Source organism: Falco rusticolus, chromosome 8, assembly GCF_015220075.1.
Source record: "Falco rusticolus isolate bFalRus1 chromosome 8, bFalRus1.pri, whole genome shotgun sequence".
NCBI classification, from domain to species: domain Eukaryota; kingdom Metazoa; phylum Chordata; class Aves; order Falconiformes; family Falconidae; genus Falco; species Falco rusticolus.
Window position 1 is genome coordinate 35,063,303 of NC_051194.1, and position 122,116 is coordinate 35,185,418.

Here is a 122,116-nt window from a genome sequence, read left to right on the forward strand (position 1 = left end):
CTGGTGGGAGAGGACTGTAAAGCATGCAACCTTTCCAGAAGAGCTGCTGAAGGACGGCTAATTCCTAAACAGTTTGTCTGACCTTGATGCTCTGAGGGGCCCATTACCCTGTGCTGCCTCGGTTGTGCCCTCATTATTCCAGCAAAACCCAAACCTGGCACAAAACCTGTTCTTATTTGAAGGGGAAATCTCAATTGGACATCGGTCTTTAAAGCAGCCTTAGCTTTTAGGAACACTTCATAGTGGGATATTTTTTAATATTACCATAAACACTTGCATCAAAACTCTGGTAAAAGCCAAGATCATTTCATAAATTGTCAGTGTGCAGAGAGTCAGGTGTAAAAAGGAAATTGGTTAAGGTGAAGAGATGAGTTTGTATTTCAGGCTGAAACCAGCTCCCATGTCTCTATGGGAGCTGTATATGAGGACATCCGCAAGTATTTATTCCAAAAGTTGTGGCAATGAAAAGGTGTGGGGAAAAGGGGAGGTTGCAGATTTTATTGGAAACTCAATACATTGAGGATCTTAGAAAAGGTACAGCCAATTAGGTGAGCTCAAGTTTAATTCTGCTGGTTGCTAAGAGGAAGTCGTCGTGCAACTGTTTTGCAAGAGCATTGAAACTGGTAAAACAAGATACACAGCATGTGGAAGTGAAACTAAAGATATTAAAGAACAGTTTGGGTTGTTGGGTCTTCTTTAATTACCTTTTTAAGACACTCCACTTTTCTTTAAATAACAGCATGAAGAAGGCCTCATCTCATAGAGGGAGCAAATAATCCTCTGTCATGCGTAAGCACACTTATGAGAACAAGCCAGGTATGAATTTTCAGGAGACAAACCAAGCTGCACAGAAAAGACAGCATATGGGAGATGAGAGATGGAGAACAGGTTCTGTAACAAGGGCCCCTGTTCAAAGCGAGTCAAGAGAGGTCTCAGTGGCTAACTCACCAGGTATGTGTTGTACATCAACAAAGCCTTCTCTGTTGAATGAAAGGCTCCTTCATCTTTGCCTCTAACCTCCATTCCTTCCTCACCACAGCAGAGGGATTTGCTGTTCAGAGAAGGAAAATCTGAGAACACACTCATTTCTTCTATGGATTCAGAAAACCACAGAAACAACTAGAGCCCAAGCCCTCACTGTTCCCAGCAGGCCAGACCCTTCACTACAGCAGATACAGCATGAAGTTGGTATCTGTGCTTAGGAGCTGAATAGTTCTTCCTGCTGAGACAAACTCTGAGCTCTGACTCTGCACTTCAGGAGCGTTTCTCCAACCTGAAAATCTGCAAGCAGTGAAATAAAAGCCACAGTAACAGATTCTTTAGAGCTTTCCACTAATTCAGCCCACTCCTGTGTGTATAGCTGGTAAGCAAGGAGCTGCCGCCTGCAAATACCCAGGCCATCATTAATTATTCTTAACACAGGGGACCAAGATCACTTGGGACATAACTGCTAACCAGTCAACAGCCAGAAGAAGCTGTCACACAGTTTCATTGAACGAGCAGAGTAATAGCTGAGACACATAGGTCTTTCAATCCTCCCCTTGGATGTGGATGACTACTTCTATCAAGTTTTAGGTCTAAATTGTGAAAGAAATTATCATTTCACACCTTTTTTCTCATTTCAGTACATCTTCACCTTCTTTTCACATTTCCCCTACCTCCCCCAAAGCAGCAGGAATATATATTTTAACAAAATGCCAACACCTTATTAGAAACTTCTCTTTTCCTCATTCTTTTTACATCTCCTCAAAAAGCTGCTCTGAACTCCATACCTACTTAGACTGTCCTCAGCACCTTATGTGGTTAGCTGAATGACCTCAAAAAGTAGCGAGAGGAAGAATTCACATGTACTGCAAGCTTCCAGCCTAGGAACCATCATAAGCCAAGTCACCTTCTTTTTCTTCCTCTGGACTTCTTAGTTTCCATCCCGCCTAGGCATCCTCATGTCTTCTGTTTAAGAAGGACTCAACAGTCTGCTTGGCTGTTGTCAGAAACCTTTCTGTAGAAATGCTGAAGAAAATAAAAAGTGTTGGCCAGCAATGGTACAAATGTTGTGGGCCAAAATCTTGAGGACCAAGGCAAACTATTATCTGAGATGATATGTTCATATTTGGTTCCCCAGAAGCCAGTCAAGAAAGACTCAACAAACAATTCTTCTTAGAAATACTGTTGATCTGCTCTCAAGATGATTCACCGTCTGTTAGCACAGAAGTGACTTACTAAAGTCCTTCAATCTGAAAAATGGTTATTGCCTGCCTTCCTCCAAAATAAAAAACAAAGCTTATGCAAGTAAAACTGATCATATCAGGTTCCTTGACAATAAACTTCACAATGGGCTGTGCTCCAGCTTATGCTGATGTCATGACTTTGGTGAGCAGCTGTTTTCAGTAGTTCATGCCTAGGCATCAAAATAATTTTCAGCCATCATACAGGAAATAAGTACTTACCAAACAACTACAAAACACATGGACAGTATATCAAGTTTGATACTTATAAACTACAACTTCCTAAAGGCCCGTTACAGCATTAGGGGCAACGATCTCAAAGAGAGAATTACAGATAGACAGAAAACCCCAAGTAAATGGTGGTCCCAGTGTTAGTCATGGAATACAGCAATGCCAGGGCTGCCCTGAAGAGATCACCTCAGCCTCTTCACCTGCCCCAAGGCAGGGTTCATGGAAAACAAGAATATGACAGAGATCTTACAAAAATTGGAAGCTGCCAGGCAAGGTAGTTACAACTGGTAAGTGTACATAATCACCTTCTCAGGACTTAACAGGGGTTGAATACTGCAACCGTGAAGAGATAGTTACTCAACAAATTGTGCACATACCAGGTGCCATGCAGAGAGAAGGGCTCTGTGAAGGTGAGCTGTGGCTGCAGTGGTCCTTAGCACTGCAGTAGTCGGAAGACAAAAAATTTTTTTTGCTGGTTTTGGAAGATATATTTGATTTATTGATGTAAGTGATATGCAGATGTTCCTCAAATCCAAACTATATACAATAGCTTAATTATAATGTCACAATAAAATAAGTCTTCAAATGTATCTACTGCTTAGAGATACACACACACACGCTTTAGATTTCTAGATGTAAAGTCAAAATAGCTGAAAGCAACAAGATAGAAGCAGATACATTTCAGAAGATTATTTTGAAAGAGGCACTCAGAGGTCATAGGAACAGTGGTCATAGGAACTTTGAGCAGTTGCTGATTTTATTCATTTCTAGTTAAGTTCACATCACAGGAATAAAACTGTTTTTCAAGGAGAAGAAAATAATTTTCCAATCAGGATCCAAAAAAACCCCAACAACTCCAAGATCAAAAAGATCAAAAAGACAACCTAATTTGGTTTCCTATTGCTAGAATAACTCCCTTATTTAGGCTTCTAAATCTCAATGCAACCACCTTCTCACTCCATTTGAGAACAGCCTGCAGTAGGAACAGGGGCCCAGCATCGCTCAGGACCCACAAACCAAGCCTTTGGGGAGGAAGTACCCTCAGCAAGTCCCAAATTACATCCAACCCAATCCCCTCTGTATGATGACAGGCCCAAGCAAGCTCTGTAGCTCACTTACCTGTGTTTGACACACAGAGGAGTCAGATCACATATATTTGGGCTGGGTATGGCATACAGAGCTTTTTTCCTTCGCACATTTAATGTTTATTATCTTTTCCCCATTACCTGTATAAGAACACTGTTCCTCTCCACTGTTCCATTATCTGTATAAGAACACTTAATACCCTGTCTTGATATTTAAAGAAGCCTTTCCTGAATTATTACAGCTGTGCATTTGACAGAATATATCCATCTATATCACATACTTATTTATACCGGGTAGTGCCTGACTGGCCACTAATCACTCTGTACTACATGCTGTACAAAAGCTTAGCGGAGACTCTTCCCATCTTAGAAAGCTTTCAACCCAAAGATCAAATCCTAAAGATAGAATAGGCTTAGTTACAGTCCTGAGACTCAGGAACTGGGAAATCTGCTTTACTCCCAGAGCTACATAAAAGCACCTGTATACACGTGAGTGAAATTATATACAAATACAGGTAGACCGTACTCAGCAGTTACTGTCGAAAAAGTGATTATAATCCATGAGTAAACACACTCTTCATGATTTAGACCCTGGCCTGATCAGCGCTTCCACACATCTGCTCACTCCCATACACCCTGAATACACAGAAAAACCAGCAGCATTCTGGCTAAAATTAGAATTCAGCACTGGCCTAAAGGCAGGTTTTAATGCAGATAAACCACTGGGGACAGAGGGAAGGCAAAAAGAGGGCATTTCAGCTCAGAACACACCCCTTATCATGGGCCCCTTTCTATTTCACACACAGAGCTCCTTAGTCCTAAGATTACCTGCAATATCTGAGCTCCTCACAGTGCCCTGGCAGACTTTGTTAGCAGCAGGTGCCAAGAACCAAGTACTCTGCAAGAGTTCCCACACCACAGCGATGATCCATCAGAGAACTCTGTGCCCTTTCACTTGAGACAGTTTCAAGTATCTTATGGAGGTTATTACCTAGCATCCTTCCTCAAGGTTTCTCATTAATCCTTTTCTTCTCAAAGACCTGTTCTCCCATAGTTATTAACTTGAGCTTCTCCCTTTGAGTATAAACAAGAAAATGTTTTGCTTTTTATGATACCAACTTCAGGAAGCTGAAAGACTAGCAAGCTGTTACCTGGTGCAGAGCATGGGCCAGTGCCGTAGTTCGGGGCACAGAGCACAAGGTGTGGAAGCATCAGAAAGCAGCATTTCCAATACCACATTTCTGCCTGGTGGTACCAACAAAGGTTCCTTTGTGAGGAGTAGACATGGTTTCGGCCTCAGTCTGTGTAGAGGTTAAGCATAGGCTGATACTTGCAGCACAGCTGAGAATAAGCTAGTCTAGTACCATCTGCTGTATACATTATGGTTTAGTGGTGGACTTGACAGTGTTTGGTTAACAGTTGAACTTGATCTTAAAGGTTTTTTCCAACCTAAATAATTCTATGATTTACTTAGCGTGCATTTTTTCACATCTACACATTCAGGGTTACATATAGGATTCAGTCCTCCCAGTTTAGATACAGAGCTGAGACTCAGTCCCTACAATATAGCACAGGAGACTTCTGTGCAAGACTGAACAGATTTCTCTCATTGAAATTCATCCTACACACAGTTGCTACTGCTGGTTACAAAACTCTTCAGTAGTAAACTACAGGATGAATTCTGGACTCCTACCTGCAGTTCTTCAGGTCTTGAAATATAATTTCAAATGAGGAAAAAAAATAAGACCTTTTCTTGTCTAACGCAATATCGCTAATGCAATGGCATTTGGATATAGTCTGTAACAAACAAACATCAGTACACTAGCACCACCATAAACTTTTGGCAAGCTCTTATTAGGGCTTGCCTCAATGCAGGCAAACACTTATGGGCTCCCCACCCCATCAGTGAGACTTATGAGCTACAGTTTCATTGCTTCCTACTTCTTTGCATGACCCTTTCACTGGGTAGATAGATAGAAAGTGGAACCCTTAACCAGTTAAAAAAGAATCATACACATGAAAATGATAAATATTGCTTTATTAAATTACTTTTATACTCCTACAAAGAAGTTTTCTGATTTCCGTTACAGAATTAAATGAAAGGAAATTCATTGCTGTCTCTGCAGTTATCTAAATTTAGATACAAAAAGGTTGTAAAAAGACCAGCCTATTCAAGTTACATAAAAAAAGGCAGAGAATAGACAAGTTCCCTTAGGAATCTTGAGGCTCAGAAATATAAAGTCCTACAATACAATGAAATTAAGAATTCAGCAATGTGTTGAACAATTGTAAACTGTAACTGCACTAGTGGACCACATTATTCAGCAGTTTCCTTAAAGGTATGAACTGTGAACTGAACAAAAAGTGTAGCTGACACAGCAGACCTCATTTAGTTGTTCTCCCTTTCACTCCCTCCAAGTAAAAGTTGTGAGATCAGCATTCAGCATTTAAACGATAGGAAGGAAACTTGCCTCCATAAATATCAGAAATTTCTCCATTCCATAACTATTTATATAAAGTAACTAGCTGTTACAAATCAGTTTCAAGTAAAACAGGTGGCTGAGGCAAACATAATCAAAATCAGATCACATACAATTTTACTGTAAATACAGTAATTTGAAAGATAAACACATAACCATAGCACTGACAGGATATCAATGCCGCTGTATTATAGACATGATGTGTCAGTAGAAAATTAGGATGTCTATTATCAAAATCGAGGACATTCATTCCAGTCTCTGGTAATCTAATCTTAGTGCAAAACAGATGCTAAGACATATTTAGCAAAAAAGGTGATACATTTAAGGCCAAAAAACTGTTCAGTCATCACTATCGCTTCCAGATTCGCTCAGCTGCAAGTCATTTCCTAGAAGAAAGAGTCATCGTGTTAGTCATTTTCAACGAAATACTTTTCTTTCAAGATATTCCCTCTCCCAATTAAAGGCTTACAAAAACTAATACCAAACAGGTCTGCAGGGTTGGACTCTATAATCTTTAAAAGGTCTTTTTGAACCCAAACTATTCTGTGATAAGAAAATAAATAGGTGTAGAACCAAATTCCCCAGTGACACAACCTTAGGAAGATCACTTTCCTACAATTTTAAAATCTTGGCAAGGAAGCCATTAGCTTATTAGCCACAGTGCATTTATTTAATATCACCAGATCACAGAAGACAACACCTAGCTATCTTTGCCACCCACATTTTCATGCTTCGTAAGTGGGAAAACTGCTGGTGAATGCAGTTTTCTGAAAAACAAGTTGTTGGTTTTTTTAACGCATCTGAATGCTACTCAGCTGTGCTTGAAAACAAAGTGGTGTCTCAATCAAGAAGAGCAGCTCTTTGATGTGCCATTTAAAGATGTATCAGTGACCTACTATTTCAAACAGGTTTTGGAACAAGTGAACAAACAAAACATCAAAAGAAATTTTACACAGCTCTTTAATTTGGTGGCTATATATGTTTCAAAATGGGGAAGTAAGAAAAAAGACTGTGTTGTACTTGCAATGGATGTCCATAAGCTTAGGGGGTGGGAGGGAGGGAATCTTTCCAGGATGACAGATAACTAACAAAAAATACAGTAGCACACTATACAGAATCTACATCGTATCCAGCAATTTCCCGCACATTAAGAATTTGTTCCAACTAGTATGCTTTTATTCACACCTCCCTTGCCAAACCGCCATTTAAAAAAAAGAATGTATCTCGGGTTATGCAGAAATGGCCTAAAAAGCAAAACAAAAAAACCCAAACAAACCAACCAACCACTGACACTGAGTAGGCACACTATTTTCACATGCCCTTTCCTCAGCTGCAGCACCATTCACAAATCACTTTTGCAGATGGGTAAAAAGTAACCTCAAGAGGGTAAACCCAACAAGACACACAGATTGGATCTTTTGTTATCAGGCATATAATTTCTGCCAGAACACTGAAGTCTTTAACATGGCTGCATCTAGCCTTCCTTTGTTTTCCACTATGTCATCACTAAAGCTTAGAAAGCGGTACATGATTTTCTGCAGCAAAACAGAAAACACTTTATATAAGACAAGAATAGTGAAGATGGCTGTTTCCAGCAATCTTTAGAGTACTACTGTAGCCAAATCTTTTCCAATCCTTTATATAGAGACAGCATGTACAGCTGTGTTATTTTAATATAAATTAAAAAGCAATTTTGAAAGAACAAAATTTGTCAATAATTATTCAGGACACTATATTATCCTAAGAAATAATATTTCAAGACAGAGAATGGTATTAGTAGATTAAAATCATACATTTATCACTCAAAGGAAAACTTAAAGTGAATTCTTAGAAATCCCAGCCCTGTTATGCACTACCTGCTTTAGGAGAGGACTGGGAGTATGAACAAGAAGATAACCTTCCAAAAAACTTTTGAAGACTGCAGGATAACTATTTCAACAAAGTTAATAGAAATTACACAAACCCTGTAACACCAGCCAAAAATACCAGTGCTTGTGAAAACCAGCAGATGGGAAAAGCAAGAACTCCAAGTTCCAGAGTCAGAAATAATGCATTAGGATTTACTTCAGGGAAAAGTTTCTGCCCCATTTTTATAGCCCTATCTCCAAAACCACCTTCAGAGATATGGCAAAATAACACAGACTGGAGTTAGTAGTTTTCAGATGGGTTTGGTGCAAGAACGGAAAGTTCATTTAAACTAAGACTCTGATCAAACTTCTAGACTCTGTTGTACTTACGAGGCAGCAATAAAGTGGGGAAAACTGTTGAATTTGGTTTTTCACAGTGCCAATTGCAATAGTAAGTAGGGAAATAGATTGCATTGCAAATTTCAACATTTCCTAAACTTTTACATTGACTATTCCGTTCAACTGAATTCTTGTGAGTTATAGGGGACAGGGAAACTCATAGGAGCGACCCGTGTTTCGCAGATCTTGGTGGTCACACCAACACCAAACTAATACAAGGGAAAATTATTTCATGACTAGCTGCTTGTACTAGCACTACGTATCAAAAGAAGTTGTCCTGAATACCACACACATAACACAAGGCCCCAGAATAGCCAACCTACGTTAAAGTAATTTTCCAAAGAAAAACCAGTGTAACACTTGCTTATGTCTACTTTCTGTTTAAAGCAACACATGATCAAGTATCTATAAAGAACAGATTCGTTAGCGCCACCATTTACAAACTTTCTTATAAGGCAAGTTGTGAATCTATACAATCATCTTCCGAAAGTAGAAAGGGGAAGAAGCAGTATTCTTGGAGTGAGGGGAAGTCCTGAGCCCCAGATTCCTGAAGAGGTAGACTATGTATATCTGACAGAAGTATTTGGTTGCCATGCTCTAGACACCACCTCCTGCGTTTTCCAATTTCCAAAGCCTCAGCTGTACGATTTCTACATGCAAGATGAAAGTCTGCTCTCTAAGCTTTCCCCCAGCCTTCTGCCTGCACACAGCAAGCCAAAGGAAAACTTCACTAATTACCCACTATGGCCCCGATTCTACAGAGGTGCACAAAACTAGTCACACACATGAGCAGTTAAACCTCAAAAACAGGATTAGACAAGCCAACAGCTTGTGCTAACATTTGTTGATTCAATATTTTGTTTTTGTAAAACATTTTTTGAGATGGAAGAAATGACTGTACAGGACCCCGACTGAGAACTCTTGCCATTCAAGCTAGAACCATGTGCTATCCATTTAGTTTCTCCAGGTTTCACTCTCCGGCCAAATTCACTCAGCAAGGGAGCTAGAGAAATGCATTCTACTTGAAAGTAACTGTTTTAATCTTTGACTAGTTGAAGTGTATTTTAAGTGTTAACCACACTGGAAGTGGCAGACAGAATTGTTTTAAGCAGTAAATAGATCTCTAACCATAACAGCAGTAAATGGGGTTAAGTTAAAGATCTAGGCAAGCTCAGATAGTGAAGCCCAAGGCTTGATGCTACCTATAGAGGTTCTACCTGTCAACATGGCTCTTGAGCACCATCAAGCCACCAACCTTCTCTGTAACAGTTTTGATGTTGTCATGTCTTAAGCAGCGTTTTTGCACTCTGACTGTTTGAACTGGTGGACTTGGCGACCTCTACTTGTAAGCATATTTCTTAGTGGAAGCTTTGCCAGCTGGGATTCTGTCACTGGGGATAGAGCTTAACCTTGTTTTCGTAACAGTTTTATTTAAAGCATGAAGAACGGGAAATCCCATTTGTGAACAAGGACTGAAATAAGTGGCACACTCTAAAGATACGCAGATTATAAACATGAAGACATTGTTCTCTACCATGACAGTAAAATGAAAGCAGCATTTAGTCCTGCACACAGTCACAGGACTTTTCAGTCTGATCTTATCTGTTAATGCCATATATAAATAACCAGCACAGATATTTAATTGAGTATTTAAATACTAGCTACAAAAAAAACCCAAAACACATCCAAACCTGTTCATGTTATCCATTAAGTATTGAAATAAGAGTAGATCTGCCAGAGTCTAAAATTTCAGCGTAACAAGTTTACATATAAATGATAAACCTGGAAGATCTCAGGCTGCAAACCAGGGTTGATGGGAATCTCTTCAAACCAAGAGCCCGCAGCTAAGCATCTAATTAAAAACATCATCATTTCTGAAGAGTCACCATAGCTGAATATTCACTTCTATTTCTGAATACTCCTGCTTTTTAGGTGGCAAAGTTAAGGTTCTCTACCTAGTGGGATTTTTTTTCTGTCCAAACTCTCCTTTTTTGAATACACTGAGCACTCAGTTCCAGGTGGTGCAGCAACCACTTCTTGGACAACACCACAGCTACTCTCCCATTTACATTTTTACTTGCCTGAATGGGTAGGATAAGATAGTATCACCTGAATGCAAATCGCCTCCTTCCTTATGTGCAAAGGACAGTTTTGCCATGCTGTCCAGTGGAGCAGTGCCATGAATAATAGTAGCTGAAGTAGCTAAGAATGCTCCACCTCTTCTGTAATTCAGAGTATTGTGAGTAGTATCTTTCCCATAGCTCTGCCCAAGAAATTATAAGCATATGTTTTGGGAGTGCCCTGGTAGTTCAAGTATTTTCAATATAAAATTGCTGTTCTCCAGTCCCAATGTATATAACTGGGAAGAAGCCAGAAGACCTTAGGAAATATTTTCAACTGCATCAGCTTTAATTTAATACCTCTGGGGACCAAGAACCTTCTAAGCCCAGTGTCTAATTCAGACCGCTGCTGAACAATCAAACCCTAGCATCACTTCCCACAGTTTTAATTATAACAGAGACATACTTAAAAACAATATGGTTTCCTTTCAGAATCTTGATGTCTGGAATTGTGCACTAAGAAAAGAACAGCTTTTGTACTTACGTAGTGTATTCATCATATGACCACTGCTCTCTTGGGATCTGTTATGACTGGCATCTTTGTCAGGGACAGCCTGTTGTGGTATGGCAGACACAGTAGGCTGCGGCTGCAAATACGGCATTGACATAGGAAGAGAGGGCTTCGTTTCCTCATCTTCAGAATCACTAGAACTATTTTCACTACTTGATGAAGAGGACGAAGAACTTTTAGAGTCAGATGAACTGTCAGAGCTACTCAGCTGGTCCATGATACTGGCTTCTGCTTTTAGCTCTGCAAACAACATGATTTGTTTCTCAGTTAACATTCATCGTAATTGAAATGTAAGGGGGGAGCGGGGGGAAACATAAAAAAGAAAAATCAACAACTGAAATCTGGTACACGCATTATAGCAACTAAAAAACCCAAACCAAAGCCACCAACTCTCCAGACAAACAAAAGGGCACAAGCAAACATCCAGCCTGTCATGTGGTTTTCTTCTCTTATAGCCTGGGCACTTTCTCCCTTTCAAGCCAAGTGTTAGAATAAGCGTGACTGCAAACCCAAATGCTAACCCCACATTCCACAGGGCAGCGCATCTCACATAGTCTTTAATTTCTGCAACTAACAAATCATCTGTATTTGCCTTAGCCCCCCAAAGATGCTTTTCACTGACTAAAATCTGCAGTTGCAATCACAGAGATAAGTTAGTTGTAAGATGTCTGCAGCTGCAGCCAAGACGCCTCCCAGCAGTTCAGCGTTACCATCAATACAGTTGTTTGGACTATGTGACATTTTGCTCAAAACCAAGTTAAGCATGAAGAATATGCAAAGGAACCATCCAGTTTACTACTGGGAAGATTTCACCAAATTATTGTTCTCTTTATAGATCTCTTTAAAAAGACTAGAACAACATGAGCTAGACAATAAATACTGGAAATTAACAGATCAAATTGACTCAACCAACTTGCATTTTTGATGAAATAACTCACCTGGCTACAATAATATTTAGGAGAGTGTGACTAAATACAACATCTACACAGTGTGCAATCGTGATATATACTAGCCGAAGTACAACAGAAGAGATTAAGTTTTGCAGAAAGAGCACACATAATAATTGTAAAAAGCATCTACTGATGCAAGAAGTCTGAAACAGACGGATGGAGATTTTATACAGCTACTTGAGGAGTTACCCAGAGTACACAAGTTCATCGTTAAACGAGATTGTAACTACCCAGCCATTTGTTAAGATGGTCTTAGAAGCACTTGGAATACTTCAGGACGAGCTTTGATGTACCACATATAAAAAGCAGAGTAGTTCATCTTACTTCAAATTTACCCAATACAGAAGAAGAGGTTGAGGATGAAAGTCACTGTGATGCAAGACAGCTCAGAGCTTAATCAAGAGAAGGGACAACAAAAGAATAAGCTTCAACACAAACTTGTATGAAGCCTTCCAATTCCGAGTTATCAAAGCCCACTCTAAAGAAAAATTACTTAGGCCAGTAAGCCTTATCAAAGGCCAGTCTAAAGGAAAACTGTGTTCAGGAAAAATGGCACCTGGAATAGTGCAGCAACGGCTACAAGGACAAACTAACCCAATGCAAAGGAAGAACAGAAAGCACAATGCAAGTCCATACTGGCTGACTCAAACATAAAGAAAGAAAAGGCAAGGAGGGGAATAAATGGAAATATGCTCCATATACATCCAAGGACATGTATAAGAAAACAGCGTAAGGACAAAAAAGAATACAGAAAAGCTAAGGCAAAAATTAGGATGTAGCTAGCAGAACAATCGAGAAAACATTTCAAAATTAAAGAGAAGAAAGGCCGAAGAAACAACTGATCTACCACACATCTGGAGCTGTAAACTAACAGAAAGATACCGCTCAAGTCCTACGCATTTAATTCTACTTCCTCCATGCTCTCACCAATGTCTAATAAGAAAAATTTTTAGTGGAAGGCTAATACCAAAAACTAAGGAATAAGACTTCTGCCTTGAATTTTGACAGAATTTATCTGACAGAATTCAAATTAAGTATTTTCAAACAGTGAAAGAAGGGTTGTATGCATACTAGAGGACAAAGGTACAGTGATCTCCCCCCACCCAAGAAAACAAAGTTAGTAGCAAGTTCAAGGTAGTGACAGGAATAGTCAGTTACACAGCCACGGGATGAAGAATGATTAAGTAGGCAACATATCTGAATAGTCTTTGACTTACAGTGGATCACTACACACAGTTCTACCACACCATGCTGTTGTGGAAATGACAAGCATTACACTGGGACATGATAATATTTGGTCTTTGTGCATAAAGATTAATAGTGCCTGTAAGACAGCCTTCTTGTTCAACTCAGCACTGATAAAACCTTACCTGAAAATAGTAAATCTATTTAGGCACTATATTTCAGGAAGTTTTTGGACTCATAAGACAGTTAAAGGATTGTGACAATGAATCAGGGATCTAGAAAACTTAACTTCTAAGGAAAGGCTGAATCAGCTGGCATCATTTCACATGAAAAATGGGAAAAACATAGCAGCTTCCGAGTACATGAAGGACGCTAAAAAGCAGCAGAATAATCTGGTCTATACTTGCATGATCAATATGAAAGTAGTAACGGGCTTGCTGTCAGATTATTTATTAGGAAGAACCTGAACAGTGAGGAAAGCAAAGCCCTGGAACAGATTGCCAGAGAGAACACAGGATCTGTCACTGGAAGGCTTTAAAAACAGGTTTAAAAATTACATCAGAAATCTGACTTTAGGACAGAAAGATGGATTAGATGACTTTAAAAGGTCCCTACAATCCCTATTTGTCAATTATTCTGCATTCTTTAATAGTACTCAAAATTGGACTGGCATGACACAAGAGTTTGAATACATGTTGGCAGCCACTTTGGTGGCCTGCAACATGTTTGACACGCCACTCCCCCCAAAACAACTGACCACTAAGAAAAAGCACAATTTTATTCTACTCACTCAAGTACTCCTTCCTCTTTGAAACCTTATATGTATCCTAACCCTGTTCTGTAGTATAGATTTCTGCTCAGAGTTTAAGACCAAAATGGAAAAAAAAAAACCACAAACCACCTTCATAATGACACATCTGAAAAAAAAAAAATTCTGTTTAAAGGAATTCAGAACATCTTGGGAGGCAGATGTCAATTCCAGTCAATGAAACTGCCACCTGTCAGCATTTCTGTAGCAAGTAATTACCACCTGCCATCTTCCTTGTCCTCCAAAAGGAAATAAGGCCTCCTATTAAGTGAAATATGAGTGTTTCATCAAACCAGAGTCCCTCAAGAATACAGCACATAGCACTGTTCAAGGATTGATTTATGCAGGTTTTGAGCCATCTTTTTCATTGGAACCTCATCTTTCACAAGGTCTTATGCAGTAATTTAAAATGTATTCCGAGTTGTAAATCACTGTAACCTATACGTTTGCTGAGTGCAGGGAAAGAATGAGAAGCAGTGACAAAATGGAAGGGACTCGGTTCCAGTGCCACAATACAACCAGCTATACACTCGATTAAAATAGCAGCAGAAGACAGAACCGAAGAGAGAGCAGCAAGATCCTTGGCATTATAAAACCTGACGGTCCATCTGATTTTTTTACCCTAGCAAGTTTGAAATACTGCTTTATTACCACTTGAGCCAGAGTGTTCACCTTCATATCAGGGTAAAGTGCTTACATAATTAGCTTCTAGTGTGAATCTCAAATTAAAAACAAAAACAAACAAAAAAACCCCATACACAAACAAAAACTCTTGGCTCTCAAAACTAATTGCTAGTTAAGAGCAAAGTTTCTGAAATTTATGTGCCAGCAGAGCTTACCTCGTTCAATATCGTCCATAGGAGAAGATGGAAACATCTTTTCTTTTGGTGGAGAATTTTTAACGTTGTTTAGAATCTTACTTGCATTTCGCATTTGTTGCTGTTGCTGCTCTAAGCGAGACTGGACTTTACTGCTTCCTTCAGCTCTGTGTGTAAAGGCAAAAGACTTTGAATTAATAGAAGACAAGATGCAAGGAAAAAGGCAAGAATACAGGGGAGTTAACACCTTAATTTATAGAATTATTTATCATGCCTTTCTAAATAGCATAATTAAATTTCTAGGTATGTTATTATATTGGCATATAATTATATATCGATATATGAAAATTTGTTTTTTAATACAGTGCTAATAACTTTATAACCCTTTGCCAGTTGATTTGTTTTAATACCTGGCTGCCCAGGATCACTTCATAAGAATCCCACTGGAAATTACTTACATGGAATCAGCAGTAGAAAAAAAAAAATTCAAAATTTGTTATGAGAAAAACAAGCCATTAATATTGCTGAAACATGTCACAAAATTTATTTTTTTACTTTTCTCATTGAGGAGTCAGAAGACAGTAGGCAAGCTACCTTCCAAACAGATATTTTTTTCCCCATCTGAACTCATCAGAAAATAGTTACCATTTCTTTCAACCACATGACAGGTTTTACTTAAAAAAAAAACACCAAAAAAACCCACACACCAAAATTCCCATTTCTTCCACCAGTCAAGACTCGAAAGCTGTGAAGTCAGTGTGCTGAGAAAGCAGGCTTTTCACCCTAGCGAACAAGGCCAAGTACTTTCTAAAAATTATGTTTCACCAAAAATAGTAATGGGTAGTTACGGATCTCAATTTAGACGCCTTAACAAATTGATTTTCACAATGAGTAAAGCACACTTGTTTCTCCTGTAAATCACCCACCTGGTTTTTTTCACAGTGATGTTGCTACTAAGTTTCTCCAGGCGACATTCTCCAGTGTCATGGTTGATAATTAAGATACATTCTTTTAGGTAAGGTTTCTTTGAGCCCTTGAACACAGTCACTGGTGGAGTTGAGCCCTATTAAATTAGAAGTCCAGTGTTACTCCTGTAGTCTTTTTCCCCCCCCTTCCCTAGAAACAGCAACAACACAGTGATGACAACTTCTCTACAAGTGATCATCTCTAGCCTCTAAAAGTTATCAGTTAATTCAAGTTAGATTCACAGTAACCATGACCAAAAGCAGCTGGTGTCTGAGTGCAACAGGATTTCACCCAGCTTAGCTTAGTTTGAAAATTATTAAGCTTATTTCCCAATGAGAGCCTGCTCACTGTAGGACTCCTTTTACCAAAAGGGGTTTCAGTTACCATATCAGTAGAGCAGTAAAGTGTGGCAGGTAGTAAATTTTCCCTTTCCAGTCTTTCCTGCTTTAGAACTGCACTAGAGCAGTAAATACCAAGGGGAAATTTGCACTGCCAACACACACACGAAGCTTTTCTGTGTACGCAACACTCCTGGATCATCCTACAGCATATTTCCAATGTGGTGAATACACTTAAAGTTATAGAGCAGCTGTTTAACCTTTAGGTCTTTTGTAATTTTATGTGCTTAGAGCAATTGTTTTTCTACTCTAAAAATCACAAGCAGCTCTGAAAAAGTACTGTAACTTCATATCCTTCTGTAACCAGTATACAAGTGTGACAACAAAATAAGTAATTTCCTTAGGCCAAACACTCTTCAGCCACTTCACTCACCTCAATATTAGGCAGTGTTATTGTCACCTGTTCACCTTTGCCAACTTCAAGGTCTCCTTCACAGGACATATCAATGGACGCAGGCTTAAAGTCATCTAAATATAAAATCAAACTGGATTATTTAGAGGCTTTTCAGGAATCTTATAAATGTAGACACCTTTTAATTGCAGTTGGAGACTATTAAGTTAAAGCCTTTTTTGCTAGTGTAACACTTGGTATTCCCATGAGCAGATTATTCCATAAGTCCGTAGAATTAAAAGACGATGGTTTTCTCAAGAATCAGTATAAACTTTAAAATGTTTTGGTTAACATCAGAAAACGCTCTTAGGTTTTAATGAATAAAAAGGCTGAACAAGTTGTGTTACATTTCAAAAGACAAATCCTCACCTAACTACTTTCAGACAAATCAACAAATAGTTCTTGAAAATGTTGATCCCAAACATGGGCGATGTAGACAAGTGACTAAAAATGCAGAGAACGTCAGTCCTCAGTATCCATTTCCGTATCCATTTCTGATTTTACTATAACATGCAAATCAGAAACTGACCAAAGCTTGAGTTTCAGTATATTTATTTTTGTCAAAAGTGAAATTACTTCCCAATTAAATATTAATTTCCTCTTTCTTTTTCAACACCTGAAGTATTAATTAGAAGAAGTTTTAAACAAAAGAAGGTATCAATTTCTGGTCCCTTTCAAAAATCTGAGACATTGAAAATGAGCATGTGTTCAGGCATTAGCACTGCAGCCACGTAACATACCATCATCTATGAAATATTATTTCCACCACAAATGAATGAGGAAGGGCTACAGGGCTGAAAGGCCTGCTGGCACAGATCTAGGGAGATAGGACAGCATCAAAACGCTCTGCAAGGCACGTGGTAGAGGGCTTGAACCCATGGTTCCAGCAAACGCAGGCACATGGCCAGCCTGACACCCCGGGGATGTCCGGTGCCCTGCCTCACATGCTGTGGAGAGACACCCTGTTGCAGCCGAAGAGAGGCATGGAGGGACCAGGCACGTAAAGGGGACCCACTAGCTGGCACACTCCCCTGCCTCACAACCTGCTGGTCACAGGCACAGCACTCTGTTATGGCTGGGGAGCTTCCCAGTTCAATAACTGCCCACAGGCCACAGGCCAGGCAGCACAGACCACAGCTGGGAACCGTGGCTCCAGCCTGCACACCGACCAGGCAAGAAAACCGAGCTTCAAGAGCTGGTGGGCAGGACTATGCACGCAGCAGAAGGCTTTGCACTAAGACTCAGGTAACAGCCCCTGCTAACCTCGTTTACGGGAAAAATCCCACACATAGTCTTACAGGGATAAGTGTACAATAGTTCCAAAGTTTCTCACCGAATTAGAGAATGTTTGCTTTAATATATGGCCACTGCATTGTTAATACTTCAGAAAATTAAGATACTTATTCCGGTGTCCATAAACAGATTTCTGATCTTAACTTTTAACCAGCAGATGTCTTCCCCTTTACTCATTCGTTAACAAAAAATTCAGGTGTTGGAGGATATTTTTGGATGGGCACTTGACAGAACTGATTGAACACGCCAGTTTCTAAGTCTCATTTGTTGGAAAGGAAGAGAGATTTCCAAACAGATTTCAGAATAAATCATCAAATTGCAGGAGTCGGCAAGAAATCATAAGGGTAGGAGGTAACTAGACGTGGTTTTTAGTCCTCTTTAAAATTAGGGTAAATTTCAAGTTACAGCATTTGTTTAATTCCATTTATAGCTTTTGCTTGCTCCCTCCCACAGTTGCAGACAATCCCTACCAAGTGCCGTGCCATTTGCTCACGGAAGGCACTTTACCCATCCCGCTGCACTGCGCGAAAGCATATGGGCCATTCTCCAGAGAACCTACGTGAGAGCGAATCTTGGGGATCGGTCTATAAATAATGAGACATCAAAACCAGAAGCAGCAGTCCTAAATTACCAGAACTATAATCCTGAGAGCATTTGTTTCCTAGCTACCCTCAGAATCTTTGAGCACACACCTCTCTAGATAGTAATTATGTACTCAGGGAGGGTGCACTCACTTTGTGATTAATACTGCCTGTAACCTTTGATTGCTGAATGGTACTTCTAAAAACTAAGCACGAGAGCACAAACCCGGAGGCTGAGCCCGGCTCGGTTTTCAGCAGAACCGCACCGAGACGCTGCTGGGGGCGCAGGGGATGTACAGAGGGACGTTCGTGCCTAGCGCGGGCAGCGCCGGGACGCAGCGGCCGCGCACCCCGTCGGCAAGCGGCGCTGGGCAGCGGCCGGAGCACGGCTCGCAGCGCCCCAGCCACGGGGGCTCGGCCCCCCGGCGCGCCCCGCCACCCCGGGACGAGGCCGACCAACCCGCCTCGGCTCCCCGGGCCCCGCCGGTGCAGCCGGCCGGTGTTTCAGCGCCCAGCGGGCTGCCGGTGCGACCTGCCTACCGCACACGGGCAGCGCTTCGGCGTCCGCCCAGGCGGGGGGGCCCGCGCCCGGCCACGACGCACGCCGGCCCCGCGGCGGCTCTGCCACGCCGCCCTTCTCCGCCTCCAGCGCCCGGCCGCCGGCCGCACCGCGCCCGCCCTCGCACCGCTGCCCGCCCGGGCCGCTCCGACCCGCCCGCGGCTCCCGGGCCTGCGAGCCGGGCCGCGGCACCTGCCCAGCCAGCCTCCCCGCCCCGCGGCGCGGCGCGCCCTGGGGGCTGCCCCGGCCCCGCGCTCACAGCGGACGGTGTGGAAGGCGCAGCGCGGCTGCTTCTCGAAAGTCTCGCCCAGCTTCAGCACCCGCTCCTTGGGGTCGAAAAGCGAGGGGACCGTCCCGTTCATCGCGGCGCCTCAGACCGCGCCTCAAACCATGGCGAGCCCGGGCGGCCCCCGCCACTGCCGCCGCCGCCGCCGAACATCCCTCGCACCGCCCGGGCACGCCCACGCACCCCGACGGACGCGCCCCCCCGAGCCGGCCTAGGCCCTGCCCACCCGCACTCCCACAGGCCGCCGCCGGCTGAGTCCCGCCCCTCCGGGCGGTGCGTCACGGGCAGCGTGGTCTTGGATTGGGCGACCAGGCGGCCCCTCCGTGCATTTCCACGAGTGGAATCGTCGGAGGCGCCAGCCCGCACGCGGATATGCAAATGACACCCTCCTCCTTCAGGGGAGAGCCCTGGTTGGTGGGGAGCGGCCGCGACCACACAGCTGGGAGGGGAGGGGGGTGTGTGGAGCAGCGGGCGGGTTCGAGCCGTCGGGTTCGATCTTCCAGTCCCCCCGCCTCGAAGTGGGGGAGCCCCCACGCGGCGGTGAGAGGGGCCGGGGAGCGGGAGGGGGGCGCTGCCCGCAGAGCGCTGCGGGCGGCCACGCTCCTGGGAGCTAGGTGGCTTCGGGACTGCCGCCCGCGCAGGCCGGGGGGGCGCCAAGGCGACCCCAGTGGGACAGGGCACCTCTCCCTCGCCGCCCTGCTGGCGGGCAGCGCCCGTCCGCGGCCCCTTCCACCCCCTCCGCCCCTGGCTGGAGGAACGCCGGCGGCCCGCAGCAAGGCCGCCCGCCCGCCCGCCCCGCGGGGCCTCTCTCGGGCGCTCCAGCGGAGCCCTGCGCTGCCGGCAGAGCCGGTCCCGCGGCCTCGAGAGGCGACGCGAGGGAGCGCGACAGCCCTTCCTCCATGTCCGTTCCCTTCCTCAGGGGGGAGACCTGAGGCGCCCCGCGGAGCGGCAGCTCCCAGCCGGCGGTGCAGGAGCGGGCCGGCTGACGGACGTAGCGGCCTAAGGACCCCGCGGCTGCGCCGGAGCAGTTCAAAAGGGGGAGAGAGGTGTGAGGCGGTGGTCGCGGCCATCCCGCCGCCATGGCCGGCGCGCCCCGCGCGGCTGCGGACCCCCAGGTGCTGGCCTTGGCTGCTCAGGTCACCGAGAGCAGCGAGCAGGACATCCCCCTGCTGCTTCTGCAGTTAAAGGGTAATTAACACCGTTTCTAAAATAAAAGGATAGGGTAGAGAAGTGTAGACAGGCCGCCTTTCTTCTGCCTGCTTAAATATAGGAGGGTTCTCTGAACACTTGTGGCAGGGCTGGAAGCGCTGAGGTTGATAATTCGGGTTTTCCTGGGAGTGGTGTTGGGTGGCATTTGGCTTGGCAATGGTGAGGAGGAGCTGGGGACAAGCTGGAAACGATGTGTTTTCTCATCAGCTGTCACCCTGTTTGTAAGCCCCTGCTGATGTGGGCAAGGATCTCGCGCTTGCTCAGATCGTGTCCCCGTGCTTTTATGTGGAGGGTCCGAGTGCTCGCTTCGATTTTTAATTCTTGACATGGAAGTGCAATTGCAAGCTCCCGTGTGACTCCCCCTGCCTTGCCTTTTGCTGCATAGCCACTGCTCACAGGAACGGTAGAAACAAGTTAGGTCCTGTTCTAAACTGGGATGTAATTATAAGGAAGCTATATGTTTCACAGCGGTTGTGGTTTTAGCTGGCCTAGGAAATTCATACAAATGGGCTATATCCCAAGTGATGTATGTTTTACTACTAAATGTGTAACGAGAAAATGTAAAAACCGAAGTGTAGCTATCCTTCCTAATTGTCATATCACCTAACAAATGGATTCTAGCTGTATGAGTGAAAAATGCTGACAAAATACTTTATGCTGATGTTAGCACTTCTAGAATTACCTTAATCCTGGCTCTGTGTACACATACTCCAGTTACGTTTTGGAAAAAGAAGAAAAAAAAGTATCTGGCACATTAGAATCTTATGCTTTTCTGTCTCCCTCCTGCTTTCTTCCCACAGGAATTTTAAATAGTGCCTCCTTGGGATCTGAAGAATCAAAAAAAATTAAGCAAGATATATATGATTATGATCTTACTCGATACTGCCTGCTCGTCCTTAGACAAGACCACTCTCGACTGTGTGGTGGCTGGGCTACTGCTACCCAGCTAGCAGAGATTCTAAGGTAAAAAAATTGCTAGTAGGTTGTATTCTTGTTTTCTTTCTGGCCTTTCATCTTGCCTTTTTTCTTTTCAAGCTGTAATACATTGGCTCCCATCCAGAACAAGGCTTGTTGTTCAGGAAAGGCCAGGGTTAAAGTGCAGGGAGCAGTCAAGAGCAGAGGGGTCAGGCATAGCCTAATTGGTCCCCTTTAATTCATTCGAATTGTGTTTCATTGAGCTGGGTAAACTGGTGGGAACAGTTTTTGTGTTGGCTTTACCTTTTTTTGTGAACAGTACTCATCAGTGTCACAGTTCTTACCCAGTAATTGCTTACCCAGTAAAGTAACTGCAGTTACTTTAAAAAGTTTGTGTACTTAAAATTTCATCTTGCTAAAATCGTCAACCTGATTGACTCATACCTTGGCTTGGCTCTATTTAATATACCCATTTTAAATATCTATTTCCATTTTAAACATAATAGAGGACACAATTCATACATTCATACAGACTAGATAGCTTGATGTAGTGATATTGTGAGAATGGCATTATTAAATTTAATTCATAGCTAGTAAATAAGACAACTTTAAACTCAAATCCTCAGTGATCTAATCTCAATTTTCGATGTCAGGAAAAATAGTAAGTTTTAAATTTTCCCCAACTTGCACTTGATTTTGGCGTAACTATGAAGCAAAATTCTAAGGCATGAAGCAATTAGGCAACAATCTCTTATTTATGCTATATCTGCAGTATGAATTTTTAATGCCAGGAATTTCACTAAGAGATGTGAGATTTATCACCAGAATTGTGTGATACTTAAATCATCTCCTGTAAGCTATTTCAGTTTGCAGAGAAAACTGAAATTTATTTTAGCTATAAAAATGTCATTTTGTAACTAGATGAATCTCGGCTTCGTGCCTGGAATTTGCTTTCCAAGGGCTTTGGTAAGCAAAGCTTTACGCATGTGCATTCACAAAAAGCTAACAAAGCCTATCTAGAAAGCAAAATTCATAAAACTTAAGACTTTTTGGTTGCACTAGTATCAGTGCGGAGTAGAGAATTGAAAATCTTCCCAGCTGTAAAACATGCAGTTTCTTGTAAAAATTCTTCCAGAAATGACCAACATGTTTGCAGCGAGTCATATAAGAAAACTGAGGTCTGAAGACCTGATTTCTAGCCCACGTGTATCCCTCAGTTAGGGGAAAGTTGTAGGCAGACTTGCTCAAAACTTTGCAGTAAGTAATATTTCTTTTATACCTGTTTTCCTTGCTTGATCTGCACCTCCTTCATCATTGGGCTTCCTTTGATAGGTTTTTGTCTACCTTTCTGTTTTGCCTTTTGTTTTTTTCTTTCCTTTATGACCATCGGAGCCCTTCCCTCGCATGTGTAACAAGCCTGAACTGATCCTATGAAGCTAAAGGAGAGAATGTGCTTTGGATGTGTTTTAAACCAAGACAGGCTATAATACGCAGTAATATACTTGCTGTCTCCAGCCTGCCAGTGATTCCCTTTCCTTTTGAGGCAGCTACCTTGGAGCCAGTCACAGCAGTTAACTGTTGTTAGTGCTGAATTGTCCCATGCCAGTGAAGCATTTCTTCTCCGATGACGTGACATTCATTCAAAACTGTTCAAACAGGCCCTCAACTATTCAGGTTGATTATTTTTTTTTTCCTCTCCCCCTCCCCCCATTGCAGTCGTTGCTGTGTAGGACTAGAGGTGAAAGAAGATCCTGAGGAATTTTACAAGACATTTCTTCCTTCAGCTATAGACAACCTGCTGGTTTTGGGAAGACGCTTGCAGGCACGATTTATCCGAGCAATGAAGGTATTCAAATTTCATCCTTAAAAGAGCAGAAAACCTCTGTAAACTTTCCAAGGTTACATACTCTATGAGTAGGATATTATTTTAGGGACATTGTATTATGAAAACTTGTTTTCCAGAAATTACAGTAGTTTTTCTTAAGCCTTGGAGCTTTGAAACTGAAATCTGTGGTTGTGGAGGATTTGGTCCATTACATGTGCAAAGCTGTTTTGTTACCATAGGCTTGTTAGAGAGTTTGGCTACTACTTTTTGCAGTTTTTAAAAGGCAGGGGGAAGGAATGCCATTGCAAGTAGGTTAGAAGAATTCGAGCAGTATGATAGAAAAAAAAATGCCTTACAACAAAAGGCAGCATCCCAATCATGGTAGTGTCTTTTTAACTTTGCATATAATTAGTTCAGTCTTTGTAATGGCTGTGTTCCCACTGCTTTGTTCAACTTTACAAAAAAGGTTTAGGACATCTAAGATTTTAAATTGTATTTGTTGAAGTTTGTTTTGCCATACAATTTCTGCCATGAAATTGGCAAAAAAATCTGAAAATACTCACTGCTGCTGAACCTGCACATTGGGAACCCCAAAGGCAGACTTTGTGATTTTGTGGATGTGAACACTTTCTCACATTTCTCTCCCCCTTTGCAGAGAAGGGTTTTACCCATCTAGGTTCCCTTGTGCTTTTGAAGCATTCTGAGTTCCAGAATCACAAGACAAAAACAACAGATTAAACCCACGAATAATTTAAACAACCAACCTCATGGATTCTGAGTTTCTTTTTAATATCCCCATTTTTCCAATTTCTTGGCTTACTGGCTTTTTGCACTTGGTCAAAGTTTTCCTACAGAGTTTTGTGATGGACAACACAAACACAGCCAATTCTCAGAAAGTATCAGTATAGTAACGTTATTTTGTTAGTTCAATACTTCAGAAGTGCATTTAGTACTTAAGAAGGAAGCTTCCTGAATGACGTCCCAGGAGACTCAAGTCTTACCCGCAATATGTAATTTCCCCCACACTTTCTTATTATGTCTCAGCCTACATGCAACTTGAGTCATGCTTGTGGGCAAAGATTTCTTTTGAATGCAAATGCAGTCTACATTATAATTAGTACTTTGGCTTTTAAACCTTGTGGTCTCAGAGGTGACTGGGCACCCAGACTTGGTGCTTGCTCAGTGGAACTCTGGAAATCCCACTCTACCAGTGGAGATTTGTTGGTTGTTCTGCCCTCATTTGCTTTTTGTACAAGTCTTTGAAGTCAAGGGAAGTACTGAAATAGCTTTCAGAAACTGACATATTGCCAAAACACAGGACAGATAATATTACAGCTTAAATTATTACTGTGATTTTGTATCTTTCATTGTCAGTAAGAAGCAAATACAGAGTTGAAGTGTGACTGATGGCTGGGACTTGCAGCACAGATCTAGGAATAGGCTTTCCAGAGTTTCATTTGTGGAGGCTCAATTAAAGCACTTGGCCTGATATTTCCACATTATAACATTTGTCAGCAATGTAGTGCTACCAAAAGGTCCTTTGCTGTCTCACACACCAGGATTTTACATTTCCTGTGGCTTGCACCTGCAATACAGTCTCTGGACTGCACATCTGTATGTGTGTTCACATGTTAAAGACCTCGATTATTCCTGGTCATTTTTACCAGTCCAGTGTTATCACAGGCAAGCACATAACAGTCTGTTTGGCAAATGGATCAAACTTCAGCTTCATAGTCACTTGTTTGCTCACAGACCTCAGACTAGGAGGTGCTTCTGAAGCCTCACCATACCAGTTTTTAGGAATCTCTTCCATTTTAACTGTGTCCTTGGCCACTTTGTACCCCTTTTTGCTGTGCTTTAATCTTAAAGAATATATTCCCACTTTATAGATTAAATCTGTGATGCATTTGTATTGAGCTATTATTTGTCATCTTAGCCCTCTTAAGCTATCAAATATTTTTTAAGGAGTAAAGAAGACTTCTTGCTCTCTAGTATGATTTCTTAAGGAATGGATGCTTTTTGTAGCATGTTTAGATTTTCTGTATTGATCTCTGGCCTTGAAGGACTTGCAAATTGGTTATTTTTGACTGGTTCCTACAGTTTCATCAACCTCATTTGGGAATTTGATGGAGTTTTGGTCTCCACATCCCTGAAGCATACCAACCTTCTCACTACAGCAAGCTGAAGTCTTCAGTGAAGACACCTGTACATGCTTTTACCTACTTCTCTTTTGTTTAGGATGAAGAAAAACAAGATTTTTTACACTGGTTCCGAACAGTAACTGATGCCATCTGCTGGCTGTTCGGTGGGCATCTTCAACTAGCAGTGTGCGGTAAGGGAAAAGTAAACCCATAAAACACCTGAAAATTTATTTATGGCAACTACAGGTATCAAGAATCACTTTTAAGCTAATTTCTACCTAGTTTTCTAAACTGCAGTAGATGTTATCACTCTTAAAGTAGTCCACTCAACAGAAATAGCAATATCTGAAATGGAAAAGATCGACTAAAGGGAAATACTGAAGAGCTGCCCTTCTAGTCTTTGAGACAAACATTAAAAGTCTTTTCCTGTCATTTCCCTTTGTAATTCTATATCTTAAAAAACCCATATATTTTTTTTTCTGATAAGATACAGTTGATCTTTTTACCTGTGTGTGATTAACATATGCAGAAATTTGACCAGAGCACATTGCTGGCCCTGAAAAGTGGATAGACTTGAAAACAGATTTCTGAAGTTGTCACCATGCCAGGAAATTTTACAAATGCCTAACAAACTTCACTATACAGTTCTTGCCAAAATAAGCTTTCAATTAAGTTAATGTTAATCACATTGATTTTAAAAAGCAGAATTTGGTTTTGTTTCTAATGTAGACCAAAACCCTAATGATGGTAAGATGCGTAACTAAAAAGACATATGGCCAGAAAAATTACTAAATATATAGACAGTGATACACTAGAATAAAAAAGATCATACTTTAATGACATCAGTGGACTTGCATTAAATAAACCTCATGTAATAAACTGTCAAGGTTAAAGTCCTTATCTTTTCCGGATATTGTTGCCCTAGTGATAATTCCACTGCTGTAATAAGCAACTGGTACTAGTGCAACATAAAAGGTTTTAAAGCTTTTATTCCGTTGCAACACCAGTGCCTGAGGGATATCCAAAGGCAGAAAAAACAGGGCTCAACATGTTTTTTGGCTGTTGAAGTAGTTTCTTATTCCAGTATAAGTGTAAAAATTATAAAAGAGGGAGTTTGTTCCAGAAACAGTATCTGTTTTTTCTTGCTATGGCTTATGTTCCATAATTAAGTTCATTTGTTTTATGGTATTTTCAAGTCTGGTTCTGACTGAGTGATTTCTTGTTTGCTTGTGTTTGTTTTTTTGCAGTACTGCAAAATGATCACTTCCTGCAGTTGTTAATAACAGATGATGTTGAAACGGCAGTTATAACGATGTCTGTTTTACACAGTATTTTGAGGGTCAATAGGTTAGTTTTCATATAATTGATTTTTCTGAATTTTATATTTAAAACTCAGTTCATTACTGCTTGGTAAAATAGAACTTTTTTCATATACATATGTGGTGGGTTTTTTTCTTCCTAGTCTTTGTTGTAGAAACAGAAAAAAATAGCTATTTTCTTTATCTTGTTGTTAAATTGTGGGAATGGGAATCAGTTGACTGAAGCAGTAGTACTGCCTGAATCAGATTGCTGGTCCAGCTTGCTGGATGTTGGCTTGCTGAGTGCCTGACATATCTAAAAATAAGTCACTGTTAAAAAACTTATCGTTTGTAATTAACACTTCAATTCTATCCCATCTCCCTCTTTTTTTTTTTTTTTTTTTTTTTTTCCTCTTCTTTTTGAAGTTCTGTCTTGTATCAGGTTGATGAAGAGACCCTTCACTCTGTTTTGGATGAACTTGTTTATAAGCTTTCATCTACTACCAATCCTGTCATGGGAAATGCTGCTACGAAACTGCTATTGTTGGTGGCAAAATTTTGCAAGCAGCTTGTGAAGTTACTCACAGCTCGCTACAAAGGTTTGTAAACATGCATGGTACTAATCAGTCAGCTTCCTCTTAAATTCACTGTAAAAAACCACAAAGATGTCCGATCTCTGTTCAATAGCTGCCCAATACAGATGGAAATTGAAGTGCTGTGGTGTTGATTTTCCTTCTTTTCTGTTAATTTTCATTGTAGTTTAAGGTGCCACACCTCTTTCTGTTTCCTAGATTTATTTTCTTCTGTGTATTAAGGACTGCATGTGGCAACTTGCCTCTTAAAGCTGCTGTTTGTCACTTCCAGGCAGATGGGCTTTACTTCTTTCTGTGTGATGTTCTGCATCTTTTTTCCTGTGCAGGTTGGATATTGAGAGATTCTAGAAGCAGGGTGCCTTACTGCCGCAGTAAGAGCCATGTGTCAGACATCTGCCAGTGGCAGATGGCTCACTAATCCATAAACATGAAAGTTTTACTTAAAGCCAACTTCTGACCCTGGCTGTTCCAGGCCTGTTCATGTGATAGGTGCTGTCCTGTTACTGGGGACTGACTGCTTTTGATATCCAAGCGATTGGAATGAACTCTTCCCAGGAATTAATGAAATGAGTTTATTGTTTTGTCTTGATGCTTTAGATGAGGAGGCTCAGCATACATATCATTTGCTCTATTTTATTCGTTATTTAATGAGGTGTCCCGTTTAATGTTTCTGTCTCTAGCCTAGGAGGGAGCTCCAGGAAACCCCCTAGTCCGTCATGCCCATGGACACTTAAGAGGCTTTGGTGTTTGCCAGGTCTTCTTTTATTCTAAATGTCATTGGTGGTGAAAACTATTTGTGAGCAGGCTCAGTCCTTTAGGGACAAGGACAGTGAGAAGTGGGTATGCTGGACAAAAAGGTCCAATTCCCTTTTTTGATGCATGTGCTGACTATTTACTAGGCAGTGCCAGCCAGACAAATTTCTGGACCAAATGGGCAGCCTTGCCGTGCTTTTCTGAACAGAACTGAGGGAGAAGGACTTCCTTTTAGTGTGAAATTAAGTATAACATGCCTAAGGCACGTTGTGGATTCTTGTGAAGCTGCTCTGATGGTCTGATCATCCAAGCTATAGAATGCTGGCTTGTCTGAAGAGGTGCAAGTCTCCATTAAAGGACTATGCTGTATTTTGCTCTAGAATCACAATATGCCACAGTTATTTAGAGACTCTTCATCTTTCTTCCATACATGTTTCTTGTTTCCACTGAGAAAAAACCTATCACTTTTTTTCCCTCTATTTTTTGTTTCAAGTTAAGAGTCCTTATGTTTTCACTCAGGCTTTGGAATCCTTTAGATAGTTTGATGAATAACAGCAACAAAGAAAGCCTTGCAGCTTTTCCACCATCTGGCCATCTCATTGAAGTAGCTTGGCTTCACGGTGGCTCAGCTGTTGCCAGTATGAGGTACTTCAGTGCGAGCTTTTTGTCAGTAAAGGCAGCCTGGTGGAGGTGAGGACATCACCTGAACCTCATGTCTCCAAGACTAGCACAGTCACTACGTCAGGTTTCCTGGAGGGCCTGGCATTTTTGTCTGCATGGGTTGACACATCAGAGAGGCATGCTTGAGATACCCCCATTAGTAGCTGAAAGCTGCATACGGCTGTGTAGGCTGTACAGAAACTGACAAATGGTTGTGTCAGACCCACAGGACGTCTCTGAGGGAACTGCCCTGTGTAGCCAGGCTACATGCTTTTTGCAAAGCTCAGGCAGCCTTAGGGCACTCCATTTGAAGTCTCACCTGTCTCTTTCCTGAAGTGTTTAATTGTCATTGACTTTCCAAAATGGTGCAAGTATGATAGAATGGAGGTGCGTCTTCTGTTTGCATGCAGGACTTTGTGCTCCATATCCAGACCCGGTATGTATGAGTGTTGTAGTTGTCCAGTGTATGAATATGCTTATGAAGAACGACTTGAAGATGGAAGAGTTACTTGAATCTGCAGTTCTTTGGGAGACTATCCAAACACACGTCTACTTTCGGCCCTTCTTCCTTTTTCTTCCAGCTCCCTGCATACTCTCAAGGCCTAGGATTTATCTGATAAAAAGCCAAAAAGCATGTGTTACTGTCTGCTTGTGTCCTGTGTGCAGCACAGGGAGTGTGTATGTGTTGTGAGGGGGGCACTAGTGTGCTTTTTAGCTACTGTGGACCTAAAAAGCTGTTTTGTCTCAGGGATTGGATGCACAATGTGCTCACAGACTATGCTATGCAGATAAGACATCAAAGAATTCCAGTTATAAATAAATAAATTGTATTATCAAAAATATGAAAGCAGTGCTAATAAAACCTAGCACTTGCCTGGTGCTTTACATCCTTTTAGTACCTGACAATGACTCGCTGATAAGACTCTGAAAGTACATTGATAATTTAACTGCCAGTTTTGTAGACACAATAGATAGTGACTTGGACATACAAGATTACACTCACTCTGTAATGCTTCTCTGTGATAGCTGGAGCACTAGCTATTAATTGATAATATTCTGCATTGAAACTCAAAGATGACTGGTGGTATTCGGCTCTAGTGTTCCTTTGCATACAGAATCAGATTTGATATTTGACTTGAAAATTGTTACTTTGAAATGCTGAAAAGAAAAATTCACCTTGGCCAGTATCATGTGCTGCTTCTTTCTCTCGTAGGATTAAAAGGGCTTTTAAGTAAGCAGTGGACTGGCAAAGGGTTTGATGGGGATCTCAGTCAACTCTTGGACCTACTATACTTGGAACAATCCAATGGAAAAGGAGAAATACAGGTGCTGAAGTTTAATGAGACTTTTGTTTGTGGAGCCCTAGTTACATGTGATTTATGTATGTTTGAAATGGATTTACTGTATCACTCTGGCACTTTTCAAAGTCTGTGTTATTTTTTCATTAATGGATTTTTAAATTTCCCATTTATTATTCTTTTTCCCTCCATCATTTTTGAAGACATCATGAAATGGTGAAGTGATGAAGGGACTATGACTCAAAGGATTGACTTTCTGTTGCATGCTGACCATAGATTTCTGTACAACTGTAGGGGAAAAATAATTGATTTTATTGTGATAACTACAAAACAAAAATAACTGTATCTGCTTTTCTCACATCAGTGTTACAGATTTAGATCTGTGAATTCTAAGCAGCATTCACACAGAATTAAGGCCTATAGAGGAAATGTTCAGTAAGAATACCTTCTGGGCTGTGTTCCCAATAAACAAAAAAATATGTGTTTTATGAATGTCTTAAAATTTTGCATGCAGGTTTCTCAGAGACAATACTTTAAAGGAAATCAGAGTTATGTTTGTAGAGACCTGCTTTAATCTTCAACAGAGCAGGGTCTTTTGTGTTTGGTTTTTTTTTTGTTGTTTGTGGGTGTTTTTTAAATCTATTTAAGAATAGAATTGATTTTTTTTCCATGTTTGCATTTCAGTGACTTCTGATCATACTGCAAATGTAACATTTTTTTTCTGCTGCTAATTCTCCAAACTTGTCTTTCTGTCCTGTCTAGTGTAGGTATTTTGATTGAATCACCACTTGAAGTATCAAGTGCTTTGGTGTTTTAAATACAAATTTCTAACCTTGATTAATGCAGCTAATATGTATTTTATATTTGTGCTGTGGAGTCATTTGTTCACCACAGGGAGCATCAATTCAGATGATTAGGTTAGGTGCCTTTGAAGCAAGTACAGGGTTCATGATCGTAACTGCCTTATGAGACCTTAAATTCTCCAAGCTGTTACAAGTACTGAATTTTGATGCATTTGAAAACTGATGGTGTTTGGTCCAATGTTGAGATGGTTCCAGATATGCAAGCAGTAATAAAGGGGTTTTATATGCAGAGAAAATATTCTACCAACTGCTTTATTAATTTCAGAGGCAGCATCAAGCAGCTTGTATAATCCAGGCTATGTGGAGGGGATTTCAGACAAGGAAAAGGCTGAAAAAACTACCCCAGGCAGTGACCACTTTACAGAGAAGCTTCAGGTAAACAGTATGGCTTTGTAAAAAGCACTAAGGAAAAGAATGTAATAAGGTTTGGTTTGGTTTTTCTCAGGTCACAGAGTGACAGGAAAAAATTAGGTCATCTAATTTAATATCCTTTTTGAAGTAGGGTTAGCCTCAAAGTGGGATCAGCTGCTCAGGGTTGTATCCAGTTCTGGAGGTCTCCAGGGATGGAGAACCCACCACTGCACTTGGTCCCTGTCCTGGTGCTGGATGACTTGCCTTGTGAAGAATTCTTCCATTAGAGCCAGTGGGAGTTTCTTTGTTACAGCTCTGCCTCTTGTCCTATTTCTGTGCACCTCTAAGAGTCTGGCTCTGTCTTCTCTATAACACTTCCTTTAGGTAGTGGAAGACAGAAATCAATTTCCATTCCTTTATGCTAAACAAACCCATCTCATCTCCTGCCCTTGTATATCATACGTTCCATAGCAGCCCTAATTCTTGTTGGACAGCATCTATCCCTCCAGTTTGTCAGTATCTGTCTTTTACTGGGGGGGGTGGGGGGGCAGTAGTGTGACCATTATTCCAGCTATGCCTTCAAGAGTGTAGAGTAAAGCGAAATAATTATCATCTTTGACCTGCTTTGTCTGCTTTTGCTAGTGCAGCCCACTACACAGCTAGCCTTTGTTACTGCAAGGTTCATGTTCAACTTGTCACCACCAGGAACTCCAGGTACTTTTCATTGGAGCTGCTGTCCAGGTAGTCAGTGCCCAACCTGTACTGGTTCATGAGGTTATCTTGTACCAGGTGCAGAACTTCCCATTTGAACTTCATGTGGTTTCTGTTGACCCATTTTCTGTATTTGTGGAGGTTCCTCTTGAGTGTCAGCCCTGCCCTGTATGGGACACTGTGATGACAGCCTTGATAAAAGTCAAGGAAAATGACATCCACTGCTCTCCCCTTGTCCACAGAGCCGGTCATCTCATCACAGAAGGCAATCAGGCTGGTCAAACATGATTTGCCTGTGATATGTCTATACTGGCTGTTCCCATTCACTTTCCTGTCCTTCCTGGAAATAATTTCCCTGAGGATTTGGTCCCATGTCCCAGGGTGTAAGTTTGGGCTGCCCAAGAGTTCCTTCATCTTGAAGATGCCTTTTTCCAGTCAGCTGTTATTTCTGAAACATAAAGGTAATGTAATGCCAACGTGAGCTGTCTCACTACAGTTTCTTTTAGCAGAAACATCTAAACTGTGATTTTTCCAGCAGTACCAAACTGCTACTTCTGGTGCCAAAAGCTCCAACTGTCCCTTTCCCAGCTGCCAAACTTCTCCATGAAAAAGCTTACTTCTGTGATACTTTTATATGTTTTCTGTGTAAAAATTTATAGCGTCTGGAAAACTAAAAGCACAGCACACTGTAGCATGGGATTGCACTAAATAGCACTAGAAGGTGATGTACTGATGGTAGAACAGTCAACTGGTTCACAGTTAACTTGACACAAAATTCCACCATAAATTGACTGTGGAGCTGTCCTGGAGTTTCCAATCTGCCTTGCCAGAGTGCTGCAGAAACCAAGGCCCATAGTACTTGTTCAGTGTAGTGTTTGTTTGCAAGACCTTGTTCTTCATTAATATTTGAAATCTTTGACTCTCAGAAGTGGAGCCGCTTCAGTGACCTAGAAATTGTATCCTCTGACTTGGAGTACCACAGGAGGAGGAAGCTACATAAATAATACTTGTCCTGCTTGAAGAAGAATTTCAGCAGTAATGTTAGCACGTTAGGCTAAGTCTTTTGAGAAATCTAGTGTGAATTTGATGTAGGTTAAGGGATCTAAATCAAGTTCAGACTCCACAGCAGGTTTTTTCAACCTGGAAAGCAGGCGGTTATGATTTGTCATCTAGAATGTAATTCTTACATTCTGGAAGATTTGCTGGGGCAAGCAGTGTGTGTATTGAGGGCCACTAGCCGCTCCAGCTGAAACAGCAAGAATGACATCCTTGTCCCTGTTTTTACTTCACCATACACTTTGAGCAAATATTCCTGCCCTCATCAGGCACCTTGCAAGTAACTTGCAAAAAACATAGCCTGGAAAACTTGGGTGATGGGCTAACATGTAACATTGTAAAGCAGAAGGGAAAGGTGGTGAGGCTGTCAGCAAGCTACTTGACTTTCTTGTGTCATATTTTCAGCATTGTGTTAGTGAGTGCCTCTTAAGTAGTTCGTGAGTCATTTAAATGGACTTTTGAATGTGTTTGTTTAATATTAAGGGAAATGGAAATGTATTAATGTCCTTATAGTTGCATGCTTACGGCTTAGTAAGTCCCCATGTAACTACAGCTCCAGTATTGGGTTTTATTCTGTCCAGCTCAAAGCTGCACTTTAGTGTTATGCTGAAAAATAGTGTTTGGGTTACTGTAAGTGTGACTTTAGAAAAGTTTTCAAGAGTACTTTTTAGTTTTTAACAGTCAGGGTTTGGTTATATTCACAGATTTATTTTAGAACAAGTGTGGCTAAATACTGCTTGAGTTTGAAACTCCAAACTTCACTCGCAGCTGCAGTGGAAGATCTTAAACTCTGTGAGTTATAAACTTCTGAAACTGTGGTTTCAGAAATGTCTTCTCAGTGGATATTAGAGACTGTAATCTGTCCTTGAAGTTAGTTCACTGTTACATAGGTAATTGTACAACTGTTAAAATGACAATAATTTTTATTAATCATGCATCAAAAATGAAACCATTTTTATGTATATAAAGAGATGATCAGAGGGAGGCTGATCTGTGCCATGAACTGCTGAAGGAAGCTTGGATTATGCTCTGGGTATGTTTTTGCTCTGTTCAGAGGCATTTCGCTGTCACAGCATGGTCTTGTGCAAACAAATGTGTCTGACCATTAGGAGGAACAGAGAATGAAGAAGAGCATGTGTTTTGCAGACTACACAGGAAAGAATACATATCAAAGAAACATTTAAATACCTGACAGACACTGTTGGCAGTTTCACGGATGCACATCTGAGAAGTTCATGAAATGTTCTTGTAGTTTTCCACCTAGTGGAGCTGATAAAAATTTCTAGGGAAAATTATTAATAGTTTTATCAAGAAAATGTCATCATAAGTCCTGTTTGATGCTGTGACATCATTACACTTAGAAGTATAATATGTGCCTACCTGGATTAAAAATGTGAAGATTTACAGATCTTAGTTCGTGGAAATGTGTGGGCTGAAAACCTCTAGTTTCCTTGAGACCATTCTGACGTAATCACAGATACCGTGATCTGTCTCTGTAGGCAGATGTGCGAGCACGGTTTACATCTGCATTACTGTCATAAAAGGATTAAAGTCTCTCAGGTTGTGGTGGAGGCTGTTCTATCAGTTAGGACCAGATCTTTAAATCCAGTGCATCTTTTTACACAATAGCTTCCATCCCATCTTTCCCCACTCAGTTACAGAGATGGAGGGGAAAGTATGGTTGGTGGGAAAACAGCAGCTTATTTATACTAGCAATGGGGAAACACACAAATAACTCAATAGTACTGTGAGTCTAAAGGTATGTGACATGCAGCAGTACCAAAATTGCTGGACATTAGTTCTAGTCTATGGCCTTTTTTTTCCTCTTTTCTGGCATGCCTTATGCCTGTGCGTTGTCCATTTGTTCTCTTTACTAGTGCTTAACGTGCTCCCTTCATTGTCCCTGGAAAAGTGCTAGAGGAGAGCAGAACTCAGGGCAGTGGACCTAGTGGGCGTACTCAGGTCCTGAGTGGGCAAGTGATCGTGCTGCGATAGGAGAAGAGGAAGAGTAACATCACACCTTATTGTGGGGTGAACTCATGAAGTCTGAAGTTAAGCTGCTAATGAGGTCAGGTCCATTGGGATGAGAAGGGGTAGTGAAGGGAAGGGGGGTCCTAGCTTACAGCTCCTCATGTTTTGCCGAGACCATGTTGAAGTGGTCTCAGTAATTATAGTAATAATACATCAATAAATTTAGTATTAATGTATTAGTCTCTTTATTGATATATGAATGTATGTATAATGGATATACAGGCTATTACTAGCTTAAACACTCCAGGGCCATTAACAGAGTTTTCAGTTGTCTCATCTGTGAAACATCTGCTGGGACTTTTCCAGTGCCAAGCACAGAGAGGCAGCGTCCTAATGTCAAATTACAACTAGTACAGATCAGGAAGAATTTGCAATAAAATTCTTCACTAGTGTCTCTGAACAAAGTCAATGGAGAAAATGTGTCAGTCTGTATTTCCTGGAGAAAAAAAATCCCTCCAAGTTAAGCGGTGAGCCTTAGCAGCCAGCATTCTGATCTAGTCTTGCAGTCAGTACAAAAATAATAGTCTGTATTATGGAAAGCAGGTGCCATGCATGCTAGTGGGTGCACTGGAAAAGGTGTGTACTAGATCAGATGGCTAATCTTGCTTTATCTCCCTGATGATGGATTCAAAATTGTTGTTCTCATTCATGCGGATTGTGAATGTCCCATACAGAGCATCATTCCCTTCAGGGTCCTTAGAACTTTATCCTAAGTGAAAATATATCCTTTGATTTGATCCCAGATTGAGTGACTGGCTCAGAATTTTTTGTGGCTGTAGATACTGTGGTAATTTGTTAGCTTGCAGATGATTTCTTGTTGCTTGGTGTAGTCTTGCAGCCAACAGCTGGGATGGCAGATTATATTGTGGATTTTCTCCCTCAGTGCTGAACCATTTAACAGAAAGAGAGATAATCTTAAGAAATGTACAACTGAAGCTAATTGTTAATGTATTTGTGTATTGCAGAGCTAAACGAGAACAGGAGTTGCAGCATTTAAAAAAACAGAAGGAAGATGAGGCTCTAAAACTGCAAATGAAACTTCAGAGGCAGAGGGCCATGAGACACTTCCATGAAAGACAGCTGGCCTTACTGGAAACAATCCATGCCAGTATGATTTATATTAAACTGTATCAGAAGTTTAAATTGTCTGGGTCTCCTTAAGAACAGTTTCCCCAAATTTATTTCCTAATCTTGTAGGTTTTTTTGCACTTTAGCCTTACTGTCTTCTCTCCTGACCCAGTTATCTGACAGAGAACGTGCTGATTCTACAGGGGCTCAGAACTGCTGATCAAGATCTGCAGCCTCCAAAATGGTGTAGGAGAAACAGAGACCCAGTTTTCTTGGGTTGCAAAGCTGCTTTGCACCTGTGAGTCTCTGAGACATGGCCCATAGCTAGCACACCTTGGATGAAGAAAGGTTTTTTACTGATAGCACCAAGCTTTTTTAGTACTATCTAGTTTTTGAATTAAAAATGTAAATTGTTAAGAGATCTCAACCCACAGTCTCATAACTGGATTTTTGTTGCATTTGTAGGTCAGGTAGATAAGTACATGGAGGGAATGGAGGAGAAATCAGCATTAACTATCCAGAGATTCTGGCGAGGATATAGAGCAAGAAGAAATTTTCATCAACAGAGACAATCTCTTAAGGAGTATAAAGCAGCTGTGGTCATTCAGAGAGCAGTAAGTATATATACTTTGTTCTAACATTAGGTAGGACTTTTTACGATTCCTCAGAAAGCTCTTTTTGTTCTCTTAGTGTCAATGTAGCCATAATTTATTAAAAAATTATTCAAGGGATGATAATCTGGAGCCACAAGTTGCTTAGACAAGTTAAACCTTGCATAGGTTACAAAGCCTTACAGTCTTGTAACTAAAATATAAGAGCTGCCACTTTGAAACCTAAGGTTGGAATTTCGGCATACCACAGATGAGTCAGTACTTTATGATAAGTGTTCTTACCTGCTATTTAGTATTCATGCTGACCATTGTATGTTGTCTTTTCAGCATCACAGCTAAATTTATGCTTTAGCAGATGCAGTACTGAAACTTTTTTTTCACTGATTGATTACAGACAAAGCGAGAAGACAAATGTCCTGTCTGTGATTGTCATATTCTTATATGTTCTTTACAAAGGCTTGTAAATTCTTGGAAAAACTAAGGAGGAGGAGACCTCTCTCTCCTTGGAAAGAACCCAAGGCACTGACTGATGAGCGGAGACTGGCTCTGCTGCAGAAGGTGGATGACTACATCAAATTGCATCCGGTCTGTTTCTTAGTCATTTCATAATTCTCATTAATGATGCAGCATAAAATACTGTAGGGATGAAATATATTCAGCTTCATAAATTCCAATAAAGATAATCCATGTGAGGTATGCATATATTAACCATGCTTGTTTGACAGCAAGGCACTAGGATATTGGGGATTTTAACCATTAATCTAATTAAAAGGGTCAAAGCAAACTGTATTTAGAAAATTTATATACTTGATGATGGATAGCTTTGGAGAGAGCTGCAGAGGAAGCACAGTTATCAAGTTAACAATTAAGAACAGATTTTCATTCCTTGTTTAGACAATATTCTCCCCCAAAAAGGATTTAAAATAGCCAGCTCCTAATGGTAATAAACTCTTATTTTCCTCCAGGCTTCCCAGATGTCAGAAGAAAGGAGTAAAGAGTTACATATGCAGGCCCAGGAAAAGCTGGCACAGTTCCTGTTGAGGAACAGACTGGATCAGAGAGCAGCACAGCGAAGAGAGACGTTACTGGCTCAGGTCAACACTGATGTGGAGCTGCTAATGAGTATGTGACCGCTCTGGTCATAGTTTTGATAACCATTTGGATTAAACTAATTTAGAAAGAAAATTAGAGGGAACATTGGCAAAGCCTCATTTAAAAACTGAAATATCTTTCTTCCTTTGCCATATGCCTTGTCTTGAGATTCAGGCTTTGTTAGACGTTATCCAAGTGTTGCAGTTGGTTAAGTATACATACCTGCTTTTCAAGGAGCATCTTACTCATCTGCTAAAAGTACCTCTCTGATACATTCACAAGAAAAGCAACGGCCCAGTAAAAGGCAGTAAAATTTCTAAGAAGGGGATCTCGCAGAACCTCTTCTTCTACATTTGTTCTGCTTTGTTCTGTTTTCTTGTGTTGTAAGCAAGCTACTGATTGAGACACTCACCTCTTCCAGATAGAGAGGGAAATCTTTGAGCTATGAGTTCCAAGTCATGTTTTCATTTTCTTTGGCCTCACTTGATTTGAAAGGAATTTGCTATTGTGCTATTTTAATTCCAGACAAGGAACCCAGAGTGAAAGAGTGAGAATAGCGAACTGCAGCCACCAGAGAGCACCCAAGCCGGACAAAATCCAGCAAGTTACTGAATTCTATTGTCTTCCTGTCACATGCTGTGTCACTGCAGCTCAATGCTCCCTGAACAGGCAAATCAGCAGCACACTCTTAGACTCTGCTGGGTCCCCCAGGCAGGGAATACACAGTGCTGCTGTGCCAGAGCAGTGGAAGCACTATGCTGATGTCACCCTGCGCCAGGAACAGTAGCCAGGAGCTACCTAGCAGTAGTGACCAGGAGCTCCTCTCTCTCTCTTAGATCATAGTTTCACAAGAAGTCATTTTGGTGGATGACACCACTGCATCTGAATGAAGTAGTCCTGCTTTCCTGCCTTATTATCCCTCCCCCATTATGTATTTATTTTCTCAGATTAGGCATATTTTGGATTGCTTCTCCAGTCAGGTTTATCATGCAGCCATAAAACTGTAATGCCAGCATGGGAAAAGGAGTGACCTAGGAGAGTGGGAAGTGGGAGGGTGGTGCTCCTTCTTTTCTTGTTTGAAATACTTGTAAAACCGCAAACATCATGCAGAAAGATCTTTCTCTTTCTTCTTACAGATGCTCCAAGGTTAGCAGAGACCACAGAAAAAGATCTTGATGTCTTTATGAGTCGATCAGTCCCTGTAGCTACCAAGGCAAGACAATCCCACAACACTATGCTGAAATACACTCACTGCCCATGGTGGAAGAAGCTTGGAGATGAGTTTACAGAGGATGATGTCATTCCTGATGATGCCCTAAATGCAGAACTGGGGACTTTATTTATTGGTGGAAGGAAATCCATTTAGGTAACCAGCAGAAAAATTTCTTACTCAACCAGACTCATGCCTTGCACTATGCATTCATTTGTGTGTGTTTTTAAGGAAGGAAAACATTTGAATTTGAAGACAAAGCACTGAAAAAAAACAAAGCTTTCTTTTAGTGCATTTTGCTTGTCATATTAAGGATCTCCTGCTGTGCATCAGCAGTTAGATCCTATTGATTGTGCTGTTGCAAATAGGATTTAAATACTGTGGTTGTAAATGAGGATATTTTGTAATTTGTGTCACTTTAAAAGTAAGTTCATAAACTTTGGCTTTTCAATTCTTTTTTGCACACAGATGCATAAAGAATCATGCTATTGTAGAAGCTTGGGCTTTTATAGCAAAATGTTTTATCAGGTGATGTGCTTTGAGATAAAGAAGTGTTCAGAAAGACACCAATAAGAAAGAAGTTAAGCAAGCACTAGGCAGGCTGCGTGCTTACGGAAGGGTAAAACGGCTAACTCCAGTTAACTTAAAGCTCATCTAGTTCCACTCCCATTGCCATGGGCAGGGACACCTTCCACTAGACCAGGTTGCTCAAAGTCCCATCCAGCCTGGCCGGGGGGATTGATAAAAAATCTGCCTGTGCTCCAGAGTCCCTTACTGCTGCTCCCAGGGCTCTGTAATCCTTCTTGATACTTCTCAGACTGCTGCTCCTGGCTGTATCGCCGGTGCCCACGTGAAACAACAGCAGCAGATAAGTCAGTGGACTGCTAAGTCTTGTACAGCCTCTCAGTGACATCCCTGATACAAGCCCCTGGTAAGCAACGTGCCTCTCTGGAGAGCACGTCAGGGCAGCAAATGGGTGACTCTGTACCCCGCAGAAGAGACTTGCCTGCTGCTATCACCTGTGGCCTTTTCTTAATTGTGCTGGTTGTTACATGGGGAGCAGATCGAGCTGCCTTGCTCAGCTCCAGCATCTCTCCTGATGTAATGGGTCTTTCCTCCAGCCAGCAGAGTGGTGAAGTAGTTCTGCAAGGATACCTCATGTTTTGGGGAAAGCTTCTTCCTCCTGCTGGTCCTTGCTGTTGCAAGCTTCCATTTTTCTGCATTGTTGCCCCCCCCCTCCCTTTTGTGTGTGCCAGTGGGAGAGTTTTTGACTGTCTGGCCGTGGGTCCACTGCAGACTGTGTTCAGAACGAGCTGTCCCTGATGTTATGCAGCCTCCTCGCTGCCTCCTGTAGCTCAGCCACCTGCTGCAGCAGGTCCTTCACCTGGGCACACCTTTTGTAAGCAGGTCTGCTGCCTGCCCCAGGGGAAAGGTCGAGGTCTGAGGTCTGCAGCAGCTTCTCCCTTCAGGAGCTCCATCTACGTGGAAGCATCGGCCACCACCGAGGTAGATGGTGCAGACCCCCCAGCCGAAGCTGCAGCCTTGGCTCTCAGAGCAGTGCCCACCATTCTGCCTTGAGGGTCAGATAGGATTAGTGCCTTTGACCTGTGCAGCTGGTCAGTTGCTGGATTATGTGTACTTCAAGTCTCCCCACTCAGCAGTGGAATGACCCTCCTTCGAAGAAGCACCTTCCCTGCACATCCCCCCTGTGCCAGCTGCTGCACCAGGTGCCACGCCATGCCCTGTTTGCCTGTCCTGTTCACAGCGCTTCCTAGGGCTGCCTCTTTCCCTTAAAACATGCAGTTCTTGCCGCAGCCAGTGCAGTGCATTGTAACATGGGCACAGTCCAAACTGTTATATGGGATTGTAGCCTCAGTGACCATCTGGACCACCAGCTCTCTCTTCTTAAACCATGCAGGTGCTGTTTAATCCAGAAAAGTCTCCAGCACAGGGCCTCTGCAGTCGTCATGACCCAGTACACAGTAAAAACCTATAGTCGGGGGCCAAAGGCTGCTGCTTACTGATGGGCCCAGGAAGCAGGGAGAATTCAAGGCTGCAGCTAGTGCTGTAGATGCCTGCGCTATGTTTTAGGTGAGAAGCCCAGAGAGCTGAAAGAATTAGATCTTACCTCACTGCAGAGGAGGAAAATGTGATTTCTGCCAGTTGTATGTGGGCAGCAATACTGGTTCAGCATGTTTGTTTTCAGTTCTCTCTAGAAGGTTTTGAGTTTTAATTTTAGCAGAGATGAATGGAAAACAAATAAATAGAAATAGTGGGCAGAAGCCCAAGCCCATTCAAATGCAGCTGATACACTGAAATTAATAACTGGACAGCTGCCAAGAGGAAGAGCCATGCTCTATGTTAATTTTTTTTTAACAGAGCTGTGATTTGGAAGGCACTGAATTGGCTCTCAGTTCCTTTCTTGGAGATTTAACTGGTGGAACAAGCAATTCAGAATTTGCCAGGGCACTTGCTTGTGTCTGTTGAGTTACATACTGTTGTGCACAGCCCTGCTATTAGTTTTAGGGCGTGCCCGTAAACGAGACAGGTGCCCTACAGCCACCAGGGTGGAGGGGCTGGGGGCAGTCCCCAAGCACTCCAGGGGATGGAAACTACCCCCCAGCAGCTGCCTAGCTCTGGCACTGGAAAAGGCCCAGTGTCTCTGGATGAGCCGCAGCAAGCCATGAGTTCTCTGTGCACATCATAGTCCCCTCTGCTGTGCAGCCACTGACCCAAACTATTTTGAGACAGCAGCCTCTGCTGTTATGTTTATTCCTAATCACTCTCATTATAACAGCTCTTTAGCGCAGGGGGATGCTCACAAAGGTGCTTTGCTTAATGTACTTTATGTAAAGAGATGAGCCCCCTGGCCAGTGTTAAATACCAAGTGAATTGTAGAGGCATCTTACCAAAAAGCCATTTATTATAATGGCCTCTGCCACTCACTGCCATTGGAGTGGATAATGAACTCCCCCTTTGCAATATGCAATTTGCTGGATAATGGGGTTTGTTAAGTGGACAGAGATGCTGGTGGAAGGTGCGATCTTGCTGGAAGAATTCAAATTGCTGGGTCATTTACCAGCCCAGCAGCACAAATTCCCCTGCCCCGCCACTGCCCTGATAAATAAAATTGCGCCTTCTTACTTTGTGCTTGTCACCAGGACATCTCGCTCCTCTCCATTTTACAGACCGGGGAAACGGAGGCAAAAGAGCCATGAGGAAACATGCCTGCAGCCATCTAGAACTGTATAGCTTGTCAGTTGTTCCCGTTACTGTCCCAGGTAGATCAAGCCAGAAAGGAGCCACTGCAGCACGCCGGGGCAGAACTGGGATATGGTTTCGGATGCCAGTTGCTGTGGCCAGCTTGGAGCCTGGGCCAGCAAAAGAGATCCCTGGGTTCCCCTCCTGCGCCCCTTTGCTCATGGGTGGGAGCGATCTGGCATAGCTTGGCTCATCCTCTTTTCAAGTCCTCCTGCACCACATGCAGGACATGTCACTGGTTATTTATTTCACTGCAGCTCCTTCTCAAATAAAATACTCCTGTCTGAATCGTAGAATAGTTTGGGTTGGAAAGGACCTTAAAGATCATCTAGTTCCATCCCCCCTGCCATGGGCAGGGACACCTTCCACTAGACCAGGTTGCTCAAAGCCCCATCCAGCCTGGCCTTGAACACTTCCAGGGATGGGGCATCCACAGCTTCTCTGGGCAACCTGTGCCAGCATCTTGCCACCCTCATAACGAAGGGTTTCTCCCTTATATCTAATCTAAGTCTACCCTTTTCAGTTTAAAGCTGTTCCCCCTTGTCCTCTCACTACATGTCCTTGTAAAAAGTCCTTCTCTGAATAATGGGAACAGATGTAGACAGCTGACCAGAAGCCGTGTCCAGCCTGCTACCAGGTGAACAGTCCTGTCTGGGTTATATGATCACCCAAAAAAAGACTAGGCGAGGCCATGAGCTGGGATGGGTCCAGTCCTGCTCCTGCTTGTCTGCTTGCCACAGACCACAGGCATGGCCAGAAAGCTGGGAGCTTGGGCAACACAGGTGGTCCAGCCAGGTAGGACAAGGGGCAGAATGTGGTGATGTCCAGCAGGTCTGGGCTGTGCCACTTTGGATAGATAGCAAGCAGCCCTGCCCCAGCAGCCTGAAGACAGAGCCTGCTCATCCCAGAGGAAGCGTTGGGGTGCCCTTCCCCACTGGTGGAGCGAAAAACCTGAGGGGGCACGCTGTGACATGAAGAGGGGCAGAGGTGAAGCTGGAGCTGCAAAGGCAGCAGCGCTCAGGTCATTAAATACCGGCACCGTCTAAGCTGGCCTGTGGGGGTGATTTAGCTGAATTGCAGGTTTCTGTTGCTGTGATAAATTGGACCAATTTGTCATGTGGTTTTGTTTCTTCCCTCCCTTAAGTAAAGCTATACAGGAGCGTTATTGCTACAGCTTCAGCAGTAACAAACAACCTGGAAAACAAAATCCTCTGATGGATATGGATAAAAAAGAAGGGACAGCGACTATTCTGCCAAAAGTGCCACCAGAGTCATGGAGCAGGAAGAAGGCAGCAAAAGGAACAGAAAAAAAGATCACTCAGCCCTTTCAGAGCCGGAGACAAAGCAGTGTCCTCTGCTGGCTCCTGCAATTGAGGAAAATTCCTATTTATGCAGACAGATCCTTTTTTTCCCCAGCTTTAGCTGTAACTGGACTCTGCAAACAGGATGCTCACCTCCAGCAGAGACACAGGCGTGTGCTTGAGACTGCGCTGCTGAGTCCAAGGGCGTCTCCTGGCCTTTCAGACTGGCTGTAACAGGAGCTCTGAGCTGAGGACAGGAGATAACTGCGATGCTATTTCACCTCTCGTCTCTGAGTCTTCTACTGCTGATTTCCATGGGAGCAGAATCGGGTACAAATACCTGCTCTCCACTGCAGAGTATCACATACAGCAAGTACAAGGAGAAACGAAAGCTTTCTCCAAGTAGTGGAATTGGGGCTATTTATAAATTGGCACACGTCAGAAAAGGAGGCAGCTCTTTGTAGTGGAGCTGCAAAGATGATCGCAATAGGTCTCCAAGTTCTCCTTACCATCCTTCTTTGTAGCACAGTAACAGCGGGGCATCCTCCAGGCATCCTGGAGTACCGTGAAGAACCAAAATAATTTGTTTACTAAATGAGTGATACACAGGCCCAGATTTACCAAGGGGAACTAAAGAGCAGGTGCCTCCCGTCCCCTCTCCGCTGCCTTCCCTGAACCTGCAGGCAGGGCTGGGTTCACTCTGCTGCCGCCTTAGGACGGAATGACAAAGTTGGCAGGTGAGGACCAAGGTCAGGACACCGTAACTCTGGCAATTTTCCCCAGCTGTGCTGGAGAACTCCTCTGTGACCTTGAGCACGTTCTGTCTCTGCCTCTGGCTTTTCCTCTCTCAGATGAGGCTTACTGAGGAGGTTTTGTATGTTGCATTTGTAATTTGTTTTAACCGCCTTCAGTGGAGGATGCTGTGTGAGCCCAGTGCCACTGAAATCCCTTTCTACTAAGGTGAAATGGGAGTTTGACGGGCCCCAGAAGGAAAAAAAGCATTTGTATAGTCAGATGTTGAACACAGGAAAAGCTTAGGGTTGCCATGCTATTTTATTTCTCTCCGCATTCAGCTGTTCTCTGCAGGATTTAGTTTTTCTCTGTTTAATGATGTCCTTGAACAGAAACAATGTCTTTGCCTATGCTTGATCACTTAATAAAACCAAGAAAGAGCAATTCTGATCAGGAAAACCTCATTTAACATGTCTCACCAATACAGAACCTGTCTGTTTGGAACAAGATGAGCACACACGCATACAAGATGGATAATAAGACCCAGCTCAATCTAGCATTACATGATAGAGCCAGTGAACTGCAACACTTAAGCCTACAAACAATGACAGCAACCGCTAAGTTTGCCAAATCCTCAGTATCTGAAAGGGAAGAGGCTTTCACGCTGGCACTCCTACCCCTAAAATAGCAAATTAAAATAAAACAGTTGCAAGTGCAGGATACAACTCATTTCTGTGCTCAGGAACAGGGACAGACGGAGGCTTTACCATCACTCGGGCTTCATTCCCTGAGCAGCTCTGCTGGTCCCAGCGAGGTGCCATCCCGCGTGGAAGCCCGCGGGGCTGATGGGGGCAGGCAGTGGCCAAAGTCACCCGGGCCACGCTGGCTTTAGGACAACAGCAGCCTGGACCTCGGCTAAGGGCAGCCGAGGGGCAGCCTAGACCGGCTGCCGGCCGTGGGAAACGAGGGATCCCAGGCACCGTAGGAGGGAGCCGAGAGCCAGCCCGCGCCCGGCCGGGATCCGCCAGGCACGCTAGGCAAGGCGGGGGAGCGGGGGGCGAGCGGGGGGCGAGCGGGGGGCGGGCGGCCGCCGAGCCGAGCCGTGCCGAGCCGAGCCGAGCCGAGCCGAGCCGAGCCGCCTCCCGCGCTCCGTCCCGGCCGCGGCGGGTCAGGCCGGGGTCCCGCTGGCCTTGGCGAGGGACCGGCCGTGCTGCCGCCCTCCGCCCTTCCAGCCCGCCAAAGCCGAGCGCCCCGCGGCCGGGGGGCCGCCCGCTGCCGGCGCCCGCCTCAGGCCCCGCGGGGACACCCGGCCGGGCCCCCAGCCGCCCCCCTTCCCCTCCCCCCCCCCTCGGGCGGGCGCGCGGCGGGCGGGGCCCCGCGGCCGTTCGCGGCGGCCGTTACCCCACCCGCGCCGCACGCGCCGCCGCGCGCCCGCCGTTGCCGTGGCGACGGGCTAAGCCGGGGCCTGGCTGCGGCTCGGCGGTGCGCGGAGGGGGCGGACGGGCGGCGGCGGGCCGGCGGCTGGGCTCGGCGCGGCGCTGCCCTGCCGGGGCATGCACAACAAAGGCGGGAGGCGACGCGTCCCGGGCGGGCTCTGCAGGTAGGTGGGCGCGGGCGGCGGGCGGGTCCCTCTCGGCAGCCGCTCCCGCAGGGCGCCTGCCCTCCGCCGTGCTGCCGGGGCCGCGCTCCTCGCGGGGCAGCGCGCCCCGGCCCCGGCCCACGCCGCACCTTGCGGGCGCGGGGCTGCAACAAAGGCAAATGGCTGCGCGCCGGGGAGGGCTGCGGAGCCGGCGGTGGCCTCCCCGCCTCTGCCCGGCTCTGCCCCTCTCGGGCGGCAGGCGGGGCGCCGCCGGGCGCAGCCGTTCCGGTATTTCTCCGTTCGTGGGTCTCGTTCCCCGGGTCCCCCTGCGGGCCCGGGCGGGACCTTGGGGCGCAGCAGCTCCGCGCCCAGCCCGGGAGCGCTGCGGGAGCGTTGCGGGAGCGCTGCGGGAGCGGGGGGGACGCGCACGCTTCCCGCACCCTTGCGCACCTTCCCCGGCTGGCACCTGCTCGTCGCTGCGGGACCCGCGGGACCCCCGCCCTGCACTCGCCCGCTCCCTGCCCGCAGCGCTCCGCGGTGGCTCCCGCCGGCGCAGCCCGCTCTGCTCCCCGCAAACCGTTCTGCCGGGCTGCGGGGGCTGCCCCCGCTGCGCAGGGTTTCGGGTCAGCCCCCCCGGCTTTCCCTCTCCGGGTCCTAGAACAGCAGCCGCAGAGGCAACTTCGCAAACCGCCAGGTTAGAGCCTTTCAGGTGCCACGGGGCTTTTGTCCTGTGCGGGGTGGGATGTTGTGCGCTGGTACGGCATTAGCCCGAGTTTAATTGCTGTAAGGGCTGGCTGAGCAGCACCTAGCTCTTTACATCTACGGGGTGCAAATGAGGCATTTCTTATTTGTTTCCATGTGATTCATAACGTTTTCAACTCCAGGATGCTTTTTCCCAAATTCATAATAGGTTTTGATACCTGAGCTATTAGCAAGGGCATCTGTCTGAATCCATAGGCGTAGAAGTTTCACTGCATTATTGAAAATAGTAGCTACGACAGAATTCCCTGGAGGGATATGTATAAAACCCGCTCCTACCATTTTTATTTACACTGCAGCAAGGCAGCGCTGGGTGCATCTGCACTTTTGCTTTCTCTCGTTTCTCAGTCATTGTGGCACTGAAAAGCATTATAAACAAAACTCTGCATTTTTTGTTGGTATTGTAGTAAGGCCTGAGGGCTTGGTGATGGTTTCTTTCATTCATGGCTCTCAAAATGCTTCACGGACATCAATTAAGACTGGGAGCCTGGCTGCAAGTCAGGGAGCTTTTTATTGATCCCATTTTACAGATGGAGGAGCAGATCGGAGACCTAGAAAGGTGTAACTCAAGTCCAGAACCAAGCCATCATCTCACAGATCCTAAATCCTCTGTTTAGGGTGCTCTTCCCCCACCTCCTCTAACAAAATTCTCTCTCAGTTCCACTGGCTGCTCCAGGAACTGTTTTGGGCATTGACAGGCCATGCATGCTTTGGGATTTTGAGATACTGCTCTTGCATATTGCCAACAATTATGTGCCTTTAGTGCCACACTATTGAGAAGAATGGTTTCTGATTAAACCAAGTCTCTGATCGTTCTTTTGTTTGTATTGGGGTAGAACCTAAGAGTTCCATCATGGGTGAGGGTACATTAGGCAAGGCATTGTACAGCCAGACAGCAAAGCATGCCCAGAGCTGATGAGCCAAATGCAGAAAGCCTAGATACCTGCGGTGACTTCTTTGACAGCCTCCCTCACAAAAGAGAGAAGGTCTCTCCTCACTGAAACCGTCTTTGAAGGGTATGTTTCCAAAAGCAAAGCAAGTGGTTCCTGTTGTGACTGTAACCCAGAAGACTCCTGATCCTAGCCTGCTTTTGAGTCTTTCCCCTTGCTTCTGTGGCCCAGACAGGGCTGTGTTTGAGATCTGGTTCCCGTCCTTAGGCATTGCTTATGTTGATCTCCTTTAAGGCCTTTAACCAGAGAACCCCAGATGCAGCCTCAGATTTTAGGCTTGCTGCCCTCTCTGTAGAGCACCGCATAGGGTAACCGGTAGCCCCAAAGCCTTTACAAAGTTTTAAGCTTCTTAAGCTTTGTTTGTGTGAGAAAAGCCTACTGCAGACTAGGTAATGATGTACAGCCCCCAGTAGTCACAGAGAGAAGAAAAAGGAGCAGACTGAATGCTTTTATGGCTTTTCTGGGCTTAATACCCATTGGGTACGTGCTGAATCTGATCTAGTCTTACAAGGTGTTCTGGAAACACTGATTTCTTAATATTTATATTTGTAGATCAGGCTCCATTATAAGTACATTCCTGCCCAAAACAAACACCCCCCAACCCCAAACACCTCAGTGCTGCAGTTGCAGGAAGCATTGTTCATTGCTGGCAGGCAAGATGCATTATCGCAGTTTGTTTCCTTTCCAGTGTTTCAGAGGACAGTTCTTTTCGAGGGGAGAGAGCAAGCGTAGCTCCAGGGCCTCCATGGCTGGGCATGAGCCAGTTACTGTCATATCAGATTAGCTCTATGGCACATTAGCACTCGTTTATATTTATACAAATGCGGTGTGACTGTTCCATAGTATTGATGGAATTATTGTATTTACAGCCCTATAATATGACTAATTGAAAGAAAGATTCTGATTATAAAACCATGGACTTCCAAGGTGATGCATTCTGTGGCTTCTATAGAGGCCAGTTTTGAACCATAAAAAAGAAATGAGCTACCAGAAGACATAATCCAGATTTTATTTACCATTGATGCAGTTACCCTTTTGGCAAACTCTAGGGCAATAAATCCTGTATCCATGATCTTGACTCAGTAGCCTGAGCTACTGTAGCTACTTCTTGGGCTGTGAGAAGATCTCTTACCTGCCTGTACTCTGCAGGAATCTGGCCCTTGAAACAAACCAGCTTTAAGCATCCTCAGCTGCCACTGCAGCATGTGAGCGTGTTCTCCTTGTCCAGAGCAGCTTGGCAGCAGCAGTCGTGGGTGTTTGTGAGATGAGGAGGCATCACATGCGGCATTCTGTAGTCAGGATTGTAAAAGCTGTCTACAGCTTGGTGACTTTCCTGCTCACGAGTCACCTGCTGACATTCAAAGGATGTGTCCGTTTGTCTCTGGGAATAAACTAGGCACTTCTGGCCAGAATTGCCACAAGTTTTGCAGACCCTGCTTCATAATTAGCTCAACCTCAGCTTCCAGCTGCTTTGCAGTTTGCAGCAGCCCTAACAGCTGGTTCCTGGCAGCCATTATCAACTTCCAGCACAGGAACAGCTTGAGCTCTGAGTCTTGGGGGATGGACAGGGCTGGCAGGATCAGTGATATTAGGAAAAATAATGGAGGAGCAGAAAACAGGGGCACAGGCACGGGGAGGGAAGGTAGACTGAGAACACATGTGACAGTGAGGGGAAAATGAACCAGCGGGTGGGAGGCACTGCAAATCCCTAGACTTTGTGGTAGTCGCAGATGAGGTAGAATGCCAAAGGAGTCAGGGAGCTCCACAGCTTGTAGGAACAGGGTGAGGGATCTCCTCTGCTGCCAGGGAAGGACTCTGTTAGTGCTGCCAGCCCGCTGCCCAGGCTTCAGGGCTGTTCAGCAAGCCCTGAGCCACTGCAGAGTGCCATGCAGCGTTTGTTTCAAAACACCCTGGTAAGTTACAGCAACAAAGGGTGAGTAGCTCTGGGAACTGCGACAGGAGTGGTGGGGTCAGTAGCCTTGTCCACAGTGTCATCCCCGCTCAGGGAGCGTCCTGGGAAAACCTGGGTCACCACAGCAGACACCAGCATCAGTCATAGGAGGAGCAGGGATCTGCTGCTCAAGGACAGCAAGGACAGTGAAAGTCAGTGATTTCAGGAATTAGTTATGGAAAGCTGGGACCCTCAGGCTGAGGTAATGAGAATAGCTGGAGAATTAGGCAATTCCCATATTCATGAGATGACAAACTGCAGTCCCTTTGCCAAGGCTGTGTTAAATACACTGAGGGGCAGAGGAGTTTTGTGGCTTTGCTAACAGCTGCTTCAAGGTGAAGCACAAGGGGAAAAAGAAAAAAAAATCTCCACTGTCTGCTGATACTCATTTTGCCATGTAACAACTCAGAGCCTGAAACAACAACTCGGCAGATGTTTTGGAACCTGGATTTGAGAGTCCCCTCACCTTCTAGAAATAACCTGGCCAGGAATTAAACAGTACCTGTCCTGAAGGCTTCTTTCCAGGAAGGAACGAAAGGAATTGAAGTTTTTGAAATCCTTCTCTGTCTCCTGTCCTAGAAAGGAAGTCAAGGTTCAGCAGCAAATTTTTTCTTATAAAGAAAAAAACATGGCTTTGTGTTTTTAGCTAGGGAGTGTCTACGCCCTTGCCTTCTCTGCTGCTGAAATGCTTAGAGATACGTGTAAGAAAAAAATCCCATTTTTCCACTGGGATATGAAGCTTCAGCAGATGCTAGTGGGAGTTTACAGGCTTGGTTCTTTGTCGGTGCTTGCAGAAGCAACCAGACACTGCACTAGCTATGGATGCAGCGCTAGAGCTGCTCCAGTCAGACACTGTGCAGCCCATCTTGTGGCTTCCCCCACGTCTGGGAGAAGTGCTGGCGATGTTCTGTCAAAGCTCATTTGTTTGCAACACAGCAACCTGACTGTTTCTGCAGGCATGTTTAGGAAGCCGGTTAGCGACTGGAAGATGACAGCAGCTTTGACCACAAGCAAGCGATTTACAAGACTCAGAATACACAAGCTGAACGTTTCAGGTGAGGTTCGTCCCCCAGGAAGAACGGAACTGAAGACCCTGAGATGCTGAGAAGAGACAGCTCCATTCAGATGTGGCACAGAAGTGATAAACGTTAAGTTTCTAGTGTCACAGCCAGTCAGAACTGCTGTGACAGATTTACCTGCTAGCCTCATAGCTTGTCTCAAGGACAACTTGCCTGCCATTCCCTCTAATCAAGTCCTTGCTCATCTTTGTATCTCAGGCACCTTGCTCAATCAGCCCATCCTGCAGAAAGGTCTAGAGGCAAAGCAGTGGTTCACAGTTTGACTGGAGCAGAAATAGCACCAGCTGTGGTTGGTATTGGATTGAAGCTGAGCCCTCTGGGCTAACAGGACATCAGTGCCTGGGGGTATCAGTCAGCTGAAGTACTCCTGTCACTCATGGTGATGTGCCTGTTCCTTCCAGCCTGCTTCTAGGAGCAGATGGAAGCAACCCCTTTCAAGAGGAGGTCCCTCTTGAAAGACCCCTTTCAAGAAAGTGCCTTTTAAGAGCCAGGGAGGTAACTGCTTCTCATACAGGACTGATACACTGCTATCCGTGCTGTGATAGTTTAAGCTGGAAAAACCTCAGGCCTGAACTGAACTGAGACCTCTCAATTACAGGAAGATCTGAGAGCACTGCCTCAGGAGTCTTGGTTTGCGGTGCTGAACTGCTTTGCGCTGATGTGCCCCATTTTCTACCACAGCTGTTGCAACAGCTCTGTTCTCTGCGGACAATCAGGGTTCAGGTTTCTGCAACACATGATAACCTGTCTATGAGCCCCAACGTGGCAGTCCTCTTCCTAGTTTTAAGAGCTGGATATGGTTTTGGAAGTTGGTGCTTTATGCTTGCAGAAACCGTACCTGCAGTGTGGTGACATCACAAGGCAGTAGTTCAGCTTCTCTAAAAGCTCAGTGTCATTGAGAGCAACCATCAGCCAAAGTCACAGGAGAAAAGAAGAAAATCTGTTTCTGAACGAGAAAGGAGGCGGCCATGGAAGCCTTCCTTATGGATAAGCAGCTCCTGAACTGATCAGCCTTTTAAGATTAAGGTGCATAGCTTGCTTGTTTGATCTGCCACTTGAGTCTTGCGACACCTTCTAGCAGCTATGCAAAGAGCTGACATCCCTTTCCTGGCTCTGAGAACCAGGTCTGCTAATACAAAAGTGCTTTCACGGCCAGTCATTGCCTTTCAGGGAGGATGTTCTGTCCTTGATTCCAGGTTCAGTCCTACCTGGTTGCCATATAGCCACGACCCCAAGGGACACAGTCATTGCTTATCTGCATAGTGCTGCGTTACTTTTGGTAGTACGCAAACATTAGAGCAATAACTCTGCAACATTTTTTATGCTGGCGCTCGGCACACTCCTTGGGCTTTTCTTCATCACAGCACTAGCATGAAGTAAATCCATAAAACAGAGCTAGCCCAGCTCACAAGCCACTTGCACTTACTATGATAGCCCACAGCCGCATCAGCCATCCTCTCCGTGCTTACAACAATGCAGTATGTGTTAGTGCATAGCTTGGATTTTTTTGTACAGGATGGCTTTTGACCTCCGTAGGAAGAAGGCCTGACCAGAGGGGTGAGAGTCAGCAACTTCATTTCCTCACTGCGTAAGAGCCATCCTTTTACCCATATGTCATCTCGTGTAAAGACAGTTCTTTTTGAGTAAAGTCATATTCAGGGCAAAACTCCAGTTATTCCTCAAGCTAATGCTACCTTAAAGGGTAATTCCTTTGAGAATGTCTACACGTTATACAAATCAATTCAAAGTTGTTGTAATAGGAAAGACACACGATATATTTATTCTATGTAGTACATCATTAAAAATTATGTTCCTACCCCATTGTAAAGAGAAAAATTTGGACATACTTTCCCTTCTTAGGATCTGTGAAAGAAACACTTCCCCTTAGCTGGTCATGCCTTCTGCTTTCCTCCCAGAACAAGACACAGCCTTTCCCTCCCACAGCAGCCAAGGTGAATGCACCTGCTGGCATGACGCAGCAGAAGCTCATGCTGCTCATTTTCAGTGGGCGGGCTAAAAAGGTGTTCTAGCAGAGAAGTCCTGGGTTTCTGGACCAGGACAGATGGTCTGTTACTTTCAGATGTAAATAAGAGAAATGAGGGAGGTTGGGTCCTAGATAGATACTTATTTAAGGGGCAGATTTCCAGAGGTTCTCTGCAGTTCCTGCTGGATTGTTTTGAAAGACGCGAGCACTTATTTTTGGTGAAATGATGTAGCACGTTCTGTGAGGATATGGCTATGAATGTAGGTGCTGAACGCTTTTTAAGAGTGAGGCTTTTGTGCTTTTCTTTGGTGGATCTGAATGTTGGTTACAGAGGTGGGCATGTGTCAGTAGAGTGACAGAACTTTTGAAAGGCATACTGAGGCAAAGCTAGGTCAAGTGAGGTGTCCACTTTCCAGACAGTGAACGAGATCATGGTATGTCTAGAGATAAAACTCTCCGTCCATGCTTCCACCTGCAGGACTGTAGTACATCAATCTGTAGAACAGCATTAACAGTCCACTTTGGATTATGTCTGTAGATTATTGTAATTACTGCATAGTAGATGTGTCCATGTGTAAAAGTCCTCAGCAGAAATGTATATGTGCAGACTGGAGTTCACAAGCTATTTAGTAGCTGCATAATCCTGCTGATGCCAGCACAGCTTCCATAGGTGGAAGCCATGCACAGGGGGTGTTAACAGGAGATAAAAGGTTCGTAAAGTTGAAAGCTGGACAAGAATGCAGAGATCTAATCTCTTGGTAGACATGGGCTACAGGACTTCCCTAAATAGATTTATTCTGTTGAGTGCCTCCCTCCTTTAACAGCTGTTTCCAATCCCTGAGCCCTGTGAAACAAACTTTGCATTCACATCCCCAGTCCTGCTGGCTGTCAGCAGCCAGCGGCACCATCAGCTGCTTCACTGGGTGCCTGTGTGGTGGCTGCGCTCCCACCTCGTGCTGCAGTGCTGCTTAGTTGGACGCAGTGCAGCGTGCGGTGACGAGGGGTGTGTGTCCTGTGCATCACACTTCCACTCAATGGGAATCAGCTGTGGGACTGAGCTGAGACAGAGCCACATGGGGCCTCACAGGGTGTGGGGCAGGGTACCGAGCTGTGGGTGGTGGATGCTGCTTCAAGTTGATGAATGCTGCTGATGGATGGCAGTTGCGTATTGACTTGGGGAGGCCTTGTAATCGGAGTAGGAGCCCCACGTACAAATGCCTGGAGCTTTTGAGATTCTGCCCATCAAGCACCAAAGCAGCAGGAGTGCAGCATGACTCCAGGTGAGGAAGAGCAAGAAGCAGAATGACTGACTCATATGTAGCTTCCCCTCTTACCCTGCCCTATTGTCTCTGCCCATTTTACCATTCCTGCTGCTGTTTGAAACATGACATCTGGAAAAAACAATGCCCTTGTACAGTGCCTTTGGCTTTAGAGAGTTGAGAGTTCTTCCAGCATTAAATTTGGCCCACGGATTTTAATTACTCTCCACTGTGATAGTAATGAGAGCCAGTGGAATTGTACTGATTTTATTTCCTTTTAATTTGTTATGATGCTCTGGATGCAGATTAACTTTCCCAGCTCGATACATATTATTGATTCATCCTGCCTCATGATGTGGTAAATGGCTCGAAGAGGTGGCTGATTTCACTGTAGCTTCCCTTGGTAGCTCTGTACCTCATGCAGTGTCCTCCTCACACTGGCAGTAGCCAAAATCAGGTAACTTTGCTTGCTTCTGATCAGATTGTCTGCATCCGTCTGAGGATAAACTTGAGCCTATGGTACCGCTTCTTTATACGCAGTGGTTCAGGTCTGCCAGCTTCCTTTCTGTTCAATGTACTGACTGTGAGGACAGGTTTGTAGTCATCTGATGGAGATGAACCTGCTTCTAGGTTCGGCACACAGAGGTGGCACTCACTGAGGGGAATTGTCCAGAAAGGACAGAGGAGAGCTGCAGGCAGAGGTGTCTTCCACCAGCACTACTCCAAGCACATGCCTGTCCAAGAAGCCTTTCGCGAGGTGGTGGCTGGCTTCTTGCCCCAGTACCCACGTGCCAAGCTTGGCCCATGGGCACATGTACTGTACCACTGTCCCAGTTGCCCATGGGGTCATGAAGCAGCAGGGAGACTCTTAGCCTCAGGGCTCCCTCCCAGTGAGGGAACCTGATGGCAAAGCGTGTGCTGGGAGACTACAGCCTACTGGGGGATCCTCCCCCACTTTCTTTAGAGGAAGACCCAGCACTCCTTGATACAGAACATTTAATGTCTTTTTTTTCTTTGCTTTCATGTCACCAAAGCGGTAATGGGGATGAGGGACAGAGCACGAGTTCTCTCAGTACAGAGCCCTACCAGAGCAACCCAGGCTGCTGGGGGCTTGCTGGGTCTGGCTGCAAACTTGGTGCTCCTCCTAATCCAGTTAGTTCGGGGGCAGTGCGGTGCTTGGCAGCTGTGGGGGTGTTTTCTGTCGCCCATGGTGTTCGTATCTACATCATCTTGCACAGCAAAGAGCCAAAGGAGAAAGGGAGGAGGAAGGCAGAAGCTGGACTTGGCAGCCCTGCATCTCGCTGCATGCCAGCCCCGTGGCACATACTGCAGCAGGAAGCCTGGTGTGCTGGGACCCATCTTAGAAAGCTACTTTTTCCTCAGCCACGCTCATAACCTCCCAGCTTAAAACACCGCTTTGTGGTAACGGTACTCTAGCTCCATGTGCTGTTGCAGTGTGAGACCATTGCATCCCTCCCCAAGTCCGGAGGGACACTGGCTGCATTGCACAAGTGATGCAAGTGGCACATCATCAGAAGCCATCAGGTATCCATGTGCAGTCATTGCACTATGGATGAGTGGCCCTGCAGCTCAGTGATTATTATCTGTGCTGATGATGGTTATCAGTGCCTTGGAGGCATCCCCTGGAGCAGAAACTGAACTCAGGCCAGAGTAGCTTTGCCTCAAATCAGAGTCCAACAGTCACTTCAGATGGGAAATGTTTCTTGTTCCTCTTGAAAAAAACACCCATCAGCTCTGTGGACAATTCTAATGTATAGGATCATATGTACTGACCACGCAGCACTGGGCAAGCCAAGATAAGGGAGATAAGAGGTAGGTATCAGTTTGTCTTGTCACACAGCTGACATCAGGACTTAGAAACCTCTATCCAATTAAAGCAGCCAAGCAATTAACATCAAAACAGCTGAGCCTGGTTGTCATCTACTGCATGTTAACATGGCTGCTGGAAGCCTCAGATTTATCTGAGTGGGTTTGCCCCTGCTCCCCTTATCTCCATCTCACGGGTTTGTTTCCAGACTTTGCAGTGTGTGACTTGTCCATAGCGTCATGGTGGAAGCAGTCTTCTGTCCATCTCTGTCTTCCTTCACCTCCAAAGCTATCCTGTGTGCCTGCCTGCCAAGATCCCACTTGTGCTGACCCCTGAACAGTGAGGAGCTGCTGTCTCCAGCTTCCTGAAAGCTACTCGATAACAGACTGGGAAAGTGCTTTTTGGAAGATTTGAGAATAGCACTAGGCAGAAAAACTGAGGTAAATTGGAGCACAGTGAGAAGTCAGATACTGGGGATTAGATCCGAAATGTCATCATCCTAGAGAGCTTGGAGCAGAATCCTGCAGACCCTCAGTCATGGACACCCGTCATGCATTAGCCCAGCAGTGTCACAGTGTCCTTGTACCTGGCAGCGTTTCCTCATGATGCTTGGCATTCATTTAGAAGGAGCAAAAGCTTTGGGGACCTGGTGATTCACCAGAGAAGGTGCTTATGCCGCCTTAGGCAAAGCAGTACAAATACACACTTTTGGCTTGGTTCCACCATATCCTTAGAGAAAATAAAAAAGCATTTAACTACTTTTTTTTTTTTTTTTCTTCCCCCTGCTTAGGCTAAGCCATGTTTAACACTTAGCTGGGCTCACCCGTCAGCAGCAGAGTGTGCCTTCAGCACAGCACCACTGAGGGCAGAAATGGGAGAATCGGGAGAAGGACCCTTCTGTACACTGCTGTACCCTGGGGACACAAATGTGTCTCTTCAAGCAACTTATAGACTGTTTTATGATCCCAGCCACACCAGTGTCCCCAAAGTCCTAGCCAATTCAGTTACATGCATTTTATCTTTTAGGTTAAAAAAACCCCCAACAAACAAATGTAACAGAAGCATCTAAGTTGCGCTACTCTTGATTTACACCATTTGCCTTCCTTTCTGCCTGGAATAACAATTAGGTTGCTTTGTGCCCTTCTCTTAACTTTTTTTCACTGTTCAGGCTGGGAAAGTGGAAGCCAGGTGAATATTTGGACAGGCTCCAGCCTCTATCTACCCTTCCCCAAAATGGTTTGCATTGAAATGGATTTTTAATATCTTCCTGAAAAAAATGGGATTGTATTTGAATGGGTAAAATTCTTGCTTCCTGACTCTCTTACAGTCCCTCCATCACAGAATCACTTGGAAGGAAACAGCCATCTCCTCCAGGATTTCTCTGAGGTTTTGTGGTTGGCTTTTTGTGTAGTGTGGTGTTCTGGTTTTTTAACGATAAAATCCTTTAACCTCTCAGCTGGAATTCCCTGAAGCACTCTCACGTGAGCATATCTCAGGGATGATGCCTTGCTTAGAGAAAATGCTGTAAATACCAACTGGTCTCCTGAAGGAACAAAGCAAAGGAAGCCACATAGCAACTGCTGTTGTCTGGCAAGTCAGAGGGCCACCGTGCCTCCTTAACCAGCTCCCAGTTGTACATCATTGCTAGTCAGGTGCCCTTTGCAGAAGATAAAAGATGACTGTTTAAGGAGAGAGGGAAAGAAAAAAAAAAAAAAAAAAAAGAGGGAGAAAGAAAGAAGGAAAAGGAGAAGAAAACAATGGTGAAAGGCCAAAAGCAGCTGCAAAGCCACAACCACACAGACAGTTACCCTGGTAGCATGTACAGAGAGGCACGTACGCTTCATGGACAGGTCCTTTGATACCACAGTCCTGTCCTTGCCCACATACCTGCATTTTCTTACAGCTTGAGAGAAGGCGGCACCCATGTCCTTTGAGGTAGCCAGAGCCCTGCCAGCTTGTGCTCAGACAATGGCTGGGAGCTGTTACACTTGAACACAGGTCCCAGAGTTCAGTTAGTTCCAAATAATCACACTTGAGTTGTAGAAAACTTTACCCAACTTCCCTTGGTGCTCAAAGACTGCAAGGAGAGGAAAAGTCTAGTTTTTGCAGATGCTGGAAGGTAGTTTTATTATCACCTTTTGTAGATATTAGAGCTGAAGCACGTGAATTGGAGTGTCTTGTCTGGGAGGACCCCAGGAGATCAGGGGCTGGATGTTGGTCTCCCATGTTCCCAGGTTACAACCTGTTCACAGCATCTCCCACTCCGCAACTGTGTGAGAGTTACAATATTTGCTTCATCCACACACTTCAGGGTGAGAAGTCACAGTGTCAGTTTGTGGCTTCTTCAAATTATCTTAACCTATGTCCGCAGAAAGCTCAGAACTGTAAATCAATGTCCTGTGACCTCCCACAGAGAGGCTATAAACAGGCAGCAAAAAGGAGAAAGCACTGCCTCCATTTCAAGGCAAGAGGAGTTGGCTTTAATTTTTAAAATACAAGTGATCGATGAAACAGTATTTTTGAAGAGGAAGGAAACTGTCAGTCTCCTGGGGCTAGGTCAAATGTCTCGTGACGCCAATTGCTCGTATTGGAGTACTTCTATTAAAATACTGCAGACACAGAGGCCTGGCCAAAATCGTCTGCTCTGGCTGAAGCGGGAATGGTATCTGGAAAAAAAATCTGGTTTGAGGCAATCAACAAGGCATCGGGATCACTCCCTATTTATCAGGATCTTGAGTCAAAGGCTGTCTTGTCCAGCTGCCTTAATATGATCCAGAGCTGCTGTACCATCAGCGCATCACGAATTCCTAGGTGCCCGGTGGGGGACAAAGGAAGGCCGTGCAAACCAGAGCTGCACGTATCAGTTTTTCCTCTTTCTATATTAACTACAATTCCTCTGACCTCTGCAGGAGGACATAGAGGAAGAGGAGTATCAGCCATCTAACTGCAGTGCCTGATTTTGCTGCTGCTTTTACACATTCGTCAAAGGTTTTACCATTGACTTCAGCAGAGTTGAAAAATGAGCCCTTGTTTCATCAAGTGGCACCAGATTAAGTTAGCAGGATTCTGTTCCAGGGCTTCTGACATGCTTCCAAAATGCAGCCCTGACACTGCCCAGGCTGTGGGTAATTTGATTCTGCTGGTGCTGATGAAAGCCCTGAGCAGCAGCAGAGATTGCACCTTAAGATATGCATACTCAGATGGTAGTGCCTACCTCTTTGCATGTCCAGCTGATTTATTTTCCTACGTTATGATCAGAAGAGCAAGCCAGCACCCTCAGACATCCCTAGCTTATGGTAAATATCAAAATCTAAACTTGACTTCAGTAAGAGTTGTGAAAAACGGAGCCATTCTATTCTACATAAGTTGATGGCTTAGGCAGAATGCTTTGTGCCCTGGCAAAAATCAGTGATGTTAGCTGGCTGGCTTCCGTTTGAGAGACCTTGGCAGTTTTCACAGATGGCAGCAGTATGACCTCAGTGATAGGAGTTGGGGTCTCTTCACACGGAGAAAGCCCTTCAATCTTAACTAGCCAATCTTTGACTTCATTTTATTTAAAGATTTTAGACACTTTGCAGCGCTAAAGAGGATCTTGCTGAGCTCCTATTACCTCAGCAGCAGCTGATATGTAATGAATTATTCAAGACTAGCCAGTTCCTTCATTAATTTTAATAAATCAAGTTTTCCACCCTGTTCTTGGCAGTGCTGCCAGCTGGGATATGATGAGGTAAGCCCATTATTTCCTGGGGCCTTTTTCATTTGGTCCAGGTTTACATACCTGAGGGCCTTGATAGTTAACAAGAGATTAGTAGCAGACAGTGCTAATTTGGAGTAGATCTACGGTGGGCAGAAGAGGTAACAGAACTCTCCCATCATCCTTCAGGAGGTCACAAGCCCTGTCTTTACACAGCAAAGATGGCTTTGCATGTACAGAAATGGACTCAGCTGCTACATGCTGACCTCCAGGGCAGAGTGTAACCCTTCAGACAGATGTCTTGGACACCACAGCAGCTGAGAGAGGCACTTCCCATCTTTCATACAGACTCACTCTCATGAAATTGTTCTTAGGTCTGTAATATTTCTCCAGAGCAGGCAGGTTGTGGTGTTTATGAACCAATCCCATTTAATGTAAGCATCTACGTGGATCAGTCCTATATGTAACACATGCATATATTACCATGCACAACTTAATACACATGCAAGCACCATCTTTTGGTAAATTGCATACATCCTGTCCAGGCTGCTCATCAACTTTGTGTTTGCTGTGGGAGCTATTGCACGGTGAAGAAGTTTATCTGGTGACTGTTGTAACCTATCCTTCCCTCAGCTTCTGCTGAAACTCAACAGCAGAAAATACTTTCTGTCACTGAAGCACTATTAGCACTTTCTGTACACGTCTTGAATAGGAAGGAACATGTTTGTCTCCTTTTTTTATCAAGCTCAAAATTGCCCAGTCTGTTCTTTGCTTCTGCTGTCCTGGCCAAATAAGAACCAATCTCATCGTGGAGTCAAAGGCAAAAAGATGGTGTACGTTCCCTATAGAATTTATTTTTACCATATTGTGCTGCATTGCATGAAGAAGTCAGATTGACCTATTTCCTCCTTTCCTCCTCCTCTGTAAACTGAATGTTACGTGAGAGCAGGGGATTTCTGCAGCCCAGGTTATGTAGAGGGTCTTGTCCTTTCTATACACCGGACGTGCAGTTTCTACTGGAGAGAAGCAGAGCATTCAGCCCAAACCCATTCCTACTGCAGTTGCATCTAGCTCTGACTCTTCTTGCCTTCAGAGAGCTTGAATTGTCATGAGGACATGATCAGATGTAGCATAGCAGCACTTTACACACGTGAGGAAGGCAGATATCTCTGTAACTCCTTTTGTTGTATATGTATTTTAGGAGAGGGAAGATGAACTGCTGAGGAGAAGAGAGGCTGGACACCAGCACTGATGACTGTTAATTGTTTACAACCGTTGTGATAAATTCAGTGTGTGGTTTAGCCCCTGAGTATCTAACCTGCCAGCATCTATGTGGTGTGTACTCTGATGAATGTGCTTCTGGTAAGGTGTCCAAGTACAGCAGCTTATCCATAGATCTGGCACCGAGGCTCAGTTTGGTTGATAGATGAAAAGCAGACCTTGCTAAAGGAAGGTCACAGTTATGGGAGGTTTAATGATTTGATCTTTGGGGATGAAGCATGAAATAATAGCTCCTAATTGGGAGAAATGAGTGTGGCTTCTCACAGTGTATTAAATAGCAGTATCCGTATATCTATGTTTCAAGAATTGGGTGGGACATTTGCAGATCACTGCAACCGCTGCACCTTCTGGCTCTTCGAGTCTGCCTCACACAGATACAGGGCCGTTTCCCATGCCTGAGCCATTCCCACTAATCGTCACAGCCCCCAGAAAATTATTCTAGAGGTTAAATATCTTCACTATGAAATCACTTACCTTTCTGTAGTCTGCTTTCGTTTAGTTTCTGTTCCCAGCCAACAGGGATGTGCTGCTCTTGTGAAATGTATTTTCCAAACTGACCTAAATCTTAGGCCACTTATTTCATGTTTTGGTATTGAAAGAAACAAACAAAAAAAATGAATCATCTCAGATTAGTGTTGCAGAGCTCCCAAGACAGTTATTCCTGAGCAGCTGACAGAAGTAGCTTTCTACTTGCTCTACATTCATGGCACTACTACTGACTGTAGTTCCACTTCATTTTTTTGAATGATACTATGCTGGTTTTAGGACCCAATGTATTTTAGCTCCTTCATGCCATCATTAATCCTGAAGCTCTTTGATTCTGGCTGTGTTTTTTTTCCTTTATCAGTTTTTTACAATTCTTAGCTTGTCATTTTTATTTACTACTTTCCATTTTTCCAGTGTTTATACACATAACGTGCTTGCTTTCATTTTTCCAATAAACAAGAATCCTCTTTTTTTCTAAACCAATGTATTTGCTGTCCTCAGCCACAGGATTGTGGCTATTAGAACATTTAGGGGGGAAAAAAAAGCGCTCCCAATTATCATTTGTATTTCTCTACTCAAATTTACTTTATTACCTGGTTCACAGTTGTTTTCAGCTCTCTGAAATTGACATTTTTAGATCATAATGATGGATAATTGGTTTGCACTGGGCTCTGTTTGCACACAGCAAATGTAACTGTGTAGTGATCATTGGTAACTAAGCAACCAGTTATGTTTTTAATTCTGCGATGAATGCCTTCCTATCTGTTAAGATTGACTCTAACACAACATGCCCACAAGGGATACAACAATTTTCGGAGTTAAGAACCCATCATCTGTAAGATTGGGAGTAAGCAGCATGAAGCCCCTGACTTACTGCTGTGACTGCAGTCTTTTATAGGCATGTAGCCTTTTTCTCTTACAGTGAATGTGAAAGTTTAATGGTCTTGCAGTCTTGATGGGTAAGGTAAACATTATCCAGAAGTAATTAATTTGTTGCCACATTTTTTCTGTGATTTAGGCAGTGACAGCAAACACATTTTTGCCCTTTATCTGTCAAAGCAAATTATTATGTATTATATATACACATTCAAAAGCACCCATTTGGATGGTTTGCCATTCAGAAGTCCACTACTGACAGGCTTGTGTTGCTTGGCTCCTACATCCTGGAAGGTCTCCTGGCAGTGGTTACCACATGGGACATCTAAAAACTCTTTGATTTCTATGCTCTTGTTCTACATAAACATTTCTTTCTTCTGTTTAACCTGGGGAAGCAATACTTAGCAAACACAAGGGCTCAGAAAACTCCTTGTCAGGGAGCAAGTAAGGATGGAGATCCCAGGAAAGGAAGGTGAGCTGGAAGCCAGGCAGCAGGGCAGGCTGAGACAGCAGCCTTGGATAAGGTGTACAGTCCCACTGCATCCAAATGAGAAGAGCAGAGTGGGCTTTATGACTATATCTTGATTCAGCCAACAAGCCCTAGAGAAAACCATAGTACCAACACAGCTCTGATGTCACCCAGGCTAGAAGCAATATATATACAGCCTGGCTCAGGCAAGGGCTTAAATACAGCTCCTAGACCAGTGGGGTGGCAGGAGCCAGGGTGGATGTCCCGGATGATGCTGGTCAAGGTAGTTAGAGGCTGTTGTGCTATGGGCTCTGATACTCCTCAGCCTAGGTCTGGATCTGCTCGGCTCCCCAGCTTCTGTTCCAGAGGGATCACTGGTAGATGCTTCGTATAAAAGAAATCCATTTTAGCTTCATGCAGAAAGGAAAATGCGGCCCATCTGGAGCGGGTTGTAACAACTCTTCTGTCACTGTCCATCTGCAGTGAATTTTAGATGCTGCTTAGAAAGAAATCTTTACAAGCTCCATCTCCAGACTCGCTTTGCAACTCACCCTTCTTGCTGTTGCTGCTTGCTGAAAGGGGCCATATGGATTTTGTACTGCATGTTGCATAAATGCTAATATGTAAGTATATTTAGAGGTGGCATATGGGCAATAGTAAATGGAAATGAGTGCTTTTTTGGCATAGATTATGCAGGCAAGTTCAGTGAAGCCAGATGCTGCAGTGGGTTAGTCAGGAAGCATCATTCACCTGGAGCCCCAGGTTCAGATCTTGACTGGGATTGTTGCTGCACTTGGCTGCACTGGCTGACTTTGTCAACAGTGCTGATGTTTGCTAGCAGATGTAGGAAATCCTAAAGGCTTCAGCCGTTGTAAAAAAGCCCCACGACATGCAGTCTGATCTGGGTGATATTGCAGACCTGTCTGAGAGAAAGATCTCTGTCCTTTGGGGTACTATAGGCACGAAGGTACACGTTAGAGCTATCTGTGTCAATATAGAAAAGTCACGTTGTAGTCTCGTAGCTGACAGAACAGTCTGCTACAGGTAGGAGATGAAGGAAATTATTTTACTTTTGAATCCTTACTGAGCACGGGAACCTCCTGGGATGTGTGGGAGTCTGCAGGCTTCAGTGTGCTCCCTGTGGGGGAGGGTGACGTGATTCATAGGGATGCAGTGTGTCACAGCTGCTGTTGTGCCTGCCCCTCTCAGGGAGCAGGAGTGTCCTCTGTGCTCGGGCAGCAGGTATTTGAGCTGGATCTGAAAGCTCTGGAGTGAGTTCCGTTTGGCATCAGGTAAGCTGATGTCTGCACAATAAATGGCCGTGTTAAGAAATCTCCTATGAAGTGGACTTCACTCTTTTCTTTTTTTTTTCCAGTGTTTGAGGAATTTACTTATAGAGCCCCAAGCAAAAAAAAAGAAAATCCAACTAGAGCAGAGATGGAGATTTTTCATGGAACTGTAGACAGAGCATCCCCTTTGATGATAATACCATAATTTTATCTGCTGTGATTAAAAGGTTCATTAGATTTAGAGTATTTATACACAAAGGAAAAATGACAGCATCCTGATGGATTTTTACAACTTGCTCAGGGGTTGGCTTACAGCAAATCCACTGTGGTCACTACACTCACCACTTCTGTCGTAGCCTGATACCTCTTGTTTACAGCCTTGCCTGCATTGTTAAGTAGCAGCCGTAAAGCATTTTGCTGCTGGTCCTGCCAGCTGATGAGGCCATTTTAAAGCCTGCTCATTGCATTGCGTGCATTTCTCTTTGCATAGGGCAGTAGTTAGTTTTGAATGTCACCCAGTCCTATGGAGGCAAGTGGGAAGATGGATTATGTTGGCAGTGATCCATCCATCTATCTGTTCATCTGCCAACACTAATGTTTAGCTTTTCAGGCTCCCAGTTGTCTTAAATAATGCTGACCTACAGGATCTGGGGTGGGAAAGGTCATGTAGCTCGTTTTGTCTTCCATTTCTTAAGTGGTAATTAAACTTTCTGAGGTGGTGTAGCTACGTGCAGGAATTGTTGATGGGCAGTGTTTATGAAGCTGAGGTTAAATCCTTTTCTGAGGTGCTGTGTTGCATGAGACTCTTACAGTCACATTGGCTGCAGCATCCCCACTGTAACTTCTGAGAGGACTCCTTAAAAAAGGTGTTTACAAAGGCTTTGTACGTTACCCGTGAGTGATTGGGTGTCTCCATCAACAGTATCTCCTCTCTTTTGATTGGCGTTACCAAGTTATATCTATAGAGTGATTTTGTTTCTCTTTGCTAAGAGTTCAGCTTTGGGTAGGCGTGGATACTTTGAGACAACCACAAAGGCTGCAGACTTTCAGTGCTGTGCAGTTACTAGAAGTTACAGGCAGGAAGCTGGTTGTTTGCCTACAGCTCAGCTGTGGTGCTCTTGGTTCAGCTCTTAGCACTGCCTTGGTAAAATGTGCATGCAAGGACTCATATCTACCTACTGTGATCTGTATCTTATGTTTTCCCAGTTACAAAAAAAAAAAAAAAAAAAAGTTAAGAAGGATGTAGCAGCCTTTGTGAGACACTTGGAATGTTTTGCAAAATGGCATGAAAGTAATGATACCCAACTCTGATTGCAAGGGAAATACAGACCCCGGAGCTGGCTGGGAGCAGGCAGCTTCAGTCCCTGAAGCAAGTTGGCGTAGGAAAGGGCATGGGCTATCTTGTGACTCTAGATCCAGGGTGAGTCTTCTTTATACTAAATGTCATGGACACTATGTGATGTAGCTAGTATCTGAGATGCACAGCACAAGGAGAAGGGATCTGGTTTACTGTCCTCCTCCCTCACTCACTTAGAAAGAGCTGCAAAGCTGCTGCATTTATTTTTGCTTCACAATCTTACCTGTGCAATGGCTAACCTGCACCGCAAGAAGATGCAGCGTACTTGCACAAAGTATCCAGTGCATTTGAAATAAGCAAACAAAACAGTTTTCTTAAAGCTGGCTCTAAACAAAGGGGCATATCCTGCCTCCTCCTCCTCCATCACCTTTCAACATAGAGTATGAACTGGTGGAGAACCAAAACAAAATACTCATAAATGAAAATAGATAGTTGTCTGTAGAAGCATTCCAAGAGCATATGCATTGATATTTTTCTTGGAATTTATTTCTTAATGGTGACTTTAAAAACATTGCCAGTAAACCACGTATGACATTGATGTATGTGGGGGCAGGTGAGGCCAGGTTTGTGTGTGGTAAGAAATCCTGTGAATCTATATTGCCTCCAGTCTGATCTCTCCAAATCCCATTCCTGTGGGGTCACCTGGGAGTTAATTCCCAGCTGGGATCAAAGACAGCCCAGAGAGATTCTCCTATCTCGAATGCATCTGATAATCATTTTAAGTTAAATATCTTGATATAAGGGATCTACTCTGAGAAACCTTTGGTGACCAGGTGTTTAGGGCAGATCACACTTGGAAAGTTGCTGTCTGGAATGTGTACTCTTTCCAGCATGCTGGGATTTGTACCTACAGGTATTTATTTACCCTGGTGTCTCCCAGGTGGAGGAACCAGAGCTCCAGCCCAGTCCAAACTGGCTGCTTCTTCTCAGGCCTGAGCTGCTCTGGGCAGTTCACCACCTGCCATGTTGCTGCAGTCACAGAGTGGTTAGCAGAAAAATAATAGTTGCATAGGCAGTAGAACAACAGTTCCCCACAGGCAGAGATCCTATTTCAAGAAGCTTTTATGTTCCTATAGCTGCCTCTGTCTCCCAGTGCAATAAACTTGTTCCTGCCCCTGTCTGGCCCCACCTGTTTGTGGTGATATCTCCATTCTTCCACCCATAGCAGTCACAGCCCCCACATCCCCTCACTCCTAGCTGGGGGGACAGGCAGGACGCTGCAGTTGGTTCTGTGCTCTCCACCCTGACCAGCAGCAGGTCAAGCAGAGCAATTAGGCATGCTAATTGCAAGCCCACAACATTCCTACAGGGAAGACACCAACTAGAGTCTTCTCCAGCCATTGGCCTTCCTAAAGCTTCTAATGACAGACAGTCAAAAGGAGCTAGGGGAAAAAACAACCCCAAACCCCCCCAAACTCTAAATCATTTCCATAGGTAATTTAAATGGAGAGGAATGGAAGAGGTGCAAATCCAACTTTAAAGAGCAGCCTTTGCCTCTGAGTCAGCTGGGAAGAATAACTTAGTGGAGCATTCAAGAATATGAAACACAAGCAAATAAATGATGCTGACAGTCTGATCAAAGGGTTGCTATACAAGAGAGAGTCTCTGTCAGTGCTGGTCTGGCCTCCATGTGCCTGGGAACCTTGCCCAATAAATCTGATGAACAGCTACATGTTATGTCGGAGAAACTAACTGAATTTTGCTCTTGGGATCTGTTCCTGATGTAAAAATGCTTTCAGACTCCATAGTCCATTAAAATTACATCTATCAAAATATGCAAAGAGAGGGGCAGGGTAATTTTGTCTCCAGTTCCTGAGTTCACATGCAGGCAAAGGATCTGAACACACAAGTAGATGGAAGAGGTGACGCATCAATTGGATCTGGTCTGTACTGGGACATTTACTGGCAAAACTGTCTGCGTAATGATCCTGCTATAGATACTACTCCCCTGTGAGTATACTTCTTCTGTAATAACAGTTCCAAACCAAAAACAACTTTCTGGAGTAAGGATGCCCATCATGTGATGGAACAGTACAGGCCTGGAGCGGTACCACTGTTCGGAGTGAAAAGTTCTTTACTGAGTTTGTGTGTGTAGGGGGCAACTCCTAGACATAAAACACAGCAGAAAATACAAGTCTTTGCTAGGACAAAAAGCGTACTGAAATTTACTAATGGTACTGAAGTCCCCTCCTAAAACAAGGCATCTTGCAGTTTGTACACCCCTTGGTGAGCTTAGATAAATAGCATGCGCAGAGGAAGAGGGAGCTCCACTGGGATTTATCACTTCTTCATTAATATGCCACCAACCTGAATTAGGATTGTTTTTCCCAGAGGAGGCAAGGCCAAAGAGAGAACTGGTGTTTTAAGAAGGCAGTTCCTGTGCCCCAAATCCCTAGAACACTTGTGCAAGGTGAGAGGGCCCATTTGTGACTGGAGTGCAGCCTCTCATTGCTAGTGGTCATTGCTCAGCTAGGATGAAGGGTAAAAGATTATGACACCATCTTTGGAGAGTGCACAGCACTGAGCCTCAGGGAAATAGAGCAAAAAGACCTGTGCAACAGCAGTTTTTCCACGCTTGAAACAGCTCTGGAAAGGCAGGGGGTTCCCAGTGGCTATCATGGCAGCTGAATGAAATTGTCACTTGTGATAAGGCATCCTGAGAGCTGGGGAAAATCCTGGCTCTGTGCCCACTGGCGCAGATCCAAGTGATTTCACTGGAGCCAAGATTTTTACGCTGTATGTGAAATGAGTGGTCGGAGTGAAGCTGCAAAAATAACGCCTGGTAATGAAATCCACTTGCAGCAGTGCGCCTATGAGCCAGAGCCCTGCCGCGAACAGGAGTGCTTGCACTGGCTCTAAAGAGCACGATGTTATTGTAAGAGGGAGGATGAGTGCCACTGAAATCACCTAGGATGTGACACAACTGCCCATTTGTAGGCAAACTCGTGTTTTCCTGGGGGATTTTTGGCACCTTTTTTTTTTTTTTATGCTAGCTTTCCCTGGATTCCCACCAACCCCAGGGACTATCCATCAATATCACCATAGCAACAAGAACTCATTAATGGTATCCTGCCTATTGACAAAGTCTACATAGCGCTGAGCTGGGTGGCGAGCCATTGCCATCAGCTTCAAGGAGAAAGGCAAGAAGAGCTCAGGGTCTCCGAGGCATCAGTTCTCTCATTCTCCCTCCCCTTTGTCTCCCCAGAGAGGTCCTGCACTGCATAGTGGCAATAAGGGATGTATTTCTTCCCTTAGCAAGTTTTGTGCGGTGTCTGCTGTAGGGAACTGCTGCCGGGGAAAGATGGGGCTGGATTTGCTGCACAAGTAAGGATAAATGTGCCTCTCATGGGTTTGTTTGCATGGGGCTGTGGCGCTAAGAGACATTTTACATTGCAAATAAGCAACTTACCCTGCAAACCTACAGGGAGATCAGAGCAAAGCAGGAGGCTCGGGGGCCAGGGAAGGGGAACGGTCAGGTAGGCTAAACTGCGAGGAGAGATAAAAGATGTATCATATAATTCTGCTAAATGGTGGAGGAAGGGAAATTCTCAACGGGTGTAAATTAGCGTTGACAAGCTGTACTGATTTACACCCAGCTTATGGTCTGGCTGTGGTCTAATCAGCTGAAAAGCATCAGCATCTGAAAGGGAGGGCTTGTTTAGAGAGGCCCATAAAAGGAGTTGAGGATTGAGAAGTTGAAAAGCTACAAAAAAAAGAAAAGAAATTCTTCTAGGTAGGTAGGGAAAAGCTTGTGATGGTTCCTGGGGTTGAGACAGAGGCAGAGCCTGGCCAGCTGCACCAGTTCTGTGTCGGGCTGTCACTGCCTGGTAGCAGGCAATATGCAGCACTGGGCCTTCTGAGGACACATCCCTCAGCTGTGACAGCTGATGGGCACACTACTCCCAGGTTTTCTGTAGAAGCATTGTTAAGTACCTCCACACAAGAGGAATGGAAGTGTGACTGCCCAGGGCCATCCACGCCCCAGCCAGGACTGCTGACAGTACTGCCTCCTGCTGAACCTGCCTCCGCCAGCAATATGCCAAAGTGCCTGATAGCTTTGGGATGTGACCAAACAAGCTGTGGGATGAGGTCATCCATCTCTTTCACCTTCCTGAACACCTCCTTCCTCCCCCAGGCCTCTCTCTGAGCTCTCTGATGAGGTGTGTGTTGCTGGCTTGGAAGGACTCTGCTAGCTCACCTTCCATCAGCTTTGGGGTGTGCTGGACTAGGTTCCAGTGCAAAGTTAATGAACTGAGATCGATGGAGTTATGTTGGGGGATTTTTTCTTTCTCACTAGTGAGATGAGAGTCAGCATTCATACTGCCTTGTTGGAAGGACCGGTGCAGTAAGCCACTAGTGCGCTCAAAGTTTGAGGTTTATGGCTGTGCTGCAAAATACATCTTCCATGTGTGATTTCATTCCTCTGCCCTATGCATTTTAAGGACTGAACTGAGACTCTCGGGGCAATTTTACAACAAGGAATTGGGAATCCTTTCAGCAACCCTGGTATGTCCAACTATATAGGACTGGTTTTCTGTTGTCTTCCTGGGTCTGGTGGAAGCAATATAAGAGGACATGGGAAAAGCAGTGTTTCCGTGTTCCCTGTTGGTCACGTATTGCTAGTTGAGCCAGGAGTATTTCCACCTTGAAAAAATCCAGCATCATGACTCAGGTCCTGCACATCATGCAATTAAACGTGGGTTAAATTATGATGTTAAATAAAAAGAGACTGATTCCCCCCCACACATACGTAGTGTGACTTGGCCTTTTACCTCTTTCTTGCCAGAGAGTGAGTGCAAATTGTGAGTTGAAAAGCCAGTCTTCAGTGCACACAAGAAGAAAACAGTTAGCTGAGTGCTTAGGTGAAGGCTTTGTTGATCCTCATCACGCGCTGCAAGGGGAAGGGAGCGCCCAGCTCATTCCTACTCCTGGCTTACTTCTCCCTCTCAGTTGTCGTGTTCACCCAACCCAATGTGTCCATTGCGTTTTTTGTGCTGTCCCCTCTGCCTTCATAAAACACATGCAGAGGATCAAGACTGGTTGATCTGAGATGTAGTTCCCCAGCTCATCAGCTACCTGCTACAGCCATGCTCTGTGTCTGCTCTTTCCAAAATTACCTGCCGCTGGTCACTGCTGGAGGCAGGTGTCTAGCCTGGCGGTACTGGGCTGGCTCACGAAGGCATGTCCAGCAATTGACTGAGCACTGGTGGGGTTGGGCTGGGAGAGGACCTTTGTCAGGTGTAAACCAGAGGAGGTCGGTCTGGAGCTGGCCCTGGGAAGTTATAATTGATGTTGGACCCTTTGCTGGGGCTGAGCTTCAGGTCACAGCCTTGGACTTTTCTGCTCCCCACCCCTGCCCTGAGAAATGGTAATAAATTCAGTTGTAGCCGTATCGCAGCCATTTTCTGTGGTTAGCGCTGACGTTATATGCATGCAGAGTAGGAATTTGGAGGAGCGGAGGTGCCAGGCTGTGTAAAGGGGGCTCACATGTGGCTTTGTACTTCCCAGGTCTCACAGGTGGCTGGATAGGTTTTCCTGGCTCAGGTTTGCCTCTGAGAACAGCTGCACGTGTGTGAGCCAGGGAGCTCGGAGGCAGGTATGGAGCAGGGCTGGGGGCTGTGCTCAGCTCATGTCTGGTCCTCACGAGGCGAATAGTAGTACTTGCTGTGTGTGTATGCCAAGACCAAGGTGGGTGGTGGGCAAGATTAGCTCTGCGTGACTGAAAGGCATGGGAATGCTTGGTTCATGGTGTGGACACAGGACAGGGGAACCCACCTGGGTCCTGAACATCAGCTAACTCAAGCCTAAGCATTAGCTCTGCTTGGTTATAACCCCCATGAGCTCTTTCTCCAACTGTAAGAGGGGAGCGGAGTGGCTCCTGGTGTTAGAAACAAGTGCAGGATCTTCAATAGATCAAAAGTGATCTATCAGTCAGCGCACCCTGCAGGTTCATAGGTGCTGTGGGTGATCTATGTTAGGAGAGGACTTCATTGCAAATAGGAATTTCTTCTTCCTGAGGAGTCATCCAAGTGAGCTTTGTGGCCAGCCAGAGCATTGACTCACTGAAAGCTTGGCAGATGACGGGTGATGCCATCTCCTTCACAGCTGATGCCGCCAAGCAGCTGCAGCTGGGACACATGATGGGGTTATCACACTGGTGTCTCCAGGAGCACATTGCAGTAACCAGTATACTCAGCCTTCCTTTGCTGCAAGGTGAATGCTTATCCTCTCAACCTCCATTCCCTCTGCTGCATTGTCAAAAGGACCGTTGGAACAGTATTGTGGTGCATTGGTGAAACAGAAATGGTTACCCTTTCCCAAAGCAAGGAATCAAGAGGAAACACAGGTCACCTTGAAAGTGTGCTGCCTGAAATCACTGCTGGAATGCCTGCCCTTAGAGGTAAGGCTGGAAGTATCATGTCATCACAGCCTTTCTGAAGGAGGAACACACAGAGAAAACCATGCTGTGACACAAGAAGGAGAAGCTGCTCAAACTTAAAGAGCAGCCAGAAAAATTCATCAAAGATGCTGCTGCCAAGTGCACAGATGCGTGAAGCAGTAGGGCTTCTTAGGTGAAACCTTTCATTGGGAAAGCAAAGTTCCCAAACAGCTTAAAAAACTCACAGAAAGGGAGCCAAGAATGCTTAAGACCTTAAGTGATTCCATCAAATTTTGCAATTAACTTTTCCACTGCCTTGAGACTATTTAGAAGTCAATCTGACCAAAATGGAAGTTCACATGAAGTTATGGTGATTCCCACACTCACTGATGGAACTGTGTGTGCTGTATCAGGATATTCCCATGATGATCAGTGGATAATGTGGATAGATTCTTCTCTGGCACATCTGGCTGGCACGTGTATACCTTTGGGCTGCTCCGATCAGCCAGCCCTTACCATGGCCAAGACCAGTTCTTTTTCTGAGGGCGGTGGTAATGGTGGTGATGCTTCAGAAGTGATACCTGTTAAGCAGCAGCTACAGGTGGGTTGTATAAACTTGTGTTGAATACCTTGGGTTGGGGAAGCAGGAAAAAAGAGCACAGAAAGAATGAGAACAGTTGTGAAAGGTGGACAGTAGACGATACCATGTGACAAGGCGAGCAGCTCATTGCACAGCAGGAGTTTGATGCCATTGCCTGTGCTCTCAGCAACCCCCTAGACCCTGGACTGCACTGGATCTTCAGGGGTTCCAAGAGAGACTTTGTTCCCAATGTCAAGCTGTCTCTGAGGTGACACAATCCATGCTTATGATTGAGCTGAGAACACAAGGACTATAAATACAGTGAGCAGACTGTAGAGGTTATGGTTTTCTCTCTGTTACCTAGTTTTGAAACCAAGATGGCAGTTGTTCCTTTTGTTAGCAATCCTGATTTGTGCCATGGAACAGACAATGAAAGCAGTGATAATACTGTGAACTCAAGGAAAGTTATACTTGGCTGTTTACCCTAGGAAGGAAAAGAAACCCAAGAAATTGTACTGGTTTAGATAACTTTAGGTAACTACTGTGGCTGTACCTCTCCTGCTGTGATTAACAGACACTATATAAGCCCTATTCCTGTTTCAGCTACTAGAACAGACAAAAAAACCCCAAGAAATGTAACTGCAGTCTCACCTATCATCCTACTGTGTCAGCTAGTTCCTGCAGCACAGCTCTGCCTAAGTGAATAGCTAAGAAAGTAAATACAGCCAAGGCACCTTTCTTTTTCTTGTTAACCTTTACCTTGAAAAAATAGATGTATCTGGCATTTTTTCCCTTGAGATGGCTGGTGTTCTGCTAAGCAGCTGAAGTGATGTGCATGACACGGCAGTAGACAGTTCATGCTGTGTCCGTAAGGTTTGCAGTATCAGGTAGCAAAAAACTCACAGCAGTATCATAGATTGCTAAAATCCTTTGTAGAGCTTTTTGAAATGTGCCATTTGCATCCCTCTAGCTCATTAGATCTCTGAAATAAAAGAGGGACTGTACTCCAGAATAAACAAACCTCTGTTCAGTGATGCATGGTGCAATTTGCAAAACCCAATGCGGAGAAATAGAGTAAGACCTGAAGGTTATTTTAATCTCTTATTTCAAGGTGGAGTAAGGTGACTCTGCTTACTCCCCACCCCTGGAAACAGGAGTTTGGTGTGATGGCCATGACTCAGAAGTTAATTTACTTGTGACTGAGGTATTGTAAATGTGGAAAGTGGAAAATGTACCAGACGCACTTGATCTCTCTGATCAAAGCAGGAGAGGCCAGACTATGGTTGCTTTCCACCATCTCATGGAACGAGTTTCCCTGTTTGACAAGTCTGTTGAGCAAATCTTGCTGCGAAGCAGCAGTGGCAAACCTACTCAGCCCTGCTAGATTTGGTGGCCTCTTTTCCTGAGGCCTTGTGAGGCTCTGTGGTCCCTTGTCCAGTTGTTCCTGGAGTCCTTGGACATAACTGCTTTTCTCCACAATTCTTTTCACCAGCACTGAACAACCTATCGTGTGCCTGCCTGCTTCATCCTCCTGACACTTTGTCTGGTGCTTTGCTGGGAAGGTCAGCCAGGCAGAACAATTCTTATGTGTATGGGAAGGGATAATTTATCCTTCAAGCTTTAATCCTTGAGAAATAAGTTCTTTGGGGGGATTTTGCAGGAAAATGAAGGTTAGTGGCAAGTGTCCAAGCAGGCACTTATCAGAGTAGTGGAGAAGTTGATTAAACCAGAATCATACGGTAGAAAATAAGCTGAGCACACGATGCCTTTAGTCTTATGCTCACTTAAGATGTAAGGCTCGTAACCACCAGGAGCTTTTCAGTCCCTGAGCTAGGGAACAGGCAAATGTTGTACAAAGTGATCAAAGAGCAGCGATGTGCCATTCTCACAGCAGCAGTCAACACTAAGCTTTCTTTTGCTATTTGGTCTGGAATAAGTCATCATTGGCCTGGAGGATTGCTGGACTAGAATAAAGCCCTAGCTTCAGGGAAGTGTGGACTGGACGACCTGGAAGTACCCAGGTGGGCAAAGAGAGTGCAGCATCAACCCACAGTGCTCACATACACTGGGGAGCAACAAAAAACTGGCAAGTCACTGCTTGGTTTAACTGGAAGAGAGCACAGGGTGCATTAGGACTGCTCTGTACCTTTAGGAGAGGGTGAGTTAGGGCCCAGGTTTGGGTCACTGTGTGAGAGATGAGCATTTACTTCCCTCCATTGCCTCACACTTCTGTGGCATTTGCTAGTTCCCGTACCTGGGATCACCTGCTGTAGATAGTGGTGGGAGGACAAACTCTTTCATGTTGCTGCAGTTCCCAGTGTTTCTTTGATGATGACCATGTTAAGACTGCAGTTAAATGTTCTGCATGTACAGTGAGCCTGCAAGGATGTGCCATAAGCATATTAACTCATTGGGGTTTTTTGTCTCCATCTTCTGCTTTCCTCTGGTAGAGTGCTTAGAACATGCTTGTGGTCATGTTACTTTACAGCTGAGTGTGTAGATGCATGCTTTATATTATAGCATATTCACAGACCTGGTAAACGTAGGCATCTGAGCTGAAACTGTGATGCTGTTGCTGTGTGCCATGAGGAACAGAGCACAAGAACAGGGGAAGGAGGGGGAAAGGCTCAGTGTTTCCTTGTTACAGACCAGGTCAGAATTATCTGGTGTTTTAGAGACCTCTGCTTTCTTCCTGCTCCAAGCATCCCTGGGCAGCAGGGGAAGCAGGCTGTTGCCTCAGCACAGGTGGTCCCCCCCCCCCTTCACAGGTCAAGACTTGGGCATCAGTTGGCCTGAGTGCTCAGTGAAATTAAGTTTAGCTACGTGCCATGCTGTGCACAGCCCTCAGGGTGGTGACATGGAGGGAATAGGCAAGATAGAAGAGTTCAGTAGGAAAGAGATGGTCCTTTCAAGGATGGAGTGACAGGGAGGAAAGGTGCTTCTGTCCGAGCTGGCTGTTATGAGATCTCCAGAGCTGCAGGCGTGAGGCAAAACTGAGCTCACCAGTTTCTGTGGCTCCCTCTCGCTCCGGCCAGGCAGCTTGCACACCCGCCTGTCAGCTACAGCCGTGTGCACCTTTGCTCTGAGCTCTCCTGAAAGTATCAAAGGGACTTCCCATGTCTGAATTGTTTCCTTAGAGCAAAAAGCCAATTTTTAGAGAAAGAAAACTCAGCTCTGATGAGTGACAAAGATTAAAATATATTATTTGGCAACAAAATTCCCCTCTTCCTCCACTTAATCTGGTAATTTTTGGTGTCTGCCTATGTGTCAGCAAACTCTGCGCAGCCTCCTCTGGAAAGACTTGTCTTCTGCCGTCTCTTACACCCAGCTCTGGCTGTTCTCTGTCTTCTCTGTGCCCTTCACTCTGCAAACCTGCCTCTGGCTTCCCCTCTGTGTCCCCCACTCTCTGCCTGCCCCACTCTGCCAGCTCCCCCAGCTGCTCCTTCCCTGAAAGCAGCTTTTGCCATCGCACACACATCTTCTGGAAAATCCTGCCCTGGCAAAGCAGCAGCAGGTTCCTGCAGCCTGGCAGTGCTCATGGGCACTGGCACCTTCCACACCCGCTGGGGAAATGGGCCTCTGCTCTCCTGCCGGGCACAGGGGTCCCCTTTCCTGCCTGCGGGTTTGAGGCATTCCCCCGTGTAATGGAGGGATGCAACCCCTGCTGCGCGTCTGTGCCACGCGCCTGAGCAGGCAGGAGCAGAGTGGCCATGGCCACCCACACCTGGTGTCACTGCGGCTGTCCTGCAGCCCAACGAGGGGTCAGCGCTACAGGCCCCAGAGGTGAGCTTCTGTCTGAAGAGAGACCGTAAGGACACAAGTCAGTGGTATTTTCAGTGCTGCCCTGTCCGCTGGCAGATCCCACTCCGTTGTTTCTGTGCCTCTGCTTCCTTGCTCTTCTCATGGCTGCTTCTGTCCCCCTGCCTGTGCACTCTCTTCTCCAGCTGCCTCGCTGTCACACGCATACACGCAGAGCTTGCCAAGCCAACGTGTAGCCCAGGAACCTGCCTCACGTGGGTCTTGGTTTCTCTTCAGGCCTTACCATATGCAGCTCCCTGCCTTGGGCAAGGGCTGCTTTATTCTCAGCTCTCACTACAACAAGGGCTGTTGTCTCTTCCTACTTGGTCTGAAAGCAGAGTGCAGAAAAGTACATGGTGGCTTTTAGTCCTGTGGCTGTGACCTGATCACAGACCAACCTGACAGTCCGTGGCATCTTTCATTAACAGCACTTTCTCACAGGAGCCCTTTGGTGCTACCAGGAGCCCTATTCCCTGCTCAGTAACTGGCTCTCACATCATCTCATTCTCTCTTTCTTGACAGATCATGTTATAACCTATGATCACAGAAAGTCCTGATCCTCACGTTTCTCTGCTGTCACCTGTGGGCTCCTCCAGAGCCGTGAAGAAGGGGGAACTCCAGCCCCACCATGAGAAGACTGGGTGAGAAGTGCCTGCGACATCTTGGGGAACATCCACGCTTTGAGAGCTAGTTTTAATTTTTATTTTTAGCAATTATGAAGAAGAGAAATAATGTTCTCCATTCAGCAGTGATCCACAGGAGCAGTTCTGCCTTCCCTCTCTGGGATTAGATTAGAGATACAGTTCAATGTGGGGAAAGTATACAGATTTGAACCACTCTAAGGAAGGGGTGAATCAAGCTACCAGTGAGTTACCAAGATTGGCTTCCAGGCAGTACACTGCCTCAGACTTCTCCTTAGACGGAAGATGTCTGTTGGTGCCTCACACGCTCAGATGCCCGAGGTGTCTTAGCCTTCAGGGAGTAACAGGCTTCTTTGTTCACCTGGTCGAGGTGGCTGTGCTGCCTGAATAGTTGGCAGCATGTGGAGAACCCAGCTGCACTACAAAGCAAACAGTCTGGGCTGTAACTTACATGGTCCTGTCTTGCTCTACCAAGACCTCTTGCTGGATGTTCAGCCTGCTTGGTTCTTGCCTGGCTTATTATTAGAGACTGATGCTCCACCATGCCAGCTCTGTGTTGCCCTTTTGAATCCCAGGCTAAGCCTATATCCCCTGCCCAATCTTATTCTCCTTTACATATGGCACTCACTCATTCCCTTTGCCTCTGGTTGCTAAGGGAGGGAGTGGACAGGACTATAGCAGACACTGATGTCTTGTGTGACTGCTGGCAAATCCATGAGGCCTAAATCCTTAAGAGAAATTTGGAGTCGCTCCATTCAATGTAAGGAGGCTCCTTCCACTTCCGAGGATGACTTAGACACTTAATCTTCATCCTGCTGGCCCAAACTGAAGTTTTGGGATTTAGTTCTCTGCATTGCTCTGAACATGTGATTTAGTCACTTAGATTCCCTGTGCCTTAGTGCTGAACACAGATCATAGGAACAGCCTTGGAAACCACAGCTGCTCTTTTTGGGCCTCCGCTGAGCTTCATGGGGGGTGATCATTCGGGCCTGTGGCTAAGGGGTCAGGAGGGTGCACTGTGGAAGTCTGTGAGGTACCTTTGTCTCTGCGCTGGAAAGGCCTTGGGAATGCTTGGCTACCAGTCACTAAAGCGTATGTATCTTCCCTGTGAAGTTAAATCAGAGCATCAAGGGGCTGCAGTGTGACTACCAGGGACAAAACCACCACCAGCCACCCTTCTTCTTCCTCCTTGCTACTCGAGCCTTCCGGGAGACCACAGTGTCATGTCATCCTTTCCCACCCCCAGCCTCCTCCTTAACCCGCAAACTCTTGTCTGCACCCCATTTGAGGGAAAGAACCTCGGTGTCTCTTGTAAACCTCCCATATCCTTAGTGCTGCTGTGTGAGTAAGCTGGGCCTGCAGCAAGTGCTTCCGAGCGTTCATCCCTAGAGCTGAGCAGTGTTACTGTGAGGAACTGTGAGGGAGTTGCTGAGGGTAGATAGGATAAACTTCTCCAAATTCAGGTGTGTGGTGCAAGGCCACTGTTGGCTTGGCTAGAGATGGAAAAGACTCCCTGCCCCAAGCCCCACGGCTCATCTCCTAGTTATGCTGCTGTTTCTACCCAAGCTGTTGGTGTTTGGCTTCTGCATTCCCTGGAAGCAGACCTGCTGTTGCACCCTGCAAGTCATCACCAGGCTGCTTCAGTAACTCATCTTTCCTTCCATTCACAGGTCTTCTACGCATGGCGACTCAACCCATGTGAGAGCTCTCTTAAGTGAGTACCCAGCAGCATACTTTGCTGTCTGTGGTTTGTGGACATTGACTGGCACCTAAGCGACACCCCAGCTCCCTCCTCTCCCCCTAGACGCCACTGTCTTAGAGCCTCCATGCGCATTTGCTATGACATACATCAGTGTTGATGAGAGACAGGAACACTGCCGGGTGATCTTGAGCTGCCAAAATAATCAGCTCTATGCACAACATGCCTTAAAGGATTTTTCGGTTAGCAGCATGCATCCACTAAAGAACCTAGACACTCACATTTTTTCTGGGGACTTCCACACTCTAGCCTACTGCCACACAGGCAAGGCACCTTTGGCCAGTCCTGTGGAAAATCGGATGTATCGGAGCGTGGAGAACCTTCACTGGGCAACAGTTGCTGAGTCTGGGCTGTATTCTCACTGCCGGAGCCTGGATAACGAAATCATCTTCCGCTATAGAGATACCAGTCAGTGGACGGAAGGCTGTGTGGATGCGGCCCCAGTACAGAGCACATCAGACTCTCTGAGAAACCTTTCCCTCCTTGCTAAACAGACATCTCCATCGGCACAGAATGTGGTCCTCCCTCCCTTTGCCAAAGTGCCTCAGTGGCTCTTCCCTTCTGCAGAGGAAAGAACCCTACATGGGGATGCCAAAAAAGAGCTGAAGGAGAAGCTGAGGCTGCACAGCAGTAAGGTGGCAGAGCCCAGTAAGCCAGTGCGTCCACAGGTGGCCCTGCCTGACCTGATGGCCCAGGAGTTTTTTGAATGCCAGATGTGCCGGCAGTGCAAGAATGGTTGTGCTGTCAACTCCTGCACGGTTTTGGTGGAACACACTGCTCTCAGGCACAGCCTCACAGGGAGGCAGAGGCTGTGTTTTGCACACAGGATCATCAGTCCAGGAGACATCAAGCAGGAGGCTCAGAGGAGGCTTCAGCTCCGAAGGCAGAATAGCTCCCCCAATTTGCCCCTTCAGCATGTTGGGGAGAGCCATGAGATGGCCAAATCCAGAACAGCAGAAACCCTAGAACAATATAGCGGGGAAGCAGATGTCAAAGCCACATTGGGACAGAGCAAGAAAGGCCGCTGCAAAGGGAGGCTCTACATACCCACCTTTGAGGAATTCAAGCAAATGAGAAATAAGGAGGAAAATTCATCTGCCAGTAGCAGTGTGACAACAGATTGCTTGAATAAGGGTCTGCCTGCAAACCAGACTCTGGAGGAGGAGAACAATAAGAACGTCTGTCCAGAAGCTCTGGGGACCAAAGCTGTGAGTGAAGCCACTGTCACAGCAGAGGATGACGATGATGTGTTCCATGAAAACCACACCTCTGCTGGCTTTTCCCATTATCCAGCCACATGGGATGGTTTCAGGATGAGCAGCCCTGAGGTGAAGGACAGAACCTTCCAAATCTCCAGCCCAGATAGATCGCCGGTCCCCATTTGCTCTAGCCCTATTCCACGGTCACCTTTACAGGCAGGAGCAATACACAGAGCTGGGCAGGAGATCTTCAGTGATGAGCAGCAGAAAGGAGATACAAGACAATTGAATGATGTCCTCCACCTTGCAGGGCAGTCGCTGGCTTCTGAAGCCCAGTCCTCTTGCTGTTCATCGCTGCTGTTAGAAGCCACAGACTTATCCAGCTATGGAGCTAAGCTACAAAAAATGAAGGATGAATTCATAGGTTCAGCCTTGGAACTTATTAAGAAAAGGTAACATGCTCTGTGGGGTCACCTGAAAGCAGTTCCCTTGTTAACAATCTGGTCTCTCTCCTGATATGTACATTTAACTTCTGTAGCATAAATACGCTGTTGGCAGAGCCTTTCATCTTAGGGTCTCTGATAGCCACGTGGGCGTGTCTTGAAACTGTTAAGCTTAAACTCCATCTTTATGTGGGATTAAACATCAAAAAGCATTTTCTTCTAGATTTTGCCTTTTTGTACACCTTAATCCTGTTAGGACAGCAGCCATTAGTAGTACTGACACCTAATTTTCCACACATTTTATTTCCATAATAAATGATTGAATATTTTTTTTAATATCTGTCAAAAGTAGAGGACAGCTGAGAGATACAAAGTACTAATGATTCCTTCGAAAAAAGATGCAGAGTCTGTCCCAGCACTGCAGGAGTGACATGTGGCAACAAGTGCTTTTGGGTGCTGCCTGTATGTAGTGAGCTGGCAAACAGAGAAGAGGAAGGTGGCTGCTACCAGTCTTTAACCACCCTCTGGAGACCAGCACAGGCAGCAAGTGAAAGTACTTGCAAATACTGTCCTTTGCCAAATCAGCGTAAGCATTAAGAGAAAATACTTGAGTAAAGCTTACCACCTTTTTCTCCAGTCAGTGTTTTCCCCTTCTCTGGGTAAGATGGTCACAAGAACTGCCTTTTCTATCCTGGTTTTGGACACAGCAGTCCTGTTACCTCCCTCCTGCCAAAGAAATGGATTCCCTTTCTATGCAGGCAGGTGGCCCAACAGGAATCAGCAAAGTTCTGGAAGCTAGGAATTTGGGGCAGTTATCACTGTCTTATCACTAGATAAGGCTGGTGGGAAGAGGACGCGTAAATGTTGGTGGAATGGTTTGTTTCCATATGCTTGGCTTTCAGGCCTGGCTTTGCCAAGAATTCTATTTGACTTAATTCCTGGCTGTTTGTGACATCCACAGATGTGGTGTGTGAGATGCCACACCTTATATACTGGTTTGGTATTTTTGAAATGCTAGCACTCTGAGACTGAACTCAGGTTTTAGAGGAGATGATGGTGACTTCTGCACAGGAATGAACAGTTGTCTGGAAGAACTTGTGTGGAGCTGAAGCTCCCCGTGTAGACGGAGCCAGAGTGACAAGCAGAAATACTTCTGCAACTGTGTAATCCAAAGGGAAGTAGGTGGTGTCAGGAGCCCTAAATGCATCCTTCAGCTGTCCAGTCCAGCCTTTGTGCTTTTGTTCTAGAATATGAAAACCCAATCAAGACACAGATGAGAAAGTTACGGTATGGAACCATATTCATTGAGCAGGCTGTTTTTATCATCGATGTGAAATGAAATACACAGAGTAGCATAAGCCATGAGTAAGAGCATAAGAACAGCTGTCTGCATGCAGATCAGAGGTTTGACTAGTTTCTGGAGCCTAAGGTGCATGCATAGCAAAGTCTAGAGGACATGGGTACTGCATACGATCTTTCTTCCCACTGTTCACCCAGCCTCCAAACACTTTCTGCCTAGGGCCTTTATGGTTTCAGTGTGGTTTCTGTGCTTTTAATATCTGCAGTGGTTCTTGTTTCTGTGAATGTGTTCAGTCTCCCTGGTTGGGTTTGTTAAAATATACGAGGTGATTTTATCAACACCAAGATGATAATTGATCCAACAATAAGAATGACAGTGGTTCCAGTATTGGAGAGGTTTGTTTCATGTGAAGGAACCACTTTGGCCTGTTTATTTTCCATAGTAATAAAAATTAATGTTAAAGATTGTAATTTCTTCAGGATAGCGGGAGGAAAACAGATCTGTTGGCAGTGCCAAAGTACTGGTTAGTGGGAAATTCCGGTTTCCTTTGTCTGGAAATGTCTCAGTTTTCCATCATTTTCACCTGAGACTGTAATGTGCCTGAATATTCATTTATAACTCAAGATGATTGTCATTGCAGAAGTGGGAGACTTTTTGTGTGGATGTTTTGGGTCCTAAGTTATGGTTGCTGACATCCAGGCACAATTTTTCTAAAAGGCTGAAATGAAATGAGCTGAAGGCTGGGGATTTGCCCCCACTTTCACAGACAGTGAGCTCAACAAGCCTTTGATAGAGATGTTGTGATGGAGCATCACAGAATAAGATAGCTGAAATTGTCTTCTCCTAGTGGTTCTGTGTAAGTGTTAGAGTTTTACAAAGCAGTTTTCTCTGGTACGTTAATTGTCTCCCTAGTAATTCATAGTTACTATGACTCAGTCAAATGGTTTAATATTTAATCAGTGAAGATTTGATTTTCAGCTTCTTAATTGTGGTGGCTTTAGCCTTCGCATAGGTCACTGGATACCTTTAACTTAGGTTGTAGTCCTGGCTGTGAAGGGGTGTTGAGATCTGGGTGGAAATCCTGGAGGCATTTCAATATATAGTCCACTTTCTGAAATTGTTTAATCAGAGAATTGCTCAGGATAAGGACATGCAAGGACCTGGTGTTCCTGTCTATGAAATTGGGGATGAGGTGACAACAGAAATCTGCACAAGGAAGCAAAGGACATGGCTAAGAAAGAAGGCTTCCTGCAATGAGTGATGATTTGTATTTGGGATGACACCAGGGTGGTGGGTACAATAACAGCTTCCCATAGCAGAGGATACCAAGTCTAGAAGGCAGGTGACAACAGGGAAGGAAGGAAAAATGGACAAAAATGTTTCCATTAGTCAGCAAAAGTCAGGAACATGTGGAAAGGGCTGAGAACTGCTGGCCTGGACAGTGATACAACCATGAAGAGGCCCATAGAGACCGTGAAAGCAGGTGCATTTGCAGTTGTGTGCCACACACCCAGTGCCTCTGCTTCCATGAGACACGATGGCCCAGAGGTTTAAAAGAACACTCAGAACCTGTCCTCCTTGTGCTGGCCCAAGCGCATCATCGCTCTTGGCGAGAACAGTGAAAACTGACACTAACTCCCTGCGTTAACCTATCCCAGTAAATGATTTGATCCCACAGAAGGAAAGATGCCAGGGTCCCCCCTCCTGCAGCAATGTGTGAGGGCAGGGGCCTGCTGGAGCAGGTGTTGATGTGGACCTGTTGGCAGCTCACATCTCTGCCAGGGGGAGAGGACTGGAGGAACGGACAATATCCTGTTTTCTTGGCAGTGTCCCTTCTTCCTTCCGAGCCAGGGGCAAAGGATAAAGGAGCAGCCCTAAGAGGTGGTTCTACAAAACTGCTTGTATCCTCCCTGTTTTGCCTACATCCCTCTGGTCACACCGGTGGTGCAGTGCAAAGTGACTACTTCGTGGAGCAGCACTTGCCCCAGCACTGCATGGCCAGTTCATCGTGTGGCAGGGATCTAATCACAACTAGAAGCAGAGCAGTGAAACCAGGGATGAAGAAATCTCCTTTCAGACAGTGTGGGCTCTGCATCATTGCCTTTCTTACTGCTACCTGACCAGCCATGAGGTGGGTTGAATTTCTCAGCCTCCAGTCACACTTCCTTATTTCAGCTGTCTAGGTAGTAGTAGCTCTTATTCCCACTGTAGGTCACATCTGGAGATTTTTAAAAAATATCCCTGTTGGGTTATGGAAACCACAATAAGCAGTGGCATCTGTTCTGCAGACCCTATCACCAGAGAGCTGCTGTGAGCTTCACTTAGAGGAGCAGTAATACTGTGGAGTACTTTCGATGTTTAAGGGGATGATCTTGAAGCACTGTGAAAAAGCCAAGTGAAAGCTCTGTTGCTCTCTGCGAGTATGGTCTGTATGGTAGGGGTTGGTGTAATATTCCAGTTCTGAGCTCTGATGCTGACCTTGGACGCATCCAGTTGCCCTTCTGTGCCTCACCATGGTCCCTTTTTTCTGCATGTTTCAACCAGAAGCTGTTTGAGCAGGAACAGCTTTTCAAAATGGTGGTTTTCCAGCGGGGGCAGATCCTCTTCAAGAACTTTCTTGCTCCTTAACCTCAGCTTTCCCTCCCACAGGTGTGCCCAGGTGAACTGTTCACAATTTACCTAACTCGGTGAAATGGTCTGGCTGGGAATACAAGATTTTTTTTTTTTTAAACCCAAATTGTTTTAAGACTGATTTTATATCATGGCCACACAGACAGTTTACAGTGGACCAGCTGAAGGAGTGGTACCCTAAGTGTGGCTGGCAACGGGAGGGAAGAAAGAGACAGGAACCTGCTAAGCTGGACCAGGTCAGGACAGTACCATGGTGGGACCACAGCCTTGCTGTGTGCTTGTGCCGCTCTTGCTGTGACCCTGTAAGGGGTAATGCAGTCCATACTACAGACTGCTTTGTGACAGCACTGAGTTTGGTATCCCCTTTCTAGAGGCTAGGGAGAAGAAGCCTGGAGGGGTGAAGTAATACTTCCAAATCCACGTGGCAAGTAGTTAGCGCAGCAAAAAGTAGAAGCCTGTAGTAGTACTACAGTGTAAAAGTAGCAGCACTGTGCCATTGCTGCACAGCTGCAGCTAAACTCATTTCTAAGTTGGTAAATCCTCTGGTACTCTTAGCTGGGACCTGGAAACATAAATGGAGGAAAATGAGAAAGCATCAGCTGGAAAGTTGCAAACCAACTTCTCTGGCCTGACAACAGAGCCAGTTTGTGTTCTGCGGGGTTTGTTCCTTCTTTGGCAATTTCAGTATTGGCTGGTGGTTTATTGTCAGAGCCAAATACCATTCACTGTAAGGAAGATGCCCATCTGTCTCATGTGTTTGCTTGTAGCTGACAGTGTTGGAATTGCACACCAGCAGTATGACCTACCAGCAGAAGTTCACAAGTGAAGCTTTTAAGAAGTCATAGGAGACTTTTGTTAAGCATAAAATATATGCGAACTTGAAAATATATTCCAGACACCGGCTTCCTGTATGTACAGGCATCCATATGCAGTCCTCACAACCTTTCTTTTTAAAAGGACTCCATGCTCATAAAAATTAAGTAAACCCAAAATAAAAAAATTAATATTCTTCCAAGGAGGCTTCGTTATGCATGGAAATAAGGTGTCTTAGAGAGTCTGTTAAAGAAAGGTATCACAAGTACTATCACAAACCACAGCCTGTCAGCTACTCTGTCAAGTCAGTGGGTTTGCACCAGGCTCTGTCTGTCTGGGGCGGTGATGTTGTCTACAGAGAGGTGAACATGGGGTTGGGACAGACTGCCTTTATTAGCCAGGCCAAGCCCTTGTTAGCACCACACAGCTATGAGTAAGAGCATCCCAGAATTGCCAAGTGAGAACAACAGGCTGCCAATCTTTTCAGGATGCTTAAGTGCACCAAAAGGGCTGATCCTGAGTTCACTGAAGGCAGAAGGAATCTTTCCAGTGGTTTCAGCTGGCTTGGGATCATATGAGATGAAAAACAGAGGGAAAGCTCCTCTAATCCTCTAATCTCTTCAAAGTATTATGGTTTTTAGCAGGTGATTTTCTTCCAGATGAGCAATATGGTTTCTGTGTTGACAACATCTCTTTAAATAGCAGCAAATATGGGTATGGCCTACTTAGAAAGAGGTTTTTCTGGTCCATATGGGAGAACCTCATCTTTTATGGACACGAAAATACCCTGTGAACACTCAAGACTTGATATCCCAGATGCTGGCATGAGTGCAATTACCCAATTTGGACTGCTATGGTTGAGCTGTGTTTAGAGTCCCTGAAACACACGAACAACCATCCATGCTGACCAGGCTAGATTCCCGTCTGCACTTTCACTGGACTGTTGTGACTGATTGTTTGAACCTGGGCTTGCTGCTCAGTCTTAGCTGTGTCAGGGACAGCAGGTAAACTGCATATGTGATGTTCATCAGAGTCTGCTTCTTTCCTTGCAGCTGCAATGCTGAGACTGCTGCCAAATCCCCCTCCAAGGGACAGTGTGATCTGAGGGAAGCTGATCCCCCACCTCCGGAGGACAACCAGCAGCCCACAGCAATGTCCATGGCAACAGAGACCTGGGAGGACAAGCCAAGCAGTGAGACATCCAGCGACACTCCACCTGCAGGGAATGTAAGGGAGAGGAATTCCCCTCTCAACTCGAGCATGTATTTAGGATTTTTTTCTCAGAAACTCTAAAGGGTCCCTTCATTGTAGGAACTGGGCAGGCTGGGAGCCTGGGATCTGAAATCACACCAACTCCTATAAGCAATTAAAACCTAGAAGCATTTCTAGTGCCTTTTTTGTTGCAGTTAATGAAACAGGAGTCAGTTTTGTGCCCCTGCCTATCTGCCGCTGCATCTCTTGCAGGGAGTTCAGCAATAACCCCTTCATGCATTTCAGTGTGTCACCAGCCCCTCATTGCTGCGCTGCCTGGGAGATCAGGCAGATTCCCTCCTAAGTCCCCTCTTGGTCAAACCGCTAATGTAGGTAAGGCATAGAGGCTGGAGTTCCTGACCCTACAGCACTGAAATGTTCACGGAACAAACTAGCTGAGATCCCTGGAGAACAGGCTCAGCACCCCTCTGCAGGCTGGTTGCCAGGGCTGCTGTGCTGTTCTTCGTGGTTATATGACTTCTTCATGGACATTTGACAGCCACCATGGAGCCACTGTACTCAGAGTTACACAACAGCAAAGGGAGAGGGGCCTTGCTGTTGGGACTAAGCAAGACAGAGGGACTTGGGGGGACAGATTTTGTAACGATCACGGAGCCCGTAGCAGAGCTGCATTTATGATCCCACTTCTGATGAGTTTCCTTTTCTTTCATTTGGCAACTAAAGTCCAAGTGGCTGCAAACCAGGTGCTGCTTTGACCACTGCCTTGCTCCAAACCCTCTTGCCTTTCTTGCAGACGCCCAGTCCCAGCTGCCGCCGATCCAGCTCTGACATCGTCCATGAGAGCACGGATGGTGCCAAGGCCCAGCGGGAGTGCCGGCTGCGGCCGCACTTCAGTGACCCTATGCCGACAGACTCCGTGAAGAGGAAGCAGCTGGAGCTGAAGATTGCGGCTGCAGCACGGCAGCATGCACAGAAGCGCCGGCAGGAGCGAGACTATGGTACCTACATTCTGCACACTCAGAGGGGGGTGATGGGCCAGATGCTGAGCCTGGCTAAGCTGGTGTAATATGAAATAACTCTATTGACCTGGGGGAGGGAAGCATTCTGGGTTTAATCCAGGCATGCAAGAAATCAGGGTCTACTCTGCTGCGTCTCTGTCCTTGCCTGACAGACAGCAGGGGAAGAGTGCACCCAGATAAGCTCACAGGTGTGAGTGGTGCAGGGATGACAGGTCCTGGGCTTCACCTGGGAGCCATTTACTTCTGACTCTCACCAGTCTTGGCAGCAGAACAGGAGCGGGAACAGCTAACAGCGCTGCTTTCACCAGATCTAGCCTGTTCCCCAGGGTTCCTACCACTCGTGACTGTGCCAGCTTGAGCTCCTCAGGTGAGCTCTGTGCAGCTGGCAGTTCCTGTGGTGATTTGTGTCTCTTCTCAGGTCCAGTGGTAGCAAAAGCCAATCTTGGCCATGGTGGCAGCTTTGATGAGACCCGCCGCACCCCACGTGGCTCCCTCCGCTCCAGACATCATTGGAGCAATGTCAGCAGCCTGAGCACGGACAGTGGGATTGTTGGTGTCAACGATGTCCGGGACGACCTGGATCCCAGCGAGGGCACCCGGACCAAGTCAGCGGATGTGGAGAGGGCAGATAGTGGCATTGGTCAGATGCCAGCCAGAAAGTGGAGGAACAGGGCATCTGAAACACTGAGCTCCCTGCAGGCCTGGGAAGCCCACCGTCCCTGCACTGACTGTGGAGAAAGGGACCTCCCGGTGGAGACAGATGTGCAAAACTGCAATCAAAGGCGGGCTGACCTCTGTGAGAAGTGCCGCAAGCGCAGGACAGAGCGCAAGGAGTCTGTGCTGGAGTTTGTCAACACAGAGGCCAGCTACGGAGAGGACCTGCGCATCATCAAAGAGGAGTTCTACATTCCCATGCAGGCAGCTGGGCTGCTGAGCCAGGAGCAGCTCCTGGGCATCTTCAGCAACATCCAGGAGCTCATCGACCTCAATGAGAACTTCCTGGAGATACTGCAGGAAGAGATTGATCAGGCCTTTGACCAGGTATGATGCTGTATGCTCTAAAAGGGTCAGACTGGGCAGACAGGATAGGTTTTGTATTAGTGAGGCAGCACAGGTGGAGCAGAGGATCAGGAGGTAGGACTCCTGGGTTCTGGTCATTTGCCTAGTCCCTTGCTCCCTCAGCTATTGTAAAGCAGTGATTTCAGTAGGCCTGTGCCAGGCTGCTGCTGGCCTCACTTTCTGCTGTGGTGATGCCACTGATGTTAGCAGGCCATCAGCCGTCTAGCTCATTTATCCCATTAACAGGACCTAACTGTCCCATTACCAGAGTTAGCTTTAAGCCTAAAAAGTTAAGCTTTAAGTTAGCTTGGACACTGATAAGAGTGCGACCGTGGGGGCACAGAGCTCAGCGTGGTCTGGCTCACAGGCCACGCTCTTGCAACCCTGAGCTGACTCGCTTCAGGCTGGCTCGGGTGTGTTTGCCTTGGGTTGCAGTTCATTGCAGCTTGCCTCTATGCTGGCTGCGGGGCCAGGCAGCACAGGCTGCTCCCTGCTCTGGTGACAGCTGGTCCTTACAGCTCTGTGTACCAGTTGCTTCTACTGATGCACCCTGCCTTGAAGCAGGAACTTTTTTTGCACCACCAGCGCGGTGGTCAGAGGGCAGAGAAATAGAAATAAGACTTCAAAGCAGCAGTCACTGCAAAGGACATATAAACAGCTTCACATCCTCCTTTATTCAACAAACCAAAACCCACTTGCTGTATCGGTTTCACCAGGATGTTTTGTTCTTTAGGAAACACATCCCTCCTCTCCCTCTCCGAAACCCTGCATGTCACACTGAGTGGCACATCTCAAAATCTGGCAACTTTGACAACCACTCTGATGCACCTGGCACAGGGAAGACAGATGTGCACTGTAATGTAATGTCTTCTGTGAATAATTTATTAAAACAATGGCTTCTACAAACAGCCATGGGTTTTTCTGCCTCCTCCTCCACGTCGCCTTTGCATTCAGAGCTCAGTACTGCACCAAAAAGCTGCCAGCAGCCAGATAACTGCTCTTGCTGCCGAAGTGAGTAGTGATTGCAGAGTGTGTCAGCATACACCTTGACAAAGCTGAGAGCATTATGTGGCACCAGATTCTTACTGTTCCCTTATTATACATCCAGAAATCAGGGAACAATTTACCAGGAAATTTATTTTTCATTTAGGCATCAAAGTAGCCAGTAAGAGCACAACTGAAGGAGACTGCTTCCCAGCCAGGACAGTTGCTGGGAATAACTGCAGAAGTTGTTAAGTGCCTTGTCTGTTACCTGAGTTATGTGCCTCCCCTGCGCATTTGCTTCTAAACACTCTCTGTTAATTTATGTGCTGCTGCATTAGCCTTATGGCAGACCTGTTGGCAAGACGGGCACCAGCACACCCTCCTGACTAGCAGGCTCACTCTGGCCGCTGGCCTTTGAGCCCCTGCTCTGTTGAGCTGGCTGAGCCCACAGCAGCAGAGAAGGTGGCTTTTTATGTGCAGAAGACAAGCATTTAGGTCAGCTTTCTTTCCCCTCGCCACACACTGCTTTCCCCCAGACCTATAGGCGCTGCCTGGCACTCTTCCACCAGGAAGAGGGAGCTCTGTTACACCTTTGTTCTGGTGTCCACCAGGTCGTGCAGTAGGTTCATGCTGACAGGACTGAATGCAGGCTCCGTGCTCGTGCCTCTCCTGAGCTAACCCCGCAGGGGCTGTATTGCATGTTTGCAGGGTGATGACGACCTGATGACCGTGTGCATCGGCGAAATATTTCTAGAGTTTGTCAACATGCTGCCAGCCTTTCAGACCTACTGTCTTCAGCAGTCCTCCTCCGTGAATATGCTCAACGCGCTGGAGAAGGAGAAAGAGTTGCTCAGGTGAGAAAAGGGCTGGGTGTATTCTTCCAGGCTTTGGGGACAAGAGGGCACCAGGCTGAAGGGAAACCTTTGTCAGCTCAACTAGACCAAGGTTTTCATGCTAATGTTCTTCATTGATGAGCTGCGCTCTCTTGGAGTGAGGAGAGTAACTTATTCTCCAAAGGATATTCAGTCCTTGATATCTCCACTGAGGCGGCCAGTGGGTCCCCAGCTGTGCGTTGTGGTTTGCGGTAGCAGTTTGCCCGCTGACCGCTGCGCTGAACTGTCAGCAAATAACGCTCAGCTGAGAACAGCTCTCATCCCCATGCCGGAGCACGGTTTGGATTTCCACTGAGGAGAGCCATTGTGTGAAGCATGTGTGACTTGAATTTTTTTCCCATTCCTAGCCTTGGCCTGTTGGACAATGTCAGGCAAGTCACTTCTCTTTCCACTGGGACAGCTTAAAATGATGACAGTACCAAATTCTTGTTTAGAGTGCTTTGTCATCTAATGATGAAAGGAGCTACAAATTAATGTAATCTGATAGAAGCTGATGGATCTGCCTCAGGCCTACATCAGTGTAGACCAGAGAAAGATGACACCCTTCTTGTTTTACGAGTTAATAGAAGACTGCTAGGATGTTACGTGCTAGTGTCACAGGCACCTCGTCGCTGTTCTGCAGCTGAGCACAGCTGCAGAAATGTTAGCTTTTGAGGAGACAGAATTCGCAAGGCTGTTAAAACCAGAGGGGGGGCTGCAGTGCCCAGCAGCTGACAGCACAACGCTGTTCATTTGCATTTAGGATTGCAGCATCTGCTGGCAGAACAGCCACCATTTCGTTCTCTCTTCTTAAATCCCTGCAGAATATTCCTCAACGTCTCCCAGAATGACAACACAGCACTGCGGCGGATGAACTTGAGGTCCTTCCTGATGGCCCCTTTGCAAAGAGTCACCAAGTACCCACTGCTGCTCAGCAGGATCATCAAGGCCACCACTGAGTACCACCCAGACCATGGCAGCCTGCGGGAGGCCAAGAGCCGCATTGAATCCCACCTGGAGCACATCAACATGAAAACGAAGCAGGAGGGGAACACGTGGACCCTCCGATCCTTTCGCCAGGACAGCAAGAAGAAGAGGGAGGTCATCAACATCGAGATGAGAGAAACTGCCCTCAAAACTGTTGGTTGGCTGCGGGAGGAAACGCGATTTGTGATGGAGGGCTCTCTGCAGCTGGCCCAGCCCCCTGATGGCCAGTGGGTGAAAAAAGGCAGCAAGACTCTGAAGTTCCAGAACATGCAGGTCCTCCTCCTGGTGAACATGAAGCGGGTGTCTGAGTCCAGCCTGGAGTCAGCCGAGCCAGGGCCTGTGAAGGACGCTGTGCTGGTACTCATCAGGGACAAAAATAACGGGAAGTTCCATTTGCTCAGGGAGCCCTTGAGGCTGAGTAATTGCATTGTCTCCACCGATCCCGACTGCGATGACACTTTTGAACTCATTGAGATCAGGCGGGAGGCGTTTGTGTTCCGGGACAGCGACCGGGCACGGACTCACCACTGGTTCAGGCAGATCAGGCGGTACTCGAGGGAGCTGGGCTCCTGGAAGAAGCGGCGGAACGCACTGCCCAACATCATGATCAGCACGCCTCACACCAGGCCCTGAGTCCTGCACAGCCACGCGCAGAGAGGCTTGGCTTGACCAGTGCCACATGCAAGGACCATCGAGAGCCTTGGTGGCTTGAACTTGCTCTCCATGGACAACACAGGGAGGAGCCTGGCCCACGAAGACTCTTAACAGCACTGGCAGCAAGAGTCACAGCCTAATTCTGGTCTCCAGCCTCAGCACTCACAACCTGGTTGTGGCTGATGTACATACAGAGATGGACTTCCCTCAAGGAGCAGATCTCTGGAGGAAAATACTGATTTTAATTTGTTAATATTGCACTGCAGGAGAATGATGTATGATGCTTGTCATTGCATGGATCGTGTTGAAAGCCAGTCTTGACAACATGAGAGAGGTTTCCACCACTGACTATATTTCGTCAGCATTAGGTAAAGCCAGGGTCAAAATTAGGTGCAGTATTATGCAACAGAGGATGAAAGTTGGAGAAAACTTTTTCCACTGCTGCTCCTGAGGACTGTATTTCATTATCCACCTCTGTATTTTCAGTCAAAATATGTGTTTAAAAAGAATGGCCTTTCATCTTTAATCCAAATCAAGTAGGTATCAATTTGCTCAGATTCAGCTGCATGCACACAGCAAAAAAAAAAAAAAAAAAAAAAAGGCAAACAAGAATAAAAGGAGTTCTTGTTCTCTGACACATACACCCCAAATACGTGTAGAACCTGTGGAAGAGCAGTATACTCCCACTGAAAGTCTGTTATTTAACTGACTTAGGGACTGGAACATAACGCTGCATCTGAAATATCTCGGAAGTGTATGTAAATATAGCTCTGCTACCACTAATAGTGAACTTAAAAGTTTGCGATTATTTAAATGATGTAATCTAGTGTATTTCAAAATTTAATTGAAAGAAACAATTTACATTGTATTGTAGAGTAACATAAAAGGTTTTAATAATTATGTTTCAATGATTTTAGGTGGGTATTTTTTAAAATATTTGTATTCTGGAGTAGGTATTTAATGTAGTGTGGGTGGCATTCAGGTGAACAGTGTGCCTATATCTATTCTTTGGATCCCCTGAACAGAATTCAGAGGTTACTCCCAGTGGGACTGGGAGAACGGTACAAGCCTGCTGCCCTAATTCTCACTAGACAACAACAGACTGGCACAAAATCTTATGCTCTGGCCACAGTCCTGCCTGGGCAGGTCAGGCCCTGGCACACCAGATGCAAGAGCCACAACTGAGGCCATGGAGTGCTCCCCCAGAAGGTGCAGCCTCTCTCAGTTCCTCAGCGTGGAAATGACTCGAAGCTGAACAATGGTGAAAAGGCAAACAGGGTTTAACCTTTTCAGCCTGACATTACCACTGCCCACTGCCTTGCGATTACAAGATCAGCAAAATGTCACGCTGTGACTTACACAGCAAAGGGCAGATCACAGCCCTAGAGGCTAAATTAAAGGAGCCTGAATTTTAGTCGGTGGATCTTGGAGGACAGCCTGTAAATGTTCTTTCAGCCCCCCAGGGTAAAGACAATCAGTATTATTCACTACCAACAAAGTATTTCTGTTACAGACATTTATTTTACGGGAGGATTCACACAAGCATATTTGTATTTCTCCAGAGATCAACCAGCACCACTGAGCACACAAAGGAAGGTGGACAGAAGATACCCTTACGTAGGTAGCCCTAGTCTTTTAAAGTCACCACTGACCCAATGCCTGAGCAAAATGTCTCCAAACTATACCCAGTGCTTTGTCCTCTTGCCACAGCTGCTGGGGCTCGCTACACTGCTCTGGGCACTGAGGCAGATACCAGCAGCAAAACGCGTGCGTACTGGCTGCATTTTCTGTTCATCTGCACCATCCAGTGTTTTAGTGCTTCATTTTGTCCTTGAGGAAACAGGAGGTTTTGCATCATCTGGAAGGTTTACAAACGGGTACTCCAGACACGAGGGCGGCAGCACACAGCTGAGTGCTGTAGCAAGCGATAGCTGGCAAAGCGCTTGTCAGGGCAACACTGTGACTCCCTCGAGTGAGCTGGAATTCCCTCCAGCTATTTCTAAGCTTTAGACAATACATTGTTTGTTCCCCCAGAATACGCGCTAAACAGCCAGTGAAGAGCACGGAGACGTTGCCTTCAGTTTGTTGGGTTTTTTTTTTTTTCAAATAGGTGCATGCCTAAGCAGAGCAGCTGCTGGAGGAAGGTTTCTCTTGCACTGTCGTGACAGATCTGCATCTATAAGCCTTCAAGCCCCAGTCACCTAACATGCAAAAAGCAACAGCTCGTAGCACCTTTGTTTTCTCCCCAAGATCAAAATGGCGCAGCTACCTTCTCTTCATTGTCTCCGGTGGCCGTTTTGATAAGGGAAGGCATAAGTACAGTAAGTGTGATAGCTTAATTTATCCAAACAGCAAGTGGCTTTCACAGCTACAGAAAGCTGCTTGCTTTCTGGAAAGTTTTCAATTACTTTCCAGCACAGTGATTTTTTTCCACACCAACTGACGCTTAAAACCAGCCGTGGATTGTTTGTACAGCCGTATCTTTAAATCAAGATACTTTCAGTCACCCTGGCTGTTCAAAAAGGTTAGAAAACAATAAGCGTATGTAAAAGGTCTGATATTAACATCAATCTTGCATTTGGGTGATTGTTCAATTTGTCAGATTCAGGGGGGTTTTAGGTATCACAGGAAACACCCGACTGCCAGGCTCCTGGTAATTATGGCCTGTTTCCTCTGAACCAGGCAAACTCTCCCCCAAAGAAGGTCCATAAATAATCGCCGGGTGTGGGTTACAAGCAGGACGGGCACCGAGCGCTGAAGCCCTGTCCTAAAGACCCTGTGGCCGGGGAACAGAACAAGCTCCTTGATCCGGGACAGCCTGCTTTGGGAAGCGACAGCCTGACTGTTGAACCCGTCAGACTGGACGGTCGTTGTGCTTCCAGTGTTATTTATCTTTTATGTATCCGGTGTGTACTCAGCTGCTGGCCTGCCTTTAAATTACGGTGTTGAAAGGGAACACGAGCGCAGAACAATCTCGGTGGCCCTGCGAGAGCTTGTGCTGTGGGGTGAGCCTGCACTGGAAGGGCGAGGAGCATCAGCACGCTGACGAGGCAGTAGGTTTCCATAATCCCCAGGCACCTTTCTGAACAGGATGATCCCTTTCCTGGGAAATTCCAGGCCTTGCAGTACACATCTTACTTGGCAGCTCTGGAGATTAGTTGTGCTGTATTTTTCCATATCTGATTAAACAGACCTGACAAAGTGCTGTTATAATCCAGAGTACTTGGGAACAGGGTTGTCTGCAAGCCAAGAAAGCAATAATTTGTTCCAAGTGGCCGTCCTAGGGCTCTGTAATATTTTTATGCCTCTCATTGCCATGACTGACAATACTAAGATTACTTTTCAGGACTCCTGCCTGCTGAACCTAGCTGGCTAGTACAAGCAGACCTCTCTGGAAGTACCAAAAGAAAGTGGGTTACTCCCCAGATTTATCAGAACTCATAAATTACCTTTCACAAGAATTTAGGATGAGTCTTACTGGTTATTTACCAGGAAAACAACAACAACAAAAGGCAGCTTTTATCATATGGAGTCCACAGAGTTTTGAGCTCGGAAGGCAGACACGCAAGAAAACGAAACACTGGATTACGAGTCCCCTGTGAGATCAGGTCCCAAGTAAAGAAGGACTAGCTACTTTTAACAGTCAGCAGGCTGGGAAGGAAAGCCTGAAAAAAAAAAAATAGAGACGTGAAGAACAAATACTTTAGAGGGCAGGGATTTCTGCTTCAGTGAAGAGATCTCTTTTATGGTGTTCTTGTACATTCTCGGTTGTATTTAGCAATAGTGAGGATGGGAAAGGGGCATTCAGTATGAGTCTCTGCTGCATGATGAAGAACACATCTGAAAGAGAGCATCAGCTTTGGACTGGCAGGAAGAAGCCATTGTAGCTGTCATTGGACACCAGGAGATTGACCTGAGCACCTCCCAAATCCTGGAAAAAAGCTCCGAGATGATACCAGATCTCCCACATTGGGAAACTTGAGTCATTGAGTGCATGTGAATTTATTATGGACCTGAAGTCCCAGGAAGGCAGATTTCCAGTAGGAGATTCTGGTGAATCTTGCACTCTCTGGCTCATCCCTGACAGGCTCAAAGGGAAGATAATTCAAATCTAGCACCATGTCAAAGTGCTCATGGATGAGGCAGCTGTAGTAACTCTCATTTTGTGATGTCAGCCCTGTTTCCTTTTAAATGTATGCTGGGGAACCAGGTGAGATTCAGCTAAAATTAGGCTTGACATTCTCTGTCTTGAAATAGGAAAAACCTGGAACCAAAAGCAATGGAGGAAACTGTCCTCCTGCCAGAGATCAGACAAATATTCAGAGACCTCACTGTTGCTGTTGAGTGACCTGTCACTACGGTGGGGTATGACTGAGAAAAAGTCTTACTGATCAGGCAGACAAAGGAAGTTACTGCCTTACTTCTCACAGAAACTGCTGCAGAACATCACTATGACTGGAGACAGGTACAAGCAATAAAAAAAAGTAATCAAGGTTTTGACAATAACACTGCACAGTGCAAAAACTCTGGGCAAGCCCTAAGGGCACTCATTAGAAAAGCAGACATCTCCCTCAGAAAGCTCAAGGTGGTCCCCAAGGGAAACCTTTCTACAACATAGATGGAAAAGTTGAGCCATAGGAACATAGAGGGTCCTCTCCAACAGAGAGCAAAGAACCCTAACAAGGGATTGGAACGCAGGCAGAGCATCCTTCAGCACTGGTCTCTGCCCAGGCTTGACTGGGAGCAGTTGCACAGCTGGAAAAGGTTGAAGATCCATTAACAGGGATGAACATTAATGGTAATTTGCAACTCTCCAGCTCAAATCCTGCCCCAGCATGATCTCCACCAGTGCAGGCTTTGCATCCCTGAGAAACAATCTCTGCTGTAGGTGAGAAGACCTGAACTGCAAACAGCCCTCCCAGGGACAGTGCCCTGCATAGAGGCAGGCAAAGGAGCACTTTGTTTCCGTGGCAGTGGAGCCCCAGCTGGTTTTGAACCTTTTCCTCCTAGTGCAGGAGCTTCCCTTGCAGTGCCAGAGTCACATCCTTGGGAGGACCCACATCAGACATCTCTCTGGGTGTTGTGGGAAGGGCCGACAGATGAAAGTGGGGAGCCTGGAGGTCACAAGAAAGTCACAGAGCAGAACCCATGACTGATGCCTGGGGTAACTAAAGCATGTGAAAAGCACATGGCCTTTACAGCCCTGGACTGTTTCACAGGGGCTGAAATCTCAGGCTTTTTCTTCCCTTCAGGCTTTCTGCAGCGCCTGTTGGAGTCTCTAGCAGACTGTGGTGGTCATCAGGTTTCATAGAAGCCTGCGAGAGCTGCACAGGGCTCCAGTGCAGACTCACAGGCAGCCGACAGCTCTCCCGAGCGGGATGGGAGCCGTCGGGCTTCCCGTGGAGCAGGCAGCACCCTTGCAGGGCTCAGGCTCTTACATTTTCCCCGACAGAAGCAGGTTAGGCATTTGTACACCCGTAACATGAACATGCAGATGATCAGGCATTCAGACAAGGAGTGTATTCACCCTTCCTTCAAGAAAGGGCTGGTTTCAGGACAGCCATTCTCCCCTTGAGCAGGGCAGTCCTCCAGCGGCGGCTCACTAGTGCAAGCCAGGAGGGCTGCAGTTTGATGTGACAATAAACGGGCAGAGAAACCTGCAAGGAGATTCATGCCTGACCCACAACACGTGTACAGGAGATACATACTGTAAAGGACTATTCCTTTCAAAATCAAACAGTGGTTTAATGACACTCAATGAATTCAGCCCCTACAGACACTTCAGTACAGTTGCACAACAGCATCCAGCAACAGTCGGTACTTTAATGAGGGAAGATGGACTGCTGATGGGTAACGGGTCAGTATCCACGCACAGACCCCAGGAGTCAGCTGTATTCCCTTCCTGCTCTCCTTAATTGCCTTTGTGTGTAATGACCTTACTGGCTAAAAAATGTGAGTGAGGCTCTGTAACACAGAAATCATTATTTTGCAGTAAAATGAAGGCAAATTATTTACCCAAAGAGAAAATTCCTGGCAATCCTAACAAAATGGGAAGCAGTTAAATTACTGCAAGAAAAATCAGTTTACCACCTAGTCTTACAGCTCAGTGAACGCTTCAAGCTGGCACCGCAGGGAGAGGAAGAAGCCTCCCTCCGCGCACCAGCACGGCATGTGCAGGACTGTGTGGTGAATCAGGCTGGGAGCAAACACTGCTGAAAAATACAGATTGTTTCAGCTGGATCAGCTCCTTGCTCCAGCTCACTGCACAAAGACGTGCGCTGGCACCAGAAAAGGGCAGTCTGGAGGTGATAACCTGTCCTTCAACAAGTGCCAGTTTAAAGAGGTGGCTGGACTCTGGCTGCGGTTAATCAATTCCAGCAGACAGAGCCTGGTTCAACAGCCAGCCCCAAGGTCTGCTCTGCATCCTGTGCCGTGGAGCTCTGCTCACCCCTATTTCCCCAACGGCTTCAGGTCAGCACTTCCATTGATCTGCAGGGGTTGAACAGGCAGTGCTATAAATAAAGAGCAGTTAATCAACTGTTCAAGTGCACTTTTTACTGAAAGAAAACCCGCACAAATGACATCATGATAGGGGAAAAAAAAAACCCGAACCAGCGAGCGAATACAAAGATGATCCAAGAGAGTGCTCAGGCTGAAGTGGCTCAGAGAACAGCTGCGCTGGCTGTTGAGTCACTCTCCAGAGCTCCTGCGCTGACTCACTCCCCTCCCAGCTGCTGGCACACGCTGCACAGTCCATTCAGTACCAACAGGAGTTACTTGTTCAGAGTTCAAGGGCATCTAATTCACCATGAGCCATCAAGCTTCTGCAGTCCTCAGAGCTGTCTCTCACTGCCATTCCCCGCTGGCTAACCTCCTCCCATTACCCCCGTGAAAGGGAAGGGTCAGAGAAGAGAGGCCACCCCCCTACACCTACACCCCCCCCCCCCCCTCCCAAGTCCTTCTGGGCTTTCCTTCCTTTCTTCCCTCTGCTCCCAGCTGTGGGACAGAAACACAAGGTATCATTTAGGACCAGAGTAACACGCATTCACAATCAAGGCCACGAGGTCCTGCAGGCTACCTCTGTGCAGAAGCTTCCCTTCCACAGACCTGGCTTGGGCATGCACTAGCTCTTGCAAATGATGCTTTTCCAGAGGAAGATGCTAGGCTCTCCCAAGAGCCAGGAACCAGAAAGAACGAGGTGTCTGCTAAACACCCTCCAGGAACACAACACTGCAGCATCTCTTTCTGAGGCGCTTGCTCTTCACAGAGCCTTGCACAAAAGGACACCACACCCTGCAGACTTTGGAAGCCCCAAGATACTTGCCCTTCCAGTTGTCCCTCCCACAGTATCCGCACCTCTGTGCCTGTGGCACAGCACTGCTGTATCTCCGCCAGCTCTTGGAAACCTCCCAGGATGCAAGAGCTGGCAGATTAGGATCTGCTGAAAAGCCGCATCAGGCACATGGGATCCCACGTCAGGAAGGTCAGGAAGCAGACCTGTTGCATGACCAAAAGCAACCACAGCATCTGGGACTTACGCCAGTGCAAAGCCTTAGCAAACACCTGCCCTGCAACCAGAAACCTACCCTGCCACGTGGCCTTATGTCCCTGTCCACATGCCAGGAGTCCTCCAACCCGAGAGACACCAGACTGCTGCTCAGGAAACCTTTCTCTAATACCCCGCTCCCAGATTTCCTGCGTGACCTTGGTCTGCACGGCTGTGTCTCGGAGCCTTAGGATGTTGTTTCACCCTAAATATCTGGTTTTGGCAGTAGAACTGGCTTAAGGTCCTTCCTTCCTCCCACCTCCCCAGGGTTAAAGCAAGAAAGCAGCAAACAGTGGCACAGGGCAAGAACAAAGAACTACTTTGAAAGCTGTCATTGCCATGGGGCTCAGAAGTTACACCCTCATTTTCTTCAGTTGTGAAAGAGGAATATTACCATCTACCTATGTTATGTGACGTAAGATACAAAGGGTGAGGACGAACATGAAAGACTGAGATGCTCAGAAGGTGAACCGTGCCACATCTTGGATTTGGTAACAACAAACTCCTCCATACTTCTCCTGTTTTACTTGAAGCTGCTCAAAATTAAAACATAAAATCTGTGGCTTGACTTAGGCTCCACTCACCAGTGAGTGGGTAAGAGCACACCATTGGACAGCGCATAGCCAAAGCGAGGAATTCTGTTATTGTCTGAACTTGAATTCTAGTATTTCAGAGTAGGCTCCCAGGAAGGAAAGCAAGTAACAACACATAACCAGACAACAGGCAGTTAACAAATGGCCAAAATCAAAGAACAGCTTTTATTGGCCAAAATAACAAAGAAACCATTTTCTTCCAATAAAAAAAACCAAACCCTAACTGAAACACTGGTAAATTTTGCTACACAAAAAAAAAAAAAAAAAAAGAAAAGAAAAAAAAAAAAGAAACACTAACAGACCCCACATAACCATGACTATCCGCGTTCATCCTCTGGAAATACTTGTCCTCCTAAAGAAGTCAGTTTTTCTCCTTAACCCTCCCACACCAGCAGAAGGAGAAGAATGGCAAAACTCAGTCATTTAGGACAAGAGACCACACAGACTGGGAGGTATGAGTCTGTCCATTTCCACAAACGAAAGGGGTGGTTGGTGTTTGCAGACATCTTACATGCAAAGTACCTGAAGGTAGTACTTTCCCATTTTCTGAAGATACAAACATTTTACAACATGAGCTATAGTTTTGGTGTGGGTTTTGGTTTTTTTTTTAACCCCAGAGCACAGATGCAGTATGGCTACTCAGGCTCTACCTGCAGTTTAACAGTTAGCACTTCTCTATTTGGAAACCGTGTAGTTAAAAAAAAAAAACTGGTTACACCGAGTTCTCAAGGCAAATGACTATATTAAAACTCAGCATTTACTTATGTCAGTAAAACAAATACCAGCCAGTGAAAGCAGATGTTTGAGAAAAACTTGCTCCCCCTGGTAACAGAAACCTTGGAGGGAAGGAAAACAACAAGACAGAAAGAGAGAGAGAGATGTGCCCGGGTGCAATACACTAGTTCCAATGGAGACATTCTCAGGAATATTTTCACTAATTTCTCAGTAAAGGGGGGCATATGTTAACAGAAGCCATTTTAAGAAACAAAAAGGCAAAAAAATAACGATCAGTGTCTTAAAAAAATGTATACCTATTTACACACTGTGGTTTTTAAAACATCACATGTATCTGCAGTGAGCACACATCTTTAAAGGTGTGTGAGCAGAGACAGCTGAAGCACATTGCTGCCAGAGCAGTGAAGCAACGCTACAGAACTACAGAGAATTCCACCTCATGGGAGTCAGTGACTACTATTGCTGCTGTGCACTGAATGGCACCATGTGTTTTAACAGAGGAATTCCACTGGAAACAGAGAGCCTCCTCCCCTAATCTAGACATGATTTAACAAAACATTTTGAGATCTAACACCCGTACAACACCTTTTGTAAGAAAATAGAGAGCAGCTTTCAGCTGCAGTTCTTCTAAACTACTGTAGGAAGGTTTCACTAACACGCTTCCTAAATTGGCAACCATCTGAGGTAATCAATGATGCTGTTAAAATGAGCATCCTTCATTTCTCTCCACCCACAGCAACCGTTGCCTCCTTATTGAGTCCTCTGATGGACAAATCGTAAACCACTTCCTCAATTTTCTTGACATCGTATTTCAGGCCATCGTAACGTTTCCTCAGAGAGTCATTCTTCAGGTTGAGGAGACGGAAGCCAGAATCCAGCTCGTTGATAAAAGTGGAGATGCGGAGAGGGCGAGAATAGTCACCAGCTGTGACACTGTTCACTGCCAGTCTGGACTAAAAAGGGAAGAGCGGAAGCGAGAAGGAATGAGAGGAAGCACACAGGAGAGTATCAGCAGAGGAACCCACCCCAATCATGTCACTATTCTCATCAGTTACTTTACCAAATGAAGCCGTTTTGTTCCACGCAGTCAGGCTACTTATACTTAGATCTACCTTTTTGTTGACCATAATCCTGGATTTTTAACCAAGTGATAGTTAAATCTTAAAATATCAGCAAGGAACAACTCTGGCACACAGAGAGGCAGTTTGCTAGAAGTTCAGATTAAGGCATGTATCGTAACTTCCAGGAACAACTTGGGAAAGTCAGAAAACACTTTTTTTTCAGGTCAGTTTTAACCCAAATATATGCACTAATATCTTCCTTACCAGCTCACTGGCGAGTGTTAATACACCAGAAAGATAGTCTTCAATGTCCAGGTGAAAGCCCCGCTCTCGCTCAGCTTCAACTAAGATGAAAAACAGAGTGGTACTCAGGTGGTACTGCACATGAGCAAAATCCAGTGAGTTAAAATTGCATTTGTTTACTGGAGCTAATATGAAATATCAAATTTATGAAATATTATTACAAAATAAAAGTCAGCCTTTTCCTGTATGTGATGTGATTACTGCCTCTTCTCAGCATTTTGATTTAGCATCTTGTGCATCCTCAACTGGATGTGCAACAGGTTACAATTGATCCAACAGCATAACTGAATTTACATCAATATACAGGAGAAGGATTTGTAGTCATCTTTAGAAAAATATTTTCCTAATTTTTTTCAAATTCTTTGCTCTGTGAGGACACAATTCTCTTACAGCATGAGAATTTAATCTGTTTTCCACACTTCTTAAACACCAAAAACAAAAAGTGGGGAAAATAAGCTCTCATTTTTGTATTATTCTTTTGGTAGATTTACGCAATTTGAATGAATAATCTTCACTGATGAAAAACATTAATGAATAAGTACTTTTGTTCACATTAGATTTGCTGATTTCCACCTTCTAAAAGAATTTGTTGTTCATATAATGAAAACAAATACCAGATTTTGTAACCTATTTCTTGGTAAGAAATGAAGTTCTGCTGTTTCTCTATACCTCTGAAAGCTACAGTGTCTGAAACAGTCACATTTCTCTTCAGTTACAATATTAACTTACTCCCAAGTATTTCTGCAACAGCTTCTCGGGTCACTAACGTTTCTGACTCCAAGTAGACTACAAATGCTGCCAGAAACACCAACCGCTGAAGCACAAACCTCCAGTGCTCATGAAATCTGTTGAAGAACACACCAAGGCAAAGTGTAAGTAAGTAACATCTATTACTGGAGAGCCAGGCAACAAGCATACATTATGTATACATTACATTTTCCACCTTTATGCATTGCACTTCACAGTATTTTTTGCTTATCAAAACACCACCAGCTTCAAGTCACCTCTTCGGTACTCCATAACTTCACCCCCTAGGATACTACACTGGACATTAGTATTTGCTTGCACCTCTCACACACCTACTCAAGTTCATGGAGTTTTTCAGGTTGTCCCACCCACAAGACAATCAGGGCTTTCCCTCCCATCTTCCCTCAGCAGATTTGAGCTGACAAGATTCTTATTCTTTGGAATGTTGCTAGACATCGTCCCCTCCTGGCAACAACAAAACACAAAGGTGACAACTTCATTTAGTGTCTGCAATGCCAAACAGCCATTTCATGACAGATTTAGAGCTCTGTTTTCAGAAATGCCCCAAACCTAGCAACTTCACTGAAATTAATGGAGTAGCAAATGCTCTGCTCCCAGAAACAAGGGTGGCTCCAATAGAACGCTGATTTCTTAAACTTTGCTTTCTTTTTTTAAAAAGCTTATTGAAAAAGAATTTAATACTGGATATTTTTAGTGAAAAATTATGCTTTTGCTCAAACGCTCCATTTATTTTTTTTATCTATGCTGGTAAAAACCTCACACCTCTCTACCATGATTTGCTTTTCAAACAGAAAGAGGCATTTGGCCCATAAATCTTTAAATCATTTTTCCCCAGTAATGATGCCAAATATGCCCAGGCAGCTCCCATATCCATGTCTAGCTGTGTGTGATCCTGCACACCTGTAATACTGATCAGCAGGAAACTTGGTCTTCAGAGATTCCAGCTGCGTTCTCACTGTACTGAAGTGTTCACGAGCCTTCTGACATTTCTTTGGTACTGAAAAAGAAACAGTGCAACATTCAGTACTTGACAGAGAACAGGGGTTTATAAACAGTATTCTAGCGTAGACAGCGCTACTTACAACCTTTTCTTGTCCAAGATTGATCCCAAATGTCAGCAGACTATCTAAGAAACACTCATTGCTGCACCACAAGTCACACAGGTAGAGGAGAAATAGTCCCGAGGCCTGGGCTGTCTAATCTGCTCTCGTCCTTAGTTCCAAACTTGGGCCAAAACGCCCCAGTGTTATTTAAGAATCACTGCTAATCATGACTAATTACTGCTGCTGTAAAACTTATGTCATGGATGAAGAACCCATTCTGTAATGGACACTGACAGAAGAAAACACTAGGAACGGACTTGTACAGTCAAAGGAAAAGCAACTTTTCTTTCTCCATTTTAAAATCTTACGGTACTTTCTTCTTATTGATCAGTTAGGTTAGATGAGGCAAAACATCCCTTGAGGAGACTGCATTTCCTGCTTTCAAATGATGTATTTGAAGAAAAGGGATTGCAGCCGGTCCAATGTACGTTACCCTTCTGCGGAGAAACGGTCTCTTGTTTTGCACCACCCACTGCCACCTCCTGTTCACTAACGCGAGTTACAGCCACACTGCGCCCACAGCACCAGCGCCCACAGAACTCATCAAACCAGCATTTCTTAACTGCAGCCTTCTCAGAAATCCTGGTCGTGGCCCAAGGAAGGCAGAAGATCAACCCGACAGGCTCTCCTGCATCTTGAGTACAGAAGTTAGGATTACTTCAACAAGATGCATAGAAGCTAAATCTGAAAGCTGCAATGAATGCTTTTTATCAAAAAAGCCCTACTAGGAGTTACTTCAGTGTGTTACAAAAACTTCTTTCAATTAATAAGACATATTTTCTGTTAAAAAAAAAAAAAGAGGGAGGGTATTTAAAATTAAAAGCTTCAGGAAGCAGAAGGTGAAAGTGCTCCATGTGGCAGCTGGAATGAAAGAAATGTGTGAAGTTCACTGACAACTGCCCTTTGTTCACAACACCACCATCCTCAAACTATGGTGCCTGCCTCAGTTGTGTAATCTGTCGTGTGGCAGTTGGGGACAAAGTAAGGAATAAATTTGTATTTTGGTTTCTGTCAAAAGAACCTGTGGCAAAAAAAAAATAAAAATCTTTACTGCAAAGTTTCAGACAACAGCGCCCAACAATACACATATAACCTCCCAACTTCAAACTATCCTTGTCCCTCCTCAGATACCACCAGTGATGTTTTGCTAAACTTGACACAATGTGTTTTGAGAGCAAAGACATACTCAGTTGACTTTCAGCCTCCAAAGACCCTACCTGTCACTCAGACTCACATCAGCTGACAGCAGGCTGCAGCACACACTGCCCTGAAGAGCTTCCCGAGCAGTTCTCAAACTCCACTTTGGACAGGGAGCAGAGGAAGCTGAAAGAGAGATCCTCCAACCCTCTTTGGGAGGCTGCTGGCCTAAGGCTTTGCTGGTTTTCCTTCCTTTCCCTAGAACTGAATAAAGGCTGGGGCTGAAAGTGCTTACCCCACAGCTAAACAGTCTCACGCTCAGCGCAGAGAGAGAACACAGAGGAGCTGGCACTGTGACACGGCTGTTGTCGGTTGTAGGTGGCTGCCCCACAGTAGGAGAGGTTAGATGAAAAACTCAACAGGTTTAACCAAGAGGTACTTTAAGTTCCCAGAGAACAAAGGAAAGACATTGTGCAAGATAAGATTTTAAATACCACTGACTGGCATTCAAGGACAGGAAACAGCCCTCCATCGAACTTCCAGCTGCCTGTAGTTCTAACAGAGCTCGTGGCGCCCCTCAGCCTTTTCTTTGGTAGAATGTATTGCTCAGTCTGGTGCAAATCCCTTCCCTGTTTTCACCAGCCCTCTGTTGTCTCCTCGAGTTTTCATCACTCTGCCTCAATTGATGATGCAAGAATAATTACAAAGGATCAGCCAGCAGGCTGTGGGAGAAAAAGTCATCTTCCACTTATACTGGCATGAGGGCCAGGCCACAAGAAGCAGTACAGCTTCTGGTGGCGGCAGCAGCAGCCTAAACCATCGACAGCAATACAGCTGCAGTCACTAAGTATCATTAATTACTATGTCACCTGTGACCTTGTAATAATTAATAGTATTTTTGCTTTTTTAATTAGTTACTAGTTTATATAGTTTATTTATAATGTAATGTTTTTATAGCTCAATATAGTCTATTAATAGTGTTAATAATTTTACTTACATCTTGGAACAAATAAATATAAGGCTGTCTAGCCAGAACTCTGTTGCAATGAATAATCCTCCCTTTCATAGTTACAAGAGGCATTGTTTATCCATCTACCAAGGAAGAAATATTCTAGTTTCTTAGTAAAAATGTGATACTGACTCAAAGAACAAGATGCGGTACTAAGCCCAACAGCCATTTAAGCGCACTACACTGGCAGAACCACAACCGTTGCGAAACAAAAATGTAGTCTGAACACAGGACATCTGGTAAGTGCTATTTATCCCCCTAACAATCCTTCTGTTACCCGGCATTGTATTATTTTGCGGTAAACCTTTATTAATCTAAATGTTTATTTACTTTATTATGCTTGTAATCAATGACAAACTGACAGAACTACTATCATGAGTTAATTCCTAACCTATTATACATATATTCATTAGCATAGCAAGAATTATAAGCTGAGGTCTGGGGTTTTTTTTACTGGTGTGGGGGTGTGTGTGTTTTTTTGTTGTGGGTTTTGGGGTTTTTTTTCCCACTTTAACTATTACAAATCTTTTCTCAGACTCTGCAAGTTCCAGGAGCAGCTCTCTCCAGGAATTAAAAATCAAGTGAAAATACACTGAGCTGCACAGTGGTCTCTACCATTAAATGCGGGAAAGCAGCCCCTGAAGTTGATATCCAGACAAAAAAACTGTCACAACACCCACAGGTTTACTCAGCTTAGAAAAATGAGTGCATGCCGTGTAAATTAACCGATCAGTAGTTTTATTTTTTAGCACTGCCAGATTTCCTACGCAGATGGAAGCTGCACTTGTCCACAAAGGTCAAATCTCAGGTGTTGTACATTGCTTGACCCTCTCAGAGGCCAGAGAATTCCCAGGCCTCCAGCTCTAGCATGAATGTGCTGGCAAACAGCATCAGGCTGGTAACAACCAGTCAGCTCTACAGGTGAATAAAACAGCACCTGATAAAATTTAGTCTTCTATTCACCTTCAGAGGGTGGCCTGCAGATTTCTCCCTTTCCCAAATTCCTCTCAAGACCCTTCAGGAAAGTCAGACTGGTTGCTTCTTCTCAGGAGATACTCATTGACTTGAAAAAAATAGCTTTCAAGTTGCACATTTAAGGGAAAAAGCTGTTTATTCCACTAGTTTCCCCAGTAAGTTGAAAAATGGGGACAAGGGATCAGAAGCTGCAGATTTGACATCTAGCTCTATAGTGCTGTTCTCATGGCCCAGAGGAAATTGTTTAGCCCAGACACATCATGTCTGACATCTTAAACAAATTTGGGCTGAAAGCAAGGAACCAGGCTAGCTACAACCCAAACCTCAAAAACAGCCGAACAATGCCAGCTGCTGCTCAAATGTACGAGGACAGGTTCTGCTTTATCAGCCTTTGCAAATTCCCTTTATATTTTGCCACACTAAGCAGATTTTTATATATGCGTACATGCACACAGAGTCAGTCTCGTACAAACCAGACGAAAGCTTCCCCCCCTCAACCTGAACACCCCCCCTAAGGCACTGGGGATCACGTCTTTTTGGGAGACGGGGTGATGAGATGCGGAAAGGGCTACAAAGGCCCAGCAGGTAATGGTAAAATTAGCAGAATGTAAAGCTCTACATCGCGTCGCTTAGAGGAAAGCCTGCGGGCCAATTCGACGACCTAGGAAGCGAACACCTGTGGAAAGAACACCCCTGTGCCGGGACAGCGATGTGCCAGGCTGGGGAGGGGAGGGAGGGACCACGCAGCGCGCCCCGGGGATAGCAGCCCCTGCCACCGGCGGCCTGCGAGCGCCCCGGGGATAGCAGCCCCTGCCACCGGCGGCCTGCGAGCGTCCCGCGCCGGGCACCGCGCCCGCCTCCCCCCCGACCCGCGGCAAAGGGGCGCCCGTGAGGGCGCTGAGGGGGGACCCGCCCGCCGCCACCGCCGCCCCCCCGGGAAGCGGAGCGCGGCGCCGCCGGCGGCTGGCGGGCAGCCGTGCGGGACTCACTGGCCTGGAAGCCGTCTCCCTGGTGCACGCCCTGCAGCAGCGTCAGGATCTCCCGGGCCGTCTGCTCCAGCGCCTGCACCACCTTCCGGATCTCCTGCGGGCACAGGCCGCCGTCAGGCGCGGCACTGCCCCGCCCCGCGCCCCCCCGGCCCGGCCCGGCCCCGCGCCCACCTCGCGGATGTCCTGGTCGGCGGTGAGGACGCCCTGCAGCGCGATGAACATGTCGCTCACCGACATGGTGCCACCGCCTCCCGCCCCCGGGGCCTTTCGCGCCCGCAGGTGGCCTTCGCCGCCGCCGGCGCGGGGCTGCCCGTGCCGCGCCTGACCGCGCCGCGCCGCAGCGGCCAGAGGAGCCGGGAGGTTGGCGGCGCCGGCGGGTGCCCGCGGGGAGCTGCTCGCCCCAGCGGGGGGCTCCGCGCCTCAGAGCCCGCCCCGGGGGGCCGCGCTGGCCCCGCTGACGTGGTGGCGGTGCCGGGCCCCGTAGCTGGGCGACCGCGCCCCGCGCCTGCGCGCCCTTACCGCCGCCTGCCGGGGCAGTGACGCGCTTCCGGCGGCGGCGAGCGCGGCATGGAGGGGGCAGCGGGGTCGGGTGCGCCTGCACCGGCATCGTTCCTGGCCTTGGAGCCGCAGCTGCAGCGCGAGTTACAGCAGAAGGTGCAGCGGGCCAGCAAGAACCGGGCAGCCAAGGTGAGCGGGGCCCGGGGCGGCGCGGCCTGGCCTGGCCCAGCCCGGCGCGGCCTGGTCTGATGCGGCTGCTTGTGCCCCGCAGGAGGAGCTGACGCCGGGCGTGGTGTACGTGGGGCACCTCCCGCGGTGGCTCTGCGAGCCGCAGCTCTACCAGTACTTCCAGCAGTTCGGCACCGTGACGCGGCTCCGGCTCTCGAGGAGTAAGAAGGTAAAACGCGCCCAGCCCCCGCGGCGCTCTGGGGGCCCGGACCGGGCCGCCCCCGAACGTGCCGGGCCGCCCCTCCGCTCGCTGGGGGCGCCCGAGGCACGGCGGTGCGCGCTGCGGGCCGCCTTAGGCTGGGCCGTACAGTCCCGTGGAGCCTCTGAGGCCTCCTCCGTGCCCGGGCTGCCGGGGCGGTGAGGTGCCCCCGGCAGCCCCCCGCGGCCTGCCCGCCCCCACCCCCCGCCTGGGCCACGTGGGGAGCTTGGGTGCGGTTTCACGAGTGAGCAGAGGGGCGCACCGTGCTTAACGCCCTGTCTTCAGAATAATGCTTCCAGAAGGAGCGTCGGGCTGCTGGCGTGAGTCCCGAAATTGCAAATAGGCAGTTTCAGCAGCAGTTAGTGTAGCACCTTTTTTTTTTCCACGACTAAATACACTTATGTGAGAAGTGTTGCCAGAATAGACTAATTAAAGGTGGAATGTGAAATGTCATGGAAAACGCTCCGCCCTAGGGTTCGTGTTGCTTTGTGCTCAATAAATTTAACAACTACCATTTCTGGATTTATAAACGCACTATAATGTTGCTATATAAGCTTGGTAACAACAGAACAGCAGTAATGCAGGGCAGCTTTTTTTTTTTTTTTTAAATAAGTATTGGTGCACAGTTTGTTTCATATGCAAATATATATTTATGAATATGCCATACCAATTTAGGACTAAATCTGATGCTTTTCGTGTTTTCACTAAACTTCAAGAAATTATTTGTGTTTAGCTGAGAAAGGGCTCTAACTTTGAAAGCGTAATGTAATTTTCCTGTAGTTCTTCAAGTATCAAAGCATTGTTTCAGATTTCTTTCTGTCGTTGCTCACAGACTGGAAATAGCAAAGGCTATGGATTTATAGAATTTGAGTCCGATGATGTGGCCAAAATTGTTGCAGACACAATGAACAATTACCTGTTTTCTGAAAGATTGCTAAAGTGTAAGTATAAGCTGAAGTGCAAGTCCTCTAGCTTGCAACAGAAATTCATAGTTATATGTGTTATTTTTTTGGACTGTCTGGAGAGTTTTTAATGAAGTCGTGTCCCAAAAGGGCTTTATGTGGGACTGAGCTTTCTATTCCTTTTCTTTATGTGTATGTTTCATGAGAAGGGTAGCTCTGCTATAACTTGGTGTCATGTGTTTGTGATACAGGTCAGTTCATATCTCCTGAAAGGGTCCATGAAAACCTCTTCAAAAACAGTAACAAAATATTTCGGAAGCCTTCTCTGCCAGCAGTCAGGCGGTACAATAAGATACGTTCACTGGTTCAGAAGGCACGGATGACAAAGCGGCTGCTACGGAAGGAGAAACTTTTACGGAAGAGGCTGGCTGAAAAGGGGCTCGATTATGACTTCCCAGGATTTGTAAGTTTGACATTGTTTCAACGAGTGTTTTGTCTAAACACTCGTTTTAGTGTTTAGAACTAAACATGTTCCTGAGATTGTGCTAAATATGTGAAAATCATGTGGGTTTTGTGCAGCTGGTAAAAGAACCTGGAGCACCAGGGAGGCCTACTTGCTTTAAGAACTGTATAGAAGCTCCTGGAAATTAGTGTAGGGCTGTTGCTGGTTTGCCCTGTATGTATATGCGGGTTTACTTTTGGAGCAAAGGGAAGACATTCTTTTTTTTCTGTTAGTATGAACAGTTGGATAGTCTGTGGTTTTAATATTTGACTCTAGGTCACTGAAGATAGAGTTTTTGCCCAAACCCTGTGGGAGGCTTTGGCAGGGTAGATCCCAAGACTAGACCGTCCATCCATAGATCCTGCCTATGCTAACAAAGGACATTGCTCATTTGCAGAGTGCTTGGGTGAAGTACCTGAATTTTAAGCAATGCTGATTAACATGGTATTTTTCTTAAATGCACAGTAGCAGGTTTTCTTACATCACTTTGGGTGGTTTTGTTCAAACAAGATCACCTCTGTAGTGCTGTAAGTAATCTTACTAATGCAAAGCTTTTGTAGTTATGAGGCAAAGAAACCTCTAGATACAAACAGGGAAGTTTGTAGTGATCCACCTGATCTGTTTTGCTTCCTAGGCTGCACAGGATCTTTCCATAAAGAGAAAAAAAGTTAAAACATCCAAGCAATCAAAACCAAACGTTTCTTTGAGCAGCCAGGTAAGACCCAATGGTCCTAGTGGTGCCAAGCACCACGCTCCACCATTCACACTGGGGCAGATGTTTCAAGTCTGCAACTGGTATCTTTGTATTAATTTCAACACCTGAAAACGTTTATGTTGTTTGATTGAGAGATTTTTGTGCCAGAAGTAGCTTCTTTAAGATGGATTAACATTCTTGAATGGGGGAGGTTGGTTGTATCCTCTCAGTTCTTTCTCTTGCACAAAGTATTTAACAGCAAAGGCTTCCGCTCAGCGTGTTGTAACTAGCAGTGCTTGTCCGGAGGTGTGTCCAGGCAGTGGTGTGTCTGCTGACAGCTATTCAGGACTAACTAGAGGCTGGAGAAACACAGGGTACTGGGGGCAGTCACCTGTACACCACTTACACCTGTGCTTTAAACTGGCACGAGCTGACTTCCTTACTGGCATCCTTCTGTTGGTCTGTGCTACCGTATAATACCAGGCTGTTTTGAAGAAAGGAAGTTGAACCATTAATACAGTCTAGTGCTGTCTGTCCCCGTTTACATGCTATGCTGTCCCTCCTCCCTCGAGCCCTCCAGGCATGGTATTCCAGTATTTTGAAAACTAATGTTGGCTAAAAGTAGCAGTGGGATGAAAGGAAAGCTCAGGTCATCAGGACTGAGATCTGGGATACTGACAATCTGAAAAGTCTGTAAGGTGTTAACATTTCTGTTTTGTTTCATCGCTGATGTGAGTTTGGTTTTGGTTTTTTTAGTGTTGCTGCATTTGCTTGTGTAAACTGGGACAGGGCTGGTTGTGAGGAAGAGAGGATAAGTCATACGTTCAATCAACTGAGTTCTGAGAACTTAAGGAGATAATGAAGCTGGAACGTTTCAGCTCTGCTGTGGGTTGAGTGTGGCATTTCTGTACGCCAGTCTCAGATACACTGTCCCTGCCCCTGATTCTTTTCGTCTTGGCATTACTGGTGCTTTGAGTCAGGAAATACAAAGTTTAGAAAGCAAATTTGCATAATGATATGTTAGAAAACATGAATTAATTACATTTGCCTTTCACTTACACTTTTTTGAAGATGACTTTTTTTTGTCTGAAGAAGTAATGTCTACAAAAATAGCTAGTTATAAAAATAAAACTATTTTCCCTCATGTGTGGAAGTTCTGAAGGAGAGCCGGACTGAGGTGCCCTGTGGTACCACAGAGGCTGTGACAGCTTTCTCTGGCAGATGCTTTGCAATGAATTGTGTTTTTCTGATCTCTTCAGGATCCTACTCCGGTCTGTACTCCAACAGTGCTTGAGCGCCGGAAAGGTTCTCAGATGGATGATGATGCAGAGGACAATGAAGTAACTCTCAGACTGCCCCCTACCAGTGTAAAGAATGCTGTGCAGAGACCAAAGAAGCAGCCAAGAAAAAGATCAAACCTGAAAAAACAAAAATAGACTTAAAATGTTGGTGGCTGTAGCCATGTTTTTTCTCAACTCAAAAACTGTTGACGTGGAGCTTCTTCTAGAGGTTCTGCTGCCCTGGCTTGGTTCGTCTTGACTAGACTGTTTCAGTCTTTCCTAGGCACGGTATCGGTTCACAAATCGTCCCCCTCCTGTTTAGCCGTGAGGGGACCTACAGTCTTTTTTGCCTTTGAAGATTTTCTTGACTTTGTGCTCACAAGTGCCCATGCTATGACACACCTACAGTCATGCCAGAACCTTCAGTTAATTCTGTAACTTGTCTCTAGTCCTCGCTGTTTTGAAAGAAAATGGGAGAGGCTCTTCATTCAGAGCTTGCTGATGCGGGCTGTATCTTACATTTATAATTAATGATGGGTGATAAAAGAATTAACCATTTTTCAGCTGTGTTGGCTCTTGGTAGTGGTTCTTCTGTTTAACTGAATATCTGCGTTTCATGCAACTGCTCACGTATTTATACAAATAGAGGGCGTGGGATTTTTTTTCCCCAATGAGAATTTAATCTCCTGTTTGCGATCAGTCAAGGTCTGCCTCTACTGTCCAGGGCAGAGGCAGAATGCCATAGCTGGATAAAGCCAGTGTCTTTCAACCCTGCTTTCGGCAATACTTGGGAAACAGCCTTTCCCAGGATGTGGGCTTGGAAAGGCCTGGGATTGGGAAGGTGGTCAGAAGAGACAGGAAGATGGCTGAAGTCACTTGCATTCAAGATGCCCATTCCTTTCACTATGCAGGCAAAAGATTTGTCTTTGAGAGTGTACCCTACTGTGGAGAACATAGGGTGACTGTTCTGTTGGCTGGTGGCTTAGCCAGAGTCACTGCTATGCTCTTGTTCCTCACACACTTGTGTAAAAAGCGTTTCACTCTGCAGAGGTCCCAGGTGTGCACGTGCTGACACTGTTTTCTGCTCGGGCTGACCAGGCAAAGGTAACTTGCTAATTCTCTGGGGTTTTGTGTGCCATAAATGTGCTGTTGCCTGGTTCAGAAAATGTTCAAGGAACTGCAAAGTGCAGCTGCTTCTAGAGGGACTTCTTGCTTAACTGTGGAGATGAGCACATGGTGACAGCTAGCTTATGTACAGCTGTTCTCGGAGTGAGCAAGGCTCTTTGAGAAGATACATCAGTAATCAGAGCAGTCTTGGTTGTGTTGGGAATTCTGTTGTTCTTTGAGCCCTGCAGCAGCTGGCACCTGTATCTCAGTTTCACTGCCTCTGTGAAACAAGGGTATCTTCTGCTTCAGGGAGTGCTAAGCACATCGCAATATTGTAATAAGCCTCTGGGAGGGTGAACCAGGAATGGCAAGGCAGGTTTTTGTCACAAGTAGTACAAGTTCAGAGTATGAGTGTAGCTTTTTGTTGTGCATCAAGATTTATTCTTGTTCCTACATAGCCTGTCATAGCTGACTGCAGATAACCACTCCTGTTTGGAAATGCAGTTTGATTGTGCATTTAGAATTTGGATTTTATTGCAAATCTGAGACCTGCAGAAATTAGTACCTAGCCTTGATCTTTTATCATCTGAGATAAAATGCTTTCTGCTGCTGTTGGCTGTAGGTCAGGCTTGGCAGAAGATTTCAGAGGAAAGCCCAGGTGATAATAACCGGCTGCTCAGGTAGGTGGTTGGCACTAATTCCTTGGCTATTTTAAGACTTGGGCTCTTGGCAGAGAAGAAGAAATCTGAACCGTTGGCCTGGCTAATTCTGTCCTGTTTGGCCTGATCACTTGAATAATCATGTGATCGTACTGACATTCTCTTGGTGACTCGGATTGCTCTCCTTTGTTACTCTAAATTGTCAGGGAAGCCACTTGGATGAGTGTGTCTTTATCAAATGCTTGTCATTTTGAGCACGCTAGGGAAATCTGTTGATCAGCCCATTGGTCACTGACAGTCCTTGCCTTCTGATACCAGTGTTGCTGCATACGTCTGCAGGCTTTATTCTCTGTGCATTGTTTGATGTGAAACAGGCAGTGTTTACACATCAAACCTGTGGAAAATACATCCTCAGCTAAGATCTGAGATGAATGTGATCAGAGTGGGTGGCAGAAATTGCCTGTCTGCTAGTAACTGACATGCAGCTCTGAAAAAAGTTTTCTACCTTGACCTCATACAGCAGACAAGGAGCAAAATGCATCTGCCCAGAATGGACAGTTTGCTTTAAAAATCCGTATTTCTGACTTTGTGTTGTGCAAGTGAAGTTGGCTGTTTGGTCAAGATGAACAAGAAATGTGGCTGCACCTTCTCGTGTGCAGAGCTGAATCTCTTGGGTACAGTCTGACACGGTGGGGCAGCATGCTTCAGTTAGGTGGACGCACGCCACCCTCCAATGAACGCAGTACAAGATTTCCTGGGAAATTACCTCCCAGATTTGTAAAGAAACCTGTCTAGTCTGGGTAGTTTGGAGTGGCTGGCTGCATTGGTGTGAGTAACGCATCTTTAACACAATTTAAGAATATGAGAGAAACCTGGTGTGGATCTTAATCAAATATGCCCATCTCTTTGGTGCTGCCACAAATACTTCTTCTGAGGCTGTTGAGTTATCAAGCTGCTTTTAAGAAAACTTAAGTTTATCTAGAGCAAATTATCCAGTGCAGTTCACCAAAGCTGAGCAGCTGCCTTCCTGTGCTTCCCATTCCAACGCCTTGGCCTGCAATAGGAACCTGGAGTTGCTTTCTTCCTACTCTGCTTCTGCTGCTGTGCTCTTTGTGCCCAGTGTTCTGCCCCTGTCTGGAAGGCTGTGTCTGCTTGCTGCTTTCTTCTGTGTTAGATTCTGGTTTCTTTCCACGCTGCTTGCTGTGCCTGCATGAGTTTACAGGGACTTGGGCTTCTCCAGCTCTCTTGAAAAGGTGTGTGCCTTTAAGCTAGCACCCTGGTTGCTGCTCACACTCCATATTCATGTAGCAGTTTGAGCCTCGGGAAGAAGTTCCAGAAAGCTGCACTTACAATAATGTTTGCTTCCTGCTGTATTTTTCCTTTCCCTTCCTTTTGTGTATTGGTCTTCCTTCAATTGAGATCAACTTAGATGGGAAATCTGAAAAGCAAGGAAACAAAATTCTGTGCTGTTTGAGTAAAGCGCAATACCCAGGCTACAGCAAGGAACTCTCAGCAGAAGGGCAGCTTTTCTTGGTGATGGTTTCTGGTTTTAGGCTGCCTGTGTTATTAATATACTGCTGTCCTGGGAGATGTACATAAGCAGAAATACAGACACCTGATACTTGCCAAACATAGTTTCCGTAGCAAGTGGACAGACGTGCTGTGTCATGAGTTATGCCTCAGTCCTCGCACTGATTTTTATTTCTCATCTTTTCAGTCATTTTTCCATCTTGGACAAACACAAACCTCCTGGCCACTGATTTTAGAGCGGTCTGTGAGTTGGTTTTAGTGGATGCTAGAAGTGTTGGAGCTTTGGTTTCAAGACATGACTTGCAAGCTCTCTGCCTTTCTGTCATGAATGACTTCGTGGAGGTTTTTTACTGAACACCTATGTATGTAGTACAATTTTCAAGCTTCAGAAACGCGGAGATGCTAGCAAAGTCTGCTAACTTACACTTGATTATTCCAATTTCTCTGTTTTGCAGGAAGGAGACCTGGGCATAGGGAGTGCACAGCATTTCCCAGCACATGAAGCACTGGAAATAAAAGGAATGGGGTGGGAAGAAAAGCAGAAGTGGCTGTAAAAAAGAGGGGAGAAAGGAATAATGAGGCTAGTGCTCACCTCCAGAGAAAAATGCATTGGTGAATTTGGCAGGGTTACACTGCTTGAAATTAAAGATGCAATTCAATGTTTTTCCTATTTGTTTTGCCTGTTGGATGTGCTGTGGGATGCCCAGGCTGCACAGTGTGTCAGGAATGTGCTGCAAACCATGGTCCAAGTGCTAGTGTTCACTCAGGAGCCCTGAGTGGCGGAGGAGAGCACGCTGGGCAAGAGACACTTGCTCTTGCCAGTAACAAGCCTGTTTGCTTTCATACCTGGCTTCTAAAATGGCTGCAGCCCCGGGGAACAAAGCTAAAACCTGTCTGCAGGTAGTTCGTGGTGCAAGGGGGGGTTTGTGCACGGCTCTGAGGGGTGACATCCTCTCCAATTAAAGTGCCAGTGAGAGAGAGGGTAGTTCTAGCAAATTCCTCCTCTCCCAGATTTCTCTTTGGAATGTTGAGGTGTTTGGTTCTTGCTTTGTGTGTGTGATGCAGCTGGCCAGGGTAGGGCTGTGTTGTGTGAGGTGCTGCACATGTCCCTGCCCTGGGCAGGGCATTGCAGGTGAAAGCCAGTCAAGCGGGTAACAGGAGTATGGTGGATGTGACCTCCATTAGGTGTTTTGCAGGAATACCCACAAGTCCTCCTCTTGGACCAGACTCCTTCCTTGTCCAAGATGCTCTTTAAATGCATCCTGTTTTCCAGAGTTCACAATCTAACCCACAGTGTCTTGAAATGTCCAACTCCAGGCAGCAATAATCTGCACCTTCTTGGCCAGAGATGTGGGGGGGACCACCTCAGGGCGCTGCTGGAATGGTGGCAACAGGGAGGGCCCTTCTGTGCGTCAGGCTGCTGCCTGCCACCGCTAATCCAGCCACATCCCTCTCTGCCCAAGGCCGGCAGCTGTTAGAGTAAGCCAAGGAGATGGTTAACTGCATGAGTGAGGATCACTAAAGCGAAACATTTTCTCCCATGCAGGGTGCAGCAAGGCCTGTCATTGCTTCTCCCACCTAGCACTAATTAAGCAGATGGCAGGGACTGAGATGCTGGCTGTCCTGGGAGGTTTGGACTGGTTACACACCTGAGTGTCTGTGGACGGTGAAAATGTTTGGTTATAATTGTCTTCAAATGTCGTGTTGAAGGGAGCAGGCAGGATTATAAGGACAAATGCTGCAGGACTTTGAGGCAGCAAGGTGGGTGTCTGCAGTGAGCCGCAGGCACTGGGGCCACCACTTTTCCATGGCTGCACATTTGACCCATCACGTGGACTCTAGGGCCTGGCTTGGATTTGAGACTTGTTTTAAAGAACAGGGAGGAGAAAACCAAAACAGTTTTTTAGGATAGTGATTCTGGAAAGCTTTGGTTTTTTCTATGCCTTTTTCTAGTGATGACGGAGAGGAGGGCTTGGTGAGCAGGTACAGACCTGGAAATCAAGCGGCTTGCTCGGTGGTGTGGCATTGCTGCCAGTTTCCTGCAAGTACTTGCACAAACCCCTAGCTTGCCTATGTTTTGGTTTCTTTAAAATGAACAGGGAAGCTGAGGTACTTCTGTGAGCGTGGCTTTGTATGGCTGGAAGTGTTGCACCATTCCGAGAGTAAAGGCAGTACCTTGCCTCTCTGTCTTCCTTGCTCGGTGTACTCGGAGTTACCATTTCTTGCCAGCACGCCTGCAGAAGGCAGTTGCATGGTTGGGAGTGAGCAGGGGGTCTGTGCCAGTTGTGCAGCAGCAGCAGCACAGCTGCTTTGTTGCCTGCAGCATTTTTATTTCTGTTGACATGCGAGCTAGAAGGCATTCAGGATGACTTTTGGGTGCTGGACTGCATTTGCAGGTCTGCCTGTTAGAAGAGCTGGGTTCATCTGCCTGGAAGCAACAGACAGAGGAAATGCAAGGCAAATCTATAAGGTTTTTCCCTCAGCTGTCCCACACAGAGACATGTTTGTGGTTTATTAGCTGGACAATTGTTAAAGTGCATGCTATTGAACTGTATCCTGAAAATCAGACTCTGGGTTTGGAGCTGCTTGGAGCTGCTGGAGCTTTGTGACTGGACTGGCAGGAGCTGTGCAAGTGCAAAGGACTAGTTTCAGAGGCAGTATGGATTCTCCTGAGGCAAACCTGTCCATTGGTGTAATGTCAGTGCAGCCACATCAGATGATTCACAGCCCAAGTTTTTATCCTGAGAACTACTAGCTCAGCCTTTTTTCCCCATGAGCTCGTAATTTTACAAGATGAAATCCTGGTGTGTTAATATGTAGTATAGATTCAGTCAGTCGGTGGTTAAGAATCATTTGGAGTTGGTGATTTGAACGATTGGTTTTGAGTGGGCTGCCGGTATATGTTTGCTGTGCTGCTGTTCAATGTCAGCCCTCCCGTTGCATTTTGTAAAAGCTTCCATTAATTTCACTAGAAATCTGCATTTGGGGTGAAGGGTGACCTAATCTTTAAAAAGGATCTTAATCCACTTAGCCTGTCTTGCAAAGCTCAGCATTTTTTCCTTGTCAGAGGCAGACTGCATTCCTAACCTTGATGTGTCACTTTCCAGTTGGTTTAATATTTGGGTGAGGATACAAAGGAAATGTTTTTCAAAGACTAAAAGAGTTCATGCTGCTAAGGTATGTGCAATGTGTGATGTGCAAGTACAGAAAAGGAGATATGAGCATAATTTTAAGTGGGTGGTGGAAAAAAGATAAAATAACACCAGCAGATGACTATAGAGAACAAGCACAGGAAGAGGTAAATCCAGTTGAAAGAGTGTAAATAGGGAGTTATGAGGGAAAAGGAAGTGGAACTGTAATGTTAATTAATGTAGTTTAAGTGTAATATAAAAATAGGGTTGCTCTTAGTTTGATCTGTAAATGTGCCTTCGCAGAGGCCTGAGGGCAGCCAGGAAAAATGTGGTCTCCATGCAAATACGAGGCCTAGTGCCTATGCCTTGCTAAAACTACAGATCTAGGCTACTGCGTTAAATCTAGCTCGGGTCGGAAAGGGTGGAAAGCTGTTGCCAGTAGCCTGTTCAGTTTTGGGGGGTTTCAGCTCAGACTCCAGTCACAAAACGAAGAATGCCACAATTAATGCTAATTGGTACCTTCCTTGATGTTTTGGCCAGGGAGAATGAGTTCCCTGCCTCCCTGGAGGCAGTCACTCCAGGTCAGAGGAAGAGGCCCATGGGGATATTGCATGGCTCAGGACATTCAGGCCAATGGGAAATCTCAAATCAAACCCAATTCACGCTGCATGAGGACTACCTGCTTTGTATGTGATGTTTCTCCCTGGGTGGCCAAATTTCTGCAAGGAGCGAACACACGCAGACGTGCCCATGTGCACACGATGAGCCTTGAAGCCATTTGCTCACTTGCCTTGAATCAAAACCTTCTGCTCTCGCGTTTTCTTTTCTGTTTGGTGATTGAAGCGAAGCTTCATGTGCCTTCACGTGGGAGTTAAGTGGGTCAGCGGGCTGCTTTGTTTGTGGCAGCTCTCACGTGGAAAAAGCCTGATGCAAAACGCTGAGGTTTGGCAGGAAAGTGCCAATTAAAGATAGCGGTGCAGGAGCATATTGTCTGAGCTGAAAGTGCTCGAATCTGGGGCTGTGACAACTGTCGTGTGCAGAGGAAAGAATGAGGAATTATTAAATTTAATGTTGATCTGAGGTACCTAGTGCCTTCCCTGTTGCAAGTGTTTGTTCTCACGCAGTGTAGACAAGGCATTTGTTCCCCGTTTCACAGGTAAGGTGAGGGGTAGAGGAGGTGAGTCACACAGGGAGCCTTTGCCAGGGCGGGATCAGGAACACTCAAGCTGGGTGCTTGGGCTTCACCTGGTGTCGGCCTGTGTTATTTATCTTTGTGTCAGCAGCAGTCCAGCCTTCTTATCACTGCACATGTCTGTTCAGGTGACGAGTACAGGAGATGTAAGTGCAGAGAGGTGGCAAAGTGAGAGATGCAGTGTTACATTGAGTCGAGTGAAGTTTTTCTCCCCCTCAGCCATGCAACGGTCAAGTTGGGACAGCATGTAAAGGAAATGTGGCTTTCTAAGTCTGCCTGGCAGCGTGCTCAGCTGCAGGGAAGCAACCCAGGGACCGCCAGGCTTTGATGCTGCTATCTTCTGCTGTCATGGGCAACTACATCATCATACTGTCATCCAGAAGTGAATATATTGCTCCTTGGAGCACTTGGCCCTTAGATTCCCAAGCAGACATTGTGCAAAAGGGCCCTGAAGGAGAAGAGAAGAGCAGATCACTCAGGTATAGGTATAGTCAGTGTTTCTGCTGAAATAGAGCCTCTCTTCCTCCCAGTCCATCCCTTTGCTTCCCACTGGTTCTGTTTTATTGATGTGTTTTTGTTTGAAAGAGCAGCATTGGTAAATGAAAGCTAGGATATCCATAGTTCCTTTATTTTAAATAAGCTTTCAGGCTTTATTTTTCCCTTACTTGGAGCTTTCTGTGCCCTCGCTGCAGATGTCCATTACCTGATCTCCTGTTTTATGTTGCAAATGGACTGTGCTTTATTTTGCACGTGTATAGGCACACACCTCCTACTTATGATGAACCAGACCTTTCTCAACAAGCAGGGAACAGTGTACTTTGCAGGTGGACTGATGACAGAGATAGTGCAGCTTCACTGGAACAGTATCCTGTCAGGAGGCAGATGTTCCTTCCTTTCTGCTGCACTAGTCTGTCTGTGTTGGGAGATCCACATGCAAGACAGGTAAGTTAAGTGCTGATCTTTCAGAAATGAGAGCATAGTGAGATGTACCTTTATTTAGGTATGTTATTTATAAGGGTAATGCCAAATGCCTGTTGTTAAACCACTGGAAGTGAAGTCCTGGTCAAGCAGTCACGTGTGATGGTGGCAGCTGCTCCAGTGGTTACTGTTGTTTCCATCATTTAGAGTTCTTTCTGCACCCCAGGGTGAATCCCTAAGGACTGGTTAAAACCAGCATGGTTGTTACCTAATAGTAACTTTGGAGAAGCTGAGGTATCTATGCAGATTGGATTCCATCCGGAAGGTTAAATCTGGTTGCCCTTGGGGTGTCCCAACATGCCTTCATTGGTGGGTTTCCATTGAGAACTGGCACAGGCAACAGACGCATCTGTTGTAGATGATGCTTGGATTAATGCTGATTGATGTTCCTTTGAAAGTTGATGGACTGCACAGTATAATCAAGAGCCGCTTCTGAGCAGAATTAAAGAAAATTGAGATGCTGTGAGACTCTAAAAGAAAGCAAAAAAAAAAATCTATGAAAGGACTGTTCTATTAGAGAAAGCAGGATGAAGTGTGCAATATAGTATGTGATATATTGCAATACTATATGCAGTAGCAATTACATTTTAAAAACCTAAAGGGCAAGAATCAGAACAGTGCCTTCACTGCCCACTTTTTAAAAGTTTTTAAAAGGTTACAACGTGTTTTAGATTTCTTTTCCTAATGAAAAGTAGGCTTATGTGATCTGTCTGTCTGCTTTCATTCAGCCATCAGGGTAGCCCACTCCTTTTTCCTTCTCAACATTTAGGGAGGAGGAAAGAATCTCGAGTTTCGCAAGAACTGGAGGAGAGAAATAATCGTTGCCAGCCTCAGGGAAAGGCAGGAGGGAGCTCGGGCATGGTGTGATTCCTTTGGCAGCACGTGTGTACAGCCCTGGACTAACCGCACCTCATGCTGCCTGTGTCTCCTCAGAGGGGAGTGCCATAGGACACACAAAGGAAGGTAGGGCTGCTGAGAGAGCAGGGCGGATTAGAGGGACAAAGAACACAGATCTGTAGGAAACCAGGCATCATTAGTGCTGCTGCTCATGGAACAATCCGGTTATTTTAAAAATATGGGCATAAACTGTTCTAAAAAGTCTCTCTGCAGGGAGCCAAGGAAATGGTCGTGTAGTAACAGAAAAAAGTCAAAACATTACAGCTGATTAAATGACAGAAATTTTATTTCTGTGCAGAGACTCCACCTGTTTTATAATGAAAATGTAAAGAAAACACATGGAAAACTGTGTTTACAGTCTACCTGTTAATTTCACAGTGGTGAAACTTCCAGGTTTTGTGCAGTTGTCACCTGAAGTCTTGCAACAAGAGAAAATAAAAATTGTAATTATTGTGCAATTTTTATCTGGGGAAGGGGGGAGTACTTAAAAACCAACCCAACTGCATGTCTCAGCATTTCTTTATGAGGCTTTAGATGGCCAGTGACCCTAACATCACGGGAAGTGAGAATCTGAGAAAAAGCGCAAACACCTAATTATGTCGGAATGCAGTATTAAGAGATTTCCAAGGTAAATGCCTCTTTATTGTAACACTGAAAAGAATGAATTCACAGCAAATACATGATATGCAATTACTGATTTCTTGCTAAAGCTAAATGAAATAGTGATTATCATAATTCAGGTAATTTAGAACTATTTGTTCAATTTTTATCTCATTTTCTTGCTCAGAATGGAATGTGATGGTATTTTAGGTAGTGG

At 45.6% G+C, this 122,116-nt stretch overlaps 5 protein-coding genes across 12 annotated transcripts; 3 read left to right on the forward strand and 2 right to left on the reverse strand.

Annotated features, from left to right (window-relative positions):
• Positions 1-5,565: 5,565 nt before the first annotated feature.
• EAF2 (ELL associated factor 2) lies at positions 5,566-19,290 on the reverse strand. Its single transcript, XM_037396828.1, has 6 exons — positions 19,107-19,290; positions 16,397-16,491; positions 15,586-15,722; positions 14,681-14,826; positions 10,872-11,138; positions 5,566-6,407 (listed from the first exon to the last, which is right to left on the reverse strand). The coding sequence occupies exons 1-6, from the start codon at positions 19,207-19,209 to the stop codon at positions 6,361-6,363; spliced, it is 795 nt and encodes a 264-aa protein (XP_037252725.1). The 5' UTR covers positions 19,210-19,290; the 3' UTR covers positions 5,566-6,360.
• Positions 19,291-19,466: 176 nt separating this feature from the next.
• IQCB1 (IQ motif containing B1) lies at positions 19,467-44,551 on the forward strand. 5 transcript variants are annotated; one of them, XM_037396825.1, is made up of 15 exons: positions 19,591-19,673; positions 20,053-20,321; positions 21,143-21,305; positions 22,974-23,103; positions 25,321-25,414; positions 26,471-26,570; positions 26,948-27,120; positions 29,741-29,853; positions 30,954-31,063; positions 35,803-35,945; positions 36,371-36,519; positions 36,973-37,101; positions 37,482-37,638; positions 38,745-38,974; positions 43,224-44,551. In XM_037396825.1, exons 2-14 carry the CDS (start codon positions 20,213-20,215, stop codon positions 38,972-38,974), a joined length of 1,800 nt encoding a protein of 599 aa, XP_037252722.1. In that variant the 5' UTR covers positions 19,591-19,673; positions 20,053-20,212; the 3' UTR covers positions 43,224-44,551. The 5 variants fall into 5 exon arrangements, with proteins under 5 accessions (XP_037252721.1, XP_037252722.1, XP_037252720.1 ...); XM_037396824.1 differs by lacking the exons at positions 19,591-19,673; positions 43,224-44,551 and adding an exon at positions 19,467-19,543 and having other exon boundaries at positions 38,745-39,283; XM_037396823.1 differs by lacking the exon at positions 43,224-44,551 and having other exon boundaries at positions 38,745-39,283.
• A 1,013-nt stretch (positions 44,552-45,564) lies between these two features.
• On the forward strand, positions 45,565-92,192 carry LOC119152808 (kalirin-like). 3 transcript variants are annotated; one of them, XM_037398502.1, is made up of 8 exons: positions 45,619-45,712; positions 76,233-76,351; positions 78,022-79,761; positions 85,549-85,723; positions 86,502-86,706; positions 87,146-87,768; positions 89,479-89,624; positions 90,467-92,192. In XM_037398502.1, exons 3-8 carry the CDS (start codon positions 78,191-78,193, stop codon positions 91,260-91,262), a joined length of 3,516 nt encoding a protein of 1,171 aa, XP_037254399.1. In that variant the 5' UTR covers positions 45,619-45,712; positions 76,233-76,351; positions 78,022-78,190; the 3' UTR covers positions 91,263-92,192. The 3 variants fall into 3 exon arrangements, with proteins under 3 accessions (XP_037254401.1, XP_037254400.1, XP_037254399.1); XM_037398503.1 differs by lacking the exon at positions 76,233-76,351 and having other exon boundaries at positions 45,617-45,712; XM_037398504.1 differs by lacking the exons at positions 76,233-76,351; positions 78,022-79,761 and having other exon boundaries at positions 45,565-45,712.
• Positions 92,193-99,556: 7,364 nt separating this feature from the next.
• On the reverse strand, positions 99,557-108,135 carry TSN (translin). 2 transcript variants are annotated; one of them, XM_037396910.1, is made up of 6 exons: positions 107,674-107,815; positions 107,503-107,596; positions 103,190-103,286; positions 102,251-102,366; positions 101,483-101,562; positions 99,557-101,110 (listed from the first exon to the last, which is right to left on the reverse strand). In XM_037396910.1, the coding sequence occupies exons 1-6, from the start codon at positions 107,737-107,739 to the stop codon at positions 100,874-100,876; spliced, it is 690 nt and encodes a 229-aa protein (XP_037252807.1). In that variant the 5' UTR covers positions 107,740-107,815; the 3' UTR covers positions 99,557-100,873. The 2 variants fall into 2 exon arrangements, with proteins under 2 accessions (XP_037252807.1, XP_037252806.1); XM_037396909.1 differs by lacking the exon at positions 107,503-107,596 and having other exon boundaries at positions 99,567-101,110; positions 107,674-108,135.
• NIFK (nucleolar protein interacting with the FHA domain of MKI67) lies at positions 108,035-112,363 on the forward strand. The gene is given in 7 exon segments (XM_037396911.1): positions 108,035-108,189; positions 108,272-108,397; positions 109,260-109,368; positions 109,581-109,792; positions 110,466-110,546; positions 111,785-111,935; positions 111,938-112,363. Coding segments are annotated over 7 exon segments (846 nt in total). The 5' UTR covers positions 108,035-108,069; the 3' UTR covers positions 111,985-112,363.
• Positions 112,364-122,116: the final 9,753 nt, after the last annotated feature.

Bases quoted from the DNA above. Each gene is read 5' to 3' on its own strand.
- EAF2 (XM_037396828.1), bottom strand. From the start codon at position 19,209: ATGAACGGGACGGTCCCCTCGCTTTTCGACCCCAAGGAGCGGGTGCTG. The intron at 15,723-16,396 runs GTGAGTGAAGTG...CTAATTTAATAG, and splicing joins TAACACTGCCTAATATTGAG to GGCTCAACTCCACCAGTGAC. The intron at 6,408-10,871 runs GTAAGTACAAAA...TCTTTCTTCTAG, and splicing joins TCATATGATGAATACACTAC to GAAATGACTTGCAGCTGAGC.
- IQCB1 (XM_037396824.1), top strand. From the start codon at position 20,213: ATGGCCGGCGCGCCCCGCGCGGCTGCGGACCCCCAGGTGCTGGCCTTG. The intron at 37,102-37,481 runs GTCTGTTTCTTA...ATTTTCCTCCAG, and splicing joins ACTACATCAAATTGCATCCG to GCTTCCCAGATGTCAGAAGA. The intron at 37,639-38,744 runs GTATGTGACCGC...TTCTTCTTACAG, and splicing joins TGATGTGGAGCTGCTAATGA to ATGCTCCAAGGTTAGCAGAG.
- LOC119152808 (XM_037398503.1), top strand. From the start codon at position 78,191: ATGACATACATCAGTGTTGATGAGAGACAGGAACACTGCCGGGTGATC. The intron at 86,707-87,145 runs GTACCTACATTC...GTCTCTTCTCAG, and splicing joins CCGGCAGGAGCGAGACTATG to GTCCAGTGGTAGCAAAAGCC. The intron at 89,625-90,466 runs GTGAGAAAAGGG...AAATCCCTGCAG, and splicing joins AAGGAGAAAGAGTTGCTCAG to AATATTCCTCAACGTCTCCC.
- TSN (XM_037396909.1), bottom strand. From the start codon at position 108,109: ATGCCGGTGCAGGCGCACCCGACCCCGCTGCCCCCTCCATGCCGCGCT. The intron at 102,367-103,189 runs GTGTGCAGGATC...GTTCTTCAACAG, and splicing joins CCTGCTGATCAGTATTACAG to ATTTCATGAGCACTGGAGGT. The intron at 101,111-101,482 runs GTAAGGAAGATA...TTCCCTTTTTAG, and splicing joins TAACACTCGCCAGTGAGCTG to TCCAGACTGGCAGTGAACAG.